The sequence below is a fragment of the Mya arenaria genome, chromosome 5 (assembly GCF_026914265.1).
Source record: "Mya arenaria isolate MELC-2E11 chromosome 5, ASM2691426v1".
Taxonomy (NCBI): domain Eukaryota; kingdom Metazoa; phylum Mollusca; class Bivalvia; order Myida; family Myidae; genus Mya; species Mya arenaria.
In genome coordinates this window covers 6923547-7038723 of record NC_069126.1, presented here as the reverse complement: position 1 = coordinate 7038723, position 115177 = coordinate 6923547, and the positions used below count along the sequence as shown (strand labels likewise).

The following is a 115177-nucleotide window of genomic DNA, read 5'->3' as shown; positions in this document are numbered from 1 at the left end:
CAATTGCTCGTTTACGAAGACGCTTGTTTTGGATCAAAACAATGTCTGTATTAAAATATCTCGTGAAAACAATGCACGTTCTTACTAGGCTTCCCGACTCACTCAATGCATTTTTTGCTTCAAAACAACTATTTAATACCGTTCTCTTGCGTACAAACTCCACCCGATGCTTTGTTTTGGGCAATAACAGTTATTGCTATTGATTTCCGAATGCAGACAGCCAATTTTGGAGTTAAATCGGCTCATTTACGAAAATGCTTGCTGGTTCATTCTGTACATTTTAGAACCTAGGTTCATCCCAAATCTGGAAGATCTATGGCACATTAAAATAACGAATAAAAGGCGTCGATTTTTTTAAAAATGCATGTATATGTTTTAAAGCACGTCAAAGAAAGGTAATTTTGTTCAGGCAGTGTGTGTATACCTCGTGATAAATTACGTTATATATGCTACGTTGGAAGGCAACTTTTTGCTTAAAATGAAGACTTAAATCGAAGATAACTTTTCAATCACTGCACCATTTTAAATGAAACAAAGGGCAGTCTATGCCTCCTAAGGAGTCCCGCCTTCGTTGTTTTACCGGAGTTTGATAAGGTGATTAGTTTAATCAATCACTTCGACAAACCGGTTTCCAAACTAATGTTTTGACAGTGCTCTGTCAGACGGCCGTATTGTGAAAAAAATTGTCAAAGTGTTTTAAGAAACTAAGCTCTCAATCAAACACTGGTAAACGACCGAAGGTGGTGCTCCGTTAGCGGCGTAGACTGCGCTATATTTCATTTAAAATGGTGTATAAATAGGAACGTTATCTTTGTTTACAGTCTTCATACGAAGCAAAATTTTTTTTTCGGACGTAGCGTTTATGACAATATTTATCACGTGGTATACACACTGACAGGGCTCTCTACTTAAAGTAGAACTGTCATTATTTTTGGAGGTTATATTGTAAGTCGAGACACGGTTATGTCTTTACATAAAAGAGTTTTAAGACCTTAAATTGTTGACTGTTTCCTGCAGGTTGCGTCCCTTTTTATTTCGATTGCCAAAGTAAACATATAGCACACTATTTAAGGTAAACTCTTAGCTCCTTTCCATTGCTATTTCCTAAAAAGGTAGTTTTAAAAAATCCACAATTTTACCTTACATTATTACATTAGCAATTTTAAAGGGGCTGTACTCCATATGATGAAATAGCGAAAAAGAGAGAAAATTGTCGAAACCTGACATAAACTTCGTATCGATTTGTACAATGCATTGAAACTTACTAACCGAAGTACCACATAGTTCAAAATTAATTTATTTTTCGCAGTTTTTTCGTATTTGTTTCAATTAAAAAAGATTATTAGGTATGTCTTCTTAGTGGAATTCATTCCCGTAATGCGTGATTCGCTAGTCGATGTCATCACGTGATATAACCAAATAGATAGTCAACCACTAAAGAAGCGACCAAACACTCTAGAAACAGGTATTTCACGTCTCTAAACACGAAAAAACACATTAGAAACCCCAATTTGGACTCCTCAATTTCTTACTTATTTCCCTAAACACCCCCGGGGACCCTACCCAACTACAGCTCGAAAACGGTTAAAGATATTTTTATGCGTTTTTTTATATAAAAGGGCGTAAAAAAACTGCCATAGCACAAACAGCCAACAATTTCCAGTGCTCAGAAAAAAATTTAACCACGCCGGAAAAAAAGTCTTAAAGATAACTTTTTTGTACCCCCGGGGAAGGGAGTTGTAACATTTTTCTAGACCCATTCTTGACACTGAACACGAAAATGAACACGAAAATCCACGAAAACCACGATAAATTTGAGAGGTCGAAACTGACCAGGGCGATAATGACCAGTCTAGCGCAATATTAACCACCTGGGATCTTTCCAGTGCGAAAATGACCATTTTCAGCGCAATAATGACCAATAGACTCTAACCAAGTTAGGTATATAGCTCAAGTATTCCAGCCGTTTAGGGTCAGCCTTCGTAGTACAGTGGATACCACACTGGACTGCAATTTTGGCGACACCGGACCCAGCCCGGTCTCTGACTCGATTTCTTTTTCTACATTAATGATATGAAAGAGTAAAACATTTCCTTAAATACTTGTCTTGAATTTCTTTACAGAAAAAAAATCTTTTTTGGTGCCAGTCAGGTGTATAGTGCCTTTAATATATAAAGAACCTCTATTTTTATTTTATCATCAAGTATGCAGAGTTCATTTATTTTGTCGTTTATATGGACTACCTTAAAACGTCTTGTTTTTGTCTATTTAAATTCATGTTTGATCTCTTCTTTCGTTTCATCTTTTATTCCCTGAAAATATAAATTATATATCTGTACACCCTCTTATTTAATTAAATAATTAACAAAATTAATTTTTGTGAAAACTAAAACAAAACGACTGGTAATTCGGGTAAATACAGTGTGCCATAGATCTTCCAGATTTGGGATGAACCTAGGTTCTAAAAATGTACAGATTGAACCAGCAAGCATTTTCGTAAATGAGCCGATTTAACTCCAAAATTGGCTGTCTGCATTCGGAAATCAATAGCAATAACTGTTATTGCCCAAAACAAAGCATCGGGTGGGGTTTGTACGCAAGAGAACGGTATTAAATAGTTGTTTTGAAGCAAAAAATGCATTGAGTGAGTCGGGAAGCCTAGTAAGAACGTGCATTGTTTTCACGAGATATTTTAATACAGACATTGTTTTGATCCAAAACAAGCGTCTTCGTAAACGAGCAATTGCTCTTCATTCGGTGCACAAGGTCGTTTCTAAAAATTATCGTTGAAATATATAGAAAACAGTGGTAATACTCACCGAATCGTGGACTCAAAACAATGAACCGGGAAGAATGGACGCACCTGACATTACTGCCCTTTTGGCTGTTGTTCTGAAGTATTTTTCATTCTTGCATACCGGACGTGTGTTTCCGGTCATGTGACCAGTGCTGGAAAAACCCATCTTACATACCCCATGTAAGATGATTCACGCGCAACAACGCGCCACTTCTTATTTCAGTTATTGTATGGTTTATGAAAAATAAATTATGCCATTTCAATAAAGAACAATTAAATATATATGTTTGCAAGACTTTTAATTAAAATTGAAAATAAATAATTGTAAAAAAACGCTATTTTTAGTTTCTGCGCTCTATGACGTCGGTAAACAACGTCTCACGCGCTATTTGGTGTAATTGTACAAAAGTTCGTTTTCAACGTCATTTTTTCCACAAATTGATAATTTTAGATATGCAAGAAAAATTATCAATCATGTTTTTCCGGTCCGGATCGAAAAATCCGACCCTCGGGCACGCTGCGTGGCCGGTAACTCGGCAAGCCTCGTTACCTGCTTACGCGCGTGCCCTCGGTTCAGATTTTTCTATCCGTACCGGAAACACATGATAGATACTTATATTCCCTTATGTACTTCTATCCTAAATACACATGAAATTAATAATAAGCATTAAATGACCATGGATTGGTCTACACAAAAAATACATGTAGCTTAGCTATAAATGGTCATTAGTAAAATTTGATATGGTGATTATTAAAGAAGTCCAACTTCAACACAAATTATGAAATTTTATTAATGAAACAACGTTTTGGCCATTTGTCTTCATAACAAATGTATGTATGCAATAAACAGGAAATGACGTCAACGTCAAATGACGTCAACGTTGATAACGTCAAAATATAGCATACACTTTTGCGCGAAATAATGTCTTATAGGATCTATAGAGATACAATTCTATTTGGTAAAATGCAATAAAGATGCATAAACAAATATCAATGAACCAGTATAACTTATGCAACTAGTTTTAAAACAGTTATATCTCAGATTAATTCTGCTAGAAAAATTAAATCTGCAAGACGAATTAAAATAATATTTTTGAAATCATGGTTGTGCACGGCATGGCACAGCATAGCATTACATAAGGATATCATATGCATATAACATATAGCAAATATCATATAGCATAAGCATAGCATCACCATGACATCATTATAGCATAAGTATAACAGTTAGCATTAGCATAACATTAAAATCGCACCAACATAACATTAACATAACATTAACAAAACATATTAAACATAACATAAATATAGCATATCAATTTCTTAGCATACCAAGTTATAATTATAGTATTACCATAGCGTAGAATTAGCATTGAATTATGATAAAAAGAATGGTCTATAGCATATAATAAATTAACACATAACATAGCATATAGCATAGCATTAAATGACAAAACTTAATATAGTGAAGCACTGTTGGACTGCAAAATTCAAAAATCACGTTTTTGAGAAATATGTGATCACGATTATAACAAAGCTCGAGGCGCTTGCACGTGCTGAGGTGCCGGGGCTTCAATATGAAGCACGCCCTCCGATGAAAGTGTCGACTTCAGTGAGGTTGGAACCACGTTGGGAATGCGCTTCTATTTTTTAAGTAAATTCCACGCGTATTTTTTTTCCAGACGTGTCTTCTAAGTATTTCAAGTGAACAGGCAACTCCTCGATCAAGGCAATAAAGCTTCCCATAAAGTTTCATTGAATTCAAGATGACAAATGGTGAAGAATAGCCCGGACAAGAGTGACCAGTGGAAAAAACTGGTCCTATATGATAGTACAATGTATTAAGAAAATAAAAGGGTCATAACCCTGTCCGAAACTCACCGAGCCAGAACGTGTTAATAATTAAACATGCACATCTCCACTTGTTAGTGAAGCTTCTCTGTTATAAAGTTTCATTGAGTACAAGTCTATGGCTACTGAGAAACAGTGCGCACACGGATAGTGGGACGGACGGATATACGCATGAATGAAAGTTAATTATATGCTCCCCGAATTTTTCCACGGATCATAAAAATGTATTCACGGAAAACCTTTGGCGAATCTATGTTTACAAATTAATATGACGAGATCTTGATGGTTTCATTGCCAGTTTACCCAAAATACATGCTACTTTGCAATAATTTATCACCTAAAGTTTGACAAATACGTAGTTTTGATTTCTGACACTGGCGTTGCTGATTGTGACCTTGAAAAACAATCATAATGAACTTATGGCCCAAATGTTTATTCTTGTCATTTGTGAAAAACGCCGGTGTACAGTCAAACAGGGTTGTCTGTTCTTCATGATTCCGTCTGTTCGCCTGTGTTTTGTCTGTCTGTCGGTTTCTTTGTCATATGTCCAATCGCAGTTCTGTATAATTTGATTGGCAGTTGCATAGGTATAAAAGAACTCAAGAGATATTTTCTTTTCTTTTTGAAAACCATCGATGTTCACAATATTAGATTATTTTGTCATTCATTCCTAGATAACTTGGGACATGTGTCTTCTCTCTCCTTAAATGTATTTTAATATAAGTTCTTACATATTTGTTTCCTCCTACTCTTCCTCCTCCTCCTCTTCCTCCATCTCCACCTCCACCACCACCTCCTCCTCCTCCTCCCCCCCCTTCTTCACAATAGACTCATGTAAGCCTTTTTATCGAGGGAGGCTATGAAGGGCATACAATCTTGGTTGCACCCAAAAGTTACTCTCCCAATTCAACCCAAAACCCCGACTTTAAATTCTAGATCCGCTCCTGAAAACCATACCAAAAAGGTTTAAAGATATATAAGAAGTAAAAACAATCAAATAATATGTTTGTTCAGCCACCCTCCTAACTGATATTCAGTATCAATAAATAGCGAAATATTGTCAAATGTTCTCGAAAATCAGACATGGCGGTAAATAAGTTTTTTACATTTTATTTAACCGTTTTAAAATATGCCGTTTTATCTGAATGGTTTTAACATTATTTTTGTATTATCAATTATTTTCAAGTATGTAACATCTACTGCATAAAAAAGGTTTAAATAATAAAAAATGAAACGTTTCTATGGCAATTCACTTTTTAAAAACACTAAACTGCTTTTCCATTAAGGCTGCAGTTTGATGACGTAACTTGCATATCAACCCAACACCCCTATTTCTGAATTGTAATATTCCAATTAAAAATAACACCACATGAAAGGGTAGTAAAATCTCGGAAGAGTCTATTAAATGTGCAACATGCAATACACAGTCTCGGTTCAAGCGATTAGCGGATTGTGTACGCATTTTGTGTATTGAATTTGATCAGCTGTCCGTGGCTATTGTCCGGCTATAGTGTTGACCAATGTATTTTGAAGACTGGTATCGATGAATTCATGCTCAATAGATGTGTATTGGGTAATACATGACCTAGACACTATCGTCTAGACGGTTGACCGAGTTAGCTGTGCATTACTGTGCTGTGCGCCATATTGCCATTATTGGTGCACCGCGATACAAAATGAAGGTGTTTTAACATGGATTTGTGGATAAAAGGTCCCTCGATCACAGCCTTTGTGATCTGCCTGTTGTTTATAGGTAAGTTCATGGCGTTGTCATTGTTAAAGAAAGTGGTCTTCCTCTCATGTACGATGTATTTGTTTACTTTTGGAGTGGTTATCTTTGACAGATAAAAATGCACCGGACTTCTGTGCAGTATGGTATCCATTTTGACGTAATAGTCCAATGTTTATATTTTGTTTGATCTAAAAATTATAATAGCAGAGAAAAGTATGTAAACACTTGACCAAATGACAATCATATAATTAATGCATACACTTTTATATTGAATAGTAATTTCATTATCATTTTAAACTTATGTTTAAGAATTCAGTTTAATGCATGTCTCAAATGGCAGCATATTAATTTAGCATATTCATGCATGCTCGTGCATTTGAGTTTTGTAAAATAACCAAACTAATTCCTACTGCTTGTGACGAAAACTGATATCTTGTGTGAATATTCGAGTCTTTCCCTGATAGAAGCATGTATTGGTGCCCTTTATACATGTATATTTGAGAAACTCTACAAATAGCCCCGTGTTGGGGTCGAAATCTTGTTTTTAAGGATGTCAAACGGCTAACAAATCTATTGTCCGACATCTGTATATTGGTAGACCACTTAATCCTGCTGATGGGCAGTTCAAGTGGACTGTGATCCAATAGCATGAATCGCTCTTCATGAGACTAGACAGCTTTCCTGCCAGGGTTTGAACTATACCCATGCCACCTTTTAAATAATTTATATATTGCCTTGGGTCAGAATAAAGTACATGTATTGTTGCAGCAGCAGCAGCCTCAATATAAAATGGAAGATGTTCCATAATTATGTCTACCAATGTCAGAATGTCAATACGTTGAATAAACATCTTATTACTGGCTAAGTAGTTAAGAACACGAAGTCACAATAATGATATTGATAAGATTTAAATAATGTCATATCACTTTAAAAGTATTTACTGCATTTTGAGCTATCCTTTCTCATTATCGTGTCGAGCACACATATGTATATAGGTGACTTGAGGTATAGAGCATATTTGAATTATTGTGCAAGATCTAAATTTATTTCACTGAGTGATTAGCATTGTAAAACAATATTTTTATGAGTCGCACAGCTATGAGAGAAAATATCATTTTCTGTGATTATGAGTTATAATTAGATTTGAAATAAGATCTTGCAACTAAATTTGGCATTTTATCAGTTATTTTTTACTCAATAAAATTGTGAAATATGTCAGTTTAATTGGCATCTATTAGAAAATTGCGCGATATGAATAATATGATGTCATTTTAGTGACATCATTTTAAAGATTTTAAAGCTTGCACAGAGTACAATAATATTTTTACTTTTGTTAAAAACAAACAGCCCGAAACAAAACAGAGATCTATAAAAGCAGAAAAAATATCAAATGCAGTGAAAATAACAGCATTGAAAATTACGTTCTATTTAACAGAAAAAACATAAAAGAAAGATTCCTAACAGGCATGGTCAGACTGCCAACCAGGATATAGATTTGGTTGGATATAGTTTTGAAGTTCTTGTTGCCTGGAACACTACTGAGTCAGACAAATTTTCCTGTTTCTTGGCCCAAGTTTGTCATTTTATCGAAATCATTGGTAATAATATCATGGAAATAAAAACCATGGATAGGAAACTTCGTTCTATCTTGTCTCTATAAAGATTTCTTTCATAGTTAGTCAGTAACTAGATTTCATTTGTGAATATATCCGCAATAACCATTTCACTTGCGGAATTTCCTGATACGTGTCGAGGGTGCGCTTTATATAGGATCATGTTTAAATTATTTCTTCTGTTCATTTTATAGACGAAGGTTTTGACTATATATAGACTAATGAAGTTTTCTTGATTAATTTTCTTTCCTATTCAAACCATTTTCTTTATTAATCATGTCTTTTTACTAAGTCCATATAGTTCGAAAAATACAAACAGATTAATTACTTGTGTAACGGACATACAAGTGGTTGGAGTGATGGAAATAAACAGAGATTGCCGATTGCCGATTATCTCCATTCCAAGTATTTGCTGAATGCACGCTAAGGATTATAAATGAATTATTTTTTCTTATAGTTTCACTGATTATGATACCAGGCTGTTTCCAATCCATGGTTCATATGGCTGTGGCTATATTTAAATTTAATTCCTCAGGTGACCCCCATATAATTTCTGTATAATTTGAAAGGGTATACATGTAGCTTACTGATAACAACAATGTAAAATAAATTATTGTAAAGATATTATAGCATACATGCCATATTCCCCGGTGGGGGGAAAATCCCCCCGGAATTTTGACCCATCCCCTGGTCCCCCGCCGGGGGGATTCATATATCCCCTGGAATAAAAAAAAAGTAATATAAAAAAAAAGTAATAACAATAAAAATTTTTTTTTTCAAAACTTGCTTAAGGTTGACAGTGGAAAGCATCAATAATATTATGAGTGTGAAATTCCATGAAGGACCATGATGACTAAGTCCAAAAATAATTGTATTGAGTATATTTCTGTATTTATTCTTATATTATAAATGCATATATTGTGCAAATTTTCATCGCGTAAAAATCCCCTGGTGTAATATCAAAATCACCTGGAATTCTGACCAAAATCCCCTGGGAAGCCTCTCAGAAATATGGCATGTATGTTATAGGTCAAAATATTGCAGTTCGTATTCAACTGAATTTGGAGTTGAACATGAAATGACCTGTTTTGCAATCTTTTAAAACGAAAAAATAGCTTGCTTGTAATATGTTTGGTTACAATTTTTACATTTTAATTCTCTACTCATAAATTGCATAAATTGACCCCACATAATGAATAGAGGTTCTCTGCACTTTGCATCCAAAATTCACATTTATAATGCACCAGTCAATTGTAACCACAGCCCCCCCTGGTCCGGGGAATAGCCAACCCCGGGTAAAATCCCCGCCCTGCGGGGACGTACTGATGGTAAAACCCCGGCCAAATGCCCCACCCAAGAGACTCTATATAAGGCCCAATCTCCCCTAAATTTGGTGCTAAGACAAAACCACCATGGTCACCCGGCCCTGCGGTGCCACCTGGAAAGTAAAAACACGGCCCTTTTCCCCGGTTATCCCCAGTATACCCCCGGACCTGGGGGGGGGGGGGCGGTTGTTTCAATTGACTGGTGCATAAGTGTACATCGAATAGGTCAAGGCTACAACTATTGTTACTATAAATGTAAATAAATGTAGAGCCCTTTGTATTAACTAAATGAAATGTGATTGTACTGAATAATGAGGCAATCATTGTTCGTAATTGCATGTGAATCCAAAACAACTTGATATTCATGTCAGGAGGCTATAAGGTACCCGGTACTTAATTTTTTGTGCTTGGAACCCTTTTCAAAGATCATATTATGGTGACGGAAATTACTTCTTGATCCCAATTAATTTGACTTAACATCCAAAAAGACCGACTTACCATATTTGTCCCAGTACACGCGCGTGCCCTAATTAACATGCAGGTGGTCACTTCCTGGGCTTCGCCACAGATTTTAGGCCCTTATATAATGCCTAAATCCTGATTCATAACATCAATAAATTGAGCTTAATTTGTCTTGAGACAATTTATCGGTCTGTTGTTTTCAGGGTTTAATACTTTACCCTATAGTATTACTCTTGGGCTACACACTACCAATTTTTACAGACATATTTCGACATGAATTTTATTGCTAGAAGGTGTTTCAGAAGACACGCACAGACGGCGTAAATTATGGCAAATTTGGTAATTTTCAGAGCAAACTTAATTCGGCATACATCTCAAGAGCAATTCTACCACTTATCATAATTAACCACTCTTTTAACCGAACACTTAAGTTCAGTAATCAGCAGGAAGTCATTACTGGTAGTGGTACCAGGGAAAATTATTTTTATTTGCAAGATTTTTCTCATCATACTTCATAACTCAAGCTTCGTTACAACATGTAAATTGAATTTAAATGTTGAAAAACATCTAAAAGGCAAACGGCAGTGTTGTTTAAAGGAACAAAAAAGGTCTCACAGATAAGCTGTATGTCACCTATCACAGATTGAAATATTTGAGGCCCTCATAGTTGAATAATTGATATATTTTTTATTAATTAATCAATAGTCACAGTTTATACTGTGTTTTTTTTATGACTTTCAAATAAGTCTCCCAATAGTTTTTATCAGGGCCTCACCATTTCACCCATTTCTGATTAAAATATTTGAGGCCCTTATAGTTGATTTTTATTAATCAATGATCACAATTTACTTTCTAATGACTTTCAAATAAGTCTCCCAATAGTTTTTATCAGGGCCTCACCATTTCACCCATTTCTGATTCAAATATTTGAGGCCCTTATAGTTGATTTTTATTAATCAATGATCACAGTTTACTTTCTAATGACTTTCAAATAAGTCTCCCAATAGTTTATATCAGGGCCTCACTTATTGTTCAGTAGTTATAATCATGGAACTTGTGCACTGAACAGTAAAAACTATGCAGTGCTTCAGCTAGGCCTAAATAGCAGGGTGGTGTACCCTCCTGCCCGCACCCTCCTGCCCTTTTCCTGCACCCTACTTAGTCCAAATAATTGTACGTTGACAGATTTTTTTTTACGATTTTTGATATGGCAAATACTTCATGTACAAAATTGTTTTGTAAGAAAAGTGGGTAGTTATTCCGATCGGGATTCCGGGTTAAAGCATATTGAGTCTATAAAATATCATAAAAACAAGAAATATTACCAGATTATGTTATTTTATATTAGTTCCGTACACAAAAAATAAATATCCAACGAATAATTCTGAGTTTGACGGGTTTTCTTCATTTCATTCTGTCAAAACATAACAATATATACATGAAGGGAACCTGCAAGGCTTCAGGGCACAATTTTAAAACAATCGGAACATTAAGGCCATGGCCGAGTTGTTACGATTGTATTTACTAGGTCTATCTCGAAGCTTGTCGGAGGTGGCCGAGTTATTACGATTGGGTTGAGTTGTTTCGCTAGGCATAATTGTTGTCTGTGTCAGTCAACTTTCGTTTTATTGGAAAGGTAAATAATGTGTTTTAATGCATTAAATGCTTGTTTGTGCAAAATAACTTTTCACTTACATGGTTAAATATGAATATAAACCTTTATGATCAATTTACCATAAAATACTTCACTTAATACAATTTCAATATTTTTCAAACACCCCCTGTTTTTGCACAAACCCTTTTTAGACGTTAGGGATTGGAAGAATCCCGTATAACACGTCTATGATTTTAAACTAGCACCCTACTGTGCTCTTATGGGGACAGATACATTTTTCAGAAATTAGTATTAAAATAATAAATAAATATGAATTTGACACTATAGTCAGTAAAGTATAGATAACAGCTAAGGTATTCATAACAAACTATTAGTATTAAAGTAGATACAACACATACCCAATTTGAATTGAATTTTGGCCCTTGCAAGTGCCCTATTCAGGCTCCTTTAATGCAAATCAAAAGTGACCTACATGTAGCACACTGCCCTTTTCAAATCCTGGCTAGAGAACTGCTATGTTATACCCTGTTTCATTAGACATATATAGAAGGAAACCCAATATAAGGCAGCTTGAACAAAAATATATAATTGATGATCAAACAAGTTAATCTATAGATCTATAATCAGGGCCTCATGAAGCTTGCTGCATTTATGATCATGGAACTTGTGCATCTAATAGGTAAAACTGTGTTATAGGCTGTTTTATTAGATAATAGAAAAAAGCCAATCTCAGGAAAATTTGCCTTCAAGCCCACTTCATGTACTTTTTTGGTATAGATTTTGAGTTTTTGTAACAGGTTCATTGCCTTAGTATGAACAAGAAAGAATCGAATTATATGAGATCATTGTTAAATTAGTTAATAACCGGTATACAAAATTGAATAATTTTTTTTAATAGGTTTGCAAAATTTGCACGAGGCAGGAACAAATTTATGAATGTTAAAATCTGTTTGACCTTATGTTTAAAGGGACCACTCATGGCGAGCCAACATTTTGCGCCTACCGGGATGACAGTTACACGCTTAACAAGACAGTTGGTCCACCGATGCACGATGGACATGTTGCAGACTTCTACCAATATCTTGAGAGACAGTGGCAACGTCATCGTGGTGTGTTCAAGGTCAATGGCTACGAGCAGTGTCCCGACACTGAGGGCACAAGCCATTGTTATACCCTCTGGTTGAATCCGTCCAGCGGGCAGGAGAAACCGGTTGTTGTCAAACAAGGTATGTTTGATGTACAATTACCGAAACAAAGTAATCGACATAGATGAGTCAATGTATCTGTCCGAGGCCAAAAATAAAAAAATGGTTTGGTTAGGGTTACATCCTTTTCCAAGACAGGTAGGGTATATTTGTATGTATTTCTTTAGACCTTCCATCAAGGATAACCTGTGAAAGTGCAAGCACTTATTTCCAACGGGGTCCTTTGTTTTTGCTGAAGGAACAGCACGCTGAAGAGACAGTGGTGGGATACAAGGAAGTCCGGGTGCAATACCCTAGCCCTTTTTGAAGAGCCCTTGGTTCTTGTATGTGCTCGGTGTAAAGCACCGATACATGGGGTACAACTTTCCTGGGTTAAACCAGTACTGAGTACACCACTTTTCCAAGCACTACCCTTTAAATGCCGAGCGCCAGGCAAGGGAGCTGCTTGTACCAATTTTTAACGTCTTTTGGTATGACGCGGCCAGGGATTGAACCCACGACCTCCCGCTCCGTAGGCGGATGCTTAACCACTAGGCCAGGGAGACGGTAGGTAGGTTTAAAAAAAATAATTATAAGGCTTTATATAAGAACGTTATGTTCATCATTGGTCATCTGTATTAAGCGTTAAAGGCTTAAAACTACATATTAAAACACACTGTTTTTTAAAATGGTTGTGTCGGTGCTTATTTCGTAGGTAGAGTCAGGTACCCCTATCCAAACGTATTTTTATTTTAGGCCGGATAATAATGTGAATTTTGGATGCCTTGTGTCTCAATATTATTTCTGTGTCATTTTAAATTGTTTCTTGGGCTGATAATAAATTGTAAAAAATAAACAGAAAATCATACAACAAACATGATTTTTTTGGCCTTTAAAAATTGCAAATAGGTAATTTCTTGTTGTGTTCTAAATAAGCAAAAGTCCATTAGCCCTGCACTGTAAAATTGCTTGCTGGACTTGCTAAAATTTTTGATCTTATTACTTTAAAAAATAATATAGCAGGGCTTTTTTTATTATTTTGATGCCAAGCTCTAGTGTAAGAATTTAGTCTTGATCATCCAAAAGCATTAATTCAATGACTGTTAACTTCTGATCTCGGTTGAATTTAAAAGAGCAAAAAAACAGTGAAAGTACAATTAAGACTAAAAATAACAACTTCTAATTAGGGTTACCCGACTGAATAAAGCTATGAAATAAGTGCTGGCCATACCGTTTTTCATAGCCTGTCGGTAAAAAAGCTATTTTGTTAGTGTGTGTTTTAATATGTAGTTTAAAAACATTTAAAGCATGATACTCAGGCAGGTAGCTAGGGCCATTTGGGGTCTACTCAGATTGAAATAAGGCCAATTGACGGACAGCATATTAACCCCTACACCACTTTGGTTTTTATTTCAAATTTTGGATTTTTGGTATGACAAAAACTTAGACCTGTCAAAGTTTTATTATGCAACTGTGTATTTGTGTACAGCCAGCTACGCGCCTGAAACTGCATGGTGATAACTTTCCCCAATAATGACAATAACATTCTTACATAAAGCATTTATGATTTATAAAGAAAATAAAAAATAAACCCTACCTGTTTTGGGACAAGATGTAATACTTACCACACAAATATATTTTTGGCCTATCATTAGTTAATGGAGCTATCAGATAATTAGCTCATGTTTTGGTTGGATTCTTTAAAACAAACAGTTTCAGGTCTTAAAGTATTTTTTGTTTGCAGTGGCATGATTGCCACTAGCAAATGTTTCGAATAATTTTGCTAAGACATCATAAAAGAATGGGTGCAAGTGTCAGTCTGACAAATAGCTTTTGGAATGAATTGATTTAACAACCATTCTGCAAGCTGCAGTCCTGTGACGATGTGCATGACCTCAGAAAATTATTACGGGACTGAAATGTTTCAGGATCAAAAATCAATTCTTGCGATTTCAAATAGGAAGTATATGGGTATTTGACTTTTTATTACAGAGTATTACATTCTTCGAGATAAAAAAAATAAACTCTGTAAATGACTAAATGATGCTTAAAATGTTTCTGTGCCTTGTGCTCAAGGCGTTGTTTCAAATATAATTCGAAACAATGTATTTTGAGTACAAAACATGCTAATACTAATAATAGAAGGATGAGATTTGTCTGTGGATTCGTGTATTTCCGCAGATCTAATGACTCCAGAAACGAAAACAAATACTTTTGATTGTTACTTTTTTGTGGTTAAAATTAACACTCAAGTTTGCTTCTATTTCAAGTCAGTTTTGCATCTGCGTCAGACTCAAATTTCTGGAAACTTCTTAAGCTTAACAGGCTTAAGTAGCTTATTTCAATTAGCCAAAATACATACTTAAATTGAACTTTAATTAATGAAAAATGGTTTATTATGATTATCATAAAGATAATGCCTATCCAAAGTTAAAAAACTCTTAAAGAATTAGATATTATACAAATAATTGAAAAACAAAAATAGTGAGCTTAATAGCTTAATCCTGTTATAAGAGACTTAAGAGTTTTCGAGAAATTGGGGCCTGGCATTGAATGCCTTTGGGGGCTTATAGGCCCCTAAAACTCATCGCCGAATTGGTGGGCGATGAACCCTCATCGTAAGCGAAATAAATCATTGGTTCGTAGATGGATTAAAACTAAGAGCACCACAATTTGGCCTTGTTGGATCATGCTCTTAGACTGCTTGGGAATGTGATGCATTTCATGAAACTCCCAATAAATAGGGTTTGAAACAATCCCAGATTTGAGTCTAAATGTGCATTGTTTTTCTTTGGATAGAGAACAAAATCTTTTTTTTTGTGGTCAAGTTAATTTGTTGAATACCAGTTAACTTAAGTCATATGAGACTCTTTTGAGGCAGTCATGCGTAGCCTTATGCATAATGTTATTGTGCATGTAGAATGAGCATGTAAATCAATATCTCCATATCTTGAAGTCTGAGAAAGATAAAATAGTCATTGTGGTTGTTTGTGCGTGCAGTTTAATAAGTGTGTAATGACTAAATGAATTATTCATCTGCCATAACATAATTACCAGTACTCTATTGAAATAAACAAGGTGCAGGTTTTATTATTAGCAAGTTTCATAAAATACAATTTTTTTTCCAAGTGGGTACAAATTTAATATGTTTCTTTGTAGGCTACAGATAATTATTTTTAGGTTGAAAGCACTGGATTTCAATTTCCCGCAATGTCATGTTTTTTTTTCACCTACCATTTTGGGAATGTGGCTGGAGGCCTTTCAAAATGGAAAATATGCCTCATTTTAAATATAATTGGAAATTCTATTTTCACTTTGAAATTAAAAAAAATGCTTTACGAGAATAGATGAAAAGAAATGATAAAGTGTGTTTCTTAAGAACAGATTAAATCTTCCATACGAAAAAGGTTTTGGAGCCTATCTCTTGTTTTCCAAAAAAGTCACATTTTAAACATCAACATTCATATTTTAAACATCAACATTCATATTGTCGATACCCACGGCCGACCAGATCCTTTATACTCGATTTATTGATGAACAGCGGCATCCAAACAAACAAACTTTGAAATATGAATTAAGATAAGAGGTGCAATGATTCTCTCCAATGCATCGAAAAAAAACCTTTTTATATAAGCTTGCTGATTCGATTCCATACGGAAACCCAAAAATTTGATTTGATCCGCATATTAAACATGCATACATGTACAAAATGACTGGTTGTATCCGCATTCTAAACATGTTGACTTTTGTTACGCGGCGTGAGATTGGTTAATATAGTTTATCTTGCATCTATCAATAATAGAGTTCTATTCTTACAAGCCAAGTCACATGGCGTCTCCCTCATTGAAAGATGCCCCTGAAATACTAAAATCAAAACACTGGGCACATTTCGGGCCCCGCGAGGGATTGATACAACAAACAACATGTAAAAATTATTTCGATGATGTATGTTCTCCAAAGTCCAGCAGCTCGACTAATAACATGCAGCATTTGAAAAGGAATCTCTCCATTGATGTGTTCAAACTTAAAAAGTCTGTCAAATCGTCAAATTTGACATGTACAGAAAAACACCACACATATATAACAGAAACTATCTGTTAATTAAACTTGAATGAATAACAAATCCTTGTCATGTTTTTTTTTCATTAAACATTTATTAACAGGTTGTTTCTGTTATAAGTATGTGCTGTTGTTTTTGTTATTTTACTTTGTAAACAGATAGTTTTGTTAATTAAATGTTGTTCTTAATGAAACACTGTCCTAGTGTTTCATCCTTTATAATGATTAAATATGCTTTGAATATACAACTTAAAATTAAATACAGCAATAAGTAAAACATGAATTGAATTAAAAAATTTGAATTGACATGTTTCATATCGGAATCGAATCGAGCTTTAAATGCATTGTTGCAGCTCTAATTATGATATACTGTGAAATCATTAATGTTCGTGGGGCATTAATGTTCGTGGTTTTCGTGGGTTGCAATATGTTTGCAAACATTATAACATTTAATTCATATATTCATCAGTTCTTAAAGTTGCACTGTCGCAGATTGAACATTTTGACAACTTTTTTTATTTTTGTCTTGGAACAAGCCAATTTTTGCGAAAATTCTATGGAAACCAGTTATATAAGACTGCTGACAAAAAAATAGATTGCAGATTTTTATATTTAAGTTAAAAACATGATGTTTTAGGCATTTTTCTTAACCCGTTAGTAACGATTTAAGCCATAAAACATTAATTTTTAAACAGAAATATTATAATCTACGATCTGATTTTTTGTCAGCAATCTTATATCATTGGTTTGCAGATATTTATGCGAAAAATTGCTCTTTCCAAGACAAAAAATTAAAAAGTTGTAAAAATGGTATATCTGTGAGAGTGCAGCTTTAAAGATCTAGAAGCATAGGAGTTATTTTGTTCATAGAAATTATTTTTAACAGTACATTTTTACTCTTTCTAAACTGAGACTCCTAGGAAGAAAACTGCTCCTTAGGATTGTTTGTGAAATGACTCCCTTATCCTTTGCAGTAGCATCTTAATAAATTATAAGAACGACACCTAAAACTGATCATTTTTCACAATACATACACTCAGATATTATACATAATTTATTATGAAATGCGATGTTCTGTATAATTTTAATTGTCAGGAAAACAGCAAAAAAATGTCGAAAATGATTTGAAATGTTTGGTATAATACATCTCACATAATAACTCACCGCTTCGGGCCATTGATGGCATTAAACATGTAAAGTCCAGCCAGCCCCTGAAGGTAAATATTTCTGGGCTCATATACACGTTTAGGGGCTGACTGGCCGGTCCTTATAATGTCATTATATAATGATTCTGACAGTAGGGTATATAGTTTCTTATATAATGTTAGGCCCTCATGTTTAATTGCTCCCTTCATATCTGCAGGTTGTTGGAATAATCCAACCACAGAAGTCCTTGAAGACTGTCGAGCGTCGCGATGCCGGTTCTCGACCTCAGATACGACGCGTGTGTCGCAGCTGAATTACTGCTGCTGTACAGGGAACAAGTGTAATGACGATAATCATACTGACATTGTAACCTCACAGGGGAAGGCTCCATATAAGGCCGTAAGCACGCAGGACAACCAGAGGCAGGAAGATAAAGGGAAAGGTATAAGAGCGGGGTTTGTTTAGGGGGGAGAGTGGTCTAGTGGTATAGGACGATTAGGTTACTGTCTCTCATCCAAGAGGTCATGGGGTTAAGCCCGGTCGAGGGCATTTGTTTTGAGCCTATTAAAATGGATTTTTTTAACTAGGATTCAAACTAATCAGCTTTCATCACATTCTAGCTAGAGGAAATGAATACAAACTAAGCTAGGTCAAGGTTTTCTATTCAGAATGAAAGATTCATCAAATATTCAAGGTAAATAATTTATGAAACAGAAATAATTTTGCAATTCAGATTTCCGCCTCATTTTTCTGAAATCCTTGAAAATAACAAGTGTCTCATTTTTTTGAAATCCTTGAAAATAACATGAACTGACTAGACAAATCCGTGGAACTGATATTCTTTATATTCTTGAATTTTTTTTATACTAAATTCACAGGCAAACTGAAAATTCAGACAAATTGCCTATAATAAGTATAAATTGCTCATACTGCGCTTTCAAGGCTAATTAATCTGCAGCTCTTTATGTTACCTTGCATTATTATGTCTGCTTCATGCAAATGCTTGAAGGCTAGGTCATGAAAATGTGAAAGATATGTGCAAAGATATGTGCAAAAATATGGCTATATAAACATCTCTTTGTCTCTATATTAAGTACACTGTCTGAGAAATAGTCAGTCAAACATTCAGAAACTTGTAAATAAACTGTCTAAGAAATAGTCCAGCAACATTTGAGAGCCAGATTTTAGTACACTGTCCAAGAAATTGTCTGTCATCCTTTTAGAAACATGTAAATACACTGTCAAAGAAATAGTCCACCAAACCTTGAGTGTTGGGTATTAGTACACCTTGCAATAAATAGCCCGTCAAACATTTGGACACATGTAAATACACAATGCAATACATAGTCTGTCAACCTTATAGATTCAGATATAAGTTCACTGTCTAAGAAATAGTCCATCCAACATTCAGAAGCCTGTCGATAAGAAATATTGATAATGAGACAAACCTATTATCAATGTCCACCCGATGCGAAATTTTCCTCTTTTTTACAGATGGAAAAAATGGACTTATGATGTGTTCGTTCAAAAGTCCTGAATCTGTGGCAGGGAAAATGACGGAAAAGAATGGAATGGGCGTAATACAGCCGGACGGAAAAGCGACAAAATGTCCGCCAGAGACAAACTACTGCTTCACATATTACCAGGTGGACCAGGCGAACAAGTCCAAACTAACCATCAAGTATCAAGGTGTGTTATTAGTTGTATCTTATTAGCTTGGCTGATGTAAAGGAGTTGGAGGTGTTGTCATGGAACTGACTTTGTTGTCATCATAGTCATCATCATCATCATCATAATCATCAACATCATCATCATCATCAACATCATCGTCATCATCATCATCGTCGTCGTCGTCATCATCAGTGTCCTAATCATTAGCCTCTTCATTTTGCAACAGCTTTGACCTTGACCATAATTAGCCCTCAAGATATTTTTATGAAACTTGGTACACATTTTGCAAGAGATCATAGGCACATGTGTAGCAAGGCCCACAACTCTGGTTTTAATGATTGTAAAGTAAGGCCACTATGAATTAATTGCTACATTTTCATCCCTGCCTGCCCCATCTTTTTCCGACCCCCTTAAATTTTATTGACTCAAATAAAAGTATTGAATGAAACTCTGTATTTGTGTATGGGTCCAGTACTGTCCAGGAACGGTGTTCTCAAACCATCCGGTGTCGATGTTATGCACCAGTCAGTTTGACTTTCGGTCCAGCCAACCCCAGCTAAAATTCCAGCCCAGCGGGGACAAACAGTTGGTTAAATCCCCACCAAATGGGCACGCACCCCAGGGACCCTAGTTAAGGCCCATTCCCCGCTATATTTAAAGCAAAGACAAAACCACAGCATACACCCGGCACTGCGGGGCCATGAAAGGTAAAAACACGGCCCATTTTCCCAGTTATCCCCGGTATACCCCCGGACCTGGGGGGGGCTGTGGTTACAATTGACTGGTGCATTAACATACACCTGTATAAAAGGAGAATTGTTATGATGGTGTTTATGGCTCATCTAGAGAAACATGTATAATATTATGGTCCCTTAAATGCAATAAGAAAAAGCATGAACACATTTTCAACGGTAAAACAGTCAGCTAAGAAAACTAAAAACTAAAATGTCACCACCTGCCCCCATAATAAAATTTGGATGAAAATCTAGCAAAAAAATTATAAAAACTAAAATGTCACCACCTGCCCCCATAATAAAATTTGGATGAAAATCTAGCAAAAAATTTATAAAAACTAAAATGTCACCACCTGCCCCCATAATAAAATTTGGATGAAAATCTAGCAAAAAAATTATAAAAACTAAAATGTCACCACCTGCCCCCATAATAAAATTTGGATGAAAATCTAGCAAAAAAATTATATTGCTCCTTGTATAATATGTTCAGTGGTTGAAAATATTGCATAATATGAATATAATATGAATATGATTATAAAGTTGAATTCATTTAAGGTTTTTGTGCAGATATCATTGTATCATTATGTACAGCTGCCGACAATTTTTTTTTAATTACTTTATTCATACCTTCTCTGTCGATGAATTGTCGTGATATGAACATAATTAAAAAAGATAGAATTGGAACAGTGATCAATCTGCTGGAATTTTGCTCTTTGCTTTTCAATAGCTCGGCTGTTCTTGGGAATAATAAAGTTGACAATTGTCATAGTTTTGGTGTTCTTATCGGCAGCATTGCCATCATAGAGCAAAAACCATTGACATAAATCGGAATCCATTCAATGTATTAAGATGAACAAAGTGCCAATTTTGCCTGAGACAATACCAAAGGATGTGATTAGTTTTCCGATTTGCGAATTTCTGCAGATGTAATGGCTCTAGGGACAAAAAAATAAATAAAAATATATATATATTTTTTTTTAAACTGATAAAAAAAGTAGTGTGTGCATTTGATTGTTACTTTATTCATTGCTAGTATTGGCACTCCAGTTTGATTCATATTTCTCTGGCGAGCACTCAAAATGGCTTCTTTACTTAAAAAGCCAGTGTGTCTGTGTGGTTCACTGTTCACTGTTTTTTACCTCCATTTAGGGCGTAAAGCACCCACCCACAGAACCCATTGCAAAATAGTTTCAACCCTTTAGCTGCCTGGTCAATCACATCCCTGAATAATCATAGGTTTAGCCAGTCCAAGACTCTTGAGTCCAGTACTTGTTGAGTTATCTCCCTTTTTCAGCTGAAACAACAAAAGATGAGCAAAATTTGGCCCGCTCAATTCCCTTTTTTTCCCAATTCCCCTTTTTTCCCCAATGCCCTTTTTTCCAATTCCATTTTTTTCAATTGGCTTTTTTTTCAACACCCTTTTTTTCCATTTCCCTTTTTTTCCAAATTCCCCCTTTCCCAATTCCCTTTTTTCCCCAAATATTTTTTTCAATTTCTCTTTTGAAGAAAAAAGCATTTAAAAGTTGAAAAATGGTTTTGGCCATGAAATTTGTCCTCCATTAAGTTTTTTGTGAACAAGAATCCATGTTTCTGTACCATTAGGAACGCCACACTTAATAAATGTCTTTGACTTTCCCTCTATCTTTTTCATAGCATTACTTTTCATTTTAAGGCAAAATCCGCATTCCAAAATGACGTTAAAACTACATATTTTTCCAAATCTTAAAGGTCCTTTAATACCGCCTTCCTGAAATGACGAAAAAAAAAAAAATGTTACATTTTCGTTCATGTTTGGTCATGAAGCCCACTCTATGTCGATTTCTTGAATATTAACATTAACTCCTAAGCAGGTTCATTTCATATTTAGAATATTTGTTGATTCAGTTCATGTTATTTTAAGACTATTTCTATTGATGAGACATGGCTTGTCAATTTAATTGGCGTTTTATGTTCCGCTGTTGATTATGAACTTGTGATCAAATCAGGTCCATCATGCAAAATGCGGAATAACGGCTACTCGAAATTGATATATTTGCATATTCTTTCTAGAATCAATACAAGTAAAGTTAAAACAATGGTAATTTACGACATTGTGAAATGGTTCTGATATCAAATCAAAAACCAAAATGTATGGACTTGTGTAATGTTAAAGGGACAGGCTTGTGTTTTTGGACCAAAAATTAGTATTCACCATAATCCATTTGAAAACAGTTATTCACCCACGACGGTAAAGAAAAGAAATAATTAGAAAACCGATGGCTTAAAACAACAGTCCTCAAGGACAGCACAACAGAGATGGATATTTTGACCTTACAGCAATACATTGATAACATCACATGATAATGTCAATCAATCAAGCACGAATCTCTGAAGCACTTTTGAAAGTTGTGGTCTTCAAAGACGATATTAGAGCAAATATCAACATTTGCTGAAGGGTTCCAGCTTTTGGTATCTCAGTTTAAACACTCCTAATGATTTGTTACACTTTGTTTCGTAATAAAAATGTGCATTTTACAAACCATGAGCGAGTCTGAGTTTAATAAGTTTAAACATACTTTCCTCAACACATATGTGTCAAACATCAGATGCAAACATTGTCTGTTTTACTACCATAAACATTATTATATTGAAATGGATTAAAACCAAAGCAAAGTTTTCATGTTTTTTATTGAATATTTATTGCAAATAAATATGATTGATATATCCTTCAGTTATAAAGAGGCTAATTTACATTAAAGAAAGTCGGACCTTGAAAAAAAAGGTTGTGTGTGCAATAGGAACGTAGTGCTTCTTGATAACATCACTGAAAGTTGAAATAAGCAGTCTGTATTTGATTGGGAGGGTTCATTGTATGTAATCAGCAGTCTCGATTTGATTGGGACAGTTCATGGTATGTAACCAGCAGTCTGTATTTGATTGGGAGGGTTCATTGTATGTAATCAGCAGTCTCGATTTGATTGGGACAGTTCATGGTATGTAACCAGCAGTCTCGATTTGATTGGGACAGTTCATGGTATGTAACCAGCAGTCTCGGTTTGATTGGGACAGTTCATGGTATGTAACCAGCATCCTCGATTTGACTGTGACAGTTCATTGTATGTAACCATCAGTATCGATTTGATTGGGACAGTTCATGGTATGTAACCATCAGTCTCGGTTTGATTGGGACAGTTCATGGTATGTAACCAGCAGTCTCGGTTTGATTGGGACAGTTCATGGTATGTAACCAGCAGTCTCGGTTTGATTGGGACAGTTCATGGTATGTAACCAGCAGTCTCGGTTTGATTGGGACAGTTCATGGTATGTAACCAGCAGTCTCGGTTTGATTGGGACAGTTCATGGTATGTAACCAGCAGTCTCGGTTTGATTGGGACAGTTCATTGTATGTAACCAGCAGTCTCAATTTGATTGGGACAGTTTATTGTATGTAACCAGCAGTCTTGGTTTGCCTGGGACAGTTTATTGTATGTAACCAGCATCCTGGATTTGATTGGGACAGTTCATGGTATGTAACCAGCAGTCTCGAATTGACTGGGACAGTTAATTGTATGTAACTGACAGTCTCAGTTTGACTGGGACAGTTCATGGTATGTAACCAGCAGTCTCCATTTGATTGGGACCGTTTATTGTATGTAACAGCAGTCTTGGTTTGCCTGGGACAGTTTATTGTATGCTACCAGCAGACTTGGTTGATTTGAGACTGAGACAGATTGTATGTAATAAAAAATACAACACTGCAAACTTGAGTAGATTTGTGTTATTTGTTCAGCTGTTAAACCTCTTTTTTTAAACTTCATTCAAAGAAAGCCTTAAGTTCAAGTTTTATAATTTAACAATGTTACCATAGTAACTGTAATCTCATTTTTAAATTCCCGTGAAATATATTCAGGGCAGAAAGTGACAAAACTGAATCAACTGTGTCAGATGGGCACACTTTTTCTCTCAATGAATAATCTAATAAATCCTTCTAGGTATATTCTAATTAGGGATGCAAACGAATATTCGAATATCAATTTTGCCATTCGTTTGCATCCCTAATTCTAATAGACACATAAAGAGGGCAATAACCTAATTTTTCAAAGCAATTTTGGTTGAAATTCTATATGTAAATCTTTTGCCAGTACAGAAAGGGTGGGAAAAGGTTTAGCCCTCCACCAGGAAGTCTGCATGGTCTGTACAGTTCATTATAGAGGCAGACTTTCTATGCAATGACCTGAATCAAAATCACACTCTCCTTGAGGAAGCAAAATTCTAGCCAATCAAAGTAGTATTTTATGAGGTAAAGCAAAAATCTAGCCAATCGAAAAAGCGCTCTCCAAGAGAAAGCAAAATTCTAGCCAGTCAAAAAAGCGCTCTCCAAGAGGAAGCAAAAATCTAGCCAATCAAAATAGTGCTCTCTTAAAGGAAGCAAAAATCTAGCCAATCAAAATAGCGCTCTCCAAGAGAAAGCAAAATTCTAGCCAATCAAAACAGCGCTCTCTGAGAGGAAGCAAAATTCTAGCCAATCAAAATAGTGCTGTTTAAAAGGAAGCAAAAATCTAGCCAATCAAAAAAGCACTCTCAAAGAGGAATCTTAAATCTAGCCAATCAAAATAGTGCTCTCCAGATGGAAGCATATATCTAGCCAGTCAAAATAGTGCTCTTACGAGGAAGCAAAAATCTAGCCAATCAAAGCGGCGCACTCCCAGAGGAAGCAAAAATCTAGCCAATCATTGTAGCACTTTCCTGGAGGAAGCAAAAATCAAGCCAATCAAAATAGTGCTCTCCCGGAGGAAAGAAAAATCTTGACAATCAAAATCGCTCTCTCCAGAATGAAGCACACAAATGTCTAAAGAGTACGAAGGACCCTCATATGGAATACCTTTATATTGGTGTCCTTATTAACAGCTTTAGCATCACACTGCTTCTTTAAATGACATTATATACTCTTGATCAAGTCAGTTTTTTCTCTGAAGTTGCTAATTCAATTAGACAATTCTTTCCTTCCAAGAAATCCGTTTCTTAATTAAATCACAAATTAAGTCTCAGTGCAAAAAATTATTTGAATATATAGTTCATGCCTAGTTGAAACACAAAAGTTATTTAATCAAAATATTGGGGCCTCACCTGATAAAGGAAATATAGAATTATCGAATTTCTTCATAGATCTTTAAATTGGATTGAATAACATGTTTACGTTGTTAGTTTTTTTTAAAAACGTAGACCAAGATAATTAGTTTCTGAAAGTTCTGTGTTATGGAAATATTTGACATTTAAATATCATCGCTGCTGTAACAGTATACTGTAGACATAAACAAGTTGCAAAAAACCCAACAATGCACAGGCACAGGTGCAATTTCAATCCCATACCTAACCTGATGTTGTGCAGTGGGGTGAGGGGGTTAAGGTCAATCCACAATAGACACCCAGGTGTGTGTGGACTCAATCTGCGTTTGGAACTCCTCTGCAATTGTCCATCGAAAAATCGAAAACAACCTTGGATGTATATGGACAGTTAACAATCTTTACATTTAACTGTGCTGCAAGTAGATCGCATAGTAATTTAATTTTAGCAGTTAAACTTCATGACTTTCCTCTTGGGAATCATAATTATTAATTATTAATTAATCTTAATTATTTATGGAATTAAACACTGGCTATTAATTTAAACTTAATTATACAAATACACATTAAAACACTACAATGAATAAATACTTTTATTGTTTTATTTTACGAACTTCTTTTACTGATGTACTGTTATACATCCAAAGTTGTTTTCGATTGAAAACTGCCAAGGTGTTCCGAATGACTCGCATTGCAATCTCCTAATCAGTGATCTCCCTTTTTTACTTGTATAAGATCTCCCTTTTTTACTTGTATAACAATCTGTAATTTTCTTTGTTGATAGTAATTTTCATATATATTATAATATTGCTTCTCGTATAACTGGCTCCACTGTGTTATAGAATGTAACTGGGCTTTATTGATGGAAGAGAAAGCAAAATTCTAGCCAATCAAAATAGCGCTCTCCAAGAGGAAGCAAAAATCTAGCCAATCAAAAAAGTGCTCTCTAAACAGAAGCAAAATTCTAGCCAATCAAAATAGCACTCTCCAAGAGGAAGGAAAAATCTAGCCAATCAAAATAGCGCTCTCAAAGAGGAAGCAAAAATCTAGCCAATCAAAAAAGCGATCTCCAAGAGAGAGCTAAATTCTAGCAAAATTCTAGCAAATCAATATAGCGCTCTCCAAGAGGAAGCAAAAATTTAGCCAATCAAGATAGTGCTCTCTAATAGGAAGCAAAAATCTAGCCAATCAAAACAGCGCTCATCTCCCTTGTATAAATTATATAACAATCTGTAACTTTCTTTGTTGATAGTAATTTTCATATATATAATATTATTGCTTCTCATATAACTGGCTCACTGTGTTATAGAATGTAATTGGGCTTTATTGATGGAACTGTTGTACTGAATCGACTAAAGCTTGTAAATTACTATTGTCCTGTCTGATCGTATATCTAGTTATGTATAAAGATGCTATCAAAGATTCAATACGTTTAACTGGCATTCTTTCCTGCCATATAAATGAGGCTGAAAACCCCAATTTTAGGTATGCCATATTCTGAGGCTATTTACAGAGTTTTTCCAGTGTTTCAAGGCATTCTTTCGATAAAAAATGGGGCTTGATATAAGCACCCATTCCCCAAGCAAAGGAATATACTTTTTTCCCCAAATTTACGTTAAAATTCCTCTCCATAATCTCAAAAGAATTAACCTTTGAAATAAGGTTTGCAGGTCAAATTAAAAAAAAAAGTCATTTAAATTGACTCTACATTGTGTATTGTGATTTGATAAACGTGTTTTATAGCAATCAGCATTATTTATTTTTTTGTATCTGTAAATTTTCACCTTTCTCAGGGCTCCAATCCTGAAATGAAGAAAGGCGCCCAGTGTTTAATATTTCAACAACTTCTGTGTCTTAAAGATGCATTTGAATGCGTAAAGAAACTTTAAATTGGACTCGAACTGCGATCTTGCATGATCAATATTGATTTTACACAAGTATCTCATAGTGATACATCCCCAAAGATCAAGTTCATGCTGATGTCATGTAACCGCTTTTTTCCCCGTATTTGCACATATATGGCCCACAATCTGATAAAAGCTTTAAGCCACAAGGTTGTTTAATCAGTAAGTTTTTTCCTGATCTCTTTGAGGCTGAACATTGGCCCTATTTCCCATGCTTAAACATATACTTTTTTTCCGAAAATATATTTATTTATTTTTCTTCCATTTTTTTTTATCCCCAAAAAAAATCTGAATCTTCTAAAAAAAATTGTACCACATTTTTTTTTAGGAAGCATAGATGAAACAAACACATTCTTTTATCATTTTGATTATTTTTTAAGCGTTCTTGTTCATTTTTATGCAAAATTGGAATTCCCAACTTCAGTCAAAATGACGCATTTTTCCCAGTCAGAAAGGCTAAAAAATCGGGCCCTGTTCCCAAAATGGTTAAAAAAACACACTGGAAATGATAGGAAATGAGCTATGAAGTTTATTTGGAGCTCTTTTTCCTGGAAGTTATAATCACTTTATTAACTTTATGAGATTAGTTTTTATAGATGAATAAAAATTTGATAAAGATAATGTAAAATGGTCCTGATCAATGTATTATCTGATAGGCAGAGGGTCGTTTTTCTAAATAAGTGAAAAAATCCCATTATGGTCTATCTTTTTTCTGGTACAAATAAGTTGTATCCATATTATTTATGAAAAATGATTTTTTATCTAATAGACTCCTTCTAAATTAGTATTTATTGCTGGCTACGAATGCATTTTAGTACAGATGTGTTTTGACGTTTTTGGTGAAAACAACCTTAATACATAAAAAAGAGAAAATTACGTAGAACTATAAAATATTAAATACTGTAAGTCTGTCCTAAATCGATGTCATGTTTGTCGAGTATGCAAGAATACCTCTCTCATAACCGGACACACATGATAGATACTTATAGTTATATGGTAAAATTAACAGCACCTAGCCATTTGTTTTCGAAATAATTTTCAGTAAGGTTAAGGTAGTTCGCATAGAGTTTTGTTTCCGCAAGAAGTATGTATAACCAGCATAATGTTCAATGAATGATAAACATAGCAACTTTTGTATTCATTCCAAAAGCGTTTGCTTTTTATATTACTTCAAGCGCAAAACATACTCGATAGCGCCACCACTAGGGCAACAGCGCCACCACTTTTATAACTATGTGCATTTTTCCTTTTTTAAGAAGTGCTTATCAGTTTTGTTGTGTTCCGGCATAGGTACTATACATAACAGTTATGTTTGCATGCGTGAGAATGTTCTTACGGGGTGTGTAAGCACCGAAATGTACTTGCTATGCAATCAGATCTCAAAATATGCACAAGTCCGATTCGGGAGAAAAGCTCCTGACACCACAGTTTGCACAATATTGAAACGAAATAGTAACCAGCCTACAGTAAAAGTGTTCTTACACGGTACCACATTCTCCGATTTTCGAAATATGTCCGTTAAATGAAATTATCAAATAAAATATAAATCATACTCAAGTTTGTTCATGTAAACATAGGGCACAGCTCCACCACGGAAGTGTCGACAGCTCTTTTTCTTTGCACCACCGTAAAGTGGTGGAGCTTGCGTTTAGAGGCCGTGTATATTAAGACACATGCGTTTTTCGCAGTTTTTGAGTATTATTAAAATTCGAAAGAAAGACTGCATCGTGATTGGTGCGTTTCCTCTTTTATTTATGTAAAATGATGTTTTATCAACCCCCTACTTGCTCGCATTGACAATTCTATGCTTGTTTGGAGGAAATACTGTATTTGCCGATTTTTGAACCATCTGGTGTCTCAGCCCCATTAAGATTTTTTTAATATTAAATAAGCAATATGCTGCATAATAATGTGCACGTTGATGGAGTATCCTTGTCCAGGCTTTAACTTTGTCATGCACAGGGTGGTTAAAAAATGAATCGGCACTTGTGCTCGGTACGTAAAGGCAAATTTTGCTGCATGCAAGACCCAGAACTCTATCAAAGTCATCCTTGTCCAGGCTTTAACTTTGTCATGCACAGGGTGGTTAAAAAACTAATCGGCACTTGTGCTCAGTACGCAAATTGTGTGCATGCAAGATCCATGACTCTATCAAGGTCATATTTAAGAGTTTAATTATGATGGAAGTCTGTATGAATATGCACAAAGCATAGAGTATATAGTTGGTTTTGTTCATGCTGTAACTTTGTCATGCACAGAGATATTTTAAAAATACATCGTAACTTGCCACATGTGTTTGTTACAAGACAGCTTGTGTCTCACTGCATCACTCCTACGCACTTGACTTTATGGGGACCGGCATATGCTTTTATATGATAGCTCTTCCTGAATGTAGACTTGTTCTATATGGCACTTCCGGAGCATTGGTCACTTAATTTGACAGCTCATGTTCTTAATTACTTCTAGTTGACCAACATCTGAATGATGACGAAAATATATATATATTTTGTTCACAGCTGTCTATGGAAGTAAGCTGTATTTAATTGTCACAGAGAGAAAATAAAAAGATGAAAAAACAACAGACAAGATACTGAGAGATTGAATTTATGGTCCCGTCCACGAAAGGATAGAAATGGTCTGTCCACGGAGGGATAGAAATGGTCTGTCCATGGAGGGATAGAAATGGTCTGTCCACGAAAGGATAGAAATGGTCTGTCCACAGAGGGATAGAAATGGTCTGTCCACTGAGGGATAGAAATGGTCTGTCCACTGAGGGATAGAAATGGTCTGTCCACTGAGTGATAGAAATGGTCTGTTCCCTGAGGGATAGATATGGTCTGTCCACGGAGGGATAGAAATGGTTTGTCCACGGAGGGATAGAAATGGTCTGTCCCCTGAGGGATAGAAATGGTCTGTCCACTGAGGGATAGAAATGGTCTGTCCCCTGAGGGATAGAAATGGTCTGTCCACGGAGGGATAGAAATGGTCTGTCCAAGGAGGGATAGAAATGGTCTGTCTATGGAGGGATAGATATGGTCTGTCCACGGAGGGATAGAAATGGTTTGTCCACGGAGGGATAGAAATGGTCTGTCCACGGAGGGGTAGAAATGGTCTGTCCACAGAGGGATAGAAATGGTCTGTCCACGGAGGGATAGAAATGGTCTGTCCCCGGAGGGATAGAAATGGTCTGTCCACGGAGGGATAGAAATGGTCTGTCCACGGAGGGATAGAAATGGTCTGTCCACGGAGGGATAGAAATGGTCTGTCCACGGAGGGATAGAAATGGTCTGTCCACGGAGGGATAGAAATGTTGGACTGTCCACGGAGGGATAGAAATGGTCTGTCCACGGAAGGATAGAAATGTTGGACTGTCCACTAAGGGATAGAAATGGTCTGTCCACGGAGGGATAGAAATGGTCTGTCCACGGAGAGATAGAATTAATGGTCTGTCCACAGAGGGATAGAAATGGTCTGTCTACGGAGGGATAGAAATGGTCTGTCCAAGGAGAGATAGAATTAATGGTCTGTCCACGGAGGGATAGAAATGGTCTGTCCATGGAGGGATAGAAATGGTCTGTCCACGGAGAGATAGAAATAATGGTCTGGCCACGGAGGGATAGAAATGTTCTGTCCACTGAGGGATAGAAATGGTCTCTCCATGGAGAGATAGAAATAATGGTCTGTCCACGAAGGAATATATAGAAATGGTCTGTCCACTGAGGGATTGAAATGGTCTGTCCCTGGAGGGATCGAAATGGTCTGTCCACCTCCGGGAGATTGAAATGGTATGTCCGCATCTGGATCACAGGGAAACCAGCAACTGTGTTAGACAGGATCAATACTGCACTGCATACTGTATTGTGTGACATATTGGCTGTATAACCTGCTCTCATCTGGCTCAGGTTCTTCTGAGAACCACATTTCTTTAATTGTCTGCCTTTGTTAGCAGGAAACATTTACATCAATATCATATGTTTAAAATGTGATCATTATTTCTATTTATGGAATGCACAAATATGCTATGGCCTTGGTTTGAAGAGATAATTCGCAGATAATTGTTTGTTTGTTGAGAAGCCTTTTGGGGAAGTTTCCCATTTACGTATAATTATCATCTACTGAAGAAAATCAACTGCATCAAATTTTCGCATTATTTTTTGTTGTTAAATTAACAAATATATTTTTAATTTCAAAAAATATGAAACTTGAATTAGGAATTTTATTTTCACTTTTGGGTATGTTGTCGATCGTCTGCCCAAAATGGGTCAGAATAAAACCCATGCTCCATCATCAATATTTTTTTTTATATTTATTTCACAAGAAAGATATGCAGTTTAAAGTCTTCATGCTGTTGTTTCAAACTCAGACACAAGATTTTACTGAAATATTTGCCCTGAGGAGCCATTGGCTTCTCAGAAAAGAAAGTTTTTGATTTCCTGTTTGTTTCTTCGGCCTTGAATTTATGTGCAGTAAACCTGTTATTTATGTAATTGCCTTGTTTATCTAGAGAGTTGCAGCTGAATATTTATATACTCTGAGCAAAGGCAATGGAAGATAGACACTGAAAGCTCAATAAATGAGGATGTTGTATTGATTCAACTGTACTTTAAATCGATAAATTATCGCTGCTTAAACAGACAAATTGGAGCAAAGTATTTCATTCACTCTATTTCGGTTATTGGTGTAGGTGACTGAGTAGTTGATTCAATTATATTTGACTGTGACAGCATATTTATTGATCTACTTAGCTGATATTGAATGATAAAATTTAAATACGTTACAGTTCATGTTTTACATGTACAAATTAAATGGTCGCTGTTGCTCCCTTTCAATTTATTCCTTTAAAGCTGCGCTCTCACAGATTGACAGTTTTTTTTGTTTTTTCCTATATAACAAGCTGATTTTGGTATCAATGTCTTCATTTAATTAATATAAGATAACTCGCAATAGAACAAGTTTTTTTTGTTTTTCCTATATAACAAGCTGATTTTGGTATCAATGCCTTCATTTAATTAATATAAGATAACTCGCAATAGAACAAGTTTTTTTTGTTTTTCCTATATAACAAGCTGATTTTGGTATCAATGTCTTCATTTAATTAATATAAGATAACTCGCAATAGAACAAGTTTTTTTTGTTTTTTCCTATATAACAAGCTGATTTTGGTATCAATGCCTTCATTTAATTAATATAAGATAACTCGCAATAGAACAGATCTCAATTGTTGGAATACTGGTGAAAAATTTAATTTTTCTTTATGATTGCATTAGTGAACGGTTTTAGCTATAAAACATCAATTTTGAAAATGTAAATATGAAAAACTGTGATCTGATCTTTTGTCAGAAGTCTTCTTTTTCTGGTTATCAATCTTTTAATGTACACAAAAGTGGCTCAATTTCAAAGACAAAAAATAAAAATTGTCAAAACAGTCAATCTGGTTGAGCGCAGGTTTTATTTGTTTCACATACAAATCTTGCATACGGTAGATTAAATCATGCAGTCAGGTAAGGGACTTGGTATTTGTGCCCATGTTTCCACCAAATGAATTGCTATACAAATTATATTGATTTAATTATGAAGAAGACCTAATTGACCTTTTGCCCAATTGTTCAGAACTTTGTTTAAGTTAACAATGTTGTTCACCTTATCATTGTTAACTTTTTTAGTGAGAGTCATATTCAGTAATTCGACTACATATTAACAAAGGTAAATTCTCCCTATTCAACAATTATAACTGAACAGCTAGACAATGTTGTTAACGTTTAATGATCGTTGTTGACTTTCTTAGTGAGAGTCATATTCAGAAATTTGACTACATAATTATTAACAAAGATAAATTCTTCCTTTTCAACAGTGATAACTAAACCACTAGACATGTATATGTCTGAGAAGTGTTTGCCCCTGTTGGTGACAGAGGTGGCTGTCCATAGATCAGTGCCACATGAGATTGGCAGTCTTATGTTCCTCCAGACATTCTAGAAACAGCCTATTGATTTTGCCACTTTTTCAGATTTGTCTGGCTTTGCTTTGCTGGCATTATCTGGCTTACAACAGGGTTTGAGGCCAAACAAATAAAATAATTATTAGTAGAACCTGACCTTATTTACAAAAAGGTGCCAACCTTGTATTAAAAAATAATAATAGTAGAAGACTGTACTTCCAGACCAGGATTCCAACCAGGGACAACAACTTATGCCAATTGGTGACTTGATTTACACAGCAAAATACACCCCCTCAAACTTGAAAATTTGTTCTCATACTTCAGAGAGTTTTGTGTGTCTTTATACTTTCCAATGTGCATGTGTGTCCCTTTATAATTTCCATTGTGCATGTGTGTCTCATTTTACTTTCCAATGTGCATTTTGTCTCTTTATACTTTCCAATGTGCATTTGTGTCTCTTTATACTTTCCAATGTGCATTTGTGTCTCTTTATACTTTCCAATGTGCATTTGTGTCCCTTTATACTTTCCAATGTGCATGTGTGTCTCTTTATACTTTCCAATGTGCATTTGTGTCTCTTTATACTTTCCAATGTGCATTTGTGTCCCTTTATACTTTCCAATGTGCATATGTGTCTCTTTATACTTTCCAATGTGCATATGTGTCTCTTTATACTTTCCAATGTGCATATGTGTCTCTTTATACTTTCCAATGTGCATATGTGTCTCTTTATACTTTCCAATGTGCATTTGTGTCTCTTTATACTTTCCAATGTGCATTCATTTGTGTCCCTTTATACTTTCCAATGTGCATGTGTGTCTCTTTATACTTTCCAATGTGCATTTGTGTCTCTTTATACTTTCCAATGTGCATATGTGTCTCTTTATACTTTCCAATGTGCATTTGTGTCTCTTTATACTTTCCAATGTGCATTTGTGTCCCTTTATACTTTCCAATGTGCATTTGTGTCCCTTTATACTTTCCAATGTGCATTTTTGTCTCTTTATACTTTCCAATGTGCATTTGTGTCTCTTTATACTTTCCAATGTGCATTTGTGTCCCTTTATACTTTCCAATGTGCATTTGTGTCTCTTTATACTTTCCAATGTGCATTTGTGTCTCTTTATACTTTCCAATGTGCATTTGTGTCTCTTTATACTTTCCAATGTGCATTTGTGTCCCTTTATACTTTCCAATGTGCTTTTGTGTCCCTTTATACTTTCCAATGTGCATTCATTTGTGTCCCTTTATACTTTCCAATTTGCATTGGCATCCCTTTTTACTTTCCAATGTGCATATGTGTCTCTTTATACTTTCCAATGTGCATTTGTGTCTCTTTATACTTTCCAATGTGCATTTGTGTCCCTTTATAATTTCCAATGTGCATGTGTGTCTCATTTTACTTCCAATGTGCATTTTTGTCTCTTTATATTTTCCAATGTGCATTTTTGTCTCTTTTACTTTCCAATGTGCATTGGTGTCTCTTTATACTTTCCAATGTGCATTGGTGTCCCTTTATACTTTCCAATGTGCATTGGTGTCCCTTTATACTTTCCAATGTGCATTGGTGTCCCTTTATACTTATCCATGTGCATGTGTGTCTCTTAATAGGGTCTTTTAATGTCAAACTGTTGTGGTTTTTCATTGTGATCATGAAGACAGTAATTTAAACCTGATTCGCTATTGTATAACATTATAAAATACCAAAGTTACTGCAAAATTATATCCAGAAGAAATTTGTTTTCACTGATAACTGAATGCATGACTGTGCGTTTCTATGAAATTTATTATCATTATTGGCTGTTTAACATTCTCTTAGCAATAAAGTATGTGCAGTGTTTATAATAAAGTAGAAAATTAAAACTGGTTCCATGAATCTTTTCCCCCTAGTAAATAATTGAGTACTTGGGCATCTGCTTGTAAAATAAAATGAGAAAATACTGCACATAATGGGCTTAGCGCAAGATGGTCATATCTCCATATATTATTTCAAGGAATTGCGTCTGGCTTGCGCTAAAACCATTGATATTATATACTAGTCTATGCAAAAAGTTGCAAAACTGTAGAATGTTTAAATTTTGTGAGATTAATATTCGAAATATTTCGTGAACCTAAAAGGTGGTGAATTAAAAATCTAGCATATTATTTATTTTCCTATAGTTGTTACTGTTTGTTGTCTGTTTAATAAATAGTGGTGTTGCAGAATTGAAACCATTGAAAATTGTCAACAAAAAAAAAATCACAAAAAAGGGACTTCACGATATTAAAACAAATATCCAGTACTTATTGTTACATCACATGCATATATTCTCTTTAAAATTCAATATTCAGTTCCCAGATAATCCCCAGTTCATTGAAAGGGAACCGGTGTTTCTGGAAAACCCAAAAAGGGGTTAATGATATGCAGTTTTCTTGTGTATTTTTCTCATGCTGTATTTTAGGGGGAATTAAAAATTATGTTGACTGGTATTTTAACAGTACATACATACACATATATATTGACATTAATTTCACCAAACTGTAAGGTTTTTATACGAAAATGAATTTGAAGAGGTATTTTTTACCTTGTTTCATGGTTTTCGTTGCTTGTAACAATGGTTTCATTGGTCATGTTTGAAGGTCAATTTTAACCTCAGATCATTCTTTTGCACTAAAAGATGTTAGTTTTTAAAAACATGAGATAATCCTTGACATTGGTTTTATAGGTCATGTTTGAAGTTCATGATTGAAGGTTATGTGAAGGTCATGCTTGAAGGTCATTTTTAACCTCAGATCATTCTTGAGCACTAGAAGATGTTAGTTTTGAAAAAAATTAAAATCCTTGACATTAGTTTAATAGGTCAAGCTTGAAGGTCATTTTTAACCTCAAATCATTCTTGAGCACAAAAAGATGTGTGTTTGTTATAAACAAAGTTGCTACGATGGTAATGTCATTTTTAATTTCAAAATCAATTTTCAAAATGAGATAGTCCTCAAGTCCACAAAAATATGTGTTTCTTATAAAAAGATGAACATGTATATTAAGTTCACCATTTGGAGACGGGTTTGGCTATAAATAGAATAACAAAAGAAAGACATTGAAAGACCATTAAAGAGGCTCAGACAGCAGATGGTCCAAAAATCAGCATATACTGTATTTCCTAGAATCAAGCCTAGAATTGTCAAAACGTCACTTAACATTAAAATTATAAAAGCAACAATAATGTTGCTGTCTCATCTATGTTTCCCCGTTTAAAATAGTGCTTAACGGTTTCCCAGTTGAAATCATATCTGTTTATGAGTAAAGCTTAATATACCGATGCTGTTTTTGAACTTACTGGGATTTACATGGTAGACAACCGTAGTAAATTTTGAGTTGGAAAACTATGCAAAAACTGTGAAAGATGCATTGTGTCGTTAACGATGTGATACATCTGTAAGTAAGATCCAATGTGTCGTACGCAACAATGTCAATTTTATTTAAGTTTTTGACATTTAACTTTTTTTCTTGCATTTTTTTTCAAATGGTGATGAGCCCCTTTAACATTGTTGGTAAGATTATAAGAAAGCAGTTACAATTACAGTTCACTGAATGTTTTATTTATTCATTCAAAGATTTGTGGAGAAAATGTGTACTTAAAGTAATAATTCACCTCTGAAATGGTTTTAACAAAGTGTTATGTCTGGTAGTCATTATTTACTGTCTTGAAAATAAATCGAGGATGATAAGCATTTAATAAAGATTTATTTTCTGACAGAATATTAAGTCAAAATTCAGGCTTTCGACGGAAGAAAATTGCTTTTCACTTCATCATTATCTGGAAAAAAAAGAAAAAGTACTGAAATATATATTCCTTGCTATAGGTCAAAGTTTAATCTGTGTGTCCAAAATGTGGAACATAATTATAATTCAACTATTGCGTTAGAGATTGTGAAATATTCTAGCAACATTAGTATTATTCATGCTTTATCTGATATCATTTTAATGGTGAGATAACAAGGAGAGAAATATGATATTATTTTATAACACAATTGTCATGATTATTATGGTGGATACATAAATAAGTTAAGGTTAGAATTTTATAGTTCACCTATAACAACTTCATGGGAGTGATAGCGACTGACTGATTTATCGGTAACACTCAGATGGTAAATCATTAAAAAATTGACGTCAAAGTATGAATCAACTAAGTCACATACACCTATAACCAATATTAAGTGCTCAAAATACCTGGCTCTGATTGGCCCATTTGAAGCATATATGAAATGACTAATGATAAAAAAATATAGGGATGCTTGTTTTTTTAATGTGTTTTAAGCCAATGTGTTTATATAAAGTGTTTTTTATGGCTTCACACAATCCTAAGAAATTGTTAGTATTTTCCCTGGAAATGTCTGATATTGTGCAGACCAAGTTTCTGCCATGTTCACATATTTTAGAGTGAGCTGTTTACTGGATTAAGTTGCCAGCTTACTGATGCCAATAAAAGCATAAACAACAGCTTTACAAAACATTTGTTAATGCTTTTGAACCCAAAACCAAGATTTAAAACTTGACAGTAATGCTGTTTTAGAAACACAGGGCAGAATAGAAATACTTGTATATTTTTACTTGACAAAATGTGCATAAGCTTAACATTGAGGTACAATGCATATTATATTTGTTATGGTATTTTATACATTCTTTTTCATATAAGAGCATTATCTAAGACTGATCAGGGGCATATCCAGGATTTGGCGTTAGAGGGGCTAACCTTAAGGGCGTAGGCTTTGGACTTGCTTCCCTCCCTCAGAACCGAGATTTATTTGGCTTTAAGTGTTGCCAGTGAGATTTGGGCGTACTCCTTCAGGAAAGTTTTAATAATACTTTGTCTGCAATGGGGCATTTGTTGTAACTGTTTTCTCCTATGAATTATAATGTAAACTTGGAAGATCTTTTTGGGTGGGAGGGGCGCACTTTTCAAAAATGACAGGCGATCAACTTCCCTGCAAATTTGCACTTTTTTCTGAAGGATGTGGGAATAAAAATTTTTAAAAAAAATTATGTCTCATTTCAGGTTGCTGGAATGACCAGGACGACAAGGGGAGTTGCGATTCGAGCCAGTGTATTCCGTATGTTCACTCCTACCACTCGCACAAGCAGAACAACTCACACTTCTGCTGTTGCTATGGCAACATGTGCAATAACAACATATCAACGGACGTGGTGCCTATGTTAATCAACCACACCACAGATTCTTCAGGGCCAGGTGAGATAAATTGAGATAATGGAGATGAATTATAGCTTGTCCTTCAGAGGCAGGTGAGATAAGTTGAGATAAATGAAATAAATTTAAGCTTGTCCTTCAGAGCCAGGTGTGATAAATTGAGATAAATGAAATAAATTTAAGTTGTCCTTCAGAGCCAAGTGAGATAAATTGAGATTTATGAGATAAATATTAGCTTGTCTTCAGGGCCAGGTGAGATAAATTGAGATAAATGAGATTAATTTGAGCTTGTCTGTTTTTCGAAGAAACGTCGAAGTCAGCATGCAAAAAACTTTTAATCATGGCCACAACTCAAACTTGTTCAAGATGTTGAAATAAAACTTGGTAAATATGTTGCCAGAGTTAAAACGCACATGTACAACAAGGCAAATAACTCAAGATCAGGCCATAATAATTGTTTGAGTTATATCCCTTTTTTTTGAAGATAAACCATTGACAAACATTGGTGTTTGCTCCACGACTCTCCTTTGGTTTATTTAATGATTAAAACTGTAGTAGGCTTGATACAAGCTAGTAGTGCTTATTGGCAAGATGGAACTTGAATGACCCTTATCTTGACCCGTTATGGTCCCTAAGCACGTGCCTGTCAGGCTTCATGACCATCAAGTTACTGTACAGGACTGGGGTGGGGAGGGGGAGGGGGGCGGCAATCCAGGATTTGATGTTAGAGGGGGCACACTGGATGACACAGCTTTGGACAAGGTATCTGTCCGACTTCATGACCATCAAGAGTTGCTGAACAGGGGCTTGGGGTGGGTGGAGGCTTTTGTCCAGGATTTGATGTTAGAGGGGGCATTGCTTAGGAAAAGGCGATCCACAATAATTGGGCTTATCAGGTGAAGGCTGTTTTCAGGATTGAAAGCAAAATTATTCTTAATATGCTTCTTTATTTTATTGAGCTTTCAGCACTGTGACTTTTCGTGCTATCAAAACATGTCATCAGGAATATTTTAACGCATTCATTCCTTAGAAATCTTGGGCTTGAGTGGATTTTAAAAGCAAAATATTGATGACATTTATCCATAAACAAACAGAAGAAATCTGGAAAAAAACGACTCAATCATATAAGGACTATAATGTAGTCAGTGACTGGAAAATTGCAGCTTACGTATGAGTATGTCTTAGCTTCTAACAATATTGGGGTTTGGGTTTGTCATAAGGCGAGTATAAATTCATTGCTAGATTTTTTATCATCCCCGCCCGCCTCTCTTTTTGCCACCCATGTTAATTTTTATTGACTCATTAAAATTGTTTAACTATAGTTACTGTATTTGAGTACCGTTCTAGTACTATCTGGGAACGGCGTTTATTCATACTCATGGTGTCGATGTAGAAAATTCACATGTAAAAAAGGAGAATTGTTACGATGGTGTTCATGGTTCCTCTAGAAACATAATCATGTATATGGTCCCTTATGCAATAAGAAAGAGCATGATCACATATTTATTCAAGGATGAAACAGTCATTCAAGAAAAAATCCCCACGCCCCAATTTAAAAAAAATGGATAAAAATCTAGTAATGAATTTATATTGGCCTTAAGACTGTTTGATGCCTCCTTTGAATGGTACCAGGGTTGTTTTTTTTCTGAAAATTTTGTCTTGAAAATTGGCCCCATTCTAACTGCTTAAACATGTACTTTTTCCAAATGTGTAAATAAAATTCAGCACCCGTCCATTCGCAAGGTGGGAAAATAACTGGTGTGGTACTTCTAAGCTTCCAGTATTAAAAAGCTGTATTATACTCCATTGTTACCCTAAATATCTCTCCAAAAATAAGTTAAAAATTTGTATAATAAAGGCACATGCTCTGGAAATAAAACAAACAATATTTACATGGAAAATACATTGCTTAGAGGTTTAGACATAAAATGTACCAACCGTAATGTCATAATAAAAGTCATTATTTTAGCCATGGGACCGAGATCCAATTTTCGTAAACAGTATTTGGGCAAGGAAACATCCTCGTTTGGGTGGGATTATCTTAAAATGTTGTTCAGAAATATTTTTTCTTGTGTTATATCCCTCCTTATGGTGTAATGAAGAGTTGATTAATTCTGACTTGAAATAAGAAGCTTGAAAGAATCAATATAATTTTGTCTTGGCGAAAATGTGGCTAAGCACTGACACACACATAGTTGTCTTGAAATGTCGGAATAGAAGAAAAGCATATACATTCTGATATCTGATGTGCAAAGATCATATAGTCATAAACCTAAACCTAAACCTCCGTTTTCATAGACTGGTGTGTAATTGGGAATTGCAGATTTCTGCAGATCTGATGGCTCTGGGACCTACCCCCCCCCCCCCCCCCCCCAAAAAAAAAAAAAAAAAAATTAAAAATAAAAATGGTTTTCACTTCTTCAGCTTTGAGCAGTCTTCGAAATTAGTCTTTTGGATATGAACAAGCCTGAATTCATGTTCTGCTGCTTGCCATTACATTTTCGACCAAGCCCTGCTGTATAAAACCCAGAGTTTGAGCAAACCCGGAAAATATTTTACCAGTGCAGGGAGTGTGGGCTTGTGCTAGTATTGACCACTGTTTGAGGTCAAGCACATCCCTGGACCTTGATTTAGAGATGTAGAACACTGTCTATTAATAGTATACGTTGTTTATTTCAGTGACTCGTCATTTACGGGACCCCTCCTATAAGGAGCGAACCATAATGATCTCGCTGTTATCTGTGTTTTCCCTCGCGATCGTGGTGCTGGTTTTATACCTGGTGTACAGATTCTGTCTCCAACCCCCACGGCCTCCGAACACTGCTACATCGTCAACAGACGACCAACAGACACCTGCGTTCGATATTGACGATCTTAAAATCAGCTGCCTTATTACTAAGGGCAGGTATAGTGAAGTGTGGAAAGGTTCGCTACAGGAACAAGACGTTGCTGTCAAAATTTACTCGCCAGCATACAAGCAGTATTATTACAATGAAAAGTATATATATTCGCTCCCTCACATGGAGCACGACAATGTGATAAAGTTTTTCGGCGGGGAAGAAAAGATACTTGAGGACGGCAGTGTTCAACACCTGCTCGTATTGGAGTATGTTCCGGATGGTACCCTCGTCAACTACCTGAAGAACAACACGCTGGACTGGTTCACGATGTGTAAAATGTGTCAGACACTCGCACGTGGAATGTCACACCTTCATACTGACCAGGGATCGGGAGGTAATAATGAGTTATAAAAAAAACTTTCTGTCCATTGTTGTTATTTAGCTCACCTGAGCAAAAGGTGAACTATTGTGATCGGCCAATGTCTGGCGTGTGTAATCCATCTTCCAGCATCTAGTTTCAACATTATTTTACATACAAGTTATCAGTACACAATAACCTTTCAAATAATACTGAAACATTACCCAAAACAACATGGGTCACCATGTATTAAAATTTCATTCATATTGCCATTTGGTTGATGAAAAGACATGCTATGTACGTACATCAAATATCAATTACCTTAAATGCATCGTTCTCGAGACATACCCTGAAATAGTTAGAAGACATTAATTAAAATCTTAATGATAAAGAATGGGCAGAATGAGTGTAGCGAATGAAAGTTGAAATTCGCAATGATAAAGCCTTACATATAGTACTTAATGATTGCCTGTCTGCAATTTCATTGGCTGTATATGTAGGTTGTTTTCTAAATTTTCTTAAAGTTCATACCCCCCCCCCCCCCCCCCCCCCCGAAATAAAAGACTCTTTTTTTTCAATAATAATCTGATGTTTCTCCTATGTACTGAACTTTAAATCATCATCCAAAAAAATGTATTTCTTTTACTGTTAAAACAGTGGAGAAATAGAAATAAAATAGCCAGCAGGATTGGCTCCTATCCCTTCAGCCAAAGAGGAATTATTTATATCACTTCTAATTAGGTATGTCTAGACTTCCAGAAGGCACTGTCTTTGAAATGTATTGATTTTCCCCAAAGGCAAACCGAAACACGGTCACAGAAATTTCAGTTCCTGATAAATGACCATTCTCAATCTGTGCCTTATTTTGTAAGATATTTTGGGTGATTATTTGTTACCATGGGGAGCCTTGAAAATGGAATGAAGGCTGTTGTCAAATTATATTAAAAAGTGCTTTTTGAGAGTCTGTCTGTGTATTTTTGGTCTTCCTTTTTCGTGAATACGGCCAGCGCCCTTAGAATTACTTATATGGCGACAAAATGCCTGAAATTGTGATTTTTTGTGTATTTCAAACCAAGAAAGAAAGTAAATCATAGCTTTGAAGAAATTTAAGAGATTAAGACTTCATTTAATCATAGTTGTACTATATGTCTACTTTCACAGTCATCAAAATTAGACTTTGGTATGAACAAGCCCAAATTCTTATATTATTGCTTGGCATCAAATTTTTGAAAAATCCCTGCTATATAAAATCCAGAATTTGAGCAAGCTCGTTAAGCAATGCAGGGCTTACAGGCTTGTACTAATTTCGACCACTGCTTTTACTTGTTAAGTGTTGAATTTTTTTGTTGTTTTTGTTTAAGAGTGTAACTTACTGTTAAAACTTTCTCCTATGGGTATGAAATCTCTCCTAGGAATCTTAATGAAATGACCTTCAGTACAATCATTGAGAATACTCCTAGGTACGCTATTACTCTTAAGATTAATGAAAGAGCCCTGAGGGTCCTATTACCCTTTTATTCTGTTTTTTATGTACTCACTTTTGGCTATAATTATCCTTACCTTTTACAACTGATGCTTGTGTATGTCTGTTTACCTAGATATGCTCCTGTGTTTGAAAAGTTGAATATTTGACAGACCTTAGACTTGTTACTATTCGTTTGGAAATCTAGGAACTTTCAGCAAGTGTATGTCTGAAGTCCTGGCTGTATCTCTGTATTCCTAAATATGCCCCTGCGTTTGAAAAGTTGAATAACTGCCAGACCTTAAACTTTTTACTATTTGTTTGGAAATCTGGGAACTTTCTGCCAGCTGGAAGAAAATTTGGTTGACTATGTAATTTGTATTAAATTGGCAAGTCGATGTTGTTCGCCTGAATAAGGTCAGGGTTTCAGACTACAGTCTTCCCAGTAATGTCTGTCTGGAAACAACCTAATTTCTCCATAATTTATTGTGTAATTCCATTATATTCCCATTTTCTAACATGACTTTTATCATTCAACAAAGATTACATGATCTGAAACCCCCACTGGAAATAAATGCCTAAAATTCAGAAAATTAATTTAATCTAAATGATATGAGTTGGTCATAACCCTTGTTTAGTGTTCACGCTCATATATTTATGTCTCCCCCTCTCTGGGGGAGACATATTGTTTTTGCCCTGTCCGTCAGTCCGGTAGTCCGTCAGTCCGTCAGTCCGTACGTCACACTTCGTTTCCGATCGATAACTGGAAAACCGCATGACCTAGGATCACCAAACTTGGTAGGGAGGTTGGTCATGAGGTGTAGAGGATCCCTATTGTTTTTGGGGTCACTAGGTCAAAGGTCAAGGTCGCGGCGACCCCCAATATAAAAAGCATTTCTGCTCAAAATCTTGAGAACGGTTTGACCTAGGTTCACCAAACTTGGTAGGGAGGTTGGTCATGAGGTGTAGAAGATCCCTATTGTTTTTGGGGTCACTAGGTCAAAGGTCAAGGTCGCGGCGACCCCCAATATAAAAAACATTTCTGCTCAAAATCTTGAGAACGGTTTGACCTAGGTTCACCAAACTTGGTAGGGAGGTTGGTCATGAGGTGTAGAAGATCCCTATTGTTTTTGGGGTCACTAGGTCAAAGGTCAAGGTCGCGGCGACCCCCAATGTAAAAAACATTTCCGCTCAATATCTTGAGAATGGTTTGACCTAGGTTCACCAAACTTGGTAGGGAGGTTGATCATGAGGTTTAGAAAACTCCTATATTTTGGGGGGTCACAAGGTCAAAGGTCAACGTCGCTGTGACCTCTAATGTAAAAAAATATTTCCGTGCAATATCAGGAGAATGCTTTGTTCGTTTCCGATCGATAACTTGAAAACCGCATGACCTAGGATCACCAAACTTGGTAGGGAGGTTGGTCGTGAGGTGTAGAGGATCCCTATTGTTTTTGGGGTCACTAGGTCAAAGGTCAAGGTCGCGGCGACCCCCAATATAAAAAACATTTCTGCTCAAAATCTTGAGAACGGTTTGACCTAGGTTCACCAAACTTGGTAGGGAGGTTGGTCGTGAGGTGTAGAGGATCCCTATTGTTTTTGGGGTCACTAGGTCAAAGGTCAAGGTCGCGGCGACCCCCAATATAAAAAACATTTCTGCTCAAAATCTTGAGAACGGTTTGACCTAGGTTCACCAAACTTGGTAGGGAGGTTGGTCATGAGGTGTAGAAGATCCCTATTGTTTTTGGGGTCACTAGGTCAAAGGTCAAGGTCGCGGCGACCCCCAATGTAAAAAACATTTCCGCTCAATATCTTGAGAATGGTTTGACCTAGGTTCACCAAACTTGGTAGGGAGGAAGTACAAATTTCATGTCCATCATTGATTATTTCTCACCTACGACCACACAATGGGGGAGACATGCGCTTTTTCAAAAAAGCAATCTCTAGTTACACCTCAACTTCCATTCCATAAATGAACTAGGTTATCATCCGATGAACGCAACATCTTCGGATATGTTTCGGATCGCAATTCATCGCATAACAATATACATGAATATTGTTCATCTTGTTATTGTTTGTTTTGTCTCAGCATGTCCCGTAAAATATAAATCCACATTTAAGAAAGTGTTAATTTATGATATGTTAAATGTATTGTTGTTATAAGTGTTTCAATTTTACGTTTAATAGTGTTTTCAAGTGGTTGATCTTTTCCGCGTTATTGTGACGTCATTTGATGAAATGATTTCGGTTATAGTCGGGTCGTTCCATTTACAGAATGTGTAAAAAAGGATTACTGAAAGGTTTCTTAAATGAAATAAAGTATTGTTTTAACAATTCTTGAATGAAATAATGAACTATTGGTGTAAATATAAGTAATGAATTGCGGGTTTGATGTCTTTATCAAGGATATGAACGCAATTGGGCTGGTCAAAGTATGCGAGGACTCCAAAAACTTTGACCAGCCCAGTTGTGTTCATACCCCGATAATGACATCAACCCCGCAATTCATTCCTTAAGCATACGCCAATTCGATCACCAGATGTACATATTAACATTTAAACATATAGAGGAGCTTTGACAACCAAAAGTCCTTTTGCAGATTACAACTGCCAAATTTAGTAACAAAAATATCCACAAAATTTCCTTCTAGGCATTATTTTTTTATTTATAAGCTTGTCCATGCCCACTGGCTTAAAGAAAGGCATTCGCAGGGCATTTCATGCTGAACACTAACGAAGTTAGCATTTATTTTGGGTCTTTTAAACAATTCGTCAGCGCTGAGGTGTGGCAAGCCTGCCAAATTAATTGCATAGAAGACAAAAATAAACACAAGTTAACTTTTACAAAAACAGCCTTTTCTTATTAGAAATAGCTAACATTTTCATAAAAATATTACTGTACCAAGCTAAATATTTTATTTGTTTAAGCCTACTTAAAAGAAACACTTCATAACACAACAAAAATCTCCGAACATTTGACAACCAACCATGAATCTCATACATCTGTTCTTGTTTCAGAGTCTTTCAAAGCGACTGTAGCCCACAGGGACCTGAACAGTCGCAATGTGTTGATAAAACCGGACCTGAGCTGCGTGATAGCAGACCTCGGCTTCTGTATGACGGCCATGGGCTCCAAACTCATTCAGAAGGGGCGCACGGAAAATGCCGAACAAACTTCTCTCACTGATGTAAGTAGCAAGGCTTTCACAGAAATTAAGCTGTAAATTGTCAATTTCAGCACCATGATAAATTAGGATTGTGTGTTTTTGAACCAGGTTTTCAACGGTAACCAGGTTATCAGAATGAGGATGTTGTTGGGCGGTTGGGTGGGTGTTCAGGTCAGACATTGGTTACTGCCAAATAACTTAAGCTAGCATTGATGGATAGTCATGAAAGTTGGTGTGTTGGTATTTTATGTTTAGAGCTAGCTTAGGATCGCTTTTGCGGGGGTTAGGGGGAAAGGTCACTGTTACTGAGAATAGAAAAAATGGTTTCCGCCCAACAACTTTAGTTGGAATTAATGGAAACTAAACACAGAAGATACTTAAAGTGACACTCTTAATCAAAAACAATACATACACATGTAAAACAAACATAAATTTTGAGTGACAAATCTTAAACTACTTACTAAATAATGCATTTATGGAAAATAATAATTACTGATAACAAGATTATAACAGTGTATTTAATAGCTGAAAACCAAAAAATATTAAATGATTGGTGAATGCTAAAAGATTTATAGTGATCTACTATAGTCTCATAATGAAGATATACCTTGTTTTCTGCACAATTCTTTTAAATTGACCTCGGTATCCTTCATAAGCACCATTGTTATCGACATTTATTCATTCTTTCTGGTATATTTAAACAATTGTATTAATTGTGGTAAATCTTATTTGGTAGTAAGAGTGCATCTTTAACTAGAGTAAATATCAGTTATGTCTCTTTTTCATTGAAGTAATAATAAAGGCTGCTACTTTTTCCTAACTCATACAGTAATTTCTGATTGCCCATATTTAAAACCTGGATTCTTCGCATTGCAGCGTATCTGGTTTAAAGTAAAATTGGATGTGTTGGCACTATTTTGGTTTCGTCATCTTGCAAAAACTTTAGCCATATTACAAATCCATTGGGAAATTCACATGAAACTTATGGGTCACATATAACAATGCAGTGCCAATTCCCATCAATAATTTAAGACCCATACCTCTGGCTTTGGTAATTGTTCAGTTATTCCCCCTTGTCCTGCTGAGAAAAAATAACTAACTTTAGAATCAGCTTGTAGTGATCTTGTCTGTAATAATAATGAGTGTTGTCTTTGTATATCCATAAATAAGCCGATCCAAGAATGGGGGTGGGGGGGGGGGGGGGCACTAATATTGTCAATGGTAACTATGACAATATGGTACAAAGAATAGACAAAAAAACACAAAATACACCATTTTATACTTACATTTTCCAAGTTTTCTTCTGGGGCACTCAACGAACACCACATATTAACACTTAACAGCATATATGATAAGGGTTTGGAAGAGGAGGGCGAACATATTAAGTTGCAACCTTTGCAAACTTTGCCAATGGTAACTGCATGATGTTATACCATATTGAACGTTCTGACATTAAAAATGTCACAATAAAGTCTTTAAAATCTATTTAAAAATGCTCTATTTCTTTTTTGTCTTGAAGAGATGTGTCCTTATTCTTCTGAACAAAATGTTTACCGTAATCTTTGTGCTCTCAGTTCAAAAGTTGAATCTGGAAACTTATGAAAATGGTTTTCAAGTCCTTAAATGTCATGAAATGTCTGTGAAAGCATTTATTGCTTGCTTTTATTTGTAATTTGACCCGTAATCGTAAAGTGATGAGTAGGTTTTAATGTACAAAAATAACTTTTTGCTGTAAGGCAGAATGTTCAAACTCCACACCTTTTGGCACGGACAGACTGTGGTCACCAGCAGATGGAACCTAATTATTTTGAAGGTCATGTAACCTTGGCCACAAAAAGCTTGTCCGAGTGATAACTAGAGTATGCTTGGTCCTACGGTCATCAATCTTGGTAGGTAGGTTGGTGATGACCAGAAGATGACCTCTGGTGAATGAGATGGACTTCACATTAACCTGTCTTTCTAGTATTGTCAGAAATGCTGAAGCTTAAATTTCCATATTCTAAATAAGATGTAAAATGCAAAAAAACACAAATATAAAACCATATTTGTTTGACTCTACACAAGGCATCAGATGTTCCATTTTGTCTTCTAGATTTGATTTTTAGCTTTGGGCTACTTTGAGATAACTGTTGAGGTTCACGTAAACTGTGTTAATATTGTTCCATTTTAACTCGAAAACCCATTTATTGTTCTGTCGGTTTTTATGTTACGCTACATTGCACCTGAGTTGGTAGATTTCCCCGGGAAATCTTGATCATGATGCTTCACTGACTGTGTGACTGTAAGGTTTCCTCACTCAAATTCTCATTTATTAATCTTCAGGTTGGTACATTACACCACATTATGGCTCCAGACTTGTTTAAGACAGCGCTGGGAATCTCCCCAACTGGAAGGCCTCACTTAATATGGGATTTTATTGCTTCCTTTTAACTTAAAACAATTATTCTGCAGGTTGGTGCATGACGCTACATGGCTCCGGACTTGTTAAGACGGTGCTGTGAATCATCTCATCTCTGAGGTCTCACAAAGTATGCGATTTTATTGCTTCCTTATAACTGTAAACACTATTATTCTGCAGGTGGGTACATTACGCTACATGGCTCCGGAGTTGCTAGATGGCGCTGTGAATCTGCGCGATTGTGAGGCTTCGTTAAAACAGATTGACATGTACTCATTTGGTCTCGTGATGTGGGAAATTGCCTCTCGCTGCTCAGAATTGTACCAAGGTATGAACATCTATGCTTTTATTTTGTATCATTGAAACACCGTTTACATAAATAACACAGAAATGTATGATCTTAAGCCTTATAGTCTTTTTTGAAACCGGACAAAGCGCTTTCATGGGCCATCATAGGTTATTGCACATAAATGCATATGTTACTAAATATTATAAGTAATACCGTATTTTCTCGACTATAAGGCAATTCGCTTATAAGACGGCCCCCTAACTTTGCCCATGAAATCTGGTGCTTTTTGTTTCGACTCGCTTATAAGACGTGGTCAACTTTTAAGCAAATCTAAAATGCTAAAATTCTTCCTAATGTGTAAAAATGTTCAAGCTCAACGGACAATTATCGACTTTCGCGGTAACTGTTTTTGTTTTACTCAACGAAAATGACGGTCAACTGTGAGCTCTCTATTTGGAGGTAGGTTAAAAATGAGTACATAAGTTTGCAGGACAGGTCGTTACTTATCGAAATTGAAATAATTAATCAAAAACAACATATGTTTGTTTTAGTTTATTTTTTTATTGAAGACACCAATGAAGTTCTTCGGCAAAATAAATGGCTTCAATAACATAACTGCGAAAAGCCGAGGCATGAATAGGTGTTTGTTTAGCAATAATGCTTTAGGCAATATTGTCCCTTGATTGGCGACGAACATAAAGGATTCATATTCGCATTGTCATTTGTTTGCTTAATCAAATTGACAGTTAGGTACCAACATCATATTAAGATTCCAATTTATTGATTTGATATATCTGTCAAACTACTTATACTGATACGCGCCATGAGAAAAAATGCAGATATAACGGTACACTGTGTGACGTCAGAGCACGCGCGGTGAAGAGATTTCGTGTTGTTGTTTACGTAATTGCCCCATACTTATATCAGCAGACGATAGACTGGATAGATGAATACCCTATGTAAAATTTAACTGATTTTGACTTGAATCTTTTTTTTAATATTTTATCGACTCGCTTATAAGACGGATCCCCTACTTTGGGGGTAAAAATCGGGACCCAATTTCCCCGTCTTATAGTCGAGAAAATACGGTACATTTGTGCAGGGTTTTCACGATTATTAGTTTTGCGGCCCATGCTGATTATCGATTAGCCGATAGAACATTCGCACGAGAATTCAATTTCCTCCTTAAAACCACGTTTGGTGACTGTAAAATAAGGTCTTAACTAAATAATCACAATTTATTGAGAGTAAATTAATTCATGGTTGTCAAACTGAATGCAATTGGAATACAACTGGAGTGCAGTAAAAAGAATGTAGCAAACTTACAAAAGGAAAAAATACATACATGTATTAAAGAGTTTAATACATGGCGTAGCCAGGCTGTTGTGGGATAATTAGCCCTCGTGTGCATTTTTCCTCCCTACGTCTCGGGGCGTTATGAGTCACTCGGGCCAATTATCATGCATCGGCCCGGCTACACCGTGCATAAACCTCTAACTAAACTTAACCTGAATAAACAACAATCAATGAATCAATCAATCTGCTGTGAAATCATTTATATTCGTTGGCATGAAATTTTGTGGTTTGCCAAAAAATAACAATTTCGTGGGTACTTGAATTCGTGGTTTTTCATTTAATTTTTTTTTAAATCGACACTCCGATCGTCCTAGATCATCTGCATTATCTCCACGCGCTGGCCCGTGATTTTCATGTTCTACGTCACACGGTTTATTACACTTGCTAAAGTGGTACGACATGCCAATTAGTGCATGTCAATTATCGATTTAATTGGAAATCAAGGTTATAGAAGAAGATGTACCTTGATCATAAATACAGATAGCCGAAGCCATTGAATGCCAATCAAGAATTTTGCATACAGCGAAAACAACGAAAAGGTCCTTATATTTGAGAAAACAATCCCAAAAGATAGCTGATGTTTACAAATTTAATCACTTTGAATACCATCTCATTTCATATCATAATTTCAATATTTATTCAAACATTTTTGTTTAATAAGTGTATTGAACGCGATGTTTTGTACATTGTCACGTTGGATGCTCAGAACCTCCAATGTAATCGATTAGTTATTCCATTAAAGAAAAAATCGAGAACCGACACTCTTCACTCACATCGTGTTAGCCTTGAGATTTTCATGAACAGCACACGTTTAGGCACGTGCTTCTGTCATTTGGTTCATGAAACACATTAAAATGATTTGGTTTATTATTTGTTGAAGGCATATATAATATATTAACAAAACGATGAAATTAAGATATACAGTGAGACGGATGTTTACGCTGTATAATGCGGCCTGTGTAATGAATAAACTAGAGTCTGTACATAACATGGCAATTGAAAAAAGTGAATAAAGGATCTATATTTCGTGGGATCTTGAATTTGTGGATCACCCAACCCACGAAAACCACGAACATTAATGCCCCACGAACATTAATGATTTCACAGTATTCAGACTCTTTTATATGTACCCATGTTATAAATCTATGTTCTATGCCAGAGTTTGGCCTCTCGAGTGTACCAGGCAGAGACTGGCAACCATTCAACATTCTGCTTGTCTTGCATCTAACAAAGTGACTTTTATTACATGAAATTATTAATATGATTATCCCATCGCCTTTCAGGTGGTTGAATGCCAGAGTTTGGCCTCTCGAGTGTACCAGGCAGAGACTGGCAACCATTCGACATTCTGTTTGTCTTGCATCTAACAAAGTGACTTTTATTACATGAAATTATTAATATGATTATTCCATCGCCTTTCATTTGGTTTAATGCCAGAGTTTAGCCGCTTGAGAGAACCAGATAGAGGCTTGGAACTATTCGACATTCTGCTTGTCTTGCATAACAAAGTGGCTTTTATTACAGGAAATTATAAATATAATTATTCCATGGCCTTTCAGGTTGTCCAATGCCAGAATTTGGCCTGCCGTACCAGGCTGAGGCTGGGAACCATCCAACGTTTGAAGAGATGCAGCTGCTAGTATCCCGTAACAAAGTGCGACCCAAGTTTCCCGAGGTCTGGAAGGAATACAACCAGGTATGGAGATTTGGGATGATAATGGATTTGTAGGTTTCATATAAAATTTGGCATTCAATGTTTACAGGCCGGACCTTGTTTTTCATAGTTTTGTTCTTTCTCTTTTTTAGAATCGGCAAAATAAATCACAGACCCTATCAAATGACCTGGCTGTTTGGTCAGTGGGTTTTTGTGTGTTCTGGAATACAGCACGTATGAAATGCATAAGAATATCTAATTGCTTCTCGACATATCTCTCTATAAGGAGAGATAATTTAAAGATAATTAAAATACAGTCTGCAGATCGGTGAAATGTTAAAAATAATTTTGTTAAACTCAGGATTCATTTATAGAAACGCTGTAAGATTGAAATTATTTAAAAAAGCAGACAATACTTGGATCGATTTATCCATACATGCTATATTTTTGGTGAAATTATTTAAGAAAGCAGACAACACTTGGATTGATTTATCCATACCTGCTATATTTTTGGCTATTTTGTTTTTCAAAGAAAAAAAGTCGGCATATTGTATCCTTGGTCAAATTATGCAAAACTATTGCCATTTCATTATAAAAAAACATTCAAAATATTTGAATGGAACTTGGTACACATGTTGCCAGAGGCAATACAAACATGTAAAGCATGGCCATAACTCTTGATGTAATAATTATTGAGTTATGCCCCTTGCTCAACTGTAAAACAATAACTTAAAAGCAAGGCTTATAACTCAGCTCTGGCTTTGATAATAAGTATTGAGTTACAAACGTTTTGCAACTGGAAAAAATATGACTAGCAAGACCCATAACTCTGACTTTGATAAGAATTGTTGAGTTATGCCCCTTTAACAAAGATGAGCATTGGGTGACTCGCTCATAACATTTTGTTATGTAACTTTCCTCAATATTAACATCCAATGATAATCATGTACATTTAGAGAATGCATTATTGAATATATGGAGGTTGTTGGGTGAGCTTGCGAAACTTTAACATAAAAAGAACGAATGTTGTTATAAATATCTCAATATTCATTTGAACTGTTATCCCATTGATAGTAGAAAAAAGGAGTTTTTTATCAACACTTCATCTAGATTTCTGTTATGACCATGACAATGGTTTGATGATATGAAGCTTGTTTGCACACATTTGATACCGTAATATCTCAAAAGGAAACAGAAGATGAATGGTATTAAAATCATAACAGGAACAATGACGTAACAGAAAAGTCTTTTTTATTATTTTGTTCATATAGAATTCCTTCGGACAAACAATTTTACGATTATTGTCGTGAAACTGATGCATTGCATTGAATAATAATAGCTTTCTTTTATTGTCTAATTGTTGATTTGTATGAAATCGAGTCGTATTGTATTTAGTTATATTTTAATATGTGCGATTCAATACATCTGCCTTCAATGATATCATTTTGCAGTTATTGCATTGAATGTTTGTTATAACTAATACTTCGTCTCATTATGTTTTAGTAATGTAAATTAAATTTGTTGTATATATATATCAAAATGATTTCTCTTTACTTTTTCGCATATTTTTGAACCCCTAGAATGATAAAAAAAATATGCATTTATCGCAAGCTATGCTTTATCTACCTCTTGATCATACATAGAGTTAGATGTCCTGTTTGAAATTTCGTTGCTATTTTCCCATACATTTCTTTTTAATAAAACATCGTCTTGCACTCGGGATTTTATCTGACATTATATGAGTCTCTATCATTGTTATCATAATTACTCACTGTTATTTTTTTCTCTAATTATTTATTTTATAAGTGGCACTGGGACTTTAATATGCCGTAAATATCCTTCCCTATTAGGTGCAAGGAGATTGTTTTTCCCTCTTGAACAATGCTTACCTGAACTTTACAATTCTTACAATATAAGGTACCCAACAGAATACTGACATCATCAGCCATTGGAGACAATGTTAAAATTAATGCCGGCAGACCCCCATATAATTTTGCTCTTATTTGAAATGGCCTTGCCGTGTAATTATTTCAGTAAATTAAAATAATAAGACTGAAAATAAACTACATAATTATCTTTTTTTTCTATATTTTTATAAAAAATATTCAACTGCATGCAAATTTGAAATTACGTAGGCCATTTTTTTTGTAAATGGTCTGGTTAGGGTTACATCCTTTTCGAAAACAGGAAGGGTAGGGAGGCCTTTTTTTTCTTATTTTTTTTTCGGCTTTATGTAAGATTGATAATGTCATAATTGGAAAATGGTGTTAAATTAATATTCTGTATAAAGCTTTAAGGTTTTAAACTACGTATTGAAACACACACTTTAAGGAATAAAAAAAATATTTATTTTTTTACCAACAGACTTTTAAAACAATAGCGTTAGCGCCTATTTTGTATGTAGATTGGGTAACCGGAACCAAATGTTTTTTTTAGACCCTATTTTGTAATCTTTCATAGTCTTGAAAAACTATTTTTGATACAGTTTTTCCTACATTTTTTTCATATTCCTTCTCTATAGACACCTGTGGCGTTAAACGACAGCAAAACAATATGGGGTCACTACGCATCTGAAATTCGCGTAATTGTACATAGAAGTAACCTTAAAGGGACTAGACACCAGGGGCCATGATTACGAACAGTCTCATGTCCAAATCTAGACTCAGACTCAAAAAAGCATTTTTATAAAGGATCACAATATCATATTTATTCCATTTCTTTTCCAAAAAATGTGTAAATAATAGTTAAACATCCAAATACTGATTTATTTCAGCAAATTTTATCATCAATACTCTGATAGAAGGAAAGTTACATGAAATGAAGTTCTGCCATAATGAGTCTTGAGTCTGAACTCAGACTTGAGACTGTTCGTAATCACTGCCCCAGCTGATTCAATTGCAAGGAAAAAATGAAAATTGTCAAAAACTTACATAAAATTGACATCATTGTGTGCAACACATTAAATCTTACTTATGTATCACATCGCTTACAACACATGCATCTCCCACAGTTTTTGCGCAGTTTTTCATTCGAAATTTACTAGGGTTGGTTAATCCCAGTAAATTGAAAAAAAGTGTGGGTATATTTATCTGAACTCATCAACATGATTTAAACTGGGAAACCATTATGCACTATTTTAAACAGGGAAACACAGATGAGACAGTGACATGATTGTTGCAATCATTATTTTAACCAGTCGAAGTAATATATTATCGGCCTCCTAATGCACCTCACATTGACAATTCTATGCTTGTTTTGAAATAATACTGCATTTGCCGATTTTGGACCATCTGGTGTCTAGCCCCTACTATCAGTACAATAAACTGTCTGTCACCTAACATATTTTTTTATTGTTATTCTTAACTGAATACAAAGAACTTGAGAACTGGTTGCTTCTCAAGTTTTGCCACATGTTGTCATCGATGTTTTTCTCACGAATATCCAGAGTCTGGATCAGGCACTTGTGATAAAGAGGTCACGTCACCTTAGGTCTATTTTATCGTAAAGGTTGAAGATGTAAAGGTTGATGATGTTACGTGCGCAAACAAATTGGAACGTTTTTCAAAAAAACTCGAATTTTAGACATGTAATTAAAAGAAATATTGTTTCTTATTAAGAACTATTGTTTTCAATATTTATTCATCTTTTTTCAGTAAATTTTAACAATTGTATGAATTGTGGTACAGAGTGCATCTTTGAGTGTATAATTTCCATCATGACGCTTGGGAATACGTTACTATTATGTACCATGTTGCCATGGACAACAATTGATAAACAGCGCACCGTATAAGTAAAAAGCACAGTATTATAATTTATCGACATGGAAGTATCAGAACAGTTATGCAAATCTTACTCGTTACCATTCGGATGGCAAAAGGCAAAGAAAACATGGTGAGATTTAATAATACTCGAGTGCTTAAGCACTGGTGTATTATTTCAATCGCAAGAGTTGGGGGTGATGTAATTGTTTTGTACCAAGGTTTTGTAATTTGTTCGCATGGCTGTGATAGAATGGTTATGCCTAATTCTACATGTATTTCATAGTGTTTGGTTAGGGGAGTTTATGTGTAGACAAAAAGCAATGAAAAAACTGAGGCATGGTACTTTGAAAGATCATGTAGCATCGCGTATGTTGCTAACACATGGACACATGTATGTTATGCATTTACTAGCTTTAAACATAAATAGAAATCTTGTTACCCATGGTCCAGTGCCTTGACAGAACACTACTACTCCCTGATCCTTGAGTACCTTGGGAATCTAAGCCAATGAAATTATCTTACCCGGTATATGTCATTTTCTATATTTAGTAACAAAACTCCTGTATGGTGTCAAGGTTTATCCGCTAAGGTAAAGAATACTAGGCTGATAGTTAAGTTTAATTGAAAACCAAAACACATTAAATGGACTGTTTAGAAGGTCTGGGGTCATATTCATGAAATCTTAAGTCATATTCTAACAAGTCGATTTCCTAAAATTTTAAGTCTTTTATTAGAGAAAAAATAAGAGTTTTAACTTAAATGTGATATATTCAATAAATTCAATGAAAATAAAGTATTCAATAAATTCAATGAAAATAAAGTATCTCAGATATTATGGGGCAATTATATAATATGACCAGTGAGATACTAAATCAAGAAATTTACCTAAGTAAGGAAATGGCTCATGATGATTTATGAATACCAACCCAGGTCCATGTTTGGGGAAGATAACTTCAGTCTTAATCCTTAGATGCTTAAGAGATCTTGGGGACACACATGAAATTATTGGAATTTTCTATACAATAAATGTTATTACAATATTTTTATTTTAACATAATTTACTCCAAGAACAGGGTTATGATGAAAAGTATTTAATTAATGCCATAAAAAATTTTATTGAGGAGGGGCCATGCTGCCGATGATGTGTTTTTATTTCATTTCTAAAGTAAATTGATAGTGAACTGACTGAACCAAATATTTTTTTCCCCAGGCTGTGCGGGCGCTTAAGGAGACAATAGAGGAATGCTGGGATCAGGACGCAGAGGCTCGACTCACCGCGCTGTGCGTGGAAGAACGTATCGTCGAGATGAAGACACTGTGGACACATGACTCCCGCAATAAGGCCAACAAAGGTCAGTCATAATGTCTCGAAAAGAAAAAAAGTGGATGTGTTGTACACAAGTCACATAGCCATGATGTCGTCATCAACATCAGCTTAGGCCTGAGTTTGTATGGCCTTTGGCATTGAGTGAAAACTGTCAAGTTGGCTGTTACCAAAAAAAATGTTCAAATAAGAGTTCAAATATTCACATGAAACTTGGTACTCGTTTACTGTGGCAATGTGCATATTTATGTCTTGAACTGGCGAAATTATTTTTGAGTTATGGTCCTTGATTGATTCGGAAAATACAGAGCAGCATTGGCACTCTCATGTGGTGCTCTTGTTTAGTTTATCTATGACTTTCACTCTGTATATGGTAGTTGATTGCGATTGCTATAAATTTTGATGAAAAATACAGGCAAACCCCTTTGGCTCAAACTCCTCGTTGGCTCAAACTTGATGTAAAGGACTGATTTCTTTACACTGAAGGTAAACAATCCCGCTTAGCTCCAATTTTCCGAGGCTTAATGAATTTTTGCTGGTTCCTGGGAGTTAGAGCCAGCAGGGTTCGACTGAAGTCAATATTTGAATCTTTGATGAAATAAATGCTATATATACTAGTTGAGCTTTACAGCTGAATAGTGTATAATAGTATAAAGGTCAAACTGGTTATAAGTGTGCCTTGTGTAGTTGCTATGACTAAATAGATATTGTTTATTACTTGTGGTTGTGCCCAACCTAAAACTTAAATGAATTACAGGTATGACACCAACAATCAACACAGCCCTACTGACTCATCCTACCCAGGGTCCACGACCGGGTTACAACGGGAGCGGACACACCCAGTGGGGCGGACTCAGCTCAACCTCCGACTCCACAGCACCCAATGTCGTCGCCGAGGGCAACACCTCCGGGCACATTATAAACGATATACGCAACAGCACAGGCCTCCTCAGGCAAAGCGAGTCAACTTCTGCGCTGTCAGAAAACTGGAACGGTGAGCGTCGGGGTAGTTTTTCAACTTCGACGATGGAGACCACCCTGGCTGTCACGCCTGCAGACTCCCTTCCAAGTCACCCCAAGTCACAGAACATTAACGCCATGATGAATCAGCCGGTACCGCGAAACCAGGGCAGGAACCCAATTACAGAGAGAAATACACATAAACGCAGCGATGAGGAACTGGCTGTCGTTGGTGGGTGCCCAGTGATAATACTTACTTTTCTTTTTTGTAGATAAATCTAACCTTATGAATAACATGTAGCTTACATAAAATAGGGTAATAAATCATCTTTCTTTTACCCAATTATAAAATACCTTTTCACAAAGTGATATTTAATATTTGGATAAAAATTATAAGATTCTGCTTACAGTACTGTATTAATGAATTTCATAAATTCTATTTTAGGCAACAATCTCCTGTATGGTAAAGACCAAAATGGGCCTGATCAGTCTCGGAACACAGACAGTATACTAGAGAGCTTTACGGATAGTCTCGAGACCTCGCTAATGCAGCATGACTCACTAAACCACAATCGTTCCCCACCCTCAACCCACAATCATAACCAGCAAAACATTAACCCTGGGACACGAACTGAGCTGCCCCCCAAGGTTTTTAATAATCCAGACACCAGACATGAGCACATGAATGGAGGGAAATATTTGAATAGGGCGAATATAAGTAGTAATAATAAAACAGCAACACCAAAGGTTGTCAAAAAGTCAAAGGATATTGGTATTCTTGGCCATATTGCCTTGTTTGGTAAACTTGCATTTGGTGGTAGACTTGATCGTAAGAGAAGTTCTAGTGAATCGGACAATGCCGCTGGTCGGATGGAAAGCGGGAGAGTGTACGAGAGTGGTGGAAGGCAGAACCCTATGTTCGAACCATCACAGACATTTGAGACAGAGGTACGAATCACCAATAACGGGCCAGTAGTGCGGCCGGCTCAGTTGCAGAATAAGGTCAGCAATTTGAGAAACGTGGACACTTCTCATTCGAACGTGAACCGAGACATCCATAGGTTTAGTTTGGAAATAGAGAGCCAGGATAGTAGCGATCCTGAGCTACAGAGCGATTCACCCATCATAAGCAGGCACCGTGTAGCGCCCTACTCTAAAAGCACGTCAGACTTAAGTCCTGAGAAAACTTGTGGCTACTCAAAACTGGAAGATGACTCGAAGCAGCCAAGGCCCAGTACTCTGTCACTAAAGGGACACAACTACGCACAGTCAGGCAATGGGAGCATGAACTCGTTGTCAAAGGTCAAGGGCATGGCCAGTCAGAAGGGGTCTAACACGGGACACGAAAAGAGACCACTCCTGAATGGATATAAGGTGACAGACAATTCGACACATTGTCATAAATCGGAAAATATCGACTCATTTGAGAACAAAGATGACTGTAAAGCTCTATTCGGGATAAATGCTCGATTTTCCCTCCATGATGATCGATTAATGTCAGACAGTTCTAAAAATCTTGGAGGCGAATCAAGTGACTGTCGAACAAGTTCTAGCTTGAATCAGTTTAAATCGATCGACGAAAGTGCACCAACGCTTACTGATTGCACGTGTTAATATTCTTGATACTGTGAGAGGTTACAGCAAAACAGTTCTAAATTCATCTAATTTTAATGTCACTGAGAACTGGATTTTGCTTTTCACTTCGTAATTGAAATTGGATTGGATGAACAAGCCTTAATCCTTACTAGTGCTTGCCATCAGTTAAGTTGAACAAGCTCTGCTATATAAATTCAAGAATTCAAGCAAGCTCAGAAAGCATTTTACCAGTTCAGGGCTTGTGGACATGTGCTAATTTCGACCAGTGTTTCAACTTACGATTTTTTTGCTTTGCAGCCTGAAGTTTGTAACAGGTTTTTTTTATTCATGAAATACACAGCGATTTCTGATAAGTTCAAATTGTCAATGTTGTTTTGTTTAAGGGTTTCGTATATTTGTTTAAAATTGTATGGTGATACAATATTGTGTATTTTTGAAAGTAATGCTGTGAATTTGAGCAAAAAAATGTTGTAAATGTTAGCACAAAATCGTCAATATTATGTATTTTAAGTGTCAATGTCTTACACTTGAATGTACTTGGCTGGTATTCATAAAAATTCTTAAGACATTTCTTAACTTAAGTCATCTTCCTAAAATTAACATAGTCAAACTAAAAGAATTTTTTTTAAGCGTTTTAAACATGAAAGTGTGTATTTTGAATCAAATCAATGATAATTAAGCATTTCAGATAGTATTAAGCTATTCTACATGTATCTTCTCATTAACTTAACTTAAAAATGACTTCAGTTACCGGTAGTTAAAACCTCAGTTAGTAAATGACTTACGATGTTTTACGAATACCTGCCCAGGCTTCATTTGACATAGCAAGTAGTTATTACTTTGGCTAACCATCATACCTACCTTGGGAAAACTGTGACAAAATCTTGTTTATATGAATATGCATGAGACATGAGGGACAACTCTTCAATGAAATCGCATTTTACAATTAAATACTCTTCAATAACCCTGTAGTGTCAGCCGTCTCCACAGGCGAGTGGTCTTAGTTGCTGTAATAAAATTTGTATTGATCTGTTGAAAACATTAGTATGATTGTCTGTGTATATTTCCGCAGCAAATGATAAATTATATCCTTGTGGAACCAATGAAACTGCCTCCTTAATTATTCATTATTATGAGACTTTCCTGGCCAAATCTCCCATGGCACACAAAGAAGCAGAGAGCAGAATAGTATCGGGGAGTTTCCGACCATGTATGAAAACAGAACGAGACACTTTCATCTTGTGTCAAGCCCTTCATATGTGTTTTTTATTTGTTTTTGACATGTTAATAAACATAATTATTCATGGCTCACATGTTATAAAAATTGCATGTTAGGGTTACACAAAAGGTTTAAAACCATGGTTACATGTATGTGCCAGGGTTGTATGCTCAAAGCATGTGAGAATACAAGATAATGAAGGACAACTATATCAACACCTTTTAAAGGTTGAAAAAAATATACAGGATATTACAGGAGTGGTCATTCAGTATGGAATATGTCAAACAAGTTTTTTTTTAGGATTGAAAGATCATGAATGTGATATTCTATTTGTATGATAATAGTTATTTGATTAGTGCTAAATACAGTAAAATGTCGCTATTTAGCGGGCACATTTTCAACGCTATTGATTTATGATGTCATGTGAAAAGTTATAACACTAATTATGAACGGTCGAAACCTGTTGGCTCAATATTGCTTGGCTCGATTTCCTCGTTGGCTGGAGCTTGATGTAAAGGACCGATTCTTTTTACTCTATGTAAGAATTATGGATCAATATTCACGAGGCTCAAAGTGTTTTGGCCGGTCCCTATGATATCGAGCAATCGGGTTTCGACTGTATCATAAATATAATGGAGTTATTTCACACTGGTGCCGTCATTTAAGTTGTAGCATACAAGCTTGAGTGCTATCTAACTCGCACAATATGATTATGTGAGTGAACATTTCATGTTTTACACAAAAGTGCAAGCCAGTTGCCAAGAATTTTACATTTACATTAAACACTTTGTTATCGCATTATATTAACTGTTTTGCAGCTTTGTGAAAGCAAATTTGTGTTATTTTACGTATTTTTGTTAATTTTGTGCTGTATGCTTTAAGCAAAATAGATATCTTGAGAGGTAGTTTTCATTTTAGCTTTTAGTGTTATTTTTATTTTCCCCTGAAACAAACTAAAAATGCTTTGAAATTTCTGATTATCATTTGACACAATTTCAAACTAATAGTTGATTAATGGAAATCTGATGTACAAGTAGATGCATTTTCGATTGCCTAGTGACCCTCCACAGTATTTTTCGGTATCATTCGAAAGGTTGTAGAGATAAAAAAATGTTTATTTTATACCCAAAATATATTAACAATAAGGTTTACTCGCCAGGAAAAAAAATGTCATTACACATTAGATTTCATAAGATGAAAAATACAAACTCCATTGACCGTTTTTTTTTCCAGTCATATAATTAACATAATAGTAATCAGTATCCAATTCCCATTTTACTTTAGAGATGATAATTTTCTTTCAACTGATTATATCATCATTATACTGTACAAGAAGTGTATCACTGATTTCATAACCTGTACAGCATCATTTGTGCTTGGCTGCCTTGAAGTCTGTTGCTTTGTAAATCTAACATGAAAAAATGGTCTAGCTACATGTGCTTCTGCGGCACTATTCAGTATTATTCTTATCCTTGTCCTTAGACATGCCTCAGTGATTCCATTCAGTTCATTGGCCAGTTATTTTTACAGTCCAATCAAAACAATCAGATTCAAATTTTGAAATTGAGTGAAATTTAAGTTGGTTTAATTAGAATACAGTTTTGGCCTTAAATAATTATTAAGGCCAAAATTAAAGAATACATTGCTTGGCCTTATCGGACCCACATTTTGAGCAGTGGGTGGCTAGTAAAGTTCTTTTTGCTCCTTATTAAACCCCCTTAACTTATAAAAATAAAACAAGGAAATAAAATACATGTATGACCACCTGAAAGGCTATAAATAAATAAATATGCCACGGATATTTTTGTGAGTCGGTCGGGTAATGCCAAACAAACTTTTTATTTATTGTGCCCTGATATGTGCTTATTCTCTAGATTATTTTTGTTGTGTCTTGTTCGAAAAATAGTGGAGAAACAATTCCTTTTTTTTCTTCATTGCGTTTATGTCTTTTCTTATAATGGCTCTTTGGTGCAAAAGTTTCTGTGCTTTTATTTCACTATATGTACACCATATTTTCGTCTTAGATTTTAAGCTTATTATTGTAGCACATCTTAAGTTTTCAACCACTGTTAATATTTATTTTCTATGAATTTGAGGTATATATGAGATCATCAGATGTCATTTCTGCAGAAATGAGTCTTGTAACTCATGTTAAAACAAATTTTAATCAAGATATTTCAAAACAAATTTATACTATATGTAAAATTAAATTAAATAATCTTTTTGAAAATTGATATGATTACATGATAGTTAGATGACATGAAGAAACAGTTTAATGATTAAGAACGAGCGGAGTGAGCATAGCAAACGAGCCCTTCTTAATAATTAAAATATTACTTCAGGTCATCTAACTGTCTTAGAATACTACCTCATTGGCTGACACATTGTGAAAGCGAAGACTAATGCAGGGAGTGTGTATCGGATGGGTGGCAGTAGGCGGACCTTTTAACATCTGCAAAAGTTGAAATTCTTAATACTTAAGCCTTGTACTTAGTGATTGCCTATCTTCAATTTCATTGGCTGCGAATGTAGGTTGTATTCTAAATGTATTTAGGGCATTAAATGTTGCAGAAATGAAAACATTCTTTTTTCTGCCATAGGACTCATTTTTACTAAAGACATCAGATATAGTACAATATTCTGACATACGGTAGCGGAGAAACTTATGTTACTCTTAATTTATTTATATAATTTCTTTTGGATCAAATTTAAGAACAAATTATTGATTCAACATTGTATTAAAGATTAAAAGAAATTGTTAGTCGATACTCATTGAAATATTCCATTCTTTGCAGTCATGTATTTGTTTTGATAAAAACTATGAAAGACAGGTGGTGATTTCATATTTCATAATTCAAACTTTTTTTTCACTTTTCAGAGTTTCACGTTTAATTTTTTACAGATTCATAATTTTCCTTTAGAAGTGAAATCATGAATTTGTGAGAGAAAATCTTGAATAGAAATCGTCTTGAAGTAAGAAATTGTGAAGTCTGAAATCATGAATTTTGGGAGAAAGATGGTGCAATGGTGAAGTATAAAATCATGAAGTGTGAATTCTGAAATAATATTTTTCTTTTCCCTTACCTATTACAGCATTTGTATAAGTCTTATAATATGCGTGAATGTTCTCAAAATGTCAAGACTTATATCATTGTTGTGTACACTAAATTACCAAAATGCTAAATTACTGAAATACGACGATAATTATCGAAATACACAAGACAGTTAACGAAATATGCCTTATTTACATTTTTTTTTTACTTCAATATATGTTCTAAATTCTTTACCAACCTCGATTTTTCGGCTCCGATTTTGACATTTTTCCGCTGCTTCCTATCTTATATATTAAGGGGTTTTACCCGTTTTTCCAACTATTTTTTTGCCTGCGTCCTATCTATGCTAGCGTCCTATACATGATATAATACGGTATTTCCATACTGTAACCTAATCAATGATACCATTTATGTGAAATGATGTACAATGAAAGACTTTAAAAGATTGAATTGTTAATGCCAGACTTTCAAAGTTTTGTTTATGTTTTCATTAAGTAGTCGTGGAAATGGGTTTTAAGTACATTTAAATGTGGTTATAAACCTATTTTTATTGCTTTTTTGATTAAGTTGCAAGGTAAGGTATGGAGTATGAAATTCTGAAAATTTTGGTTAATGAATTCCAAGAGATATTGTTCATGAATTTTTGATGCTTTTGTTAATAATGTTGATGGCGTTTTTAATGAGGTCCAAGGATGACGATTTTAAGTATGTAAATGATACAAATAAATAAGTTTAACACACTTAGTTTTAAATCAAGAAATCAATACAGTAAGAATGCAGATTGCAATAGTGTTTTACACATTTTTTTTATATAGAACAAAACATTGGCAACTAAAATAGATCATGTTGTGTCAATTTCGTTGGAATTTCATCATTTTTGTTAACTGTCATAAAATGAACCGTGTCAAGCAGAAAGAGGCCTTATACTATTATTTTGAATGACTATGCAGTTCTGGGATTCAGGTGAAAGATATATTTTAATTATAAAGAATCCTTAACTACATTAAAATTATCATGGCCCTTAAAGACATGTTACACCAAGGGCACCATGGGCTCAGCTGTTCTGATTCTTCTCAAAGAAAACTAAAATATCAATTTTTCCTGCTTTACATAATACTTATTATAAGTCTTAAGTCTGCTTGTTGCGGTATTAATGTTTTGCAATCATTAAATAGTTATTGTTTTTGATAGAAAAACTATAAAAATAATGATGAAAAAATGTATTGTTAAAGAGAATATGTGTTACGATTATTTCTTTTCAAAGTGACTGATGTAGATGTATTGCTGTGTGTAATTGTGATTATTCTGTATGATATATAGCCAACTGCTAATTATAGTTACAAACATGATGTACCACAGTGTGTCATTGTGTTTTTACTGTATGATATAGCCAACTGCTATTTATAGTTACAAACACGATGTACACAGTGTGTCATTGTGTTTTTACTGTATTGTAAAGCCAACTGCTATTTATAGTTACAAACATGACACACACATTGTGTAATTGTGTTTTTACTGTATGGTATAGCCAACTGCTATTTATAGTTACAAACATGATGTACACATTGTGTAATTGTGTTTTTACTGTATGGTATAGCCAACTGCTATTTATAGTTACAAACATGATGTACACAGTGTGTAATTGCAATTTTACTGTATGGTATAGCCAACTGCTATTTATAGTTACAAACATGATGTTGACAGTTGTTTTCATTGGGTTAAACCCTGCTGTCTTTCAATTGTTACATTTGTGAAATTATTGAAAATAGAATATTACTATTCAACTTTCCAATGCTGTCAATGAATAATTTATTCTCAACCATACCTGAAGACTGCTATTTTTTGTATTGCCTGCTAAGTGTTATGGGGGATTACTTTGCCAGTCGAGGGCTTTGTCCTGGCCAGCATTGCATTTTTGTTTCTGACCAATTTCTGTTAAAAAACTTGATGTTTGGTATGTAATTTTTGTATGAATATAGGTCATAGGCAGTTAATGACCCCCATTGTTTTGGGTTAATAGGTCAAAGGTCAAGGTAATGGTGAGCTTTACTAGAACAATTACGTGCATTGTGATCCATAATCATTGAATGACCTTGTGTAGAGTCTTTCCAAACTTGGTATTATCGTTGGTCATTGTCAGTTAAAGGTCACAGTCTTGTTGACTTTTAATAGAAAAAATTATTGGCGCTACCAACAAGCAACACATTCAATCGGGGAATTTTAGTTTGTACTTACATTAAGATGTTTTTGGTGCATTTGAAGAATCGTTCTTGTATCTTTCATGAAGAAAACACCATAAATAGTATTGTCTTAACCTTGGCTTCATTATCATCAGTATGGCGCCAGGAACAATACACATTGTATAACCCTGGCTTTAAGATTTGTCCAGTTATGCCCCTTGTTGGACATAAAACACAGGCAAGGGTTGGTGTTTCTCCATAGAGCTCTTGTATGCTGCTGTTTAAAATCAGTTATGTCATTGTTTTACTAGTAACAGTGATATATCTATTAAATGTTGTCAACTTTTTTGCACTGGAAGTTATCCAAGATCCTTATGCTTTCACCAGATATCTTACATGTATTTTCAGTTTTTAGATACCTAGGTTTAAAGTTTATTAACTTTTTGGCATAAAGAATACAAATTATGTTCATAAGAAATAAGTGATACATAGAAAATACAAATATAGTTGTGCCCGGGGCAATCTTCAATAACCAACTTAGATCTGACTTAAGTTTAAGAGTAGAATCAGAGTTTTTTGATTGGACTATAAAAATAACTGGGTCTGTATTCATAAAGTCTGAATTTAAGTTAATTTCTTAAATTTTTCATAGTCAATTTATAAAAGGAAATTTTTAAGTGTTTTTGAAATAATAGTATCTATGTTCCATTAGATTAATGCCAATAAAGTATTTCAGTCACTTTTAAATTATTATATCATATGATCAGTGCGATACTTAACTTTGGAAAATGACTTAAGATGGAAATGACTTAAAGCTGCACCCTCACAGATTTACCGTTTTTACAACTTTTTTATTTTTTGTCTTGGAATGACTTTTTTTTTAAATTCCGGGGGATTTTTATCTCCCGCCGGGAGACCGGGGGATGGATCGAAATTCCGGGGGATTTTTCCCCCCGCCGGGGGATATGGCATGTATGGAATGAGCAATATTTTTGCGTAAGTATTTGCAAACCAGTGATAAAAGACTGCTGACAAAAAATCAGATTGTAGATTTTCATATTTCCGTTCAAAAATTACTATTTTACGGCTTAAACCATTACTAACGGTTTAAGAAAAATGCATAAAACATTAATTTTTGAACTTAAATATAAAAATCTGCGGTCTGATTTTTTGTCAGCAATCTTATATAACTGGTTTCTATGGATTTTCGCAAAAAATTGCTCGTTCCAAGACAAAAAATAAAAAAAGTTATCAAAATGTTCAATCTTTAAGATGTTTCATGAGTTCCAGCCCAGGTCATTTGACTGAATAGAATCACTAAGGAGTATCGAAGGACAAGAATAATATAAAAAAAAACTGCCCCAGATCTGTGCAAACCACTTGTATGCTACACAAATATTACAAGTATACAATAGACAGTGAAAAATCAATCTCACTTATCTGTTTATCAAGCATTGCCTTTCTCTATTATGTGGGTTCTCTGCTTTCATATGCACACACTTTCATGACAACAGTCATTAATAGCCAACCACATGACAACTGACCATATAGGTATCAATTTGAAATAGTTCAAATCTACAAAATTGTACATCTTCGTTTTGTATCATAAAAATTCGGTATTGTAATATGATATCTGCTGTCATTTAATGTCTCATTTTTGCCGACAGAAAGTCTATGCATCATTATAGACAGCATTTTAGATAATGGAACAATATTGGAATATCTACATACATTTATTCTTACAATGACTATATACCAAGAAAAGGCTATTGTTGCCATCCTTGGAACTTTATTCTGTTTTGGCTCATGGGAAATTTTACTAAGATAATCTTGTTTTCATAAATATTAATGTGGTGGGGGAGACAACTCTTCTTCCAATGAAATTACATGTGTTAATATCTAATACTTTTTAACTTCAAAGATTTACTATGATGTCATACAGGGATTTTGTTACTTAATATAGAAAAGATCAGACAGCATAATTTAATTGGCTTAGATTTGAAGTAGGTCCCCATTTGCACCAATGAAACTAGGAGATACCTCATTAACTATTCATGATTACGAGATTTTCCTAGTGCAATGTCCTACAGTACTCGATGAAGCAAGCAGTTACATAGTTCAGCTTTTCTGTTGGGCCTTTGTCAAAACTAAAAAAAATGTTTAAGAGATTTGAATGAAACTTGGTACACATATTGCCAGAGGCAAAACACATGTACAGTATCACCCGTAACTCTTGCTGTAATAATTATTGAGTTATGCCCCTTGTTTGACTAGAAAAATCAACAGATGAGCATAAGGGTTCACTCTTCGACTCTCTTGTTGAACTTGGGTTTGAATGATTAAGAAATTGACTGTTTTAGGGCAGACAGCTATTACAGGTACATCCGTAATCAATTGGAAAGGCCAGTGCATCTAGGCATTTACATGTTTTTGTAAAAATGTTTGGATACAATATCATTTATTTATGTGTACTTTGATATTGAATATGCCATTGTTAACACAAATTTCTTGGAAATATTTCTTCATTGTTTTCTTAATAATCAAACCTGATACATCTGATACATCATTAGGAAATACATGGTGTTACCTAACTGTGTGTACACATTTATAGCATGTACATGTACTCATATTTTTATCAGTTTGACTGCAGCCATGTTACCATGGCAACCATTTTGTTTTTTAACTGTTTTATTATCTCTGCTGTAAGCTGACAGTGCTTCTAATTGTTTAGTGTTCATGAATAACGTGCAGAACCTGTACAAAGTATGGCAATAAAATTGCTGCTTTCTTGTTGTGTTGTTGATTTCTAAGGACTATGGTGTTTGTTAAGGCAGGGGTTCAAAAGGTCCTGAAAGTACTATGGTGTTTGTGAAGGCAGGGGTTCAAAAGGTCCGGAAAGTACTATGGTGTTTGTGAAGGCAGGAGTTCAAAAGGTCCGGAAAGTACTATGGTGTTTGTTAAGGCAGGGGTTCAAAAGGTCCTGAAAGTACTATGGTGTTTGTGAAGGCATGGGTTCAAAAGGTCCGGAAAGTACTATGGTGTTTGTGAAGGCAGGAGTTCAAAAGGTCCGGAAAGTACTATGGTGTTTGTTAAGGCAGGTGTTCAAAAGGTCAGGAAAGTACTATGGTGTTTGTGAAGGCAGGGGTTCAAAAGGTCCGGAAAGTACTATGGTGTTTGTGAAGGCAGGGGTTCAAAAGGTCCGGAAAGTACTATGGTGCTTGTGAAGGCAGGGTTTCAAAGGTCAGGAAAGGACGGTGGTGTTTGTGAAGGCAGGGGTTCAAAAGGTCCTGAAAGGACTATGGTGTTAGAGAAGGCAGGGGTTCAAAAGGTCCAGAAAGGACAATGGTGTTAGTGAAGGCAGGGGTTCAAAAGGTCCTGAAAGGACTATGGTGTTTGTTATGGCAGGGGTTCAAAAGGTCCTGAAAGGACTATGGTGTTTGTTAAGGCTGGGGTTCAAAAGGTCCTGAAAGGACTATGGTGTTTGTGAGGGCTGAGGTTCAAAAGGTCCTGAAAGGACTATGGTGTTTGTAATGGCAGGGGTTCAAAAGGTCCGGAAAGGACTATGGTGTTTGTTAAGGCAGGGGTTCAAAAGGTCCTGAAAGGACTATGGTGTTTGTTATGGCAGGGGTTCAAAAGGTCCGGAAAGGACTATGGTGTTTGTTATGGCATGGGTTCAAAAGGTCAGGAAAGGACTATGGTGTTTGTTATGGCAGGGGTTCAAAAGGTCCGAAAAGGACTTTGGTGTTTGTGAAGGCAGGGATTCAAAAGGTCAGGAAAGGACTATGGTGTTTGTTATGGCAGGGGTTCAAAAGGTCCAGAAAGGACTATGGTGTTTGTGAAGGCAGGGGTTCAAAAGCTCCTGAAAGGACAGTGGTGTTTGTTAAGGCTTGGGTTCAAAAGGTCAGGAAAGCACTATGGTGTTTGTGAAGGCAAGGGTTCAAAAGGTCCTGAAAGGACGATGATGTTTGTTAAGGCAGGGGTTCAAAAGGTCCGGAAAGGACTATGGTGTTAGTGAAGGCAGGGGTTCAAAAGGTCCTGAAAGGACTATGGTGTTTGTGAAGGCAGGGGTTCAAAAGGTCCTGAAAGGACTATGGTGTTTGTGAAGGCTGAGGTTCAAAAGGTCCTGAAAGGACTATGGTGTTTGTTATGGCAGGGGTTCAAAAGGTCTTGAAAGGACTATCGTGCTTCTGAAGGCAGGGGTTCAAAAGGTCCTGAAAGGACTATGGTATTTTTGAAGGCTGAGGTTCAAAAGGTCCTGAAAGGACTATGGTGTTTGTTAAGGCAGGGGTTCAAAAGGTCCTGAAAGGACTATGGTGTTTGTGAAGGCAGGGGTTCAAAAGATCCTGAAAGGACTATGGTGTTTGTGAAGGCTAGGGTTCAAAAGGTCCTGAAAGGACTATGGTGTTTGTGAAGGCTAAGGTTCAAAAAGTCCTGAAAGGACTATGGTGTTTGTAATGGCAGGGGTTCAAAAGGTCCTGAAAGGACTATCTTGCTTGTGAAGGCAGGGGTTCAAAAGGTCAGGAAAGGACTATGGTGTTTTTGAAGGCTGAGGTTCAAAAGGTCCTGAAAGGACTATGGTGTTTGTTAAGGCAGGGATTGAAAAGGTCCTGAAAGGAATATGGTGTTTGTGAAGGCATGGGTTCAAAAGGTCCTGAAAGGACTATGGTGTTTGTGAAGGCTGGGGTTCAAAAGGTCCTGAAAGGACTACGGTGTTTGTGAAGGCAGGGGTTCAAAAGGTCCTGAAAGGACTATGGTGTTTGTGCTGGCAGGGGTTCAAAAGGTCCTGAAAGGACTATGGTTTTTGTTATGACAGGGGTTCAAAAGGTCCTGAAAGGACTATGGTGTTTGTTATGGCAGGGGTTCAAAAGGTCAGGAAAGGACAATGGTGTTTGTTAAGGCAGGGTTTCAAAAGGACCTGAAAGGACTATGGTGTTTGTGAAGGCAGGGGTTCAAAAGGTCTGGAAAGCACTAATGTGTTTGTGAAGGCTGGGGTTCAAAAGGTCCTGAAAGGACGATGGTGTTTGTTAAGGCAGGGGTTCAAAATGTCCGGAAAGGACTATGGTGTTTGTGAAGGCAAGGGTTCAAAAGGTCAGGAAAGGACTATGGTGTTTGTGAAGGCAGGGGTTCAAAAGATCTGGAAAGGACTATGTTGTTAGTGAAGGCAGGTGTTCAAACGGCCATGAAAGCACTATGGCGTTTGTGAAGGCAGGGGTTCAAAAGGTCCGGTAAGGACTATGATGTTTGTTAAAGCAGGGGTTCAAAAGGTCCGGAATGGACTATGGTGTTTAAGAAGGCAGGGGTTCAAAAGGTCTAGAAAGGACTATGGTGTTAGTGAAGGCAGGGGTTCAAAAGGTCAGGAAAGCACTATGGTGTTTGTAAAGGCTGGGGTTCAAAAGGTCCGGAAAGTACTATGGTGTTTGTTATGGCAGGGGTTCAAAAGGTCTTGAAAGGACTATCGTGCTTCTGAAGGCAGGGGTTCAAAAGGTCAGGAAAGGACTATGGTATTTTTGAAGGTTGAGGTTCAAAAGGTCCTGAAAGGACTATGGTGTTTGTTAAGGCAGGGGTTCAAAAGGTCCTGAAAGGACTACTGTGTTTGTGTAGGCAGGGGTTCAAAAGGTCCTGAAAGGACTATGGTGTTTGTGAAGGCTAAGGTTCAAAAAGTCCTGAAAGGACTATGGTGTTTGTAATGGCAGGGGTTCAAAAGGTCCTGAAAGGACTATCTTGCTTGTGAAGGCAGGGGTTCAAAAGGTCAGGAAAGGACTATGGTGTTTTTGAAGGCTGAGGTTCAAAAGGTCCTGAAAGGACTATGGTGTTTGTTAAGGCAGGGGTTGAAAAGGTCCTGAAAGGAATGTGGTGTTTGTGAAGGCATGGGTTCAAAAGGTCCTGAAAGGACTATGGTGTTTGTGAAGGCTAAGGTTCAAAAAGTCCTGAAAGGACTATGGTGTTTGTAATGGCAGGGGTTCAAAAGGTCCTGAAAGGACTATCTTGCTTGTGAAGGCAGGGGTTCAAAAGGTCAGGAAAGGACTATGGTGTTTGTTATGGCTGGGGTTCAAAAGGTCAGGAAAGGACAATGGTGTTTGTTAAGGCAGGGTTTCAAAAGGACCTGAAAGGACTATGGTGTTTTTGAAGGCAGCGGTTCAAAAGGTCTGGAAAGCACTAATGTGTTTGTGAAGGCTGGGGTTCAAAAGGTCCTGAAAGGACGATGGTGTTTGTTAAGGCAGGGGTTCAAAAGGTCCTGAAAGGACTATGGTGTTTGTGAAGGCAAGGGTTCAAAAGGTCAGGAAAGGACTATGGTGTTTGTGAAGGCAGGGGTTCAAAAGATCTGGAAAGGACTATGTTGTTAGTGAAGGCAGGTGTTGAAACGGCCAGGAAAGCACTATGGCGTTTGTGAAGGCAGGGGTTCAAAAGGTCCGGTAAGGACTATGATGTTTGTTAAAGCAGGGGTTCAAAATGTCCGGAATGGACTATGGTGTTTAAGAAGGCAGGGGTTCAAAAGGTCTAGAAAGGACTATGGTGTTAGTGAAGGCAGGGGTTCAAAAGGTCAGGAAAGCACTATGGTGTTTGTAAAGGCTGGGGTTCAAAAGGTCCGGAAAGTACTATGGTGTTTGTTAAGGCAGGTGTTCAAACGGCCAGGAAAGCACTATGGCGTTTGTGAAGGCAGGGGTTCAAAAGGTCCGGTAAGGACTATGATGTTTGTTAAGGCAGGGGATCAAAATGTCCGGAATGGACTATGGTGTTTAAGAAGGCAGGGGTTCAAAAGGTCTAGAAAGGACTATGGTGTTAGTGAAGGCAAGGGTTCAAAAGGTCAGGAAAGCACTATGGTGTTTGTAAAGGCTGGGGTTCAAAAGGTCCGGAAAGTACTATGGTGTTTGTTAAGGCAGGTGTTCAAACGGCCAGGAAAGCACTATGGCGTTTGTGAAGGCAGGGGTTCAAAAGGTCCAGTAAGGACTATGATGTTTGTTAAAGCAGGGGATCAAAATGTCCGGAATGGACTATGGTGTTTAAGAAGGCAGGGGTTCAAAAGGTCTAGAAAGGACTATGGTGTTAGTGAAGGCAGGGGTTCAAAAGGTCAGGAAAGCACTATGGTGTTTGTAAAGGCTGGGGTTCAAAAGGTCTGGAAAGTACTATGGTGTTTGTTAAGGCAGGGGTTCAAAAGGTCAGGAAATGATTAAGATGCACGGTAAGCCAGGGGTTCAAAAGGTCCGCAAAAGACTATTGTGTTTGTTAAGGCAGGGGTTCAAAAGGTCATGAAAGGACTATGGTGTTTGTTATGGCTGGGGGTCAAAAGGACCTGAAAGGACAATGGTGTTTGTGAAGGCAGGGGTTCAAAAGGTCCTGAAAGGACTATGGTGTTTGTTATGGCTGGGGTTCAAAAGGTCCTGAAAGGACTATGGTGTTTGTTTAGGCAGGGGTTCAAAAGGTCCTGAAAGGACTATGGTGTTATGGCAGGGGTTCAAAAGGTCCGGAAAGGACTATGGTGTCTGTGAAGGCAGGGGTTCAAAAGGTCATGAAAGGGATATGGTGTTTGTTATGGCTGGGGTTCAAAAGGTCCTGAAAGGACTATGGTGTTTGCTATGGCAGGGGTTCAAAAGGTCCGGAAAGGACTATGGTGTTTGTTTAGGCAGGGGTTCAAAAGGTCCGGAAAGGACTATGGTGTTTGTTAAGGCAGGGGTTCAAAAGGTCCTGAAAGGACTATGGTGTTTGTGAAGGCAGGGGTTCAAAGGTCCTGAAAGGACTATGGTGTTTGTGAAGGCTGGGGTTGAAAAGGTCCGGAAAGGACTATGGTGTTTGTGAAGGCAAGGTTTCAAAAGGTCATGAAAGGGATATGGTGTTTGTTATGGCTGGGGTTCAAAAGGTCCTGAAAGGACTATGGTGTTTGTTATGGCTGGGGTTCAAAAGGTCCTGAAAGGACTATGGTGTTTGTTTAGGCAGGGGTTCAAAAGGTCCTGAAAGGACTATGGTGTTTGGTATGGCAGGGGTTCAAAAGGTCCTGAAAGGGCTATTGTGTTTGTTATGGCAGGGGGTCAAAAGGTCCTGAAAGGGCTATTGTGTTTGTTATGGCAGGGGGTCAAAAGGTCATGAAAGGACTACGGTGTTTGTTATGGCAGGGGTTCAAAAGGTCCTGAAAGGGCTATTGTGTTTGTTATGGCAGGGGCTCAAAAGGTCCTGAAAGGGCTATTGTGTTTGTTATGGCAGGGGGTCAAAAGGTCATGAAAGGACTATGGTGTTTGTTTAGACTTTTCTACACTAGTAAAGATTGGTTTTTACTCGGACATTTGCATAAAAAACATTGGGATAATTATTTAGAACTTTGTTTAAGTTAAAAAAGTGATGAACGACATCATTTTTAATTTTTAAATGTGAAATATTTGATGATGTGCGCATATAATTAAGTAATACCTGTACAGCTAAAACAGTTTTCTGAAATTTTGTTTGCAATACTGCAAATCAAATTGTATCCATTGATGTAAATCCTCCACAGCATTTAATATTTTAAAGTTAATAGCTCTTCTTGAACATAGGCATAATTATTAGTAATTGCATAATATATTGAACATGATGGATATTCAGGGCTTTTCATCACATACTGTGAAAACTCTTGTTAAGATGGGTTATCTTGAAAGTATTTGCCAGTGAGAAGTATTTCACCATAGACTTAATAAAAAATATGAAAACAGACACTGAAAATAAAGTCTCATGTATATGATTAAGTTTTGTAATAATAAACGTGTTTAGGTGCTTGTTTCAAATCATTACCCACTAAAACTGTTTCTCAAGCATTAAACAGATGTTTTACCTGCACTACATGTATACTGTATTAACAATGGCGCATACAATGTTTTTTTGCTGATTAATGACAAAGCAATCTACCTCGAGACATCGTGACCAACATTAGAAATGCACTATTTGCAGCCAACTTGGATTCTTCAGGAAATCACACGTCCATACGTTTAGAACAGAGGGCTTGCGGACACGCGAAGCACTGGCATTGTTGAATACGACTCACTGGTGCAGTTTGTCAGAGCAGCTATCCACAAAGACAAAATTTTACTATTAGCTATTTACTAAGTGCTCCGCATGAGCTATTGTAATATGATGATGTCCATTGTTTTGTTAACATTTTCCTTCAATTAACATTTTCTCCTAAACCACTGACACAATTTCAACAAACCTTCACAGGAATGTTCCTTGGGTGGTCCACTTCCAGATAAAAGTTGTTCCATGCAGAACGCTGGTTGCCATGACAACCGATAGGAAAAACTCTTCTGGTTAGATTTCCAAATAATTATCAAGAAATTTTCCTTAGGTGATTAACTTTGCCCCATGGCCTCCAGGGGCGAACTACTTTTCGCTAATGTGACCAGATTTCAAAATAAATTCACAGAAATGTTCCTAAGGTGACCCTCTGTTAATTTCATTCACCCACTGTTGATTCATAAAAAAATCATAGCCGCCAGGGTTGTGGCTAGTTTTCACTATACAATGTATGTCATTAAGGAAAACTGAAAAATTTCTCTTCAGAAAACATTGGCACATTCTTAAAATATTTTCATAGAAATGTTCCTTATGTGACCCTTTTATCAACATTGTTATTATTTCATCATTTTTTTACAATCATTGAAGACATCAACTTCAAACTTCATGAAGTTAATCAAAGTAACAATGTGCTCTGATTTTAACGATAACAATGATAAACACCTAAATTTCAAACAAAGAAAAATCTGTCACAATCAATATATATGTAGTAGAACAGGGGTGCGTTGTTATGCCACTACCTGTCTCCCAGCCCCCATGACGCCTCCCAGCCAATGACCAACTAGAAATGCCACAATGCAACAACACCAGGTTTTTGATATGGGCAATCAGAACATTTTAGCCAATCAATTTCTTGTATGAGTTAAGAAAAAGTAGCAGTCTAATTTAATTGGGCAAAAGTATTTTTCTATTTTTAGTTACAGTCACCTTGACCATGCCCTCAAAAAACAATCCCAAGCTAGCTCTTCACATACGCTACCTACACGCCAACTTTCATCACTATCCATCAATTCTAACTAAAAATGTTTAGCGGAAACCATTTTTCTATTCTAGTAACAGTGGCATTGACATTGACCCCATACCCTCATAAGCTATCCAAACCTAGCTCTTCACACAAGTAACTTACAAACCAACTTTCATTACCATTCATCAATTCTAGCTTAAGTTATTAGGCGGAAACCATTTTCCTATTTTTAGTAACAGTGGCATTGACATTGACCTGGCGATCTTCAAAAGCAATCCCAAGCTAGCTCTTCACATAAGCTACTTGCACACCAACTTTCATTAATATCCATTACTGCTAGCTTAAGTTATTGGGCGGAATCAATGTTTCCGACATTTTCCTATTTTTAGCGACAGTGACCTTGACCCGCCCTCAAAAGCAATCCCAAGCTTGCTCTTCATATAGCTACCTACACACCAACTTTCATCACTATACATCAAGTTTTACTTAAGTAATCGGTCGGAAACCATTTTCTATTTTAAGTTATAGTGACCTTGACCAAACCCTTCTCAAAAGCAATTCCAAGCTAGTTTTCACATAAGCTTTCTACAGACAAACTTTCATTATTATCCATCAATTTTTACTTAAGTTAATGGGCGGAAACCATTTTTCCTAATTAAGTCACAGTTACTAGACCTTGACCCTAATCCCTCAGAAGCAATCCCAAGCTAGCTATTTACACAAGATACCTACAAACCAACTTTCATTACTATGCACTATTTTTTTAGTGACAGTGACCTTGACCTTGACCCAGTGCCCCCCCCCTCAAAAGTAACCCCAAGCTAGCTCTTCACATAAGCTAAATACACACTAACTTTCATTAATGCTAGATTAAGTTATTGAGCAAATACCAAGCTTTAACGCCCGCCCGCCTAACGATATCCCCATTCTAATAACGTTGAATACCTGGTTAAAAACACAAAAATATTCCCAGGGATATTAACAATGATTTGGGAAACTTTAACTAGAACAAGCATAACAACGCACCCTGCTCCTGTGCATATAGGGGCTGAAACAGCTCATACATTATTAACAAGCAAATCATTGAGATCATTCGGAACTCCTCGGCCATTTTTTTCAAAAACAACCTCGGATGTATTTGGACGGTTAAAATACTCAAAAAGTGGTATGTTTAAGTCCGCTGCAAGTAGATCGCGTAGTAATTTTATTTAGCAGTTAAACTTTGTGACATTACTCTTGGGATTCTTAATTATGTTTGCAATAATACAATTTAATGGCAATCAAATTAAACTTAGATCAATAAATACAACTCTAAAACACTACATTTAATTAATGATATAATTCAAAAGTTTACGAACTACTTCAACTGATGTACCTGCATACATCCGAGGTTGTTTTCGATAAAATGGCCGAGGAGTTCCGAATGCATTGAGATGTGCCATCTAGCCAAAAGATGACATGTGGACAACTTATTAGTGATTTTTTTTTACAATTGGCTGCCAATGCATACAACTTTTAAGTTACATGTAGTTAAAATAAAGGAAAAGGAAAAATGATTTATCGGCACCAATAACTATTTAATAAATGAGTAAAATGTTTATTTCTGCAAAACCATGTTCGTACCCATGTGTGTCCAATCTGGAACCAATAACAAATACTACACCCAGGTCCAATAGATCGGTAATGTCGGTTTTTATCGGCCAAATGAGAATTTCTTAATTCTGAGTATTTGACATGTAATAATTGTTAATGTTAATCAAATGACACTTCCGGCTGGAACCCAGTGACGACACCGGCGGACGGCCTCATGCCATCTGGAGAACCGCACCTCTCTTTCCTCGCTGCTCACGGCGCTCCGGAAGGTGTCCCGAATTTCCTGTTTCGTCGACTCAACGTCCCAGACACCCAGGGCAATCCCCGCGCAGATGGCGGCCCCCAGCGCGGTCGTCTCTTGCATCACGGGCCGCACTGACGGAAAATATACCTTTAATTAATTGAATGCGAAAGGAGATGCCAATTTACTGAAATGCACAAAACGTGCAAAAGGTAAACAAAAATTAAATTAACTTGCCTTTTTTACTTCGTCTTGTTAGAACCAATAATATTCAGTACATTTTTAACGACCTTTCAATTATTACCATAAGATGACTTACGGACGTCACATCCGGAGATGTCTGCCTGAAGTTGCATGAGCGTGTCAGACGCCACCATGCCGCCGTCCACCTTGATGGAAGTCAGCTGCACACCCGCGTCCACGGCCACGGCGTCAATCATCTGATGTAGTCAAACAAAAAAATGAAAATAGAAACTGATTTCTTTAATATTATCTTAACTTATTGAAGAGGGAAACGTGCTGAGCCCTCGGGAAGACCTCGTGAAGTCGTTAAGATAATGCTTAACACGTTAAGTATCTTTATTATGTACAATTGATGTATACACGGAATGACAATCGCACTTCGTCATCAATCGTAACAACTCGGCCATCTCCGGCAAGCTTCGAGTCTATTCTGTTCGATACTGGCCGAGGTGTTCCGATTGACTTCGTCATTAAAAGTATTCTCGATTGAAAACCGAATATTTTGTTACCAAAATCGTGTCATGCATGGTCAAGTTACAGCCTGGACAAGGACCATTTGAAAATTTGACCTCTAAGCCCGACTTTGACATTTTGAGGTACAGACCTGGGTTTTGTGCGCGACACGCCACACATCCTGTTGAACGTTCATGGCATTTCTTTTTATAATCCTTTACTGCATATTCAAAATACATCCGGACAAGGATCCTTTCAACCTTTGACCTCCAAGCGTGACCTTTAATTACAGACATGGGAACTGTGCGCGACACGCCACCTCATATCCTGTCTAAACCTTCATGGCATTTTTTTCATAATCCTTTATTGCATGGTCAAGATACATCCGGACAAGGATCCTTTCAACCTTTCACTTCCAAGCGTGACCTTTAATTACAGACCTGGGAACTGTGTGCGACACGCCACTTTATCATTGTAAACCTTCATGGCATTTTAAAAAAAAAAATCCTATATTGCATTGTCAAGATACAGCCCGCACAGGATCATTTCAACATTTTACCTCTTAGGGTGACCTGAAACTTTGATTTACAGACCTAGCTGGGAGTTGTGCGCGACACGCCACCTCATAACTGTGAACTTTCATGCACTACCGCATGGACGCGCGCACATAAACTGAACCGCCATTGTGACAACTATGTCACACACACACCACACAGGCTTGACAATAAACGAACCAAGACATAAGAAACACACATGACAGCGCACAAGTAAACACCAGGGATTGCGTAGGCAGAGCACAACGCCTAAGCAATGATCTTGTATAGATTTAGTAACGGTGCGTGACAAATAGTATTCAGTGGAGTTCAATTTAATTATTGATCAATTTCATTGAAATTTGATATGAAGCATATTCTAATATGAATACAATAGTGTATGTTTACATTTTTGTTTCACGCACTGTCTAGTGAAAGTAGATTTACCGCTCGAAAAAACACACTCGTTCCGGATAAAAATGCCGCTGAATTATCGAATTCAAAACGGTGGGGATGATAATTATTGTAGTGCATGCGCGAAGTTTGCATGTCAGTCTGTAATTAACGTGCTTTACCGAGGGGGGGGGATGATTTTTCGTAGTTCTCGAATCTCTTGAATCGTTATTTGTTTTTTGTTCAGTGTTGAGTCTGAGCATTTTGTATGTTGATGGAATTTTAGCACGAACTGTCGTAAACGTTATGTTTCTTTCTTGTAGCTTATAGCCTTTCACATATATCGCAGTTTCAAAGGTGTAAGATTTTGTCAATTATTTTAGGAAATGTTAGACGGTGTTTATGGCAATGTTGTTTTGGGGATATAAAGACATAATAACTCAATTTTATTTACATATAACAGTTATATTTTTGTTCAAGTTAAACACTCATAATTTTACTGCAATATCTTATTATTACTTTTTAATGAATATCAAAGGACTGAAGTGCCATATTTTAGTTTCCAAGCTATGTGACGATCCCCTGTGGTTGATAAGGTTAAAAGTGCAACATCGAAAATTAAATGAAAACGATATAACTATGTTAAGCTAAAACGATTTATTCTAGAAAACACGTCATCCTGTTGCATAAAACCCAAATATTTTAGAAAACACGTCATCCTGTTGCGCAAAACCCAATTTGAAATGAACAATAAACCAGAGGCCCATGGTGGCCTATGCTCTACTGTCATGGCTTATTCGGTCATTTTCTATCCAGAGCATTAATAAATAAGGTAATAGGCAACATACTGACAGCTCACATTTCATGTTAGTTTATGGGCGCCGCCATTACAGTCTATCTATCTTCTATCTTCCATTAATGTCAAACCCCTACTGGGGACCTAGACAATTGCGCGTAAAGCTGCAAGAATGTTAGTAAAAGTTGTGAAAGAAACAGTACTTTTTCAAAAACAAAGTTAAAAAAGGTGGTACAGATTAGGTTTAAAAATAAAAAGAGTTTTGATAGTTCCCTATGGCGAGATTTGTTCAATCTGGCAGACAGCCTGATTGAACTGCTCCAGGGTAGGGCAGGCCACTATGTTGGGTGGGAGGTTGTTCAAATGGAAGACAGCTCCTGGGAATAATGAGAATTTGTAGTAGTCGATGGTGGCAGATATTAATCTGTAAGAGGAGCTGTGATAATGTCGAGATGGTCTTGTCAGTGGGATAAGGTAGCCAGAGATAGGGATTGCTATTAGGTTATGTGTTATTTTGTACATAAGAGAAAGCCTATTATCTATTCTTCTATGAACAAGCCTACGCCACTGTAAAGACTGCATCATGTCAGTGACACTAGATGTTTGTCCATAGTCATGTTTGGCCCATCTGGCAGCCCTACGTTGGACAGATTCGAGTTGGTATATGTGGGTATTAGTGAAAGGACACCAAACTGTAGAGCAATATTCAAGCTGTGGGCGGACAAGAACTTTGTAGGCAGAAGATTTCAGTGGTTCAGAGTGTACCTTCACGTTTCTCCTCAGGAAGCCCAATGTGTTGTTTGCCTTTTTAGAGATGCGATTTATGTGTGTGTCCCATGATAGATCTGAGGACAGATCAACACCAAGATATTTTGCTGAGGATACAGATTCTAGTAAGCAATGGTGAAGAGTGTACTGTGTTGGAATTGGGTTTTTGGCCCTTGTTATGTGAAAGACTTGACATTTAGATGGGTTAAATTCCATGTCCCATTCATGGCTCCAATGTTTAAGTGTATCAAGATCTTTTTGGAGAATTTCTGATTGTGTTGATTTTGACAGAGTTAAATAAATGGCAGTATCATCAGCAAATAGTCTGACTTTGGATTGAACATTCTAAGGAAGGTCATTAATGTAGACTAAGAAGAGAAGTGGCCCCAGTACAGATCCCCGAGGGGGACTCCAGATGAGACGGGTATGGGTTCTGATGAGGACCCATTGACAACAACAGTCTGACGTCTGTTATCTAGAAACCCCTTAATCCATTTAAGAGCAGGGCCTCTGATGCCATAGCCATGAAGTTTGAGAGCAAGTTTCTCGTGACTGACTTGTCGAACGCCTTGCTGAAGTCAAGCAAAATTAGATCAGTTTGCTTTTTGTTATGGAGGGATTTGACAAGATCATCTACCAGCATAAGGAACTGGGATTCGCAAGAGCGCTTTTCCATAAAGCCATGTTGGAGTTCATAAAAGGCATAGAGCTTAGTAAGGTGTTTTGAAATGGAGGATGTGACTATATGTTCTAGTGTTTTGCACAGAACACATGTGAGGGAAATGGGCCTGTAGTTTGCGGGGTCTGAGCGTTCCCCCTTTTTGTAAATAGGAGCCACATTTGCATCCTTCCAAATTTGGGGTAGAATTCCAGAGTCAAGAGACTTTTGGAAGAGATGTTTCAAAATTGGTGACAGTGAAGTCGAAAGGTTTTTCAGGATGACAGGCTTAATATGATCAGGGCCTGATGCTTTGTGTGGATTTAAGCTTGATAGAAGTTTCTCAATCCCCTTTGCTGTGACTGTTATGTCTGGCATTGTATTTTGAGGTTTGCCTGTGTTAGGGATGTCTTGGAGTTTCATGTTACAAAGGGACCTGAGACTATTGGAATATTTTGAGCTAAAAAATGACTGAAATTGCTCATTTAGGATAGTTGCTTTTGCTGTGTCGTCCTGGTGGACCGAATTCTGTTTACGTAAGGGTGCAACAGAGGCTGAATCTTGTTGGGAATGCTTGAGAAGCGTAAATAGTTTTTTCGTGTTAGGTTTGGAGGTTTGATCCTTAGATGCTATGTTGAGAATGTCTTCAAGATAACTTTGGTAGGATACTTTGATGGATGTTCTGAGTAGATGTTTTAAATCAAGAATTCTCTTTCTATCTTCAGCTTTCCCTGATTTACGCTGTTTTCGGTAGGCTCTATCTCTCTTTCTAGCAAGTCTTTTGAGTTTTTGATTGACCCAGGGAAGATTATTTCTGGTGCTAGAGAGTTTAGAAGGGATAAATTTCTTTGTAAGAGAAGTGAGAGTGGAATGAAAATTATCCCATAGATGTTCAGCATTATGAGAGGAGTATTTACCACTTTCAAGCATTGCCTGATGGTAAGCATCCAGTTCCTGTTTCATCCCATCCCAATTTGCTTTCTTATAAAGAGATATAGACCGAGGTTTCTGGGAAAGGGTTCTTACAGAAGTGTTGACTTGAATTTGGACAATATCGTGATCACTTATGCCGGGAAGAATACTGACTCTTTGGATAAGAGTCTTGTAACATATTTTTTGCAATGTTGATATGGCGGCTCTATTGATTACTGAAATGTTGCCAATTCCAATGGCTATAATCCAGTCATGTATGGTCGCATCTGGCTGGTTTTCTGAAGACTTTATCGCGTTCACATGAATTGTTAACGAACGCATGCAGGCACGACGGACACCACGCCATCGCATAGGCCTTTCTGGCCAATGTCTAGTAGAAATAATGAAAATCATTAACTGATGTGCGATTCCTCGATGATATATAGGATTAGGATTTGTTATTGGTCCCAGTTGAAATGGTCAACGGTAACTCGCGACATTACATACTGTGTTAAACTAAGAATCTATACGAGTCATAACAACTATTCGTCTTACCTGCTTCGCTTGGAAACAAACGGACTCCAGGGCCGCTCTGCAAATGTGCTCCTTCCGGGTGAATGATGACAGACCGCAGATGATGCTGACAACAGAACATTTGATTATAAAGGCACTTTCGACACAAGTACGATACTCTAAATTATTTAAACATTCTCTTAAAAGTACATGACGTCACTACCGTCTGTTATAAGTCTTTATAAAAGGAAAACAATTAAGAGTCCATTAAAACAAAGGAGAATAAGTGACAACTGCAATTCAAATAAATGGAAAAGTCCGTCCGCTTTGGAATGGAGGCCTTACCCGATTAATGTTGTCAGTGAAATGTTTTTGGAATTATTTCCACAGCCTATGCCTTTCAATTTGGGAAAAGAATATACTTTGGGGAAAAAACAAAATCAAGATATATAATAGCTAATATTATAGAAATTATACATGTGTTTACTCTTTTATTTATACATTATACTGTAAAAGAGATAGCCTTATCATATTTGTGTTGTTTTTGTTCAAGAAAAACATTGCCTTTATCAACATTAAAGAACGCTGTACTTATTTCTCGAATGGGAAAATATTATGAAATGACAGTTGCTAAGCAATGAGAAACGGCCTTTAGAAGGCAGAAAATTGCACCAAGAAAAATCACTGATTGTAGCTTGAGTAATGTAATGACGACGATGAGACCATGGCTCAAGCCAAACGCCAATTCCTAGACTTTTTCCGAAAAGCATACGCGCTTAAAGCTTAATAGTTAAATTGTACCCTCTGGCGTCGTTTTCCCAGTCCGGGAAATACAGTCCACTGAAGAACGGTGCGAAATAGCAACCATGGGTGCTGTTAACCTTACTGGCGAACATGTCTGAAAGTAAATTAATTTATTTAATGCATGGCTACATACAGATACTATTTGAACATCTGTTTTAATTCCAGACTTTTATCATCCCATTTTCTACAGCGTTACTAACGCTTTCTAGCATATTGAAACACCATATCATATATAACTTTTTATGACCACTTATCATTGACTATGGCTGCATATAAGTATCTTCTATGGCCAAGAGTGTAGGCAGTAATCATCCCAACCCGATTGCAGAACACACAGCGCGAGTGTTTTACATGAGCGGCCATAGTAGATGCCTTTTCTCCCACCTCATTTTAACAAAATAAAGTTAAAATGTATTTTTTCGCTGGAACTTTTTTTGTGCGTAGTGAAAAAAAATTCGCGTATAGATATGTGATAATTTGTGGTTGTCATAGATATGCGCGCAGTGATTTAAAATAAGGAGCAGCATTATTTCTTGAATTATTTCTTGAATGCAGTGTGGAAACCTTGTTGGTGTCATTTGAAGCGAGAAATGATCAGATTGGATTTAAAATACTGCCACTAGACAAGGTTTCCATGGTACTACAGGCGGCGGTATTCAACAAGGGAGGTAATTGCGTTATGACAATCAAAAAGTAGTCCGAGACGGGTACATTTTTGTCTTTGCCCGTGATCAGGATTATAAGTATCTTCCATATCCGAGAGTGTAAGAAAGGTTCATCCAAACCCGAGCGTTTTGCAAAAACTAGGTTTACCGAGTTTCCTTAGAACACCCTGCGCGAGTGTTGGGATAAACCTTACTTACAAGAGCGGCTATGGTAGATGCTTTTTCTCCAACCTCAGTTAAACGAAATAGAGTAAAAACATATTTTTTCGCTGGAACTCTTTTTTGCGTAGTGAAAATAAATGTGTATATATATGTGATAATTCGTGGTTGTCATGGATATGCGCGCAGTGATTCAGATTATGTTTATAGTCAAATCGTTCTTAAAATAATTCTGAGGAGAGTGCAGCATTATTTTTTAAACAGAACGTGTAAAAAATATGGTGCCATTTGAAGCGAGAAAAAAATAATTAGGATTTGAAATATTGCAACAAAACAAGGTGTCCATGATGCCACAGAAGACGGTCTCCAGCAAGGGATGTAAGTGTGTGATGTCAATAAAAAAGTAGTTCCATACGGGTATTTGTTTTAGATAAGATAAGAATTTCTAGCATGGTAACAATTTTGGATCTACTTATCTGAGGTGGGAGGAAAGGATTTCCAGCATAGCAAAATATTTGGATCTACCCATCTAGGGTGGGAGAAAATTTTTTTTTCTTTCTTTAATACACGAACTTCTGACCCCATTAAACTTGAAAGGATCAAAACATCTTCTATAATTACTTATAACGCCTGAACGGGAAGTTGTCTCTCAGCCAGCGGACACAGGCCCCTGCAACTGGGATAACGCCCTGAACAGGAAGTGGGAAACTAGTATACAGACGGCAGTTTCGTCCAATGTCGTAGGAGCAACTTTGTACTTAGGAGAGATTTTCTGATAGTGCAGTACTGCTGTTGAAAAAGCGCTCCTATGTACAAAAGCACTCTTGATGAAACGTCGCACAGGCTTTTAGTGGAAACCTGACTATAGTGGTAAACAAGAGAATAGGGTTTTCGTGGGGAAACTAGTGAACAGGACTTAAGCGGGAAACATGTGAACATAATTTTAGGAAACAACCTGCTGAAAACGTGATCCTTAATAGGCACAAAATATATTTAAAATGTAAATCATTACACATACGTAAACACATATACAGCCCTAGTTATTAAAAATATGTGTTAACTAAAGTTATGAGCGAAGAATGTTTTGTGGAAACGGAGTTAACCGACTCCGCAAAACACCCTGCGCGAGGGTTGGGATGATCCTATCTCGTACGTGCAGCCATGGTAGATGCTTTGTTCTCCCACCTCAGTTAAACAAAACTACAGTTCAAATGTATTTTTCGCTTGAACTCGTCTGTGGGTAGTGAAAATAATTTGCGTATAGATATGTGATAATTCGTGAATGTCATAGATATGCGCTTAGTCATTGACAATATGTAAATAGTTAAATCGTTCTTAAAAGAGTTCTGAGGAGAGTGCAGCATTATTTCACGAATACAGCGTGAGCTCTATATGTTTGACCATATATCGAGAAACGATCTTTTTTTTAAAATTTCAAATATTGCCACCAGACAAGGTTTCAATGATGTTACAAACGACGGCTTTCAACAAGGGAGGTAATTGTGTGATGACAATAAAAAGTAGTTCCATTCGGGTACTTCTATATCTTTGGCCACGGGCAAGATAAGGATTTTCAGCATGGCCAAATATTTGAATCTATTTATATTGGAAGGGAGAAAGAAATTTCTTCACTATAAACACGAACTCTGACCTCATAAAACTTGAGAGGATCCATTCGTCTTCTATAATTACTCAGTGTGTGTATACCACGTGATAAATTGCGTCATAAATGCTACCTCGGAAGGCAATATTTTGATTTGAAAAAAGACTTTAAACAAAGATAACTTCACTATTTCTTCACCATTTTAAATAAAACAAAGCGCAGTCTACGCCGCTTACGGAGCCCTGCCTTCGGTCTATTACCAGAGTTTGATTGAGAGTTTAGTTTCTTTAAACACTTCGACAAACTTTTTCACTATACGGCCGTCTGACGGAGCACAGTCAAAACATGATTTTGGAAACAGGTTTGTCAAAGTGTTGAAACTAATAACTTTATTAAATTTCGGTAATAAAACAAATGCGGAGCTCTTTAAGCGGCATAGACTGCCCTTTGTTTCATTTTAAATGGTGTTGTAAAAGAAAAGTTATCTTTGATTGGAGTCTTCATTTTAAGCAAAATGTTGCCTTCCGACGTAGCATATATGACGTAATTTATAACGTGGTACACAAACACTGTAACTGATTACGGCTGAACGAGAATGCTTTCATATTTACCAACTTCCTCTGCAGTTTTTATGATACCCAAGTTGTCTCTCAGCCAGCGGACACAGGCCCCTGCAACTGGGATATCGCCCTGAACAGGAAGTGGAAACTAGTATACAGTGGGCAATTTCGTCAATTGTCATAGGAGCAATTTTGTACTGGAGATATTTCAATAGTTCGAAAACACTCTAGATGAAGAGTCGCACAAGCTTTAAGTGGGAGCATGCCTTTTTAATAGAGAACTAGTGAACAGAATTTCAGTGGGAAACTAGTAAATAGGATTTGAGTGGTAAACGTGCGAACAGAATTGTACTGGAACAATAGTAAACAGGAATTAAGCGGGAAACTTGTGAACAAGATTTTAGAGAGAAAAAAATCTTCAGAAAAAGTCATCCTTCATAGACACAAAATACATTTAAAATGTAAATCATTACACATCCTTAAACACATAAATAGATCTGCTAATTAAAAATATGTTAAAATGATGGTTAACTTGGCCCGAATTGACCGGTTTAAGAGGGTTGTTAATATTGAAGTTACTGGAAATATGTTGAAATAAATACAATCTGTTGTAATATAATACAATAAAAATAAAATTTAAATGATAGTAAGAAATACTATACATATAATTACAAAGGTACCTCTAGCAAGAAAATAACAGGTTTATCAGGACCAAGTTGGTATGCTGGAGCGGTAATCAGTCCCTGAGTTGACTTTACACACTGAAAGAAATATTGGGATAAAACGTCGTACCGAACAATTACAATCGGAATAACTCGGTAATCTCCGGCAATCTGTTCCGATTGTGAACAGTTGGTCACCGCCGTCGGGTAATGAACATATTGTCATATTAAGAATCCGTGCTCGATTCCCGAGATCCGGCCATCAGTATTACCCGGTTGATACCACGTACAGCAGATGATGATATGATTTCAATTTCACGATGTTATACATAAACTTAGGGCGTTTTTGTTGATACTAAACTAGTTTTAGTTCTGGTTTCAAGGGTTTCAGCGGTTTGGATACCTGTGTCGAAAGTTGTGCTTGAAGTAACAAACGAATGTTTTTGTGTACAGTTTCAAAAACCCGGTGGTGCCTTTGCATGTAGCCATTATTCCTGAATTTCTTCATAATAATGATACAGCAGATGGTCGTTTGCCTGTTTTAACCTATTAATGGTGTTTCAACACACTGTCCGTCATGTTTTTTTTTTTCAAAATGATATAATTTTTGGATTGAACGAACAGAGGAAACTACCTCTGGAGGGTTTTTTGAAAGTTTCAAAAAAGGGTGTTTTTCTTTTTATTTGAAACTGTTACAACAAAAACACAGTTCGTGAAACCGATATAAAACCAAAAACTAGTTTATTCCCAACAAAAACGCCCTTACTAAGTCCTTCCGGTGTTTCATATGTCAGAATGTGGTGCTGTTCCGAGTTCAATTTCATTTTAAGGTGTTATTTACGAATCAGGGTCCATATTAACTAACGCCTTGCGACTGACTCAGACTTAGAAAGTGAATTCTTAATCACAAATGATCTTTAATGTAGTTATACAGTCGAAACCCGTTGGCCTCCTAACGTCAAATTCTGGATCGGCCTCCAAAACTATGTCACAATCTCAGATTACCCTTTCTCCTGTGTTGACACAAAGGCAAGCTGCAGTCCCATACCTGAAAACATGATTGTAGTATTAAATATAACAATGGAAACTGCAAGAACAAGCTCAACAGTGAAACCTTCATGGCTAGTTGCTCAGATCTAGGTTGATACTACAATATTTACACCTCAACTTCAATTCCTTAAATGAACTGCCTTTCGGCAACCGCGGTTATCATCCGATGAACACAACAACTTAAACGGATATGTTCGGATCGCAAATCGTCGCATAACAATATACATGCAAATTGTTGATCGTGTTATTGTTTGTATTGTGTCAACCGGTCCCGTAAAATATAAATAAATATTTTAGAAAGTGTTCATTATGTCATCCTCGATAGCTCAGTTCGGAACGCACTGATAGCAAGGGATTATTCGCCTTAGGGTCGAAGTTATCAAACCTTTATTCATGTACATTTAGGACTTTTATGATAATTTCGAGACTTTGTCAGTCAATTCGCTCTACAATATAGTCAGCGATCAAGCTTTTAATGGAATATAAACAATAGAAAATTTCCTACTTGGCCACAAATGAGGGCAAATACCAAGTTTTCAGACGGTATTACAGAGAATCTGAATAAAAAAGACACTGTGCATGAAACGAAATTTATCTAAATATGATTAAAAAACTGTTGCTTATCACACGTTTTGCAACTTACCATCATGGTTTATTTCATGCTATTGTATATTTAACTGAATAAGAACTGTTTCTGTGAAGATGTGTTCACATTAAACTATGCATGCAAATGGTTAAGCATACAGACTGTCTTTACTTAACCACGAATGCAGACACTTTAAAGAACACATATACACATAATACACAGGCAGAAAACTTCATACTCACGTAATTTTTCCCTGACCTGGTTTGAAACACAGTTGCCCCAACAGTGCCCCCTGCTGGTCTCCAACGTTTTACACATATACAAAAATTAATATGTTTAAAATGTGGAAATGGCCCCAATTAAATGTCTTGATAAACGATCAATTATAGACTTAAACAAAAATAAACGGAAAGTAATATGTAAAAGAAGTAAGTTTATCAGGGATGATTTGATATTTCAGTACTTTATCAACTAACGTTCCCCCTATAGAACAGCTCTACCTAATTATGACTAAATCTAAAATCGTCCCAAACTGAAATTTTCTATCGCAACTTATAATAAAAGGACGGGTCAACTTTATGACCCTCATAGATTCTGTATTTCTTATCTGCATTAATCTTACACGGCGTCCAGTAGATAAATAAGTGCTAAACAAGCGTATCTTAACGCTACTATTGCACTGAGATGCGAAATCGATAGAGACCGTCGTTACCCCGATAAACTCCAAAGTTGGCAATGACACCCTGTTTAGAGGCACAAGGTTTTGGGTGAGGCTTTTTAAAGGACAGGATGCTACAGAAAAAGAGACAGTAGCTGAGGGTGGAATTGGAACGTTGTTTGGTTTGTAAAGACCATGAATTCGACGGAAATGTTAGGAATTAAAGTAAAATAAGGGTTTGAGTGCCGAACACGTAAAGTTTGTATGTGTTTTAAATCGTGTTTTAAGTTATTAATCAAAACAAAGAAATATTTGATATCTTAAGCATTAAATTCTAAGAAAACGAAAGTGTACACGTGCTGGTTTCTATGAAGACAGAAGGATACTTTTAAAAAAGGTAAAGCAACCTTCGAGAACTCATTCGCTGATTTTTATGCAACAATAATATAATGACATTACATGGTCAAGCCTTTAAGTACTGACTAGGAACAAGTTAAGGGCGTAAAGACATTCGGACTACCTCGACCATTTTCCATCGAAAACAACCCCGGGTGTATATGGACGGTATACAATGTTAGAATTATTTTCATTTAACTTCGCTGGAAGTAGATCGTGTAACTATTTTAATTTAGCAGTTAAACTTAATGACTTTACTCAAGGAAATCTTAATTATTTATGCAATAAATTACTTCACTGGCAATCGATTTAAACTTAGTCATACAAATTAGACTCTAAAACACAACATATAATAAACATATATATATATATATTGTAATTTCTACGAACTACTTCTACTGATGTACCGACATACATCCGAGGTTGTTTTTGATGGAAAAATGGTCGAGGTAGTCCGAATGCCCAAGAGGCACTGACCGAGAGACACAAAAACACAAACAGACCTCATATGCCACATTTTAGCTTTGTCTATAAATCATTGGATAACAGCTTTGCCGTCGGACGGACAGTGATACAGACATACAAAAACCGACATATAAAAACAGACATTTTGACAAATAGACAGATAGATCGACACAAGGACAGACTTATTGACAAACAGACTGGCTTTAGAACACAAAGACTAAAATATTGACAAACAGACAAACAAAAATACAACTGTATGTGCGAATAAATATGATTATCGTCCATTTGAAAAATAGATAATATAATGCCAACGGAATTATTAATTTTATGGCACCCCTGCAAGTGGTATTCCTTTCAAAGGTCCCTCATTCATGTTACCGTATATCTCAGCCGAACTCGTAATTTCCGGCAGTACTTTCTTGTCAATTCCGTAAAACCTGAAAATTAAAAGACAACCTATGCAGTATCGCCCACAAAGAGCTTCTGTGTGAAAAACTTCGTTCAGAAAGTGATTTAATGTGAAAAACTTCATTCAAAAATGTTTCCCTGTAAACAACTACATTCAGAAAGGGCTTATCAGAAAAACCTTGAGACGAGAAGTCAACTGTAAAAATAGAAGTATTATTGTGTACAAAATACAAATGTATTTCAATTAGTTTTATCAGTCGTTCTAAAGGTGTGATCGATCGTGATTTCGATTTGAAAATTATATTCCTTTAAGATTTTTCAGTCCAATGGGATTTAAAAGTCAGTCCCTTTAATCGGAGTTACCTACTCGCAAAGGGAGTCATCCCATTCCATTGTGTTTATGTTCATCACAGACATTCGGCTTGCATTTGTGACATCTGAAATGTGGCGGCCTCCATCTAGTCCACCCGTCAAGTTCTGTGGATGATACGAACGAGTTTAAAGGAACTAGGCACCAATACAATTGTAAGAAAACCAGAAAATTGTCAAAAACTTACATCAAATTGATATCGTAGTGTACAACGCATTGCATCTTACTTGTTGTCACATCGCTAACGACAAATGCATCTTTCGCATTTTTTTGCGTTTTTTACAACTCGAAATTTACGGTGGTTTTCTACTACGTTTATACCAGCAAATTTAAAACTAGCGTCGGTAATATGTATCTGTACTAATCAAGTGACTTTCACATGCTAAATATATCACATTAAACTGGGAAACCATTATGCGCTACTTTTGAGCGGGTAAACTCAGCTGAGACAACGACGATATAGTATTTTAATTATGTAAATGTATGTATTATCGGCCTCATACTAGCTCGTTTTGACAAATCTAGGCTTGTTTTGACAGATACTGTATTTGCCGATTTGGGGAATATCTGATCCGTGTCTAGTCCCTTTAAAGCAACTGTGCACCAGATGATCAAATTGCAAGAAAAAAAGAAAATTGTCGAAAACTGACATAAACTTGGTATTAATGTGTACAATGCATTGAAACTTACTAACTGAAGTACCACATAGTTTACAATTTATATAAGTTTAGCAGTTATTTCGTATTTTTCCATTAAAAAAGATTAATGGGTATGTCTACCTAGTAGAATTCATTCCTTATGCGTGATTGGCTAGTCGATGTTATCACGTGATATTACCAAGTTAGGTATATAGCTTAAATATACCACTCGTTTGGAGGAAGCCTTCGTAGCACAGTGGATACAACACTGGACCGCAATTTTGTCGACACGGATTCGAACCCGGTCTCCGGCACATTTTTTTTTACATTTTGGTACTTTTTTTACAATTATGATATCAAAGCGTAACACATTCTATTAGATAATGTCCTGAGATTCGTTACAGAAAAAAACTATTTTTGGTGCCAATCTGGTGTACAGTCCCTTTAAAGAGCCAAGCAAACCTTTCTTACATGTAATGTTAGAAGTTATTTTTCAGTAAAACGTCAATAGGTCGATTATTTAGAACTTTGTTTATGTTAACAACGTTGTGACTGCTTCGTTGTTAACTTTAAAAAGTGAAAGAAACTATATTGTGCTTATATATATTTAAATAAAACAAACAGAGCTAGAATAGTTGTCTCATAAGTTGTAAAATCACTGCGATAACAAGTGAGTCCATGAATCTACCAGAGAAGTAAAGATTTGAAAAAATAAATAAAATAATGATGCTGTTAACAACGCTGTACATTTTAACAAAGTTCTTAGTAAAAGGCCAATGTCCATGTATGGAATGAAAGTTTGGCCACACTGGTTGAACAATTCCTAAGAGACAAAATATGAACGTGTAGTTTATATGTCATTTCACATAACAGAATAGGGAAACTAATTTACATTATATCATATACATACATATAATGTTAATGTTCATTCAAAACATTTAAACAATTAAGGAACGAATTGGAGAATTACAGTGTCTGATTTAGTATGCTAGTGAGTGCATTTCATCTTAAAACGTCTTTATTCAACGTCTAACTTAAACAACGCACTTTTATTGCAAACACCGTACCCATAGCAACCATGCATCAATTGTCCCCAAATAGCACCTGCCTTCCTCCACCGCCCTTTTCACTTCCGGGACGTTGTCTACCAACCAGCGGAAGCGTATAATACTGCTTGTGTATATCGGGAGGCCGGTTATTGGCTAAATAAAGAAAACACACATCACACGTGTAGGATAGACAAACATGCTCCTAGTGAAAAACTTTTGAAACTAAATGACGCAGTGAAAGTAGGAACACGCCCAGTAGCTAAAACCCCAAAGATCTTGTGTAAAGAAATCATTACAAATGTACATACCACTATTTTACATTTACCACGATTCATTATAAGTATCTTCCATGGCAGAGAGTGTAAGATAGGTTCATTCCGACCAGAGCGTAGGGTGTTTTGCGGAAACGAGGTTTACCGAGTTTCCGCAAAACACCCCCCGCGAGGGTCGGGATGAACCTATCTTACACGAGCGGCTATGGTAGATGCTTTTTCTCCCACCTCAGTTAAACAAAATATATTAAAAATGTATGTTTTGCTGGAACTTTTTTTGTGCTAAGAGAAAATAATTGCGTATTGATATGCGATAATTCGTGGTTGTCATGGATATGCGCGCAGTGATTAAGATTATGTTAATAGTCAAATCGGTCTTCAATTAGTTCTAAGGAGAGTGAAGCATTATTTCTTGAAACGTGCGTGAAAACTGTTTTATGGTGACATTTGAAGCGAGACAAGGGAGGTAAATACAATGTGGTGTCCATTAAAAAAGAGTTCCATACGGGCATTTTATCTTCGCCCGTGGGCAAGTTAAGAATTTCTAGCATCGTTTTATTATTGGATCTTCTTATCTGAGGTGGGAGAAAGTAAATTCTATATGGAACTACCTTCCCCGATTTTTTTTCGATTTCACCCGGTTTAACTTTTGATAGGGCAGAGTACGAGACCTTTCAACTGATTGGTACTATAACGTTATACGCGTTTGGGGCATTTTAAACGCATAGCAATGTGTCGTAGCTCCAATGCTTGCCCGCCGTGGATAAACAAACAGCCTTTTGCAATAACGCTTTATATTTTATCAATAAACAAAAGGTTATCCCATTGGAGTGTAAAAACGGTCTTCTAGAGGACTACGACACTCGTATCCCAAGTTATCCTAACATATATCAAGGGCTAGGTCAATCATCACGCGATTGCAATTAACAGCTGCAGTATGTTCATTATATATTATGTTAAATACAATGATTACCCGAAATGCATCCAAGTTTTTGGTTGGAGTTTTGTCGATGAATCCTTGTACTAAGGGTACGGCGCGGAGGTCTAGCCATTCTGAAAAAAAACACACCGGAAAACGTTAAGTTGACACATGTTTTTATACTGAATACATCATCTCAAAGAAAACATTTATTTACCAGAGTCTTCCATGTGTTTGCTATATTCTGCACTAGCCTTCTCTTTTCGATCAGGACCAGACCGCCAAACAGGCACAACTGATTGCGAATAAAATTAGCGAAACGTTATTGCCAATTCTTAACAAATAACGCTAAAGTGGCATTTGTTTGCAACGCCTAGGTCATAAGTGTTAGATTTCACGTTCGAAGTCACTATACCGCATACGCATTCACATTTATTTCTGTTGTGGACCTTCAACCATTGATGTTACATCCAAATATCGTTAATTTCAGTACAGTCTTGCGATATTGTCACGTAATTCATACGTACACACCAAATTCTAAAACCGATCCGTAAATCGTGAGCTTTGGCGAAACATTCGAAACGTAGTCTTGTCTTATAAAGTATGAATAAACTTACGTATGGTGTTGTAGAGGGGTTTACCAGTTGTTTTGTCCCAAACCACTATCGTTTCTCGCTGGTTCGTCAAACCAATGCCTGTATTAATGGAAAGAATACATATTTGTTTTAAATGCGAAATAGGATCATTTAAGATGCACAATGTTTTGCCATTGAAAGCTCAATGGGATATTGTTACAAGGTGTACTAATGTGACTCTTTACGAGTATATCCATTTTAAATGAACTTATATTACACCAGGGCCTGTATTTAATACATTGATTACTTTTGTCCTCACACGAGGGCCCGTATTCAACATTTTTTTTTATCATTATCCTTACACAAGAGCCCGTATTCAATATAATTGTAATTCTTATCCTTACACCAGGGCCTTTATCATTATCCTTCATTCAGTGTATTGGTCGATTTGAAAACACTCAAAATTTTCTGCTCAAGCGGAATATATCAATGATAAAAATTAACAGTTCTATTGACACATCAAATGGATATGAACACAAGTTTGTTTGCCACCAACTGCACAATCAGTTTACTAATTATTTCGATTCAGTTGTACTCCTACAACAATTCTATAGTAGTAGGATACTTATAATATTGACAACTGTTCAATAAGTTATGCGCTCTCAGAGTTCTCCTATATACTGATCAACTCCCTAAAATTGCTCACTCATTTTAATATATTTGTCAATTGTAGTGGTCGTGCATAGACCGCTTAAGATAAATTTAAGATATTTATTGAATACGGTCAGAGATTACCTTTGATCCTTTCAGGACTGATACCGAGTGCCTTGAGATTATCCACCGCCTTCTCAATGCACACGTGTACGGACTGCAGAATCTCAAGCGGATCTTCCTCGCACCAGCTGTACGGTAGACACACAGATGTACATGGAAGTATTTTTTGTAACCCTTTTTGAATAATTTGACTGATTAAAAAATACCACTTTGCAGCAGCTTCCTGTTCATCTACACTATTTGTATAGAGCTGGTTTATCCCTTGGTTTGGTTTAAGTTAGCCAAAATGATAACTGATTCGTCAGTATTTATACAATAATTTATGTTGACCAATCATACTTCTACTTTTGTAAAAATTATCCGAAAAATAACCGCAGGATAACTCTTGTATGCTAAAATGATTTCAAGAATTGGTTTCACACAAGTGAGTGAAGGATTTTACTTGGGTGCTTTATTTTTGGGGGTTTGCTTTATATGTTAGTTTACATGTTTGTGTTTTAAAATACTGTTAGTTGTGTTTGCATCATTGTTGTTGTTGAGTTTGTTGATAAAGCGCATCTCAGCGACCAGATTTGCATTTAAACAATACAATTGTCTAATGACGGTAAAGTTGGAAGGTAGTTGGTAGTTGGGGATTCCAATATTCAACTACCTATTAGTGCAAGTTGGGGATTTGAATATTCAACTACCTGCTAGTTGCCAGTTAGGGAATCGAAAAATCAGAGTTAGATGTTGATGTTGATATTAAGCTACTCGACTATTTCTAGTTGGTTATTCGCGAATAACCAACTACAAACTAGTTGGTAGTGTAATGTTTCTGGAATCATGTAGTCCGGAGCTCGGAAAATAAACATTTCTGTTTTAGTGAAATTATAAAGTATTTGATTTTCGCTTTATCGCTATTACTTCTTTAGGATGAGTTCGTGTTTTAATACTAATGTTATGGTTTTAGTATTAAATGTCTCAACTTAGTTAGTAAATCATAAATTGATACAAAAGCGGTTGTATTCTTAATAGTTTACTTCCTTCGTAAGATTAATGAACTTGACATCCCTAGTCTGTAATGTAAGTTATATATAATAGTTTCACCCATAGGGTTTGTTAAATGGACCACTCCATTTTGGTCACGTGGTGTTAGGGTATTAAAGCAGCGAAAGACATAGATATGGTAAGTTCCTGTCTCGACCCTGATGGGAGAACATCACGCTACTGTTTAGGGCGGATTCTGAACTTTTGGAGGCTAGGAGAATTAAAGTGAAGCATTGCGCTACAGCTTCTAGATATAGCATAGGTGTTGTAGTGTTTCTGTTTGTGCGTTCTTGGCTCTGGGATAATTAAACATAGATTGTTGAACCATAATAATTATTTCTCCAATCATTGGTTTTGTAAGCAATCATTGTTAATTACGTGTATACATTACTAATTTCATACATAATTACATATCCATTAATAATATGGACATATTCATGTATGAAATAATTGATTCACAAAATTGAATATGGATGCAATGAATGTAAAATTAATGCAATATAATAAAAGCTTATAAAACATTGTCACATCAATGTTTTCATGTTATTATTGTTCCACAAACAGAGATTTATGAAAAGGTATTTAACTCATCGACCGGTTTTATTCTAAGTACAATTACTATTACAAAAATTACACAATAAAAATCAACTGAAGCATTTAAAAGTTTCTGCAAGTCCGTTTCGTTTGAAGATAACAGAACAATGCTATCTGCACATAATAAATCAAACATTTTCTCATCCCATACTGAAATGCCACCGTCAAAAACTTTTTAAAGTACTTACTGAATAGATTAAATAATGATGGAAACGAAATGCAACCTTGTCGGAGACCTTTAGAAACATTAAACCAGTGACAAAGAGAAATAAGCCAAACACAATAATTCACGGAGGAGTAGAGCGACAAAACAGCCTTTACCAGATATTCCCAGTCCAAAATGTACAATATTGTTGTTTATTTTCAATAAAAGCTTGATATCTGAACACAGTAATGTAAACCTTTTATACAAAAGCGTCGTCAAAAGGTCCCCAACGCGGCTAAAAGTCATACTAAAGGAACGTTCTTAAGATATTTTTTCGGATCGAATTAGTTAACATGCTAAAATAATTATTGTATATAAGATTTAAATGGTTTTCCAGACTCACAGTTATCATACATGAATTGTTTTAAGTTGAGGTGTTAAATTTGTAATTTAGTATCTGTGTAGAACATTAGTTATTATTTCTCCAAGACTAAATAAAACGTTTAAAAAACGAACGGCATCTGAAAGAAATAAAGAGTTACTATGTGCGATACACTCATCATCAGAAATTGACGGAAGTTTTTCATTCTTCAAGAGCCTGAAAAGTATCTGCCTGGTAGAAAATATAGGAGAAATGCAGCGATAGACATTGTTTTCTTGAGCAGCTCCAACAAAAATAAAAGCCAGACGAAAACAAGAAGAACAAGCCAATTCGTTGCCGGATTAGGCAAAGTAGACGGCATGGAAATGACGTGTTGGTGAACTATTTAAAGTGACACACTAATTCAAAATCAATACATACACATGTATTTTGACTGATAAACCTTCAACTTCTTACTAAATAATGCATTTATAGAAAATATTATTTACTGATAACAAGATTGTAACCGTGTATTAAATAGCAGAAAGCGCAAAATATTAAATGATTGGTGAACGCTAAAAGATTTACTGCGGTCTACTTTAGTTTTATAAGGTAGAAATACCGTGTTTTATGCTCGTTTCTTTCAAATTTAACTCGCTATCCTTCATGAGAACCATTGTTTTCGAAATCTATTCATCCTTTTTGGAATATATTAAAACAATATAATTAATTGTGGTAAATCTTATTTGGGTGTAGTCTACAGTGCATCTTTAAACCGAAACAAGCAGATGGACTCTTTTGAACATTGGATATATAAGTTTGTAAGGAACTGTTTGAAAAAAAAGAATGTTGTATATTGTGTAGCAATGAGATTTGACCTAGTAACCTTGATCTCACAATCGCGTTTCCCAGCTTTAAACTAATAAAACATTTTGTCTAGGCAAACAATCCTATTAAATTACCTCCAGATATGACCAGAAATATTGCAAAAAAATATAGCTTCTAGAGTGTTTCTTAAGTGTTTCTAAGATTTGGGCCTAGTGACCTAGTTTTTGACCACATGTGACCTAGTTTCTACCTTAGCTTAAATTTCAATGATGCAAATTTTGAATAAGTTCCATGAAGATTCGGGCGGATATATTGCCTCTAGTTTTACACAAGTTTTCTTTAATATTTGACCTAACGACATAGTTTTTGACCTCATGTGACCAACTTTTAGAGTCCACCAAGATTATATCAAGGGGAACATTCTGACCACAGTTTGAACACAGTCTGACCAAAACATACCCATATTAGGTTCAGGCCATGAATTTTGAAAAATTTGACCTCGTGCACTAGTTTCTGACTTCATGTGATCCAGTTTCAAACTAGTCATTAGTCTCTTCAAGGAAAAGATTCTGATTAAACCTTATACATACTAGATTTGATCTCTCTTGCCTCTAGATTTCCCAAGATATTGTCTAAGAGTTCACCTAGTGTCATAGTGTTTAACCCCATGTGACCCCCTTTTAAAATACGGTGATCTTTCATCAAGGGAAACATTATATCCAAGTTTTAACATAATCTGAGCAATCAATATTATAATATGGTTCCAGCCAAAACAATCGACGATTTTGATCACATGTGACCGAGTTTTAAATTATTCCCAGAGTTCGTCAAGTGAAATCATTCTTATTAAGAATAATGAATAGTGGATCAATCAAAATGTATCTAATGTGTTTCAAATATGTTTCTAAGATTTGACCTTGTGATCTAGTTTTTTACTCCATGTGACCCATGTTTTAAAAGCGGTTGGAACATGATCAAGGGGAACATTCTGACGAAGTTTGAACATAATCTAACCAATCCCTACCAAGATATGGTTTCGATGATATGGTTCCAGACGAAAAATCTAAGATGTGACAAAGTGACGAAATTTCTGACACCATATGACCTAGTTTAAAGTCATTAAGGAAAAAATTCTAATTTTTTTTATGAATATTAGACCAAATATAATATCTCTTGTGTATGCCAAAGTTTTCCGTAATAACCTAATTTTGACCCCATGTGGCTCACATTTACAAGTGGTCGATATTTTATGAAGAGGTGCCTTTCTGACCAAGTTTGAAGATCATCTGACCAATCCGTAGCACGATATGTTTCCAGACTGAAAATATGTAACGGACGGACGGAATTACGGACGGACGGAAAACGCCTAAACAATATCCCTGTCCCGAAAACTTTGTCTCGGCGGGAAATAAAAAAAAAACTGCGCGAGCTTGACGAGTTAATTATTACGGCATGTTGTCAAAATTGAGTCGGCTTGTTCACTAATTAACTGGCTATGTTAACTGTTAATTTTTGTCGAAACATGAGGTTAAACACGTTATGTCGACATCATTCAAGTCAGCAAAGTGTTGAACTAGGTTTGTCGACAGGAATAACTGACGTCGGCGATTCTAGTTGTAAACAAGTCGACAAAATTTGACATGTCGTGATATTACTGTTTAAGTTGAAATAAAAATCGACAATACGATTACATCGTCAGTATTAACATAATTACATATTACACAAGATTATATAGTTTCTTCCATGGCCGAGAATGTAAGGTTCATTCCAACCCGAGCGTAGAGTTCTTTTCGGAAACGAGTTTTACCTATCATACACAATCGGCCATGGTAGATGCTACTCTCCAACCTCGGTTAAACAAAACATAGGGAAACAAGTATTTTAATTTATTTTTTACATACGTTTACTTTTATTTATTTTTGACCGTTTCCAGCATGTTTAAATATTTAAACCTTCTTATCTGAGGTTGGATAAACACGCTTCCATAGTGTTCTTCGCTCAGGTGGTATATGTCTATAAAGTGTATTACTTAATTTATTTGCACGTTTTAACATATTTTGGCCCATCACTCAAAACGTATTTAAACAAAAGTACACACAAGTGCTGACAAATGCATAAAGTCTGACCAATAAATACCGATATCAGGTTCCGGACAGGATTTTGGAAAGATATGACCTAGTGAGCTCGTTTCTGACCTAGTATTATACGACACATTATCATGATTACAATTACATGTTTTCCCATTTCGTATGGGCTGCAACATATTCGTTGGTTTGTATTGTATAACGTTTTATAAATATTGCATAATAAAAAAGCAAAATTGACACATATTTATACGACATCAAAACAGATAGTTGTCATTAATTAGGTACCTTTCTTTGGGATAAAATCGTTTAACTTCTATCTGATGATATGTCACCTGCTTGGCGTCTTTACTATCAAATACCTGGAATAAAGATTATAAGTATCTTCCATGGCCGAGAGTGTAAGATAGGTTCATTCCGACCCGAGCGTAGGGTGTTTTGCGGAAACGAGGTTTACCGCGGCTATGGTAGATGCTTTTTCTCCCACCTCAGTTAAATTAAGTAAAAATGTATTTTTTGCTGGAACTCGTTTTTGCTTAGTGAAAATAATTGCGTATGGATATGCGAAAGCACGTGGTTGTCATGGATATACGCGCAGTGATCCAGTTAATGTTAATAGTCAAAACGATCTTTTTAAATAGTTCTAAGGAGAATGAAGCATTATTTCTTGAATGGTGCCTGAAAACTGTTTTAAAGTGACATTTGAAGCGAGAAATAATTAATTAGCGTTCTAAATATTACCATAAGACAAGATTTCCTTGATGCTACTGACGACAGTCTTCAACAAGGGAGGTAATTACAATGTGGTAAAAGGAGTTCCATACGGGCATTTTATCTTCGCCCGTGGGCAAGATAAGAATATCTAGCATGGTTAAATTATTGGATCTACTTATCTGAGGTGGGAAAAATTGTATAACATACACAATTACAACATGTCTTTCATGCGTGCAAGTTGAATAACAACATGCTGCGTTATGAATCGTATCATCTAGTTGAACCGGTCTACCAGTAGAGATCTTGGCCTTTAAACAAACCAGGGGCGATGGGTCAAGGATATGACTTAAAGGGGTGGGATGCACCTTAACGCATTTAAATTAGGGACCCGCTGAAATTCAGCAATAATTTATCAGCATTGTAAATCATTATTTTTGTATATAACTGTATATTCTGACTGGCTTTGGGCTAAGATTAGTAAGAAACCTGCGCATGGCCATCACAAATTAGGGTCATTGTACGTTGATCTTATCTTGTTTTAGACTTGGTATTTTCCTTCTATTCTTTTCAGCAATCGGGATAACAGTTTTGTGTTGTTCTGCGATCTTATCTTTTGTCAACAGTCTTATATTACTTGTTTTCAGACATTAACGCCATAAATGGATCATTCCGAAACAAACAAAAAATAAATAAAAGAAAGGTGTCTACTATGTCAATCTGTGAGAGTGAATCTTTCAACAGAGACTAAAATATATATGTGTGACGCCTGAAAAAAGGGCACCAAAGGTGGAAAAGTCACAATTTAAGTATTTTACGCAGTACTATCTTGGTGGCATTTCAGTGAATAGGAAATTAGAATATCTCAACTTTTGGCGTTGCTATGGCAAATTTCGCTTAACTGGGGTACATGAAAAACCCCACATAAATTGCTTGCAAAATTGAGGTATTTATAAACTCAAAAGACGAATGATGTTTCACATTTTATTACGAATGATTAAAAAAACAAAACCTTACACTTTTGTAGAAAAATATATAATAAAACGTGTTATGACAACAACCAAAAACATCCATCATTGAAAATATATTGCTATAACAACTGACTTCTCAAATTATCCAAAAACAACTAAATACGTTTGGTTGCCAAACTATTGCAGATAAAATAGTGTTATTTTAGTATATTATATCATTTAATGGTAAAATAGCGTCTACGACATAAGTTACGAAAAATTGTATTAAAAAATGGTTTGAATTACACTTTTTACATCAAGAACACAAAATACGAAATCGAATGAGTTCATTTCAGAAATACAAAAATTGGTAAAATAAAATTATATGATCATACGCAACATAAATTATAAATGATATACAATCCAAATATTCACAAATCAAGATGAATTGTGTGGTCCATACACAAATTGCTACATAATGTTTTAGATATTCAAAGAGGATGCCATGGTTTATAATTTTAAGTAGATGTTGTAATTTGCATAGTTGTTATGTTCTAGCATTCAGATAATATTTAAACATATTAGCCACTGAGCGTTTGACCTTCAATGGAAATGTGATCGATGTAGAAAATTATTTTAACCTTTTTGGAACTGTTATCAAACTAAGCAGAAAATTTTGCCCTTAATCAAAAACATTTAATTGGCAAAGCCCTTAAGGCTATGAATGCTCTATTATGCAAATGCAAAGATTTTGACATTAGTCCAAAAACATTTTGGCAATTGTTTGATGCTTTTGTTTTGTCTGTTTCAAATTATGCTTGTGAAATTTGGGGAAATTCTAAATCAAAAGAATTAGAGAGAATACACCTGAAATTTTGCAAGAGAATGTTGAAGGTTTAGCCTCCAGTTTTGTTAACAAATAGTATGTTCCTTTATAATAATGTGAAACAGCATATATATATTTACCATTTTCGATTACATGTTGTATATACATATTGACACAGTATATGAAAAATGAATATATATGGAGACGATGAACATTGTACAAGTCTGAATAAAACAATCACGATTAAGCGTTGCGGTTGCCAAATTTAAGATGCATCATAACTACATAATAGGATGAAAAAACAGTAAACTGCATTGCAACTGTATAAAAAAAAATTTGAATGCACCTGCACAATGTAAATTACTGTCATCATTATTACTAAATCCCATTAAAAAGAAATAGAAAAACAAAACAAACAGTTTTGATACTGATTGAATGTATAAACAAATGCAAAACCAAAACCAAAACCAGACGAACGATAAAACCATGAATTGCAATCAAATAAATTGCTGTAAATGGGAAGAAAACATACATAGTGCAGTAGTGCAGGCCTGCATTTCAAAATATAACTTATCTATTAATAACATAAATTAACATAAATTGTTTTTTTGACTTTTTTTATCTAAACATCTATTTGTTAATAAACGAATTGTTCCCCTGTCGTACACGAAATGGATAAATTGGATTAAACTTAAAAATATTACATTAAATTCGCATTTCTTGAATTTACCACATTTAAGCCTAAAATGTTATAATTGTGGGAACTCCTTTTATGCGCAGTCACCCGTGGTCGCTTATGTGTTAATCCGATCTGGTCATTTTTCAGTTTAATTTCGCCCCGTCCAGACGTCCAGTATTTGACTTAAAAAAAACATCCCTCCCTCCCTTATACTTATTATTACTATTATTATTTTGTTTGTGTTAGTTTGCAATTTACATGTATTATTAAATGCCATTTTAAATATATTTCGGGCATTTGGCCGCGATGTATTATTATTTCTGTCTAATGACTTACTTCTATCATGATTATATTACTGGCGTCGCGGCCATTTTCGGCAAATTATTATTTATGTATTAAATGTGATACAATATATTGTCTTTGTCTTTTGGAGTAACGATTAATTTTATATAAATATATTATAGACTTAAATCTGTTGTATGAAATGTTGTATGTAGCGAAAACATGTTATTTTAAAATATTCAAAGGTGAGATTTATAGTGTATGATTGTACATTAATGTTTTTATGAAAACAGAAACAAGTTCAGTAGCCAAAAGTTTAAACATAAAACCCGTTCAATGACACAGAGTAAACGCCAAAGACATAGAACACAAAAACAAAATCCGGCTTATAAGAATTTCTTTTTATTTATAAATGATTATGATGTGAACAGAACATATAATTGCATGTTTAATCGCAAGTGCGATTTCTAGGCATCTAACCAGGATTATATAAATAGTGTCGCATTCCTGTTGTGCCCTTTTAGGAAGACATTACCAATACTGGAGTAAACAAAGCTACATGCAGTATCGTAACCCGTTTATAACTTTATATCAAGTGAATAGTTCAAGCCAATATGGAAGAGAAAATATGCAAGAATTGTAGAAAAATGCCAAAAGAGTATAAAAAAATCACTTTAAGTACATGTACCAAAACAATTCTTGGGGAAGACTATAGCAATTATACGGTCGCTGCAGCATCCCTAGGTCACATTCTGGTACTGTAGCATTCACATATGTATTAAAGGGTGGCCGCATACGTATTATGCCGCAACTGCACTGGCAGTAGAAAGTTGACAAATACCAAGACAGACGCAAGGTAGCCGCAAGGCGTTCGCACGACGGCCGTATGGGGGCTATACGGCAGCGTATGATATATGTGCTCTGATATTATATACATTTTATTTAGCATGTAACTTATTATCCATCAGAATATGTCCTAATGGGGGCATATTTTGTGTGATTGTAGTTGTTAAAATTTAAAGAAAATAGTTAAATCCCAAACAATGTTTGATACTAGATTCCAGGGTATATTTATTCCCTATTAAAAATCAACTTTTAAGTCAATTTCTTCATTAAATCCATGGAAAGGTTAACAAACTGTTGACTGGTATAATAACATGTAAATGAAACTGATATTGTATATATAATGAAGCAAACACATTCGTTCTTTACTGACTCTGAAACATTTTATGTGACTACGCCAGAAGAAACGGGTACAAAATCGGCAAAGTAATTATTGTTTAAAGTTTCGCTGATGAACCTTTTTACGAGGTTATTGTATCTTATGTTAATTGCAACCGATTACGAACACAATTAAATTCCTATCGACTTAAAAAGGAGGTATACGTGTGTTTCCAATGCCTGTAGTGTTCCTTACATCAAACAGTTATGTTCAAGGTCACCTGTAAATTTGTCATATACATAACGTTATTTTGTTCCGTTTGCAAGACAGCTTGAACGGTTTGTTGCAACACATTTGCAATGATTTTACAAATCGTTTAAATATTTCTAAGAATGTACCCACATTAATGAGAATTTGAAGTAATTGTACTGTTGGAGTTTCTGTACAATCTAGATGTTTCTGACAAAACAGATATCAAGAGTAAAGTAACAATAATTGTAAGCTGTGAACAAATCATGTGTTCTAAATCTTTTTCAAACATGAGTGAATATTGCACAGATATTTTCTCAAGAATTTTTATCATTAAGTTTTTAAACCAGATTATTTAATAATAGCTAGGGACATCAATCTTACTACACAGCTACTGTACAGCTGGGACAGTACATGTACCTGTCTGCAGATAGAGTTGGGATCCCAAATCATTGAATTACTTGGTGTTTACCTATAAACTTATTATTATAATTATTATTTGTTTCAGTATTACGTTTCCTCAAGTTAATGCATGCTTTGATAAGATTTACCTTTTACGTTTTTACTTTATTGAGGATTGTTGGGTTAAGAGTAAGGTTTGAGCACGTAAACTGGTTTAAACCCCCCAGTGCATTAACATGTCACCAACAGTTCCAAGGTGGTACCTAACAATCCTTGATAAACACACCTAGTTTTTTTATATAGTATAAATGTACTGCGTTGTTCGTGGAGTTTTGTGCTGTTGTTCTATGCTTCTTGTTTGTGTATTAAAAGTGTAATAATTATAAGAAAACGACCTTAACTTTGAGTCAATCAAACGGCTCATTGACCTCGCTGTGCTCGCTCTGTCCCTTCTTAATCAATATGATTGTGCTTTATATTTTCTTCATATGCAATAGATTTTGCGTTGACAATCGATGTGTCAGCAAATGAGGTTGTATTCTAAGTAAGTTAGATGACATGCATTTAAATCTTAATGATAAAGACGTGCACGTTGGCTACGCTCACTCCGCACATTCTTAACCTAACTATTATTTACACACACGCTATTTGTTTTCGTCGGGGAAATCAAGAAAATGGCACAATGTAACAAGATATTTCATAGGTCGGAAGCGATGTTACAATATATTTTATTGGTCGGATATAAATAAAATAGCAGTGGACGATAATATAGAGCAAAGTTACGCGAATTATTTAAATGCTGATGAAGCACATGCTTTTGAAAATTTAAAAAGGTTAACAACTTACCACGAACCTGGTGCTGCTCGTTCCCTGATCAATGGAACCGATTAAATCCGATGATGCAGACATTGTCTGGTTTCCCTTTCACAAAACTGTGCACTAGTGTGCAGCAACAAGTGCATATGTCTTATTCGAATGTTTTGTACAGGTGAGCATGCATTTAAGCAACATGAAGTCTCGCCACGCTTCACATGCTCAATCAAAGCGCTTAAAGCGTTGAAAGGCTTTCATTATATCGTTTTAAATGTATACTCAATAAAGTATAGCAATTTTGGAAAATTTCTTCGTTACACCCATATCGTGGTCAAAACGGAGAGGACAGTTCGGAGGACGATAACCAAGACTGACTTTAAAGTGTACACTGTAATAAGTCTTTTTTCTTCCGACCAAGCAATTGTAAATATTCTTTTTTGAACCCTTAAAGATGCACTCTTACTCCAAAAGAAGATTTACCACAATTAATAATATTGTTTTAATATTCCTGTAAGGATGAATACATGTTGAAAACAATGGTTCTTCTGAAGGATACCGAGTTTGAAATTTGAAAGAAATGTGCATAAAACACGGGATTTCTACCTTAGGAAACTATAGTAGATCACAGTAAATATTTAAGCATTCACCAGTCATTTAATTTTTTTGCGCTTTCTACTATTAAATACACAGTTACAATTTTGTTTTCAGTAATTAACAATTTCCATCATTGCATTATTTAGTAAGAAGTAGAGGTTTATTTGTCAAAATTCATATTTGTTATACATGTGTATGTATTGATTTTGAATAAAAAACAAAAAAACTGAAGCTAAGAGTGACACGGACAGTCAGGTGAATATCAATTCACAAAAGCAAGTTAAATCACTAGGGGTAAAATCCCCATTGCATCTTACTGAATTTAAACTATCATCCAACATAGGTAAACAATTAAAGGAAAAATTCGGTTAAACACTCACTGAAAAGTAGGTGAGTTTATACAGAGGTTTATGATTGCAATCTCCTGAATCCAGACTATCTTCATACACAGGTGAACGATCGAAAGCTCAGGGCAGAGACAGTTAAACAGTCACTGAAAGATAGGTTTTTATCTAAAGGTCACCTCGACCTTGACCTTTGATCCACTGACCCCAAAGTCAATAGGGTTCACCTCCTTGTAATGACCAACCTGCCAACCCAATTGAAGGTCCTTATCCCTAAGCGTTCTTCGGTTACTGACCGGATTTTTAAAAAACCTTAGGTCATCACGACCTTGACCTTTGACCCAATAACCTGAAACCAATAGGGTTCATTTGCTGGTCATGAACAACACGTCTGCTAAGTTTGATGCACCTGGGCCTAAGCATTCTTCAGTTGTTAATCGGAAATGGATTTTCAGCTTATGTTCACCACACCCTAGACCTTTGATCCAATGACCTTAACTTCAAAAGGTTCATTTGCTGTTAATGAACAACCTGCCTATCAAGTTTGAGGTCGCTGTGTCGAAGCGTTCTTTAGTTATTTTCCGGAAATGCATTTTAGCTAGAAGTCTCCACGAGCTTGGCCCTTGACGCATTGACCTCAACATTAAAAGGGTTCATCTTTTGGTCATTACCAAAATATCAACCTAGCTTTGAGGTCCCTTGGCCTAAACGTTCTTCAGATATTTTGCGGAAACGGTGGGGACGAACAGACAGAAGGAAGGACGGACGATCATATTACAATATGCCTTCCTTGGGGGGCATCTAAATATATGACACTAAGATAAAACTTAATATTCCTTGAACCAGAAAAGTAAGCATGCATTACGTCATGTAAGTTAAATAATTGAAATTAATTGAAATACTGAAAATGTGTCCAATGAACACAGATGCCCCGACATGCCGCGTTTGTCACAAAAACAAGGACCATAATTTTGCCAAATGCCAATATTTGCTAATTCAAGGGCCAAAGCTCTGGTTATCTTTGTGCAGCGAAAAGCAAAACCCCAGGTGCACAGCTTTATTGCTTGAACAACGTTCCCCCAAGTTTATATGGCTCAACGTGAAATAATTCGTAGTTGTGAGCGACACAAGTCCAAAAATGCCATTTTTTTCCTTTTAGAGGGCCTGAACTTTTGATATACTATGTGCAGCGGCAAACAAAACCCAATGTGCAAAGCAAAGCTTCCCGTAAAGTGTCATGACTCTAGGTAATATAATTTCGAAGTTTTGATCGACGCAAGTCCAGAAATGCCAATGTTTGCTTATTCAAAGGTCATATAACAGTTTTTAAGTGCAGCAGGAAACGAAACCACAGGTACGTATCTTTATCAGAGAAACAATACTCCGCCAAGGTTTCTTGGCTATAAATAAAATAGTTTTCGAGTTTGGAACGACACAAATCCAGAAATGCCATTTCTTGCTAAATCAAGGGACACAACTCTGTTTTATAAAGTGCAGCGGGGAACGAAATCCCAGGTGCGCAACTTCATTATACATGTCCCCATTAACAGTCCCCTAAAGTTTCACGACTCTAGGTAATATAGTTTTGAGCAACACAAGCCAGAAATGCATTTTTTGCTAACCCAAAGGCCATTACTCTGGTTTTACTATGTGCAGCGGGAAACGAAACCCTAGGTACAAAACTTCATCACCTGAATAATATTCCACCAAGGTTTCTTGACGCTAGGTTACTAAGTGTTGGAGTTTTGAGTGACAAAAACTTGTAAAGTTACGTACGGACGGATACAGTCAGACAATGGCAAATCAACACCCTCCTCCCCAATTTTTGGGATGCATAAAAGCATCTCACCTTGCTGTTTACAAATTGGAGCATTTAGAACTGCTAACATGAAGCTGCATCCACTGTAATGTATCATGTTTATAGAACTGTCCCGACCATCAAATGCAAAAACCATGTTTCGAAAATGCCAAGTTTTGCTAATTGAATAGCAAAAACTCTCCTAACTATGTGCAGCTGCAAACATAACCCCAGGTGTACAACGTATTCCACCAACAACATTACCCTAAGGTTTCACGAATCTAGGTTATATATAGTTTTGGACATTTAAATGACCCGAGATCGAAAATGATATTTTTGGTAATTGAAGGGCAATAACACTCTGTGCCGCAGCAAGCCAACCATTGCTGCACAAGTTCGTATAATACTTACGGACGGACGCACCGACGGACAAGGGTCAATTGATATGCCCCCCATGGGGTCATAATTCTCAATACATTTCATGATGAAAACTTTGATTCGATGAGCGTTTTATGAGAAGTGGCAAGGCCGGCTTTCGCAGAAACATTTTTTTTGGCAATTGCACCCTAGCATCTACATACTTTTTGTGCAGTAAAATTCAGTATAAAACAGCCATTTCAAACTCTTCTTTTCGTATATGGTTTAAACATTGGTATAAGGCACTTCCAATGCGCGTTACAAAACGACGCCTGCGTCTATACGTCTTGGTGTGGAGATTCAACAATCAGTCAGGGAAGAGTGCTTGGCTGGTAGATGTAACAAAACTTGGAGATAGTCGTGTTACAAATATTCTGTAACCAGTGAAGAGCGATGGGCGTGTGCATTTTTGTTCATCAGCGTGACACTGCACATCCTGGTATATGGGTGCTTGGTATTATAGACGCGCATAACCAAGCCCTTGCGGGGAACAAGGCGGGCGAAGAGCCAGCCAACAAAGTCAATCAGAACAATTACCAAGCAACCTAGCAGTAGATGTCCACACCTTTGTCAGTTTGAATAAACTGTTTAGTTTTTATATGCAGTTTAAGGCATTGAGCATGTACATTAAGTGTAGGTTCAACTGCCCACTTTAATTGGAAAAAAGATGTACAAAGGTTTCAGAGACAGCAGTAATATATATAAATATAATATATTTATTAGCGTAATGTTATACATATGATACAAATATAAGTAAAAGTAAAAATGATTATGCCTGGCAGAGATGGATGAAAACATCGTAGCAGAATATAACTATATATCAACAATTGCATAAACATATACACTTACACTGTAATAATGTAACTTGTTCACGTTATAAAAATACAAAACAACGTTATTTTCAATATTTCAATCTGAGCATCGTATTCACATTTTGACGTATTAACAAAACTCATTGACACTCTTATTCAAAATCAATACATACACATGTATAACAAACTTAAATTTTGAGTGGTATATCTTTAACTACTTACTAAATAATGCATTTATGGACACTATTACTGATAACAAAATTGTATCCGTGTATTTGAAAGCTGAAAACGCAAATATATTACATGCAAATGATTGGTTAGTGCTAAAATATTTACTGTGATCTACTATAGTCTCATAAGGTAGAAATACCATGTTTTTTGCATAGTTCTTTCAAATTAAACTCGGTATCCCTCACAAAAACCATTGTTTTGGACATTTATCCGTCCTTTTTAGTATATCAAAACAATTCTATTAATTATGGTCAATCGTATTTGGAAGTAAGAGTGCATCTTTAATAAACTCTTCAAAAACAAAGCAATTGTCGTTGCAAAAATACTAGTAAATTAAATTTTCCTAATTTTAAAGATGCACTCTTACTCCCAAATAAGATTTACAACAATTATTAATATTGTTTCAATATATTCCCCCCAAAAATGTATAAATGCCGAAAACAATGGTTTTTATGAAGGATACCGAATTTAATTTAAAAGAAATGAGCATAAAACACGGTATGTCTACCTTATTGGCCTATAGTAGACCACAGTTATTCTTTTAGCAATCACCAATCATTTATTTTTTTGCGGTTTCTGCTATTAAATACACGGTTATAATCTTGTTTTCAGTAATTGATATTTTCCATAAATTCATTATTAAGTAAGAAATTTATCAGTCAAAATCGATTTTGTTATACGTGTGTATGCATTGATTTTAAGGCTGCACTCTCACAAATTGAACGATTTGACAACTTTTTTGTCTTTGAACGAGCCAATTTTTGTGAAAATCCATGGAAACCAGTGATACAAGAAAAATTAGATTGCAGATTTTTATACTTCAAAATTTGATGTTTAATGCATTTTCTTAAACCGTTAGTAACGGTTTAAGCCATAAAACATCAATATTCGAACGGAAATATGAAAATCTACGATCTGATTTTTGTCAGCAATCTTATATCATTAGTTTGCAGATATTTACGCAAAAAATTGCCCTTTCCATGACAAAAAAATAAAAAAAGTTGTAAAAATGATATATCTGTGAAAGTGCAGCTTTAAGAGCAAGCCTTACGATATCGTTATAAATGTTTAAAAAACAAACAAATACAATATGTTTGCGCAAGGTTAACAAGTTATATCTAAAGACAATTGATTAGCAAACTCTGACTAGATATGATATGCATTTAACATATAAACTACAATACATAGAAATATACACTGATACAAAATAAAGTTGTAATACTATTGAAGGAACATTCTAAACTTAATGAAGTCATCACGCAACAGGGTAACGACACTTTAACAAAAACAAATTATGGCAATTTTTAATGTTGGCACACTGAATAAATCCATCAAAGAAGATTTCGCCTTGAGTTTAAGAAATTATAAAATTATCTTAGTTTGTTACATTCGGAACTCCTCGGCCATTTTTTTCAAAAACAACCTCGGATATATGCAGGTATATCAGTTGAAGTAGTTCATAAAATTTTGAATTATATCATTAATTAAATGTAGTGTGTTAGAGTTGTATTTATTGATCTAAGTTTAAATTGATTGCCATTGAATTGTATTATTGCAAATATAATTAAATATCCCAAGAGTTAAGTCACAAAGTTTAACTGCTAAATAAAATCACTACGCGATCTACTTGCAGCGGACTTAAACGTACCTCTTTTTTAGTATGTAAACCGTCCAAATACATCCGAGGTTGTTTTTAAAAAAAATGGCCGAGGAGTTCCGAATGAGTTTGTTAAAGAAACTTTGTGCTTACGGGGAAACATGGTGAATCTGGTAGTTTAACGTTATTTCTCAACATATTTGGTCACATTATATACATTTTAATACTTCTTTTTTCATATATTGTATAACCTGTTCATCAGCTATGCGTATGTTTCTATATATTATTCCATATATTACGAAGACGATGAACCTGGCTGGTAAAAGTCTTCATAAACTATATGTTCTGTTCTCTTAAGTTCGTTAACAGTTTGACATGGTCACCAGACGTTGTTTAGATACCATCATGTTGAAAAGAGAGACAGCAAAATGGAAGGATAGTACACAACTTTCTTATTAAACAGACATGAGAAAGACATTCAGATATAGTTAATGTATTTACAGTATTTCTGAATTTATACAAATATGAAACCACTGGTCCAGATATATCAATAAAAGTTGACATCATATCATGTTTAAGCAAAATTATGAAATTGTTATCTTTAGCAGTTAAACAGGCAAAAAAAATCACAAACTTTCCCTTTTAGACCACTAACAGTTATATCGGCAGTGCTAGAATATAATAGTCTACATGACTCGGGTTGAATTTTAAACGAAGTCCCATAAACGTCTATGATTCGGTGCTTAAACCATTTTTATACAAACGTCAATTCATTGTATTTGCCTTACTCATTTAATGAAACTAACTCCCGGGCAGTTTAACTTTCGTGCCAAAATACTGCATGACTACACAAAGGGCGAGGCTAGTGGGTGAAATAAGTGCGAACACTAAATAGGTTATAGTTCATTTTGAGGATATACAGAAAAAGGTGCGAGCTTTCTTGTCCAGCCGCCTCGCTGCGTTAGTTCCATTTTCTGAAGATGATCAAAATGAACTCCAACATATATTTGAGCTGGGACGGACGTCTTGGCACATCTCGATGTAAATTTTATAATTAACATATATAATTAAACTACTACACATGTACAAAAGTAAAATAATATAAAAACATATTCCATTTTTGTGCTTATAAAATTCACACACAAATCTAGATTACTGGTAAACCATATAGTACAATCAAATTACTAGCCTGTATATAATATGCAACGCAAAATATCTACAAGAAGTATGCTTCCAATCACATAACAATATAAAAGCAAACATGACTCAAAAATCTAGCTCAAATGGATTTTAAAAGAACAAAAATACATCGAATAGAATTTCTTAGCACCTTATGTTCATTCCGCACACCAGAGTGATGATGCTATGCGTACAACATCATTTATCATTATCGAACCTCTGATGAATGAGAATGCTCATGTTTTATTTTAATAAAATGGAAAACAATGTGACTTATTTCATTTCACTTAACTTTCTGACTAACATTCACAACCATTATAAAAATAAACAATTCATGTTTAACAATGCAAAAAGTGTAAAAAAAAATCCAAAATAAATCATTTTATCACTTATCCATTAATTTAATCTAAATGTCCCTGCATGAATTATTTTAAGAACCTTGATACTAATCCCTGATTTTAAATTAAAACGACATATATATCACACTATTTGTTCCCATTCATCTTGTAAACAGTTACGGACAACATCAGTCCCCGATTGTGACATCCACACTGAAATAGAAACAGGAAATTGTTTTCGTATAAACACTACAATAGAAAACGATATTCACCAGAAAAAAAACGTGATTTATTACAACTGCGTGCGTAACAGGACGTGACGTCATTTTCGTTACACGCTATGTTGAAAAAGAAAATGAGCGACCGTAAACAATGTCAGCGACGTTATTTTCAAAGCATAGCGTTTTGGGACGTTATGAATATAAATATGATGAAAAACGATCTTTAGGGAATGCTTTTACTGATTTTGACCAATGAAAAGGGTAGACATAGATTAAGCATATAATAATTATAATCATAACAAATAAATAAACGGTTTCCCATTGGTTCAGAGTACGAACGGCAACGCAAAGTATATTTCGTCTTCACTTGTGCGCAGGTTTGTTATTTTTTCTCTATAAAATATTACTTCTACATATTAAGGCACGGATTCTTCATTGTATTTCTGGCTTCTGACTATTTTTTTTCAAGAGTGGTTTCTAAAAGCGCACGCCGTTTTAATTATTGAAATGTACATTTTCCGGTACAGACTTGCATTCCATTGTATCAATGGAAGTTATAATGTCTCCCAAATGCATGGGGGACATTTTGTTTTCCCCTGTTCGCCAGACCGTCCGAACGTCACATTTCGTTTCCGCTTAAAATTATAACTAGTACGCCTGGACGCAGGAACAACATACTTAGTACGAAGGTTGGTCATGACCAGTAAATGAAAAACGCTTTGGTTTCTGCTCAATAACTAAAGAACGCTAGCAACCAGGAGCTTCAAACTTGGTATGCCAGTTGCTCATGACAAGTAGATGCCCCCTATAGATTTGAGATCATTTGATCAAAAGTCAAGATCGCGGTGACCTTCAGGTGAAAAAAATGTTGATAATGAC

The 115177-nt window shown here is 35.8% G+C and overlaps 3 protein-coding genes across 5 annotated transcripts in view; 1 reads left to right on the top strand and 2 right to left on the bottom strand.

The window, feature by feature from the left end:
• The first annotated feature begins 6063 nt into the window (after positions 1-6063).
• On the top strand, positions 6064-68723 carry LOC128233400 (uncharacterized). The gene is made up of 12 exons (XM_052947059.1): positions 6064-6401; positions 12364-12621; positions 18002-18226; positions 19279-19473; positions 38171-38362; positions 41000-41554; positions 45998-46167; positions 48725-48872; positions 51749-51885; positions 56815-56956; positions 57686-58120; positions 58334-68723. Exons 1-12 carry the CDS (start codon positions 6341-6343, stop codon positions 59500-59502), a joined length of 3687 nt encoding a protein of 1228 aa, XP_052803019.1. The 5' UTR covers positions 6064-6340; the 3' UTR covers positions 59503-68723.
• An 8777-nt stretch (positions 68724-77500) lies between these two features.
• On the bottom strand, positions 77501-106968 carry LOC128234527 (glycerol kinase-like). Of its 3 annotated transcripts, XM_052948788.1 has the most exons (16): positions 106801-106968; positions 100982-101055; positions 95674-95780; positions 94921-94998; positions 94358-94437; positions 93131-93265; positions 91423-91532; positions 90982-91084; positions 89371-89438; positions 88498-88540; positions 87511-87591; positions 86882-86960; positions 83841-83937; positions 83082-83166; positions 78090-78210; positions 77501-77904 (listed from the first exon to the last, which is right to left on the bottom strand). In XM_052948788.1, the coding sequence occupies exons 1-16, from the start codon at positions 106861-106863 to the stop codon at positions 77693-77695; spliced, it is 1536 nt and encodes a 511-aa protein (XP_052804748.1). In that variant the 5' UTR covers positions 106864-106968; the 3' UTR covers positions 77501-77692. The 3 variants fall into 3 exon arrangements, with proteins under 3 accessions (XP_052804748.1, XP_052804749.1, XP_052804750.1); XM_052948789.1 differs by lacking the exon at positions 100982-101055 and having other exon boundaries at positions 106808-106968; XM_052948790.1 differs by lacking the exons at positions 88498-88540; positions 89371-89438.
• Positions 106969-110628: 3660 nt separating this feature from the next.
• LOC128234526 (glycerol kinase-like) overlaps positions 110629-115177 on the bottom strand; it is a 23492-nt gene continuing 18943 nt past the window's right edge. The window contains exon 18 of the mRNA XM_052948787.1: positions 110629-114290. The gene's annotated coding sequence lies outside the window, so the exon portion shown is untranslated. The remainder of the gene's footprint in view (positions 114291-115177) is intronic.

Coding starts and splice junctions, on each gene's coding strand:
- LOC128234527 (XM_052948788.1), bottom strand. CDS start 106,863: ATGTCTGCATCATCGGATTTAATCGGTTCCATTGATCAGGGAACGAGC. Junction 101,056..106,800: donor CGAGCAGCACCAGGTTCGTG/GTAAGTTGTTAA, acceptor TCTTTATTCCAG/GTATTTGATAGTAAAGACGC. Junction 77,905..78,089: donor CATCTCCGGATGTGACGTCC/GTAAGTCATCTT, acceptor ATTTTCCGTCAG/TGCGGCCCGTGATGCAAGAG.
- LOC128233400 (XM_052947059.1), top strand. CDS start 6,341: ATGGATTTGTGGATAAAAGGTCCCTCGATCACAGCCTTTGTGATCTGC. Junction 19,474..38,170: donor ACTAACCATCAAGTATCAAG/GTGTGTTATTAG, acceptor GTCTCATTTCAG/GTTGCTGGAATGACCAGGAC. Junction 48,873..51,748: donor CTGCTCAGAATTGTACCAAG/GTATGAACATCT, acceptor ATGGCCTTTCAG/GTTGTCCAATGCCAGAATTT.